This window comes from Leptosomus discolor, chromosome 1, assembly GCF_034619465.1.
Source record: "Leptosomus discolor isolate bLepDis1 chromosome 1, bLepDis1.hap2, whole genome shotgun sequence".
Classification (NCBI taxonomy): Eukaryota; Metazoa; Chordata; class Aves; order Leptosomiformes; family Leptosomidae; genus Leptosomus; species Leptosomus discolor.
The window spans coordinates 165,174,205-165,310,806 of NC_141391.1; the positions used below are offsets into that span (position 1 = coordinate 165,174,205).

At 47.3% G+C, this 136,602-nt stretch overlaps 26 protein-coding genes across 26 annotated transcripts; 12 read left to right on the forward strand and 14 right to left on the reverse strand.

Moving 5' to 3' along the window:
- Positions 1–17,117: 17,117 nt before the first annotated feature.
- Positions 17,118–25,900, reverse strand: DDX47 (DEAD-box helicase 47). The gene is made up of 12 exons (XM_086469981.1): positions 25,817–25,900; positions 24,994–25,087; positions 23,330–23,518; positions 22,591–22,662; positions 21,919–22,037; positions 21,331–21,402; positions 21,091–21,207; positions 20,769–20,915; positions 20,322–20,459; positions 18,879–18,949; positions 18,213–18,342; positions 17,118–18,119 (listed from the first exon to the last, which is right to left on the reverse strand). The coding sequence occupies exons 1-12, from the start codon at positions 25,898–25,900 to the stop codon at positions 18,000–18,002; spliced, it is 1,353 nt and encodes a 450-aa protein (XP_086326107.1). The 3' UTR covers positions 17,118–17,999.
- Positions 25,901–31,867: 5,967 nt separating this feature from the next.
- Positions 31,868–32,608, reverse strand: APOLD1 (apolipoprotein L domain containing 1). Its single transcript, XM_009956996.2, has one exon. It carries the CDS (start codon positions 32,606–32,608, stop codon positions 31,868–31,870), a length of 741 nt encoding a protein of 246 aa, XP_009955298.2.
- Positions 32,609–53,023: 20,415 nt separating this feature from the next.
- On the forward strand, positions 53,024–53,698 carry LOC147416347 (histone H1.03). Its single transcript, XM_086470001.1, has one exon. The coding sequence runs from the start codon at positions 53,024–53,026 to the stop codon at positions 53,696–53,698; it is 675 nt and encodes a 224-aa protein (XP_086326127.1).
- A 576-nt stretch (positions 53,699–54,274) lies between these two features.
- On the reverse strand, positions 54,275–54,678 carry LOC147416348 (histone H2A-IV). Its single transcript, XM_086470011.1, has one exon. The coding sequence runs from the start codon at positions 54,676–54,678 to the stop codon at positions 54,289–54,291; it is 390 nt and encodes a 129-aa protein (XP_086326137.1). The 3' UTR covers positions 54,275–54,288.
- Positions 54,679–55,007: 329 nt separating this feature from the next.
- On the forward strand, positions 55,008–55,388 carry LOC147416349 (histone H2B 1/2/3/4/6). The gene has a single exon (XM_086470022.1). The coding sequence runs from the start codon at positions 55,008–55,010 to the stop codon at positions 55,386–55,388; it is 381 nt and encodes a 126-aa protein (XP_086326148.1).
- Positions 55,389–56,917: 1,529 nt separating this feature from the next.
- LOC147416350 (histone H3) lies at positions 56,918–57,328 on the forward strand. The gene has a single exon (XM_086470031.1). It carries the CDS (start codon positions 56,918–56,920, stop codon positions 57,326–57,328), a length of 411 nt encoding a protein of 136 aa, XP_086326157.1.
- Positions 57,329–57,872: 544 nt separating this feature from the next.
- LOC147416351 (histone H3) lies at positions 57,873–58,283 on the reverse strand. The gene has a single exon (XM_086470037.1). It carries the CDS (start codon positions 58,281–58,283, stop codon positions 57,873–57,875), a length of 411 nt encoding a protein of 136 aa, XP_086326163.1.
- A 1,443-nt stretch (positions 58,284–59,726) lies between these two features.
- On the reverse strand, positions 59,727–60,225 carry LOC104354353 (histone H2B 5). The gene has a single exon (XM_009961241.2). It carries the CDS (start codon positions 60,190–60,192, stop codon positions 59,812–59,814), a length of 381 nt encoding a protein of 126 aa, XP_009959543.2. The 5' UTR covers positions 60,193–60,225; the 3' UTR covers positions 59,727–59,811.
- Positions 60,226–60,554: 329 nt separating this feature from the next.
- LOC147416352 (histone H2A-IV) lies at positions 60,555–60,958 on the forward strand. The gene has a single exon (XM_086470062.1). The coding sequence runs from the start codon at positions 60,555–60,557 to the stop codon at positions 60,942–60,944; it is 390 nt and encodes a 129-aa protein (XP_086326188.1). The 3' UTR covers positions 60,945–60,958.
- An 816-nt stretch (positions 60,959–61,774) lies between these two features.
- LOC104340124 (histone H1.01) lies at positions 61,775–62,461 on the reverse strand. Its single transcript, XM_009960220.2, has one exon. The coding sequence runs from the start codon at positions 62,459–62,461 to the stop codon at positions 61,775–61,777; it is 687 nt and encodes a 228-aa protein (XP_009958522.2).
- A 14,141-nt stretch (positions 62,462–76,602) lies between these two features.
- LOC104343010 (histone H2B 5-like) lies at positions 76,603–76,983 on the forward strand. The gene has a single exon (XM_086470088.1). The coding sequence runs from the start codon at positions 76,603–76,605 to the stop codon at positions 76,981–76,983; it is 381 nt and encodes a 126-aa protein (XP_086326214.1).
- Positions 76,984–78,012: 1,029 nt separating this feature from the next.
- LOC104343011 (histone H2B 1/2/3/4/6) lies at positions 78,013–78,425 on the reverse strand. The gene has a single exon (XM_009946772.2). It carries the CDS (start codon positions 78,391–78,393, stop codon positions 78,013–78,015), a length of 381 nt encoding a protein of 126 aa, XP_009945074.2. The 5' UTR covers positions 78,394–78,425.
- A 330-nt stretch (positions 78,426–78,755) lies between these two features.
- Positions 78,756–79,406, forward strand: LOC147416353 (histone H2A-IV). The gene has a single exon (XM_086470110.1). It carries the CDS (start codon positions 78,756–78,758, stop codon positions 79,143–79,145), a length of 390 nt encoding a protein of 129 aa, XP_086326236.1. The 3' UTR covers positions 79,146–79,406.
- Positions 79,407–87,689: 8,283 nt separating this feature from the next.
- LOC104353384 (histone H2B 1/2/3/4/6) lies at positions 87,690–88,439 on the reverse strand. The gene has a single exon (XM_009959952.2). The coding sequence runs from the start codon at positions 88,362–88,364 to the stop codon at positions 87,984–87,986; it is 381 nt and encodes a 126-aa protein (XP_009958254.1). The 5' UTR covers positions 88,365–88,439; the 3' UTR covers positions 87,690–87,983.
- Positions 88,440–88,720: 281 nt separating this feature from the next.
- Positions 88,721–89,365, forward strand: LOC104353386 (histone H2A-IV). The gene has a single exon (XM_009959953.2). The coding sequence runs from the start codon at positions 88,721–88,723 to the stop codon at positions 89,108–89,110; it is 390 nt and encodes a 129-aa protein (XP_009958255.2). The 3' UTR covers positions 89,111–89,365.
- A 231-nt stretch (positions 89,366–89,596) lies between these two features.
- Positions 89,597–90,824, reverse strand: LOC147416354 (histone H1.01). Its single transcript, XM_086470151.1, has one exon. The coding sequence runs from the start codon at positions 90,822–90,824 to the stop codon at positions 90,165–90,167; it is 660 nt and encodes a 219-aa protein (XP_086326277.1). The 3' UTR covers positions 89,597–90,164.
- An 8,403-nt stretch (positions 90,825–99,227) lies between these two features.
- On the forward strand, positions 99,228–99,539 carry LOC147416355 (histone H4). The gene has a single exon (XM_086470140.1). The coding sequence runs from the start codon at positions 99,228–99,230 to the stop codon at positions 99,537–99,539; it is 312 nt and encodes a 103-aa protein (XP_086326266.1).
- A 1,160-nt stretch (positions 99,540–100,699) lies between these two features.
- Positions 100,700–101,089, reverse strand: LOC147416356 (histone H2A type 2-C). The gene has a single exon (XM_086470165.1). It carries the CDS (start codon positions 101,087–101,089, stop codon positions 100,700–100,702), a length of 390 nt encoding a protein of 129 aa, XP_086326291.1.
- A 960-nt stretch (positions 101,090–102,049) lies between these two features.
- LOC104342102 (histone H3) lies at positions 102,050–102,460 on the reverse strand. The gene has a single exon (XM_009952976.2). It carries the CDS (start codon positions 102,458–102,460, stop codon positions 102,050–102,052), a length of 411 nt encoding a protein of 136 aa, XP_009951278.2.
- A 1,468-nt stretch (positions 102,461–103,928) lies between these two features.
- LOC147416357 (histone H2A type 2-C) lies at positions 103,929–104,318 on the forward strand. The gene has a single exon (XM_086470182.1). The coding sequence runs from the start codon at positions 103,929–103,931 to the stop codon at positions 104,316–104,318; it is 390 nt and encodes a 129-aa protein (XP_086326308.1).
- Positions 104,319–105,478: 1,160 nt separating this feature from the next.
- Positions 105,479–105,790, reverse strand: LOC147416358 (histone H4). Its single transcript, XM_086470190.1, has one exon. The coding sequence runs from the start codon at positions 105,788–105,790 to the stop codon at positions 105,479–105,481; it is 312 nt and encodes a 103-aa protein (XP_086326316.1).
- Positions 105,791–113,434: 7,644 nt separating this feature from the next.
- On the forward strand, positions 113,435–114,115 carry LOC147416359 (histone H1.01-like). Its single transcript, XM_086470202.1, has one exon. It carries the CDS (start codon positions 113,435–113,437, stop codon positions 114,113–114,115), a length of 681 nt encoding a protein of 226 aa, XP_086326328.1.
- Positions 114,116–124,654: 10,539 nt separating this feature from the next.
- On the forward strand, positions 124,655–125,038 carry LOC104348642 (histone H4). Its single transcript, XM_009953980.2, has one exon. It carries the CDS (start codon positions 124,655–124,657, stop codon positions 124,964–124,966), a length of 312 nt encoding a protein of 103 aa, XP_009952282.1. The 3' UTR covers positions 124,967–125,038.
- Positions 125,039–126,638: 1,600 nt separating this feature from the next.
- On the forward strand, positions 126,639–127,049 carry LOC147416360 (histone H3). The gene has a single exon (XM_086470219.1). The coding sequence runs from the start codon at positions 126,639–126,641 to the stop codon at positions 127,047–127,049; it is 411 nt and encodes a 136-aa protein (XP_086326345.1).
- A 3,963-nt stretch (positions 127,050–131,012) lies between these two features.
- LOC147416361 (histone H3) lies at positions 131,013–131,423 on the reverse strand. The gene has a single exon (XM_086470231.1). The coding sequence runs from the start codon at positions 131,421–131,423 to the stop codon at positions 131,013–131,015; it is 411 nt and encodes a 136-aa protein (XP_086326357.1).
- A 1,581-nt stretch (positions 131,424–133,004) lies between these two features.
- LOC104351121 (histone H4) lies at positions 133,005–133,317 on the reverse strand. Its single transcript, XM_009957142.2, has one exon. It carries the CDS (start codon positions 133,315–133,317, stop codon positions 133,006–133,008), a length of 312 nt encoding a protein of 103 aa, XP_009955444.1. The 3' UTR covers position 133,005.
- Positions 133,318–136,602: the final 3,285 nt, after the last annotated feature.

A 136,602-nucleotide genomic window follows, 5' to 3' on the forward strand; every position in this document is an offset into this window, starting at 1 on the left:
CCTGTACTTTCAAAAGGCTAATAAATGGGGCTACGTTTAAAAAAAAAACATCCCAAGTGACTTAAGAGCCCAAGCGCTGCTGACTTGTGGTAGGCAGCCTGAGAAATAGTGTCCATGGCCCTCATGCTGTGCCAAGGAGGGTGGAGAAGCATCACTGGTCTACATAAGGGAGTACAACCGGCACAAGGATCACACCAGAAAACTGAGCTGTCACCTCGCTTTAGGGATGGAATACAATTTGCAGATAGAGACATCTATGTCTAAATGTCTGATCATTATTACCTGAATGTGAGCTGGGTGTCTCAGCTCCCAAACAGCCAAATGGTCAGAAGGACTGGCCCAGCTGATTGGTACACTGAAATGCTCCCAGGTGTGGTTGGCTGGATTGTCTGGGTCCTCACCTTAGTTGCTTGCACACTGGCATATAGTGTCATTTGGGATGCCATTGGGTGTCCTGCTCAGCTTCCAGGGACCACTCCAGGAGCACATGGATCTTCCATACTGTCCTGGGTTACAGTGTAAAATGTGCCAAAAGGAAAAAAAAATATTCTATTACCATCTTCAGGAGCTGTTGAGACCAGGTGGGGCGGTGCTCCCTGCCTCCCCCCTCTGGACTATCTCCTGTTACTGGGCACAACAATGCCTTATCGCCTGACCCATCGATAACTCGCTCCTGGGCTATCTCCTGTTAATGGCCCATCAAGGAACTGCCTCACGACTCCCCATCCCATTGTGAGATGCTCCGCCCGGGGAGGGGGGGGGGGGGGGGGAAGGAGCCAAGCAGTCCATGCCAAATAAAAAACGGAGATTTTGAACACCCTAGCCGCCTTTCTTCCACTGGATTCCCAGAGGAGCTTTTCCCCCCACTGGAGTTCCAGAGGACAAGAGCTACCTGCCGACCACTGGACCTTCGGAGGAAGACCAGACTCTTTTACCTGATTGCTGCTTCCACAGAACTACACCCATCACTTCAGGAGGACTGCAGCCACCATCTTATCGGACTGCTACTGCCACCCTAACAGGGTGTCAGGTTGTATTCCTGACTCTGTCAGTGTAAACCAGTGGGTTGTTTGTTTTTTTCCTGCCTTGTGTTACATATATATATATATTAGTAAAGAACTGTTATTCCTATTCCCCATATCTTTGCCTGAAGGCCCGTTAATTTCAAAATTATAATAGTTTGGAGGGAAGGGGGTTGCACTCTCCATTTCAAGGGAGGCTCCTGCCTTCCTCCACAGACACCTGTCTTTTCAAACCAAGACACATACCTCTTGTAACAGATCTGGCAGTGCTGTGCAGATGTTTTGGGTACCCTTGGGCATCTCAAATCACCTTTGTAAGAGCAATGGGTTGAGTGCTGAATCTCCACAGGCTATTTCAGAGCTGAGATGCCCAGCTTATATATAGGTACCTAGATATAGATGCCCACCATATGGACTTCATTCTGGTGCATCAGCATAGACATATTTGTCCATTGAAGGTACTGTAGCTCGGTCAGCCATAGTTCGGTCACCTGTAACTCAGTCACCAGCAGAGGGATGGCATATAGAATACAAGAGTTGCAGGAAACTATCCTTCTGGAGTAGCTCACACTGAATAACCCAGGGGTTCTCAAAGGGTCCTAGGCACCAGTGTGTGGGCAATTAAATTGACTCCTAGGTGTCTACAGAACAGACTCCTTCATCGGAGGCAGTCATCCAGATTCCCAGTATAGTTGATGGAAAGAAAGAGGCACTTTCAGAGGACTTCCAGCTGGCCTGCTTCACAACAAAACAAATCACACCTGAGAAATATCTGTTTCTCTCCAACAGAGGTGAAGGCAGACAAAATAACAAATCCAGATACAGATCTTTATACTTGTCAGCTGAATTGCACAGCAAGTCTCCAAAATCATTTCAACACAATACAGTAGCAAAATGGTGGTAATGTTGGAAGTTCCTTTGAGTGGGAGGCTGTTGGTGGCAAACCAGCTTGCTTTGGCCACACCACAGCCATGGACAAGCAAGCTGGTGTCTATGGCTCACAAGGAGAGGCAGGGATGGCAATGGGGACTGACCTCTTCAGGCAGCAGGCACCCACACCTCCCCTTCCAGTTGGAAGAGGAAGGCTGGGCTCTCCCTCTGCATCGACTCCAGTCCTTACCCCTTTTCATTGCTGGCATTGCCTGACCCTGCTCCCTCCCATGGGGTGCCAATGCCCAGTGCTGCCCACTGTGCCCTAGACAAGTCCTGCTCCACTGGCTTCAGTGTCACAGGGCTGAGCTGCCAGCAAAGGACAGAGCTCTGCAGACCCTCTCAGCTCAGCCAGGTCTGGGGGAGAGAGCACGCCTGGGAGGTTAAAGTACTGAGCATCTTCTATTAAGCAAAGTAATAAAGCAAGTAGATGCCTGGGCAGAGACAGTGCTTGGCACTCTGGAATGTGTCTAAATAACATGTTTATTTTTGGTCACTGATACTGGCTGTGTTGTGAATATGCTTATGTCATTCCTTCTGCTTAGCTACCTGTGCAGTATACATTGACAACACAAGAACAGCCTTGCCGCCTGAAAAAATCCCCCCCTGCCAGCACTTATCACAGTCGTACTGAGCTAACATTACAGCAGCCTCCACCCTGTCCTGCCCCCATCCATTTCCTTCACCTTTAAATCAGTTCAGGTATAAACATTATGACACCCTTGGAAACAGCCTGGCATAGAGCTGACTAGTCTTCAGGCCAGGCCACCAGGACAGAGCACCTCTGTCTTAAACAGGAGCGAAGACAAGGGCAGGGAGGATCATTCCTAAAAAAGGGACATACGGGTCCTCTGCATAACAGTGGGCTTTCTCCTGGGGGTCCTGTCCCTGAATCCCTTGTGTTCTGGCTCTGAAAGCATGTATCCAAGGATTAACAAAACCCCTGTCTAAGAGTTGAATACTTTTCCTTTGGAAATGAAAGGTGTCGCACCAAAAAGTAAGTATTATCTAAAAAAAATTGCAAAAGAAAGTCACACTGGTGTCCTTCAGAGCTCTTACTTCTCTCTGTAGCCATCAGCTCTTCCAAACTGCATGCTGTGCTCCCTGCCATTTTTAGTCTCAGGAAAAAAATAAATGTTTCTGGTATGTAACAATGATGTGCTTTGCTTTGCTTTGGGTGTTGATTGCTGCCTCCTCTCAAAGAAGCTCCCTTCTTTAAATGAGTAGGTTTTAGTCAACCTCTTTCTCTTCCTGGCTCCTAAATGCCCAGATTCCTGGTACGGGATATTCATTTACTGGGAGAAGGAGTGATTTGTGCAAGAAAAGAGCAAGGAGACTTGTTAAAATACTGAAATCAGTGCTACTGTGTATGTCCTATGAACAAAAACTTTCAAACCTGTGAATTATCTGTCAGAGCATCCCTAATTGTTGAGAGAACCCTGCTTCTGGAAATATAATGGAAATGGGCTGCCTGGTCCTCCACTGGGAATACGATGTTCCGCTATGCTGCAAACAGGATCACTTCTGCATGCAATCCCAGGTACAGCCAGCCTAGTACCTGGAAACCCAGGGGCAGGGGGTGGCTTCTGGAGCACCCACCGAAACTGTGCTGAGTTCATGCCTTAGACTTGCTCCTATCCTAAAGGGGCAGGTGTCATACTGTCTGTAACACTCCACAAGTGTGGAAGTTGGAGCAAGAACAGGCAGAAATAAGTGGAGAGCAGTTAAAAGCACATGTGGCTGTGATCACTTTGGCTAGGAAGAATCTTTTCATACAACAAAACTGGTGCTCTTGAAAGCTGTGAGCAAGTTAAAAATAATCAGATTTATCATCTCCTTTAGGACTTTCAACAGTATGCTGATAAACATTTCACTCATGACAACTGAGCCATTCCTGTAGATGTGGTTTCCTGGAGATATCCTGTGTCCATCCACTTACCAGAGCAGCTAAGGTGGCTCCAGTCCTCCTTTATGGCATTAAACTCATCTTCTTTTGTTGCTGATGTGTTTCCAAAGCAGCAACTTGCACTGATAAGTGGTATTGAATGTAGACAGACATTTGGGGATAAGTGCATAACTCTCAGGAAACAAGGGGTCTGAAAACATACCAACTGGTGGGGATGTTGCCTGATACCCTCAGAAAGGAAGACATGCCCAGGAAGATCCAGGAGAATCTCAGTTTTCTCTCTCCCAGAAAGGCTGATCCCAAGGCTGGGGAAATGATTTAGGAGAGAGGGGATGTTTGGCTGCATCTTTAGCTGGTGAAGCCTGACAGAGACTCTCAGCAAAGCACTCCAGCAGGAGTCAGCCTTTGCTTTTCTTGTGTGGCAGTCCTCGTTTTGGTACCCTTGCCTGGCCCCTAATTGTGTTCCCTTTGGTATTCCTTGGCCTCTGTGCCTGGAGTAGTTTTCCCTTTTTCCTCCTTTTCCACTCCACACTGCAGTGTTCAGATGTCTGGCTAAGATTCTCACTGAGGGAGGATTAGGCCCTCTCTCGCATGGGTGGCTGTTGGCAATAGGTGTTCTGAGATACCCAACCTGCCCTGGAGTCCGAGGCTGATTTCTCCTGCCAGTAGTGCCTTGGGTAAGAGGCTCTGCAGAGGACTGCTTCTGTGCAAGAAACATTCCTGGGAATCAGGTTGCACACAAAACCTTCCTGCTCAGTGATACAGAAAATTCTGCTTTACTGCTTCTGGATCAAACACTACCGCAATGACACAAAGCAAAGCTGAGATCCAGCGTAAATCACTCCTCCCTTTTAGACTTCATAAGAAAAAAAAAAAGTGTTGATAGATTTTGTTTTATTTTTTATCAACAAGTTTCATGTTGGTACAGATCTGTGTCCCTATACAGCTGGCATAAAAGCTGGTATAAACCCAGTACTGTCTGTCCTGGTTAAATTATCAAAAATACAATTGTATTTACACGTTTAATCTTAATCAGACACATCTATCGAGTGATACGGCTGTGCGCAAATCTGCTACTGACTGCACAACCGTGGCCTGGGATCAGCCAGAAGTTTTGGTTGGTGTGTGTTTTCCAACCAAGGCTAATCATTAATCAATACTATAATTTTTCTTGAAGGAAATGGGCAGTGAGGGAGAAAAATATAAGGAACAATTGTAAGGTAAGGTAAATTAATTGAATTCACAGCCTATTGCTCTTGAATATTTTCTTGCAGTTTAGAGCAGGTCCTCAGGGCAAGCAGTCACCTCTTGGAGCTGGAGAGCTGCTGAGGAGCCACGTAGGTCCCTGGGAATCCCAGCCAGGCTTCAGGGAAATGTAACTGAGGAATGTAACACACAAGGCTTTTGGGCTAGACCTGCTGAAGAATGTCTTACTGCAGCCCTCGGAGAAGGAGCTTCTCTTCTGCAGTTTCATCTTCTGGGGTCAGGTGCTTGGTGGCAAAGCTCAGGCAGATGGAGGTGGGGACTTCTAGCACCACCCTGCTCCACAGACAGTTACTTCCAAGCAGCCATGGGCATTACAGTCTGTGGGTCCCTGTGATTTGAGGGGAGATGGTCTGTGTTCCTTTGGGCTTGAGCTGGAGACTGCTGGAAGTGTCATGCCAATGCCGACCTGGTAGAAATGCCAGTGAGTAATAGTTGACAGATTATACATATAAATGGTTTATAAGGCCAACGCCTCAGTTCCACTTGTTAGTGCACCCTAAGTAAAGTTTGTTGCTTGACCGTGATTACATATGACCATAAAACTCCTCAGACGCCTATTGGGGCAGCTCAAGCAGTCATATGTCAGCAAGTTTGAGGGGAGCCCTAGTTCAGCCCATGCTGCAGTCCTCCTGCAGCTCAGTGTGCATGTGCCAAAAAGGCCAATACAGCCTTGCGAACACTTGGAGAGACAGGATGGGAGAAAACCAGAATGTGTGCTTCATTAGGGTAGGACTATGGCTATGCTTTCAGTGTGCACAAAATGCCTTTTCACTCAAATCCTGAAGACCACCCTCCCTTTGGCAATCCAGGAGCCAGCGGAATTGCTCTGCAGACAGCAGCAGCCTAGAAGCACTTGGTTTCTGGCACAGGTAGATGGTGTGCCCTGAGCACCTGGCGCTCCTCAGTGCAGTGTCTCCTACCATCACAGGATGAGTGCAGTGGTAGCCTCACACTAGGTGGAGGTTATGGAGCTGGCTGGGCAACAGAGCTTGGTATCCTCCATTTGAAAGGCCAGCACACTGCTGGGCATCGTCCTTTCACTTGGCACAAGATAATGCATGCAGGCCTCCTTCCACCGTTTCTTCCATCATGTTGTACATCGAGGTGAGGGGGTTGCTCTTCTGACTTCGAGGACAACACAGGTATGTAAGTATACCCACATAGTGCCTCACTAGAGGCCTAGGACTGCAGTTCAGCTCTTCAATCCTCCCACCAAAATCCCTTCTTGAATGATTCTCCCAGTGCAATATTTGCCAGGAATGATCAGTTGTTTTATCAACATGAAGGTCTTTCGAGTTTCCTCCTGTCCTACCTGCTAATCACAACTGATGCTTTATGAGAGCTCCAGCTTCCTAGTATCACCAGTGACATTAAGCTCCCTAAGGGACATAGCAATTTTCATTTGGTGCATGCCTTACACATCAGGTAGTTAAGCAGCATAAAAAAAAATCTAGGACATAATGATAACATTCAAGTACCTGTACCTAGGGAAAATGAGAGGGAAACACTGCTCTATTCTACCTGCTTAACTAAGGCAGAAATTTAAATGGGTGTGTTTAAGAGGCCTGATAGCATTCCTGCTCCAGCTGCTTGCTTCTGTAAAATGATGTCTCCTTTTGCAGTTTCTACCTAATCTTGGTGGGCACATAACTACACGCAAACATGCATACTTGTGCGCAAGCACGCACACATAGCAGCCTGGCCGCACCCAGCCTCGGACTGCCTGCCACGCTTTTGCCTCTGTTGTTGCAGTATCTTTTAAAACTAGACAAAAATACCGGACTTGCAAAGTGTAAGGGTGCTGTTGGTGGAAGGGGCGGGGAAGTGACAATCACAAGCCAGGAGCACCATTGAAAAAGACTTTCCATAGAAAGTTCATTGCAGGATGTCAGGCACGTGCGGCGCTGTGATAGGGCCCCTCTGCTTGCTTTGTGAAGCCAGATTTGAAAGCTCTGAACTCTTTAAATACTGTCTAGCTCAGTGCAGCCACTGGCTGCACTTCGTAAAGATGGAGCACTTGAGGCCATAGATTTGAATCCTAGCCAGAGAGATTAAGTACTTGAGAACAGAAGCTGAGGCCCTAATGTAATCCATTTCATTATTGTGGTAGAATTAAAGGGAGAATAAAGAGTGGAAATCTCAAAGGGAGAGTTGACTGGAAAATGCATTCTGTGCATAAAACTCCTACTCTTACTGTTTTAAGTCTTCTGATGAATGTAAAGAAAAAATAACTCTTCAAATATGCAGTCTTAAACACGCAGTCACATATATACTGATGAGCACACACACTTTTCCTCACTCCTTTAACCAAAAATCCATCATTCCATCCAAAGTTCAAACAGAAATTTCCACTGATGATTCAGACCAGCTGGCAGGACTCAAAGTGTCTCTTGATCTGCTGCTGGGAAAATTTCTCTGTCTCACCTCACTTAACTCGCCTTCATTTAACTCCTATCCTGGTTTCAAATTAGCCTCTGGGGACATCTGCCATCTCACTTGATGGTCACTAAAGAGATTGTACAAACTTGCCATGTTTGCAGAGACCTAAACGTGCACCAATGCCAGGTTAGAAAAAGCATTACGCTGTTGAATGTGAAGTAGAAACTTCTGTACTCCAGGAACTTCCAGCCTGGATGCTGTGCCAGGGGCTGAGAGGAAGCAAGGTCTGTGCCGATTGCCAAGTCTCTGGCCTTGATTATTTTCCTTCCAATCTTTTTGACAAGGCAAGAGCACCCCTAAGCTAGGGGGAAGAACATTAGTAGTATTACTAGCCAAATGGAGAGAGCTTGGCTGGAAGGAAGGAGGTTTACAAAGTTTCTGGCTTGCAGCATGGAGAGAAAGAGTGTATGTGCTTCAATTTGGACTAGTAACCTCAACTTAAGAAGCCCCTTTCTGGCCCTGCTGTGCTCCTTTCCTCCCGCTTAGCTGGCCCCTGGGTGGAAGGATAGGCAAGCTCTCCTTTGGGAGCCCTTGGGCTCCCTGCTGCTCTCTAGACCCAGCAGCCCTGGCTGTTTTGCTTGGTAAACAAAAGTGACACCCCCAAATTGACAACCATACCCCAGGGAAGGGTTTAGTGAAAGTTTAATTGCCAATTAACCTCTTCAGAAAGGCAAACACAACTTCAGCTAATGGCATGAGCGATCCAGGAAAGCATCAGCAATGAGGGACAGCTCTTTGTGTGCACATGATATGGCAAAGGGAAGCTTCAGCCTCCCCAAAGCAGGTTCTTCTCCTCTTCCAGGGTTGCTGAATTTGCCTGATAATCTCTTCCTTATTTGTTATTACAAACTGCCATAACAGACTTTTGTTTGCAGTAACAAATACAAACTGGCACACAAGCAGTTCTCCTGAAAAGGTTGTAGAGTGCTTTTTTCCAGGAATCCCTGGCTGTAGACAGGACCACAGCACAGGGTAAAATCTAGCAGTTGCTGGGCACCAGACAGTGCTGCTACATTTCAGCAAGTACGTAATACTCCATCTCCAGGACCTGCAGGGAAGTTCATTTAATCACACAGAGAATTCACTGCCTTTGTGCTTATATTTTAAAATGCAAAAGGAATCACTATAAATTTTGGCTCTGACTTTCTGCTTAGCACACAACACACCCTCATCATGTGTGGGATAAGCTAAGGTACAACATTCTTAAAAAAAAAAAAAGCCTATGCTCTATGTGAAGGAAAGGAATCCCACAGATGCTATGGATTTGAGCAATATTATTGCTGACTCCAAGGGCTTTATCAAGTTACATAGCCATGATGTACATCGGGGTGAAGTTACCATGAGATCTTACATTACACAGGGTTAGCTTTTCCTCAGCCAGAACTAAACTCCCACAGTAGATCTGAAGCTGTGCTGAACCGGAACTAAACAAAACCAACCTCAGTTCTTATCTGACAACCCAAATAAGCACTAAATCCAACCTATAAAGATTCACCTGTCTGATCAGCAGTGTGGTTTTCCTAGAGGTAAAGGCAAAGGACAGCGGCAATCCACATGCATGATTCTATCAAACAAAACACACATTCTGGTTATATTACACGACAGTCTGGTTTCTTTAGCAAACACAGCATCTGTTGCAGTTCTGTTCTAATTAAAAAAGTCAGCTGTTACATAACAGTTGATAATCCCCAATCTCCGGAGTGGTTAATCTTGATGTACACATGTTAAAACCTCCACTGGCCAATTGAAATCTGACTTTCCTAACTACTCATTTATAATCATCAAGCAGAGAAATGACACTGTTGAGTGTGTTCCTGGTTAGGATGTATCCTAACCTTCCAGGACAGCACAAAATTTTGATAGGTTTGCCCTAACTCTAATCATCCTTCTCTTCACTCATCAAAAGGATTTAAGACTAATACAATTAGTGAGCTGAAAGAAGTTGTTGAATATAAATGAACCATCTCTTCCTAACAAGCAGTCCCACATTATTAAGCAACAAGACTCGCCCAGAGCGCCCAGCAGGATCTCCATTGCTTTCTATCATTTACCTCATTGCTTCGTACCTTCTACGGCATCTGTGAACACAGATCCCAGTCAGTCCCAGAATGGCTGAGATGGGATATGCCTCCAGGTGTGCAATGGAGTGACCTCCACCTGCACAGGGGCAGTAGTAGCTTCCTCCAGTAAGAAGCTTCAAAGCATAGAGATATCTCCTAAAACACCATCAAGATGGGGGGAGCCATGCAGGAACTGCTGAGGCAGCTCACATCTCCCCTGCACCCTGGAAAACACAAGGAAGGCAAAGCTGGAAGCAAATGGCTTGGGCATATACCTGTCCAACGGCCAGGAGAAAAGCCTGCAAAACCATACTGCAGTGTAGCATGAACAGCAAAGCAAAGAACCAGCCCTGGGGCAGTTTAGTGACCTGGTTGCAGGCTGCTTGGTGGGGCAAGGCTGAGAAGTGAGCAGAGAAGTGTGCAGAAGGTACTTAGAAAGGGGGATGCATGCATGAGACCTTCTTGGTGAAGGGAGGGAGTCAGACATGTAGGAATGGCTAAAGGTGTGGGGAGAAGATAGGAGGTCCCCAAAAAGCACCAAATAATGGAAGCTTGATAATGTAAACACATTCTGGGGCATGCCGAGTATGGGGAAATCTTGCTCAGGGAGGATCTCAGCAGAACTTGGCAGGCCTGTCCCAGCTGCAGGAGCGAAGCATGGAGTTATCAGTTAATTATGTGAAGGGAGACCTTGGCTGATGCTTCCAAAGGAATAAGTCAGTCCATGCAGAGAGGCCTGAAGGCAGGAAGGAAGGCTGTACCGAGGCACTCATGGGCAGAGGGGCACCCCTATCCCAGGCCATGCAGGGAGACTCCCTCTCCCTCAGCCATAGAAGAGGTGGCTCCCCAGCTGCGCACCCCTGCGGGAACCACTGCCACAAGATCTCCGTGTAGTCCCTTGGTCAGCTTTATCTGATCAAATGATGGGAGTGTACTGGGTAATGATGCAATCCTGCAGACAATGCAGGAGAGCAGCAAGATACAAACTCTGCAGCGAGCTTTTGCTGACATGCTGAGTAAGCAGGCTAACCTACTCTGGTGTACCAGTGCAGTCTTGTATGTCAGGCAGTCCTGGCTTCTGCCACGCCCATAGCCCACTTCAGACACCCAGAAAAGCCTTCCAGCTGGAGCAGGACTTGGAGCAGTGCACAAGCTCACAAACCATTTCCTTCTAGCCAGGATTCATCTTAAGTCTCAGCACGGCTTCTGGTGCAGAGTTACCTTACTTTAGCAAAGCAGGCAGAAGTTTACATATTTATCCTACCACTGCAAAGGCCAAGGAGATGAACGTCCAGTTCATAGAAGTCACTTCAAGGCAAAGTCACCCAGCCATGGTTGACTTCTGATCTCTATTTGTCAAAGGTCTCTCTCCACCAAGAGATAACTGCTCCATGCAACTCATCATCCAGCTATAAAGGCGGACTTTCCCCCCATCAGTCCTCCTCTTTATCCCTGTATCTTCACACATCAATAACTACTGCACAGTCCTTTCCACAGACTTCAGCATATTTTTGGATGTTAATCCACAAGCTCTTTGAGGCAGAAAACCATTTCACCCAGTGCATTTTCTGTGCTACCCATGTAAATTGGCAATACACAGTCCTGTAGATTTCAGGGGATCAGAGAAGCAAAGGGCTGACATGGCTAACAAAGCTGAATGCTTCCACCAGGAGGCTGCCCTGGCCCAAGTAGGAGAGGCTAAAGAACACGGCAAAAGAGAAGACCACTTTCAAAGCTTTTCTCTGTGTGTCCTGCTTGGCACAGGACAAGCACACACTCCTGGTTCAGGGGCTCTGCCTTCCTCTGCAAGAAAGAACAGAGCAATTAACTTTTCAAAGGGCTTGTTGTGGTTTGGAAAAAAAAAAAAAAAGAAAAAGAAAGCCTTATTTGCTGTGTGTGTAAGATACAGAGATAAAGACACTCACTAAAGATTTCACTGATGCTATGCCCTCCAGCAAGCTGCCTTCCTATTGCACAACAGGTTTACCAGCTACAGAGGGCTAACAGGGCCCTGTGCTAGCCATGTCTTCATCTGCTGATTCTACTGAATTCAAGAGAGCCACAACTGTCTGCTGGAAGATTTTCAAAGGAACACGGCAGTCACATACTCAACAACAGTCCATGCAAACACAAGACCAAGAAGACCAGTGACAGCAATTCCAGCAAATCCCCTTCCATCAGCTTAATACAACCCGGATGGAGAAGTAGATTCTTCACTAGTCACAAAGAGCTGCTTGTCAGCCAGACCAGGCCGAAGCATCTGACCTGTGGAAGTAGCCTGGCATTCAGAGGATGGATCTTCAAAAAGTTATCCTCTGAACTAGACAGAGGCTTCTTTACTCTAGTTGGAGTAAAGAAGTCATAACTGACTTGGAGCCTTGAAAGAACCAAAGGGTCCCAAAACACTAGCATGCTTCACAAGGAAGAGCTCTTTAACAAACTCAGTTGAGATGAGCAAGCCTGGCTGCAGCCAGCCAGCTGAGCACAGGCAGAAGTGAGGCTATCTCTACACTTGATCTTAGAGAGAACGGACTAGCAAATCTGACATTTCTTGCATAGATCTTTTATAACCATTCCTCACTATGTTATGTATTTTGGAGAGCATAGGCAATACTTTGTTTGCATTTTTAGAAGTTCATGTTTTTATCTAAACTTTTCTTGAAAATTGAAGAGGTGATTCCAAGAATCATAGTTAATACTACAGCAATTCTCACCAATGGATGGAGAGAGCCTAAATTAAGATAGACATACATGACCTGAGTGTATCTAATGGAAAATAGTCCATAGCTCTGCAGAATCTCTAAGAGGCATCTCGAGACCTGCAACTGGAGGAATAGAAAGCTGATTCTGCCTAGGCTCTATCAAAAGGAGTCTGTTAGGCTGTCTGCTTCATACTGTTGCGTTTGGAGAAGACCAGTTATTAACAGACAGAGAAAGCCTCTGGCACACACCAAGATAAAGGTTTAACACACCTGTAAGTATACACACGAACAGCAGTAACAGGAAATCACTCACTAGTGGCAAACTTCTCATTCTGAATACATATTGAGGGAGAAGTAGTACTGCTTCCCTGCTGATGATACATCAAAGCACAGAAGCTGGCAAGGACAGATCAAGCTGGGTATCTCCTGTTATAAATTCCCTTCAAGTGGCCTACAATAAAAGCAGTAGAAGACCAAGTATATCCAATTACATGCTTGACTGAGGTACCTTAATTTCTGTTGCTTTAAAGAAAATTGAACGAGCCCCCACATATCCTCTTCCCAGGCTTGCTCCATGGATCCTGTGCCCCTTTACATTGCTACTGCAGGAAAGAAGGTACTTTTGTGACTCTGCTTCTCATTGTGGAAAAGACTTTCCTACATCAAAGCCAAGAAAGTTCATATTTTAGCCCTGTTCATGAGATGGAGAAGTAATACAACAAAAACCATACAAAGGAACCCTTTTTTTTTTCTGGAAAGGCAGCATAACTAAAGCAATTCAAGCTTATCATGAAACCCTCCCTCTACCTCACAAAGATGACTTGCAGAGCAAGTTTTGCTATTTGCCTTTCTTAACAAAGAGACATGTTTGTGGATGAAAATCTTGAAGAGGATTAAAGGGCACTTAAATCAGTTAAAATGGGAAACATGGCAAAAAACCTGCCTTCCATGACAATATCAAATGAGGAGGAGGAAGTGATGGACAGAAGGAATAGTTTCTGCGAGAGGCCTGTCATCAGGGTTCTTTTTCTGCTTTTACTAGGATTTGAATGGAAGACAAAATATTTCCACCTTTTTGCATAGAAAGCACACATTGCATTTCCCTTTCCTCAGGAACCTTTAGCAAGCACCAAGTCCAAGGGAAGACAGAAACTTTTGCAAGAGTCCTATATTCCTAGACTTTATTTTATGGAGAGACAACAGACCAGTATGTACATCTCTGCAAAAATGAGGATCCTTCAGCAGAGAAGGTGAAGATAAAAATAGTCCTCTTCCCTTTGGATATGCAAAATTACCCTGTGTTAACCTCTAGCAAACACAGCTTCAGGCTTCTAGATGCTTCCCTAAAAAAGTGCTGAACAAGCTCCAAGGGCATCCACCCCTCCCTGAGGACCTACAATGTCAACAGCTGAAGACTGCACAGTGCCACTGTCTACTACTGCACAACCAGGCATGACCTGGGCACAGTCCAACACACATCCTACCATGAAACATGACATATACTTGATTATCATGTTCAGCAAGGCACGTACCTGCATCTCAGGGGTGGGCTTTGGAAGCAGAAAAAGTGCTACTATTGTCATCACAAGTTTTCATATTTGAAGGGTCCTCAGGAAGAAATACAGCACTGGAGGCACGGCTGTATGCATCCCTGGGCCAGAGATCGAGCAACCATTACCACTTCCTACATGCCAGAGGAACAACACATCCTTAGCTCTCCCTTTTAAATACTGTTTTCCAGAAGCAGCTTTCATAGTCTGACCAGGAAAAAAAGCCATCTAATGAATAAGAAAGTGTCTTTAATTTTTTTTTTTTTTTTTTTTAAAAAGTTCAGGAGTTAACCCCAAAGCTTGGGATACTGTCAGAAACTCATTTTCTGATTCTCCATGTTTGCACGGTCATAGCCCTTTTTTCCCTCTAAAAAAAAATAAATATCTACTGGTTAAGTGCATAAGCAAGAACAGTAAGAATTCAGAATGACTACATGGGCTACCTCTGGCACCAAAGCTGGATTTTTAGGGTATTTGCTCTGCAATATTTACAAGAATTAATTGCTCATTTGAATGTTTACAGAAGCTCCTCATATGCCTTTGCAGGCAAACCACAACTTCACATTTATACATCAAAATGCTTGGTACATGTCTGTATCTTTCACAGGTCATGAAATCAATTCCATTCCTTCTTGAGTACTTCCAAGGGCTTTCAAGTAGGTTGGATATTTTCCTTCTTCACTGCTTGGCTAAACTGGGAATGTCTACTAATTTCAGTCCTGCTTTGTAAACTGAGGCTCTCCAGATTCCTAATCACTCTGAGAGTTCCCTCCTACGCTAAGCCTCTTCTCAACACAAGTTAAAGGTGTTAGAAGAAAGTCATCACACTTAGCTCTCCCTCTTGGTCACCTCCACTTTTTTGGGCAGGTGGGGGAAGATGGGCTGCCAGGCCCATGAATGTCTTCCCTCGTAGCCCCAGGGCAGCAGGTGCACGGCACTGGAGAACCAAGACAGCCAAATCCATTTCAGAGAGGTCAGTTCAGCCCGGTTTCTGCTCTGGACCACTGTGTGGCTGCTGGGACTGCTACTTTTTGCAGCTATCCTTACTTATCTTGAAGTCAGTTATCCACGCTGACATCAATGTTTAATTTTACTCCTCCCCTCCAAAAGATTGCCCCACTTCTGTTCTTTTAAATGAAAGACACTATAGCCGCATTCTTTACTGCCCAAGGTGATGACCTATGGAGTATTAAAAACTATAAAACATTATTTAAAATTAGAAATATATAAACAATCACCTTCTCATTATGGACTTGAGAAGTGCAGAATTGTTTCAAGCTGCAAACATCCCCACTGAACATCTTTCAAGAACACAGCTTTTGTTGAAACTTTTGAGTTTCAACCTCAGAAAAGTGACAGGTTGCGGTTAATCCTCCACTTCAGCTCCCTGCTGTGCAAAGAGAGGTGTGCTTCAGAACTGCCCCTCAAGAGTCCTCCTGATTGAACAAACACGCTGGCATCAGTTGTTGTACAAAACTATGCAGCCACACACATACCAGTGCTGGTATTTTCTGAACTGTCTTTTATCCACAGACAGGTCTCACTCCATTCTTCTCCTCTCATGTTTCATTAGACAAACTACATATTTTTTTAGCCTGGCTGCAAATTCTGTTGTGACCAAATACATCTTTAGACACTCCCTATTCCACTTCAGTTATACAAATACCCTCTGACCTAGCCCTTGTGGCGTAGTCACAGTAAGAAACTTATTTCCTGCCGCTCCAATCTGTTGAGATATTTTGAGTTGAAATTGAATGCACATACCTGTGGCAGGTGAGGCGTCAGTAGAATGTGGGTGTGGTGAGACCTTTGTTTTTCTAGTGTCAAGTATTTCTACGATTCGTCACTCCAAATCAAGGGAGGTGGCCAGCTGTCTAGGAGTTGCTCCTCTCAAGGAGGCTCTGCACCCTTTTACAGGGAGCAGCTCTACTTCTCTCCTCTGTTATTCTTGCAACTGCAGAGGAGGGACACAGAATTTTGGATGCCAGCAAGGGGCAAGACAGATCCCCTCTGCTGTTGCAGCCTTCCACACAGGAAAGAACACAGATTGATGCTAGAGACTCCAGCAATCTATTAAAGAAAGCCTCATACCACTTCTGAAAGGGATTACCCTGCTCTACCTCCTTCAGCAGTAAAATTGCCCTTTACATCACTTTACAAGATTGGTTCAGGACTAAGTCTGGATCCCACCCATTACATAGCTGGAAATAACAGTAAGAGTATTTCCAGAGACCCAGGAGCCTCAGAGAGATTTAATCTTCATTTGCTGACAGCGGGACCAATCCTCTTCAGCTTGTGAAGGATAATAAATTTTGTTCAAGCATCCAGCAGGACAGAAGACCAGTTGAGAGAGTTCCCTTGCTCCACAGGGAACAAGCATTTGCATCTCCACTCACATGCTCACTCATTTTATTCCTCCCTCTCTGGTACATTCTAAGGCTGCTTCCTCTTACCTGTGGGGAACCCTACCAAAGGGCACCACAGAATTAACATGTTCTTGTTACTGGGCTTCCACCCCTGCCTCTCCGCAGCAGGACCCATGGAAGATCCACACTCTCTTCCTGCTTTACAAGAATGCTCTTAGCAGTCAACATACCCAAGATCTGTACCCTTACTTACCTGCCACTGATCTTAGACTACTTTAAAGCTATCAAACTTGAAGGCGAGTATTTGGGAGATATTAGTAAATTGCTACCAAAAAAACCCACAAAAAAACAAAGTAAGAACACTGGCACTCTTCTCACACCAGTGTAAGTATGCTCCTCATGAAGACAACAGAGCTGTTTTAAATAAAAAAGAAAAACCACATTCCCCTTAGTTTTAACCATGCCGTTTTTTGTAATTTTGCAAAATACGCTGCACCAAACAAAAGATAAAAGCATTCTGGCTAGCATACATGTCTATATCAGATTTATGTTGACACTATGAAGTAACCATTTTGCTCATCTTGACTACTGCAGTAGTTTCTGCTTTCCATTTAGATCTAGAAAAGAATCTTTTGAACATTGTTTTTCACGTAGCAGAAAGTCCAGTTTATGAGTGGTTCTAACAGACATTAGATTTTCATGTTGAGTGACCATGAAGGAGCTTCTCACCCTTCTCTGCCCACCAGTAGAAGTGTCCACGCTGAAAATTTTTATCGCCAATGGGAACTAGCACTAACTTCCTGGTATTATATGAAGATAAGTACATTTATCTCATTCTTGCAAGAGTCTACTTATACGACACTGAACTCTGCTTAAGACAGTGAAATAAACAGGGAAACACAGAAAGAGCCTCTATACCTGTTTTTCTTCACCACCCAACTCACGAGCTGCTTTCCTATGTAAATACCACCCTCTTGTGTTGGTTTGTAAGTACTACAAGAATCAGCCACAAACAAAAAAACCTCACAAACCCCAAACCCAGACCTCTCCTCAATCTTGCCAATCATTACAGATTTTGGACCGAATTCCAGGCAGTGAACAGCTTAATCCTGCCAAAACAGGTTCTCTCTGTGCTGGGCCACTCTTCAGCTGACACATTTAAGTTACTGACGACACATCTGAATCACCAAGATTGACCTAAGAAAAAAAACCTTCTGGCAGAGCCAATGCTCAAAATGAGCAGAACAGGTCAGTGATAAAACAAGGAAAACCAGGTAGCTTTAAAATTAAGCAAAATATATTTGGAGTTCTCCATGTCACATGTCCCTTCCCTAAGGCAGGGGCATCACAGCTGTGCTGTGGAAACTCAGTTACTTCTTTAACCTTTCCCTCTCTTTCTTCTGACAGACCTATCTGACCTCAGATGCACTCAGTGTGTTTGGGCAGTGAGATGCTGCAGCACTGGGAAGCTGCACCCACACTCTGCACCTCTTTGTGAATAAGCAGGGCCAGATCACAGCTGCTTTCAGGTCCAGGGGTGATGGTCTGGTGTCTCTGAAAGGAAGACTGGTCCCATAACGGGCCAAGCTCTGCCTGTAACTGGTGAAGCAGAAGAGAGGAAGTTCTTTTCCAGGTGGACTGCGCAATTTCATAAGTAGTTCTGAAAAAAAAATTCACTGGAGATGGCTTGGTAAACCGATTTTGCTGAGCTTATGTAGCCATAAAGAGAAAAATAAAAAAGTCTGTCCAAATACTGAACTAGAAGGCTTTCCTTTTCTTCTTTTTTCCTCCTGCCACCTTATTTCTGACACCAATAGCTTCTTCTGTGTCATCATCATCATTTCGAGATCGCTTCTTCTCCCCCTGCTCCCGCAGCTCCTGCAATGCAATCAAGAGATTGACCAAAAGTTCTGCCACCTGAGGGAATTCAGACTACAACAGTGAGTAGAGGGACAAAAAGCCAGCACCCACCATTCGAGCAAATCTCTGGGCCTCAGCCACACGCTCTGTCAGCATCATAACTTCTTCCTCTTGCATGGGGAATGCTGGCAGCTTCTTGCCAATTAGGTGTTCAATGCGCTGGAACAGCTCTACATCGTACCTCAGAAAAGACAAGACACCATCTTGAATCAGCCCTCCTGAGAGTGCTTCAGCTGTCGCCACCCACAGACATCACCCCCTATCTCCAGCCCACAGATACTGTTAGCTTGGGCTCATGGTCTCACAAGCAACTCTTTAATTGCATCCAAATGATGCCATTGTTTGGAATGGCTTCACTGATTTATTCAGCTCATCTCTGATCAGAAGTATCTGGCAAAGACTTTTTCTAGACAAATACTTCAGTATTTATCAGAAACTCACACTCACTTAACCTGCATTATATATTATAAAAGCGTACGTATATGACACAATCAAGTTATAAACAATTCTGCTTATTACATGCCTGCTTCTAGAATTTATCCTAGACCTTTCTCCTTCCCCACCCCAGGCTTTGAATTCTCTCCCCTTTAACTAAATAAATTCAACTGGCAGCTCAAAATGAAAAGCAGTATTTTCTTCTCACCCAGGATGAGGTCAGATGTTTTCTGCTCTGAAACACAGCTGGGAAAAATAAGTCTGCCACATTTTAACACTTACTGTGTGACAAAGGTGATAGATTTGCCAGATCTCCCAGCTCGAGCTGTTCTCCCAACACGATGAATGTAATCCTGAAAACAATTTTCTTGATAAGCGATATGTGTGCCAAACACAGACAGAAGTTATGGAAAATCAGCTCATACGATTTTTCTTTAGGAAAGAACAAGATAATGGGGAGAATTTACAGACAGGATTAAATACTCGGGACCATATACAGCATGAGGATTTGTGAAGATGCTGGCTTGCAGAGGCGTATTTTTGGTTTTAGCATTTGAATTCTTATCCTTCTAAATAAGACCATCTCCAATTATTCAAGACTGCAGGACAGAAGTTGTGATACATTACTTCACTAATGTACATATTAGCTTTCCAAGAAAGTGATAGTTAAGTGAGCCCACACCTGCATTTTCAGTCTGGGGATCTAGTGTGCTACATAGAGAGTTTATGTGGAAGACAGACTATCAAGTTGATTTAAATTTGGCAAGCACAGTGAAAGGGAGGATGAATGGGAACAATTTGGAAGTGTCTGGTCTATTGAGTGTCTTCTGTTTATACGGTTCTAGGCTGTTTTCCAGGTTTTATACCGCATTATGGAAATCAAAATGCTCCCTTTTCCATGCAGGATCTGTGGAGAAAGGAAGCATCACGAGAAAGGATGTGTTCTGTGACATAGTTAGACAAGGGGCACAAAAACTGTAACGAGGCATTCAAGCTGCTGACCCCACCGTTATTTTTTTTTTTAAAAAGCTTTTGTCCTTTTACAATGTCAAAAGCAGCGTCTTCAAAAGAACCACCAACTTTCTTCTGTTTGCAACATGTAGAATCTTTGATCACTACAAGGAACAACAGCAATTCCTGAAATGCACGTTAATTGTACACTTTCTGAAACTAGGCTGGGAAACAAGACCGCATCCCTCAGATAATACCATACTTTCAGTAAGGTTGAGTTAGTAACTTGCTGCTTTTCATTTTGCTGTACTTTTGTAATATGAAGATGAAACATACTAAAAGACATCTTTCTTGATCAAATCCTCATTGAACATAACGGGAGAATATTTACTTTTTTTTTTTTTTGGCACTGTTTAAAACATGAAGGCAGACCTGGATCACAGGAACAGAGATGACTACCTGAAACTAGTAGTATTTTCAAAGTCTAGAAGCCATTTAACATAGTACAGCAGGACACATACTCTGAGCAGAGATACAAAGACACAGAGCGTCCCTCAGTCCTCTTCACTTATGGGATCACTTCTACAATCCACTCAACCACACTGAGATACCAACTCAACTGCAGAGGCTGAACTACATCTTTTAATCTACAGAAATGGGAACTAGATTTCCAGCCAGCAGAAGAGAAAAAAAAAAGTGTCTCTGTTACTTTATCTAGCTTCACTATGCCTCCTGGTGACCAGAAGCTCTCAGCTGACACACACACTAGCTTACCTTAGAGTGTGTAGGAATATCAAAGTTTATCACCACATCTACATGTGGAATGTCCAGCCCTCTGCTTGCAACATCAGTAGCCAGCAGAATAGAACGTGTCTTTGCCTTGAACTTGTTTAGGGAGCCCAAGCGTTTATTCTGGAAGAGACAAGGACAAAACGGGAATGAGAGAGTAATGCTCATTCTGGTTCATATGCTCTTGTTGAAATACTGGTACAGAAGAACTGGGGGAGAAATTACTAAAAAAAAAATAATAAAAAATCTCACTTCACTAATTTCTTTTTGAACTATTACAGAAGCAGTGCCAGCATTCACATTAGTTAAATTTCTAGGGATCAGTCCAGTCCACTAGCTGTGAAATATTCCCCCTGCAAGCTAGCTGTGACTCAGCGTGGCGCAGTCTGCTTCCCAAGCAACAGTTCTCCATTCTGTGGGGTATGCCCATACCTGACTCATTTGCCCATGGAGAGGAATGGCAGTGAACCCCAGGTTGCGGAGCATTAGAGCAGTCCTCTGAGTATTGTTACACGTACTACAGAATATCATGAAAGAGTTTCCAGCTAGTTCATGCAAAATATAAACCAGGTAGCTGTCCTGTAAAGAAACAGACAGAGGAGAAAAAAGGAAAAAGAAAAAAAAAAAAAAGATAATCACATATGTCACATTAAAAAGTTAAGTATAAGCCAGAGAAAATGACAAGATATTGGGCAGATGGGGGAACAGCAAGACAAGACACTATCAGAAGACGGAAGAAACAAAGTGGCATTACCTTGAATTTGCAGGGGATGAATATATAGTACTGCTGTAGTTTTTCAACTGTCTGATATTTGGAAGAAACAGCACATTTAACAGGATTCTTCAGAGCAGCACGCTGGAGTTTTTGAACCTGGGAAGATCGATGTAAGTTAGTACTAGATGGACAGAGATCCTGTCAGAAACCTTATCATACAGTCTAATCAACAGTATAGCCTGATGGAAGGAGAACTGAAGCAGAGTACTCTGCTCTCACCTTCTTGGTCATGGTAGCAGAAAACAGGAATGTCTTCCTGTCTCGAGGAATCACTTTTAGTATCTTATCCACCTGTAAAAATAGAAAGGAAATGGAAATGCTGAATACAAGAGCAATCCAGACATAAGCCTCCTCGAAATACAAGGATCATCCAAATGAAGAGTAATCCAAGTGTGCAATTTAGACTCACAGCAGGAACAAATTTCCCCTCTTCTAAAAAGAAGGTGTAGGCTGATACCTTGTTGACAGTTAGACAGTGTGAACTCCAGAAGTCCAATAGCAGTGCAAATATCATGCAAAATTCCTGCAGGAACGTGTGTGCGATCGTGTTCTACAGTAACTGAGTCAATGTCAGGTGCTCCAGAGAAACCAGATTTCATATACAAAAAGCCTCCTACTGTCTTGCTAGTGCTCTGCAGAACCCTGCTAGGTTCTACTCCCATGTAATAATTTGTGCAATATTAGAGCTTAATTACAATTTTCTATTAATTTCTACAGAAACAGCTCAGTGTTTACTATGTGACTGTAGGAAGCAATTTTAAAGGAACTTATCTAGTGTTCCAAACTTTTCTTTTAGCAGATTCCTACCTCTGTCTCAAAATCCATGTTAAGGATCCGGTCAGCCTCATCCATCACTAGGAACTTCAGAGCTCGTAAATTGAAGCCCTTCGTATTCTCCAGATGATCAACTAGACGGCCAGGGGTTGCTACCAACAAGATCATGAGAGCAAATTCAGAATGAAAGCAAAGGAAAACATCTGAAGAGGCAAGAGAATCATCCATTACAGAAATGGGATTCTGCCCAAGAGAAGTAAAGGCAGATTGCTTCGGGGGAAGGACTCTCATAACATGTCTTCAGAGTGTTTTGAAATAAGCCTAATGGAGTTATTCTCTGAAGAACACCCTCCTTCCCCCTCTCCCCTTAAAAAATAATAAAAAAACCCCAACAACAAAAACCAAAACAGACTGTAGACAGGCTGTATCGAGAAGGATGAGACCAGCGTTTTGAATACTGAGGAGAATGAAAAAACAAACCAAAGGCAGTCTAGTAGGAATGCTTTGGCACAAGCTTGTAGCAGTAAGGCTACTGGTGTATACCTTAGAAACATTAACAAGCCAGTACTCAGATCTCAGGGCAAAAACAAATGAAGGATGTACCCGCACTTCTCCTTTACATGCACAAAACCTCTTTCCACTCTTTCTTTGGACAACTGCAGTTTGATAATATTCATAACCCATACCTCCAGCACATTAACTTACCAATTATAACATGTGGTTTCTTGGCTAAGGCCAGAGATTGAGACATCGTGTCAATTCCACCCACAATAACCGCTGCAGGACAAATAGAATATAGTGAATCTTTCATTATAGCACTAGCCAGCCCCTGGCACCATAGTTTCCTCCTACTCCCAGCCACCCACAACAATTCTGTACAAATGAAGAACTACTTATCTTTATGAGAATTCACTTTATTTTAGCACACCTGACTTTCCCAGGCCTCTTAAGCCATACAGTTAAGTCCTTACTGGTCCCAGGTATTTTATTTTTACAGTTGAAGAGCTACAGGCAGAATCTATTCCTTGTAGCTTAACTCAGCTGTAAAAATCTAGGAATTCTAAAAGTACCCACAAAGCTTTTACCTTTGTAGAGTATAGAACCAATACAGACAGTCTGAAGGAAAGATTAAACATCACACTATAGAGTGGAGCTCTATGCAATTTCACTGGACACAAACTTACTATTGAGAAGGTTCTCTTGTACTTCCATCTTTAACTGTTCAGACATAAAACGCAGAAGCGCTGCAGACTACTCCATGAGGAAAGACCACACAGCCTTCCTTTCCCACACCTGATACCAGATCTCTGCCTTCCAGCATCACAAGCTTTTCTCACCTTTTGTTCAACTCTCAATACAAACACTCCATACTTTTCCTCTGCATTCTAGAGCTGAAAAACTTTAGTCTTTAGCAAAACTGCTCCAATATCACAGAGCTACTTACTACTATGGACACCGATGGAGGATCCAAGTGCTTCAAACTGCTCTGAGATCTGGAAGGCCAGCTCCCTTGTTGGTGTGAGGACAAGAGCAAATAGTCGCTGAGGTGTTTCCAGCAGTGCTTGAAGAATTGGCAAAGCAAAGGCTCCTGTTTTTCCAGAGCCAGTTTCTGCCAGTCCAATGATATCTCTGCCTGTAAGAAGCAGCAAGGAGGGCAAAAACTATTACAAATCAAGACCAGAGAAAGAAGCCTTTAAAACACCCTGCAATAAAGCACAGGAATTCCCTAAGGACAGGGAAAAAAAAAAAAAAAAAGAACAAAAAAAAAAGAAAAAAAGGGACACAAAGGGAAAGAAGAACAAAGGGCGAAATCAATGACATTTCAGAACATCCCTGCAGCATTTTTAGAGTGTGACTTCATCTGTACTGTAATTACAGTCTTGATCCTTTCCATTCCCTAGTTAAACTTCTGCCAATCCAACAGGATTTCATACAAACTTCATGTTCAAAAAAAAAGCTTTACTATTTCCCAAATCTGTCAATTTACAGCCTACTGCTTCTATCTGAGTAAGTATTCTAGACCAACTGTTGTCTGTTTACTGGCTTACAAGGAAATACTCAGGTTTACGACTCAGGTCATACCAACTACCATACAACAGCACTACCATACTCACACGTCACAAGCCACAATCAATTTTGTGCCATTGGTTACGATAACAATCTAAACCTGTTTGCAGCAAGAAGGATTAGGACAGCAAGTTCTTTGTCCAAAACCAGTCCAGGCAACAGGGTAGAATTCATCAGTAGAATCCATTCTGATCTCCTAAACTCCTACAGCTGAGAACATGCTGCCAACAGGCCTTAAACTGGAGACAACTCCTCAGTTATACAATATTACTTTTGCTTTTTTCAAAAGACTATTATGTGTGGAGTAAGAGAGTCTGACAATAGTTAAGTTCTAGGACAGAGCAGACACTGAAAGCTTATTCCCATTCTGTCACTACATTGTTCTTTTCCTGCTTCACAGTGTTTTGGTTTTTAAAAAAACCCAACAAAATACCAACCACATATTCTAGAGGCAGAAGTGTTGCCTGAACTCAGCAATTTATTTTCCTGTAATTCCAGGTTGTTTACAGAAAGTCACTGGTTTGGTTATTCCTCACTCCAGAAATCTAATTTCAAAGAACTGCCTGCTGACAGCCAAGCAGATTATACAAGCTATGGAATCAACCAAGGCATCTCCAATTTCAGACACACAGAAAGAGTGTCTGTGTGCCTCTATCAGAAGAGGCACAGAGCTAAATCTATCAGAAGTTTCCTGTGTATCTTTGAGTACTTCAGAAAGGAAATGGTCAATGAGGACTAGCAGCTCAAATGACAACAGTAATTCAATTTAACATGGAGTGTCAGAACTATGCAACAGTAGTGACTACTCAAGAATCCATGTTTGTACCCATTTGAAAGTCTGCAGTTGCAGCAGGAATTAGTATTCCAAGCTCCGCCCAAGAAGGACACGGGAATGAACACAGATACTACATCTAGAGAGAGATCTTCAGTGATGAAGTGAGAAAACTCATCCCTGTCACTTACTTCTCACTCAGCAAAATTCATTCATATAGAGCTCCTGGGGCATCCCCAGATTTGGGATCAGACACACACACTGCTCACCTTGGAGAGCCACTGGAATAGCCTCCACTTGGATCTTTGTTGGCACCTTCCATCCTAACTGGTCACAAGCTTCACACAGGACATCTGTCACTCCCTGAACATCAGTGAAAAAAGAAAAGGGAAACAGACATCACCAAGGAGACCTAAATTAAACCACAGTGTTAAGATAAATACATGCTGCAACAGTCAAGCTTGTCTCCAGCAGCGACAAACCCCATCATGCCATAAATGCAACTACATAAAAGGACAGGCTGCTCGCAGTGATCCCCATCTCCATCAGTAAGTTCATAGATTTGTTAAAAACTGTTAGAAGTGACTGCCATCAGTAAGAAACTAGTCATTTTTTCCTCTAGCTTACATAAGGATCCTTCCATACACACCCAGCTGCCCTTCTTCCCCTCTGGGGGTATCCGGAGCATGGAAAAAGGAAAACGCCTGGGTAAGCAAACACAACTGAAAACAGGCAGCTGCCCGAGGAGCACAGACCGAGGCATCCACGCCAACCTCACCAGAGCGAAGGCCTAAATTCCCCAGATCTCCTGCGCGGGCACAACACCACGCCCGCGGCCCGAAGCAGCGACGGCGGCACACGTGTCTACCCGGGGGGTGCTCCACCGGGCCTGGGGCCAGCTGCAATCCGCGGAGCGCCGCGGCCCGGGGCCGTGCCTCGGCGGGACGGCGTGGGGCGCGGCCTGGCGCACGGGGCTGTGCGGGGAGCTCACCGCCTCCCCCCTGGCCTAATACATGGGGCTGGGGCAGGAGGGTGCTCCTCAGGGCAGGGGAGGAAGAAGCGGGGACAGAAGCGGCTCCAGCCCGGCCTCACCAAGTCCTTGAAGCTCCGCGGCTCTTCCGCCGCCGCCGCCACCTCCGGCTCCGCCGCCTGCCCTTCCTCGCCTTCTGCCGCCATTTCTGACCGTCCCCTTCTGGTGCAGCGCAAAGCACTCTGGGAGTTGTAGTCCTGCCCTTGGGTGTGTTGTGGGATTTGTAGTTCCGAGGAAAGAGCCAATCGGAGCGGGCGGGGCGGGGCTCGAGGGGCCCTTACCCGTCGGGGCGGTCGGTTTCGCCGCTGCTGTCGGTGGCCGGAGCCGGGCCGGTGCCCGGTGCCCGGGGGGCGGTGATGCCGCCGCCGTCAGGTACGGGCGGCCTCGTTTGCCTGAGGTCAGCGGGTGTCTCCTGCACCCGGAGCTGTTCAGAGGGCGGCCCCCCGGGGCAGCGGGAGTAGCGCTCGGGGCGCCGAGTGCTGCCGCTTTGCCCTCTCCCGAGGTAACGGAGCCGGCGTCGGCCGAGTTGCCGTGTCTATGGAAACACCCTGGCTCCGCACAAGGTTATGGAGAGGCGCGCTGGAGGAGGCCTTTCCTCTCAATGTGCTCAAGGCTTGTTTTCTCTGAACTTAGTTGGCTTGTGCTTCTGCAAGGGGCGTGTGTGTGCGCGTGTGATTTATGTGACAAGTGCTACGCTTTGCTAAATGGGAAACGGAGTGGATTTTCACTGAACTCCAGTGAGATCTCCAGGGAAGGGGGAGTTACAGACCTGTAGCTACCTGTATTGGGGTAAGAGCACACTGAAGTGGCTGTGTGAAAACCTGCCTGCTTGGCGTTAACTGCAAATGGCTGTGCCTCTGGCCTGCAGCTCAGCATTTGTGCTGCTTAGGCAGTGTGTATGATGGTGTTCTGTATTCATGAATTCTACAATTCTGAAGGAACAAGACAAAATGAGCTAGATAGGCACAAAAATACAATAATATACATAAACTTACATGTATAATACATACAAAGAGCAAATTAACTTCTTCAGAAGTGCTGGCATGGACCATTTTGAAGTATTAGTAAAGCGAAAAAAAATAAAAGAACTGTCATTGTTCCACCTTGTTTTCCTGTTTATGGTAAATGCCAGTGCACAACTTTGAAGTGCCAGAAATACATAACATGTATGGCAACTTGCAACATAAAATAAAAGAATAGGGGATGGGAATAGACGCAAACGCTCCCCCAGCTCTCGATTCCTGCTGTTGTGACTCAGGCAGGGATAAAGCAAGCACACAGCGAGAGCTGAAAATGGTGATGGGTTTAGTACCCTTCGAAGAAGAGCAACATCAAAATACCATGTCATGATGGTAGTTCCTGAGCTCATTGGTTTCCATCTGATCTGGGTGTGGCCTCTTTGATCTGTAGCCCCAGTGCTGACTGCAGCAGGGCAGCTTTGCAGCTACGTGAACCTCTGTTGTTTTAAGGAAAAGGATGCTAACATACCCAAGCGTTAGGGCTTCGAAAGGACAGCAGAGCTGACTGCAAGATAGAACTCGTGACTGCATTTCTGAGCAGACCTCTCTCTCTTGCTGGTTGGGAAGCCTGGCTGGATGTGCTTGCAGTGGAAAAGCTGACGTACCTGAGCATCTGTCACTGGATTCCAAGCGTGCCATTTCCTCTGCTCCCAGAACAATGAGGAAAGTGAGAGGAAATCCGAACAAACTCTCTGCGTGACAGGGAAAGGAGAGGAAACCTGGAACAATTCACTGGGCAGCAGTGGAAATGAAACTGCTGTATCCCACTGTGCTCAGGAGCAATGATTTTAAAACAATAAATTAAAAACAAACAAACAAACAAAAACCCCAAGAAACGCCCAGTGTAGATGCTCCTTATGACCATGTTTCAACAATTACAGCAGTCTGAGCCGTGAGCTTGCTGTGTATCATTTAGTGCTAAAAGTTAAGCCTGGATAACACTTAGACATGGACCTTTGTAAGGGTCACTGGGATGCCTCAGGAAATGGAGTCAGGGATGTGACAGGAAGTCACTGCTTGTGATTCTTTGTTGAACTCATTGCCCATATAATATGGTAGGTGATGCTTTGGTGGGGAGCAGAGTAGAGCAATTCTATTCTGATGAAATTCTAGTCTGAGTAATTCCCTTTTGTAGATGTATGTGTTCCCTCCTGTCCTGAATTGCTGTTGGGAGCACTCGTGTGTGATAAAATAAGTAGCACTTCTAAATGGCGATTCTCTTTTTGTACTTTTCAGCACAGGACACTGCAGATTTTACTGGATTTGGAAATTTTCACTCTAGGGCTTTTAGATATGGCTTTTGAACAAATATGTTCTAAGCCCTACTGCATGTTATAAGCTCAGTCTTCCTTAGGGGGGGCAGATGAATTTTTGTGCAGATATAATGCCAACTGTTTCATAAGGGGTGCATAATAAGACAAGATGGACAGTGTGTATAGAAGGTCACAGTTAATGGTAAATGATCCTCTCTACCCTCTGGGATGCCTAGAGAGAGGCTATTGGGATATCCTGACTCCATGACTGTACTCAAGCTCCTTTGTTATAGACACCATTTTTCACTTTCAAAACATGCTACGGGACTTTGTGTTGAAATGATGTTTCCATTCCTGCTTCACCATTGAATCATTCCTCCCCACAGCAGTTTCAATAAAAGGGGAGTAAAAATGGCATCAGGAGGCCAGACTTCGTAACTGCCAGCCCAGGTTAAACATCAAATCACACATGTACCATTCTCTCCCTGTTGTCCAGCTACCAAAGGAAGGTTCCACCAGCACATCTACTACTTTGAAGGCTAAATAACACAACTACTAGCAAAAAAACTGCTTATCAAAGGTACTTCCCCCAAATGTTGCTTGTGACTCTAAGGGAGTCACAACGTTGGAACTAAGCCAATACTAATACTCGAGTAGGCGCATCTCTATCCCTGCCCAGGTCGCTTGCTTCTGGTACTTTCTTGGTACCGGCTCTGGTGCTCACCTGACCCAGCAGTGAGCTGCTTCAGGGTGCAAAAGGAGAAGGAAATTAGTCTTACCCCCAAATATTGGCTCCACAAAAGCTGGCTCCACAGGGTGTCACTTGAGATCCAGTGCTGACCGCATGTGAGGAGACAGGACAGCATGCCGGGAGCTGAGTGAGGAAGTTCTGACCACCTCCTGCCCTAGCTGTTATATCAAGTGTGGCTGAGATGTGAGGGCGCAGACTTAGGTTCACAAGACCACTTGGCTTAGAAGGTGTCCAAGAGCACTGGATGGGTTTTGGAGTCTAAGTCGCACAGTTCTTCTGTCTTGTGTAGGATTACAGACCTTCCAGCCTGCTGGCCCCACTCTCTGCCTGAACCTCCCTTTGCATTCCTAGCAAAAAAACACAGAGAGGGGAGCGACTTAGACCTGGCCAGTAGAGCGTGGAACCTTGAGCTCAATTGCACTTACACAGTAGCACTGTGCAACAACCCAAATCCTGACTTTAAGAAGGGTTAGCCTAGGGAAAAACAGAACAGAAGCAGGATCCTTTTTTTTGCCTTTGTGACTGAGACTGGAATCAAAGTATCTGATTTGTCCCCAGCTGCTGAAACAGTGGCTATGATTGCGGTGCAGGACTGTGCTAAGCAGAGGAAACCAGCTCTTGTGAAGCTCTAAGCTATCAAATTAGATCCTTCTGCCAGTCAGATTAGTCCATTCAGAGCTGTTATTGTTCCTGTGTTGCTCCCTGTGTGCGGTTGTGTGGAAAAAGCCGCATTGCCAGAAAAAGCCGCATTGCCAGAAAACTGGGGATGAGGTAGGAGAAGTATATGTCACATAATTTTCTCTGTGATAATAAAACCGGCCATCTCAGAAGCATCGTAAAGTCGTCACTGATCTGATGGGGTTAGCTGGTGATAGGCTGGAGCACTAGGAAAAATTTCACATCATGCCTGCCTTTGCATAGTCTGCAGTTCACACTCCAAAAACATGCTTAGGTGCTCACACATGCACCTCAGTGTTTGCATATCAGAGACCGACATCCACACTGCACACAGGCTAATGTGCACACCAGGATATGCACTCACAGAGACATAAATGCATACACACATGCACAAATGCCAGCCATGTGGCACGGGGCTGATGACCTCACTTTTCATTTCTGCCTTCTGAACATGTCCAGCAGCTCATATCAATTCCCTGGCTCCAGTGCCTGGAGCATGAAATCAAGCAGGGTGAACCAGGGGGCAGGAATGTGATCATATGCAGATGTGCAGAGAGACACTGACACAAAAGTGCTTCATATTCATTTAATCGAACCAGCAGTGTACTTGTTCATTTCTGGTAAACAGGCATGGGCATTACAAGCATCTGAGTCACACTCTGAGGGATCAAAGCTTTTGTTCTTACGTGTAAAAACAAATGCTGATGTCATGAGAGGAAGAGACAAAAATGACAAGAATTCAAGCTTTGTGAGATGGAGTGTGGCCCTTCCTAAGAGCTCACTCAGTGTTACAGAATTACAAAGCGGGGTTTTCTGATCATTTTGATTCATGCATCTGCAGGGAAGTTTCCCCTTATCCACTGGGGAATACTTTTGGAGGTGGAATCATCCCTGCATTAACTCCTCTAGTTGTCTCAAGCTAGTTTCTGGGGTCTCTTCCTTGTGCGTCTTCCAGGTACTGACATGATCCTCATCATCACAGTACTTGAGCACTTTTCAATATTTGTCCCAGAAACATCCTTGTGAGGTAGGGAAGTGCTACTATCCCCATTTTTAGGCAGAGAACTGAGGCACTGAGGGGTCAAAAATCACAAAGAACATATCTATCAGAACAGTCACTTGAAACAGGGTCCCACTCCTTCGTCCTGCTTCCTAAGGGCTCTGCCACTGAATCATCCTACTCCTCTGCACCCCTCCTGAGTATTAGTACCAGTATATATTTTGCTAACATGAAGCCTTCCCTGGGAAGCATTACTAGGACTATGTGTAGCTCTCCATGAGTGCTGCCTCCTCCCTCACAGACAAACCACTGTGGGTCTCACAGGCTGCTCAACTGCATGGAGAGTGGCACCTCCACCTCTCAGATATGGTCCCATCACAGCTGGGCTCCAGCTCAGACCAGTAACACCAACCTACTCTTCCCTCCCTGCTGCAAGAGATATATTTGCTTTCTTCCACCAGTACCCTGAGGCAGGCTCTGCTCCCAGGGTCACTGAACTGTTCTTCTCCCTGTTTTGGTTCCTGTAACTGGTTGACCATCTTTCACCTATTTTATAACTACCAGCATTAAGGTCATGCTTTCCTTTTCCTACAGACACTTGTCCTCCTTCACAGCCAAAGAACAGGTTACTTGCTCTCACATGCCACAGACTTGCTTCACCTCTAAGAACAGCTGCTTCCCTTTGGAGCAGAGGCCTCCTTTTTAAAAGAAAAAAAAATACACATCTTTAAATACAATATAAAAACCTTAAAATAATCCTATGTAAATAAATAGAACACATACATCACAGTTCTCAGCCTGGAGAGGTTTCTTCAAAAGGGATAAGAATTTCTGGCCCTGCTATTTCACCCTGGGGTGATGAGCCATCCAAACAGTCTGTCATATCTGGAGCTGCTTCCTTCAACAGCCTTTCCAGATGTACCTTGCTAACAGGTCTGTACTTTACTGGAAATTGGCAGCTGCTGGATTTTTGAGGGTACCACAGCCCTTTTAGCACTCATAGATTCCTAAGTTATTTACAAACCAGGTTCAGTCAGCACCAGGACTGCAGGGTTTTCATCAGCCTCCTGACCCTCTTCTTTTCACTGCCTTGGGGAAGCAGAGCCAGGGAGATGGCTGGGGAAACATGGGTCTGAGGAACAGCCACCTACCCCTGCCTTTAGGCTCTGGGATCTGCTACTGTGTACATGATAGTCCATGTGTCTGTCATAACCTCCAACCTGAATCAGGTGGCTACTGTCCATTGGCAGTGTGTGTGTGTAAGCTTTAGCTTCCTATTGGGAAGGGGTTCGTGTTCAGATATAAAGATTAGCACCACCAATATTATGAAAAAAACAGGTAGCAGTGCTAACGGTGACAATTCATAATGTAACGTCTCCAAGCCTGGTTTTAATTATAGGGCAAACACAGTTTTAGCTGGATGATTTTGGGATCTCAGCAGTTGTTTTAGCACCCAAGTTGAGCCTCCTCGTGTGTGGAGAAAGCTCTGTCCTGGACTCAAGAAGTTCACAGACTTCATCCATCGCCCTGATGCAGGTCTCGAGGTTGGCAGCCAGCTTCTGGATTTTGGCCTTCAGCACGGCCTGGCTCACTTTTGTGACCTCCTTTGTGTATTCTGGCACAAGGAAGCTGTGGGAGCCACAGAAGACCATGAAGCAGACAGAGTTGTACAGTGAGATAGAGGCCCTCTTCTCCGACTGGCGCAGTGTGGGGTCCCCCGGGCCCTGGCCCCGGCGGAGGAACTCCAGGCAGCCGAGGATTTCCCTCATCTGTTTCCGACAAGTCATTGCGATTTCCTGCACCTTCCTCACCTCCCGGGAATTGCAGAGCACTAAGGAGAGATCGGAGGTGATGCTGATGGCCCCCCCGGCAGTGGCCAGGCCCAGACCCACAGCCGATGCCAGGAGAGAGGCTCCCAGCGTTGCTGGGCTCAGGGACAGTCCCACGATGGCTGTGACTGCTCCTGCGGCCGTCAGGGTGCTCCCGCTGACGTTGGCAATCAGGGACCTTTTGCGGAGCTTGTTGAGTTTATGAGCTGCCTTGTGAAGGTGGGCGATTTGGCCACGCAGCCTCTGTCTCTGATCCAGCAGCGCTATGTGGAAGTGGTGTGTGGGATCTGGTGTTCGGGGAAAGGCAGCACCGTTTCTCTCCATGGCTTCTGTCCAGAAGCAGAAAAGGATGGGTTGGGATTTATGTTAAAAAGACCCGTGAGACATACTCAGCCTGGACCACCATTTCAGGGATGGCATCCAGCCAATTTTTTTTTGTTTCACCGAGCTACATGAAAGGTTTGCTGTCTGCACACACGTACACACTCACGTACACACACACATGTGCACGTACACACATGTACATTTAATTACCATATTCCACAGTAACTTTCAGGCAGAGGAACTTATAAATGTATTTCTTTTTCCCTGAGAAGACTAAAATATCTTAGAGGCTGGGGTCAGAGGTGCTGTTATTACCTCTGTGAAGACACAAAACATCTCTTCCCACCCTGGGGGCAGAAATTCCCTTAAGATTAAGTGACTCCTTGCCCAGAGTAATAATGCTGCCAGAACTAATGTGTTGTCCCTATGATGGGACTCAAAGGATCTGCAATATTGAAGAGCATCTTTCACAACGCCAGGCTCTGAGGAGGTGAAAGCCACCCATCCCAGGTTGCTATTTAGGGGTCATTTCCTATTTAAGGAGAACAGAGGGAAACTGCTGAGGGGAATCAAGGTCTGGCTTTTCCATCCAGGAGGTGAGAAGCTCACTAATGCTTCAGACTGGTATTGTGAACATTCTTTCTTTCTTTAAGCCTAAGCAACTCAAGGTCCTGGAACATTCTTTTCTTATTATAGCTTGGCGTCATGGTCTGGACTAAGATGGAAACCATTGTTCTGTGGTGCATAGTCCAACCTGTGGTGGTGGATCCCCAGTGACAATGGCAGGGAGGTCCATGAACCTTGTTTAAAAGGTTCACAAAGAGCACATCAGAAAAGTGAGTCCACTTTCAGTGCTCACTCCCTTGGGGACAGGGGAACAGGGGAAATACAGGGACCTGTGAATAGAAAAGGCTTGAAAACTGCTGGCTATCGCAACTTCCCCCAGAGAGATAGCAGGAGAGTGTCTTCCCTTCTAGAGGGTGAATCTTCAGGATTTTTCTGCTAGGTGATCTCTGTTTGCTCTCTCTGTTCTTTATCACAAGTGTAGAAAGGAATGTTCCAATAAGCATTTGCCAGTTTCTCTAGGGCTGCAAAAGTGCTTTACAAAGGAAGGCAGCATCCTTAACCCTGCTTGCATACAGGGCAACGGAGATAATGGAGGCAACAGGAGTGATGTAGCATAGCCAGTTTTCTGGTGGGAGTGGAGCTTTTGTGCTCCACAACATGTGCTGTGCACAAGGCTGTGCTGCTTCAGCACCTAGCAAGGCCTAGCCATAGAGCTAAGAAGCTGTTTGAAGTCTATAATGCCCTCATAGCCGAAAGAAGTCTCTGTAGCAGAAAGACACTGTCTCAGAGCCAACTGAGCAAAGCTATTCATTGCTTCAGTCATGAATTTTCACTTCTAAGTCTTTGTACTGTGTGAACTGGAGGTGCTTGGTCCTTCACACAGGCGCACTATATAGTTGGGATCCTTGGGGCTTTCATTCTGCAGAATCCCTGTGTTTCAGAACAAGGAAACTTCCTACCATAAAAATCTTTCCATCCTGAAGTGTGTAAGTAAATAGTTCTCGCTGCAATTTTTTTTCCCCTTCTACTTGTCCTAATTCATCTCACATAGAATCCTTCAGGATCTCCCCCTATGCCCTTCAGAACAACCACCCCAGTCTCTCTTGGTATTATTGGGCCATTTGAGCTGCTTAGTACATTGTGCTTTTCTTAGCTGGAGGCAATGTCCTCTTATTTTTTACACTATAGTCAGAGACAAAGCTGAAAGCACAAGGATTAACACTCAGCTAAATGGATACCGGCATTGAAATGAACAATGAGCATATCATCAATAACTTAACAACAGATCAATGCAACGATCATTAAATATATTGGTTCCTGCAGTCTCTTAAAAATTTGTTCTGCAGATTTTCTTGTTGAGAACAGTCTCAGATAATAACAGCAGCCATCTCACTGCAGTTAGTAGAACAGTAATTCAATATATAAGCATAAGCCGTACAGTGATGCATGTCTTTTGAATACACTGATTTATGCCAGCATAAAGGAAAACAAAACCAACTCCTGCTCTTAGAGAAAAATCTGCCCAACAATAAAGGTATACATTAGTTCAAAACCTGCAAATGCTTTCCTAATACAGTACTCAGAGAGACTTCAAAAAATATTGGTTCAAACTTACCTTTAGTTTCCAGCCGACCTCCCAAAGACAAATTTTGATCCGTTTCTGGAGGAGACCAATTTATAGCTGCTGTGGACCAATTGCTGTGATGGGAATGCTTTGCCTCATACTGGGAGTTTGCCATTTCCTGCTCTCCCTTGTGCAGAAGGATGTGACACACTGGAAAGTGACCTGCGGGACAGCGAGCACACATCATGTTCAGGAAACGATCCCTGCGAATGAACATTGTGTGTTCGCTTTTCCTGAAGTGTAGGGGGAAAAAAATTTCAAAAAAATCTCAGCCTATTCCTGGCGCTGAGCTAGTGCAGTCACTCCCCCCAGGGAACAGTTGCCTTTCCTTTCACTGAAATAGCAACTGACTTTACTCTGTGCTGGAGCCGCCAGTTGCTTGATGACTGAAGTTTCCCCCCACCACACGTCTACGACCAGTGGAGCATCAGCCAGCCAGCTACTTCATTCAAGCCCAGTGTACTTTTAAAATCCCAGCTCTTTAGGACAATCGTGTGTGTGACTGGCTGGAGCACAGCAGTGCTGTGTGAGAGGTGGAGTGGTGTACCACTCCATAAAAGGGAAGCAGCTCCACAGCAAGATGATTGTTCAGAATTCCCATCCCTTCTCCTTCTGAGCACATAAACCCATGCAGCATCCTGCAAAAGGAGTGATCTCCGTGTGTTTTTGCTCTGTTTCTTAACCATGGCACCATGTTGTTTCCCTAAGGTGCCTGCCCAGCAATCAGTGATGATTCTTTGGGTGGGCTCAGGAAAAAAGGATTTTTTGGTGGCGTTAAGTGGTGGAGCCCACCTTAGACCAAAGCGGCATGTATCCTTATTGACACAGGGCCTGTGGTGCCAGGGACATCTGTTTTGAGCAGTTGTGCTTGAAGATGGGGCATCTACTTTCTTGCTTGGTGGATTCTTACTCTTCAGGGCTGTTTGTTGACGGGGAACCTCTGATTGTGCCCTAGTGTCCCTCTGGCCTGGCTAATCTGAAAGCTACCTAGCTGTCACTAAGTGGCGAGTCTTTACTGTTGAGTCTGAGATGCATAGCCATGTAATTGCTGTAGCTGAACTTAAGAAGGGATGAGGACTGAAACGCAGCAGGCAGGGAGAGAAGAAGGCTGAGATTATTCATTTCAATGGCAGCAGCTTGGCTTTAGATCATCTTAAACTGAATGTGAAGCAGTATGTCAGGGGTGGGCCTGCATGAGATGAGACGAGAACGAATAAATAAATAGCACTGAAGAGCTACTTCAACCTGTCACAGACCTGAAAAGAGAAAACATTGTTTTGAAGGTGCTTAAATAAGCAATCTTGGTCTGTTACACTTTGTACATATTGCACGTTAACAGGAAGGTGAGTTTTGACACTGAAGGAAACTGTGCTTTAGCCCTTCCCTTTGTTTTAGCAAACATGTGCTTGAATTGGAGCCCATCTGCCTTGGCGAAGGTTTGCAGTTGATAGACACAAGAGTTCTTTCTCACATTCCCAAACAGAATAGGCTTTTTTATGTAACTGCATCAGCATTAGGACTTGTGCCAGCAGAGGTGTCCTTGTTAGGACAGTGAGTTTTGGTAAAAATGAAGTGATGAAGAAAAGAAAAGAAAAAAGGTCTAGAATGAGCCTGAGAAGATGACACTGTTTTGGTTGCTCTTCTTCCTTTGCCAGTGCTCTTCTTTCAATATATTCAGCTGCAAAATGTTGTCAGAAGCCCCTGCGATGCTCAGTGCATGGGTGAGGACATGATTAGAGTGCAGAAGAAACAATTCACTTTTTTTTTTATATTCATTCACAGTTTCCTGCACACTGAAAGACCTGCACTTCACACAAGATAAGATGTTTGTCTCAGCCTAGGATGGTTTCTCACCAGGATCATCCCTGAGCTCCTTCACCATATAAAGACAATGTTGCCCCATGGTGCATACCATGAGGTGCATACCCAGAAAGTAAGGACTTCCCATGAGGAGCTACAGATGTCAACGTAGTTTTTAAAAAGAAATGTATATTAGAATAAGAAACATTATTTCCTAGGGAGTTGCCCTACAGCAGTATGCTGTGATCTGGGTTTGTCCCTGCTGACACTCTCACAAGCATGCCTTTGGTGAGAGTGCTGGTCTTCTCTCCCACAGGTAATTACAGAGACCCCCTCCAGCAATCGTGAGCAGGTGGGAATGGGAGCAGGATGGGAGAGGAGAATATTCTCTGAGCGCCTCCCAGGGACTGAAAGGCTTTCAGTGCCATTAGTGCACCTGTCCAGATGTGAGCGCATCTGCCAAGTCACTGAGTAGGTCCCAGGGGCCTGCTTGGACTGATTCTTAGCTACCAGGGATCTCAAGACTTGTGGGGTAGATCTGACATTCACTGTGCAGTCCTACAAGCTAGCAGAGGCCTCACCACCCCACCTGTGGCACGTTTTCACCCATCCCTCTGCTGCTGCAGTCTCTTCATTCTTGGCCTGTGAAGTGGTTGGGCTTGAGGGTGAAAGGGGCACAGCTGGTGTTTCACAACTACTCTGGCCAAAAATGGTCCCTTTGCTCCACCCTTTCCCATCTAGCCACATCCTCTTGAAATAGGCAGAAGCCAGACCCATACAAAATCTGCCCTGAAGGCATTTTGTGGGAGCAGATGACCAGCAAGGGGAAGGAAGGATGTTTTATTGCCTCAGCTCTCTTCCTTCCAGTGGATTTTGGCAGAAAGGACTGGTCTTTCTGCTCTTGTTCTCTCCAGCAAAAGGGATATATAGCCTAAGTGTTTATTCTGAAGCTGTTTGGCACTGTAAGGTAACATTTGAATACAAATGTGTAACATGAAACTGGAGTTTCAAAGATAAACTTCCTTTATTAACATTGTTTTGATCAAATAATTGAGTAAATTTGAGTAAATTTACATTCAAATTTATCACCTTTTTACCAGGGGATTTCTGTCAGGCTTGGTACTTTCAACGTTAACTGCTGGATCCTGGGGCTAAAAGTTGTCTTTTGTTTTTTCTTTTCTTTTTCCTGGTGTCCATTGAATTGATGACAAATTTTAACTCTTCACAACAAAACATTCGTTCAGATTCAGTATGAACTTGAATAGGCCAAAACTAAAACAAATAAAGCAAATTAGATCAAAAAGGGCTGCGTTGGCTTTTAGTAACCTTACCAGTAGATCCAAATTAAATTTTTGAAGGCATTCCAGAATACAACAGGCTGCTCTGGGCGCTGGAAACGAGTGTGTGCGTGGGACTTCAGCTGGATTTGCAGAAAGATGCAAAGAGCAGGGCAGGGTCGGGGGAACAGGACAGCCTGTGGGATGAAAACATTTCTTGTTAGTTCCAGTTAAATAGGACGTTAGCCAAGTGCATTGACTGTGCCTGTTCCTCCTTTGTGAGCAAACATTCGTGTTATAAAAATACCATCCTAAATTGTCTTGTCAAAACACTGCCAGCAGTGTCTACAGAGATCAAGTATTTATTTGGACCTGGAGAGTGAATGTCAGCAATGGACTTAAACAGACCAGCTTATACTGCCATTTGCCACCTTTAATTATATGTTTCAGTGCAGGCTATATGGTGTAAGACTTACTGTCTGATACACAAAAAAAGCAGCTCCGCACTTAGCCCATATGGCTCCAGCCTTGCCTGTGGCACAGCTGACACGACTGAGTGCGGCTGTATGCAGGTTCTCCTGAGATCAGTGCTGCTGGAGGACTTTTCTCTGTTCAGGGTCTCATCAGCAGTGCCACAATGAGCAAGTCAGGATACCTGTACCCTCAAGCACTGCAGAAAATAGAGAATTGTTACCATATTTCCAGAATTGCAAAGAAACCTAATAGCTTGGTGAAAAGTAGAAATTAGGTAGCCTGGTTCCCTGTGGCTCTTTTCCTGTGGATTTCTTGATGGCTCGGCTCATGTTGCAACATTTATCTCAAAGGAAATGAGAGTCTGGATTCTTCTCACCTACAGAACTACTTATTTTCATGAAACTTGCAAGAAGTCAGTGTCTTTGAAACCTTGACTGCTCTGTCAAATTCTGGCTGAGATTGCTCAGGAAGATCAAAAGCCACTGGTTGACTAAAGTGCCAACAGCCCTGCTCTGTAAAGCTCATTTCTGTAGGGAGTAAGGCTAGAAAAAGTCACTGTATCCTGCAACAGAAACACAAGGTACAGATGTCCATGCTTTCATATTCCCCTTTGCCAGTGTGAATCTTGCAGTATTTAGCCAATCTTTGGTTTCATGTGCTGCTCTGTGGTCTTCCCCCTGCCAGGTTGTTGTCCGTGTCCTCCAGTGCAGGAGGAGGACCTGGTAGCGCGGGAGCCTTTGGTAGCGTTTCTGTATCACATGCTGGCAGGTCTGGGCAGTGCCCCTGGGACTGCAGTTTGAATGGGAAGGAAAAGCATGTTGGGAAGCGTGGCGCCAACAAGAAAACTAATAGGCCGGAAAGAGTCAGATGTACATCCACCAAACTGGTCTTGAGAGCCTTGAAATAACAGATTACTGGGTAGATGCAGCATTTATTAGCAGGGAAATTAGAGTGTCTGTGTTTCCATCAGGCAGCACAGGACAGAGCTTTTACTTGGCTTCCGTATTTGCCCGCTGCCAGCAGCAGATTGCTGTCTGGGTTAATGATCTCTAACAGAGACACTATTGCTACCTCTTGCTCCTCAATTCTTGCTCTCAATTGCTCTGATATATTTGTTGGTGAGGGAACAAGTCTCACCTTTGGTGGTACCTAGAAAAACTGTAAAGTCACAGGCTTGAGAGCACCAAACAACAATTCACTAATCAGTCATGGTGGAGGGAAGGGCTAGGAAAACATACCTTTGTCAGGAAAATTGTATTTGCTACCATCCTGTATTTGTACAATGAAAAGTTCCTGATCCTACCTCTGTACTTGTCACTGGCCAAAGCCAGAAAGCTGCAGTGACTGGGTTCACCCCATATTCCTGTGGGCTTCCCTACCAGCTGCCTGGGCAGTGGCTAGGCAATGCGACTTCAAATGTGCTAAAAGAGCATCTGCTCTGATATTGAACCCTGAATATAAAAATTAAAAACAAAAAAACTGTGAGATGATATGGGGTTTCAGTGCATTGACATTGTCTGACTTAAATTTTGTAAAGAAAATGTGACTTTTTAACTATTTTTACGAACTCTAGGATTTCTTTTTAAGTATATAAAAGAAAAAGTTTTTTAAGAATTTGTTTTTAGAATTTTTAAAAACTTTAGAAATGTTTTTAGAATTTATGCTTTTATTTAATCTTAATTCTTCTCTTGCTTCTTCAAATTAACCAACTATTCTATTGTGCATCACTTGCAGCTAGTCAAGAGAGCTACTTAATATTCATAACAATATGTGGGCATTTCATTGAAAAGTGACTTAGATAAAATAACTTTTAATCAAATTTAGGTATTGGAGATGGAGTGATTTGGATAGACTGAAGCTGCATTGCAGGACTTCATGTTAATTCCATACCAGTTTTACCAGTGATGCTGACTTTGTGTTGGGAATATTCAGCTTGAAAACCTCAAATTTCATAAAGGGGAATTTGACTTGTCCTGGAATTGTCACAGTGGTGTGTTACTGTTGCATTCCTTCATCATCAAGAGAGTTCATCCACTTCTAGAAACTGGCGCTACATTTGAAGAAGACGAACCAAAAGTTGGGAGGTTTGGACTGTGGTGGAAGACCAAATACTGGACTCCTCTAAATTTCTCAGGTTTTCACTCAGTTTTTTAAAGCACTTGCAAGACCTGTTCTTTGGGGGTTTGGTTTTGGTTTGGTTTGGTTTTAAATTATCATTCATTTCATATTGTTAAGCTTTTACTAACAGATAACATTCAGCAGGAATATAAATCCATATAAAAACCGCACTGTGATGAAAACAAAATAATGAAATTCATTACTTTGAATAACTCTCCCATCTGGCACTGTAAAAACATGACAGACACACAAGGGCCTGAAGAAGTCCAGAAGAAGCTGGAAACTGTTACCTTAATTTGCAGACAGGGATGCGTCTCCCCTAATTTCAGCCCTCTTCAGTTTATTTGCTTTCCAAAGCTCCCTCTAGAGCCAGGAGAAGAAACAGCCAACCCCAAAGGCTGGTCCGGTCCACCTATTTCAGGCACCTGCTCTATAATACGTGACTTATTATAGACAGCAATTCTTTATCCTTATCCCGCCCTGTTCAGTGTTCCCCGAGTCTGTTAGGTTTATGCTCCAATTTCAAATGTCCTGTCCCACAGAGACTGCTCTGAGCCAGAGTTGGTCCCTGTAACCCAGCACTTGGTGTCCTGCAGTGCTAGTAGGAGATGCTATTATGGAAGAATGCAGGTGGTAGTGGTACCTCCCTGCCTGTTCCCTTCAATAATAGGCCCTTCTTGCCCATGGATTTATCAGGTACCTTTTTACCCTGCTGCCTCCAGCTGCCTCCACTGCCTCCTGGCACAGTCCAGAAGTTCCCAGTTACTCATGGTATAAAGAAGTATTTTCTGTTGCCTGTTTTCAGTTAATCTACTCCTTTCATAGAGTGACCCTTATGCTAGCTGTGTGGGATCAGGGAAAGAAAAGTCCATGGGTTTGGTGATCCCACACTTTGTGGTGCGTGGCACGTGGTCCCCCTCATGCTCGTCAGTGACCAGTTGTCAATCAAGTTCTCAGGATTAGCAGAGGACTTGTACAAGCCAGACATGTACAGAAGAACACAGGGCTTTGAAGAATCATAGAATCATAGAATGGTTTGGGTTGGAAGGCACCACCCTGCCATGGGCAGGGACACCTCCCACCAGACCAGGTTGCTCAAAGCCCCATCCAACTTGGCCTTGGACACTGCCAGGGAGGCGGCAGCCACAGCTTCTCTGGGCAGCCTGTGCCAGTGCCTCACTACCCTCACAGTGAAGAACTTCTTCCTTACATCTAATCTAAATCTACTCTCTTTCAGCTTAAAGCCATTACCCAGACTAATGGCAAGTGCAGAGCAGCACTTGGGAATGCAAAGAACGCATGCGATGGATAAAATAACTGCGTCACAGTCCTAATGGTTTCTTCTACGTCCACAGAGACTAAGATTTATTTTTAAATGGCTGAATCTGAACTGAAAAAAACCCAGCCCAAACAATTCAAATCATTACTATTTTTATCAAGCCAGGACTTTATTTTCAGGTCAGGTCTTCCATTCTGAAAATATGATAGCTGCAAGGTGATTCCTCTTGGTAACCCACTAGGGCTATGAAAAACAATTAGAAACATTTTGTCCTATTGCCAGTGTGCTTAGAGGGAGGAAGAAAGGGAAATGCTTCTCATTAAAAGCCAGATAGATCTTTTTGTACCTTTGTTAGCACTAACATTAGGGCATAACCTGTTGCAAAATTACTTATTACACATTCTCCAGACCTGATCAGAAAGAATAGCTGTCAGCAATATAAACCTCTTTGAAGGGAAGTTTATCAAAAGAGTGTGGTAGTCTCATGAAGGAGCTGAGGGCATCTTTGAAGCACAGTACCAAATCTATTAATTGGAGATCTGGCAAGAGCAAGTCACCACTCCCGTGAGGCCTGGGAGCCCGCCCTTCCAGAAGAGGGGAATCTGGCCAGCTGCAGAGCCAGGACATGATGGGGATGGGAATTGGCATTTCTCCCAGGCTTCTAGTCCAGGTGTCTGCTGTGCCTGAGTGCTCTGCTGCCCGCTGTCCCTGAAGCAATTTCATGAGACTACAGGGGTAGTCAGCAGATGCTCTTGGCCCCGGGTGGATTCAGCCCGCTTCCTGCACCCTCCTGAACAAATGATCAGGCCATGGGAGAGAGGAAAGGAAACCTGGGAGAGAATGCGCCTCCCTGCATCTGCAGATACGCCCTGCATGATTAGCAGAAGCCATGAGGGCAGGGCATGGCTAAGTGACCCCATGATTTGCAAACACATGCAGTTTTAAAAAATATTTTCTAAAAATGGCACCATTCTGGGAGGTACAAAGGCTTGGAGGGCTAGTAAACCCCTCTGATAGTGTCTGATCAAATGCAGCCCTTGAAAAGATCAGGTAGTGCCTCTTTTTCACTAGTCCAGTAATAAAAAAACCCAGCCCACCTCCAAAACCAAACTAAGTAAGCAAACAAACAAAAGTGAAAAAAAAAAAGGATACTTCATTAGCTATTCTTTGATTTTTATTAACCCACCCCAGACACAAACAGTAAAGAGGGACCTGGCTTTTGTGTCTAGGTGAGCTGGGCCTAAGACAAGACTCATAGAGAACAGTAAAGCTGTTTGTATCTCCCCAGGCTGGATGGAGCCAAGATAAACCTTGTTACTGAGGACAAACCAGAACAGGTTCTACCTTACACTCTGCCAGCTGGAAATTGCTGAGGTGACATGAGGAGAGTCTCCTCTGAAATACCCAAAAAAGTATTTTCAAGGAAGATTCTGTAAAAAAAACATCTTAACAACAGCATTTCCTTTGAGCTTCATTACATTTGGAGCTCTGGGGAAAAGGAAAACCTAAGCTGCACCAGGGAAGAATTAGATTAACAAGGACCACTATTCTGACTCATGCTTACATCAGAAACATGGTCCATACAAGTACTATGCAGAAGAGACGCTTGCGTGGAAGGCAATCCCCTCTTTATTTCCTCACAGACTACATGTGGCTACATGTTTAATTTAGTTGTTAAAATAGCTTTTCCCTGTTTATTTTGTAGTCTGTCTCCTCACCATGTGAGCTCTCCCATTCACTCTCCCTATCCCATTCCTGAGCAGAGGACACATCCACATGACTTGGGAGGACTGCTCCAGAGGACAACCCTGGAGTAAGCTGCCAGACTGAAGTACACCATTCCTATGTGCATACAGGGTCTTGTGGCTTATGCTTGCTGCACACCATATATACAGATATACCATACTCCATACCATATATACCTCTTCTACAACACATGTTCATTGTAGTATCCTTAACTGGGCCCTTTTAGCACTCATACTGATCCCCCTTTGTGCACATATCCTGGATCCATCATCCAGCTTTCCAGCCCAGCTCCCTGCTTTGAGACACAGGTGGGGAAGAACTGGGGCTGGAGGGCCAGAGGAGTTTCCCACTACTCTGGGGAAGGACATGAAGATGACAAACTTCACAGGATACATGAGTGGCTCCTAGGATAAGCCAGAGGGATGCATTGTCATGGTCTGCTTCAGTACGCATGTCATAGTGAAAGGAAGGAGAAAAGCTCTGGATGCAATATGTAAGTTCCTGGGGAAGAAGATGAAAACCAGAATGTCTATGCTCACCTGCTGCTGAAAAGCTGAAATGCTGCTTGAGACCAGGGAGGGACATGGATGGCGGTTTGACAACCTGGATGAAAGTTTCGGCAGGAGCTGGGAAAACTTCTGTACTACAGAGCATTTGCACAGGAGGGATGGACCTCTTCTGGATCAAAGAAGAAATGGGCTTCTGGCTATGAGCATGTAGGAGGTTGTTAGTGTGCTCTTTAACTGAGGAGTGGGGGAAAGCCAGCCAGTGGTGACATTTTTCAGGACAGTGATCCCAAGGATAAGACATAGCAAATTCTGTAGCCTTTAGGGAAGGATACATCAGGGAATAGCATAAAACTAGAAGGTTAGCATTCAAAGAGAAGGCCAGGGTACTGAATCAGTGCTGTCTCAACATCAGGGCTTGAAGCCTGGGAAAAAAGACAGGAGCATCAGCACATTTTGCTGATATGGTAGGCATTTTGGAAATCTTGAGCTTGTTATAAAGAAACTCAAAGGAACATCTGGGAAGATTAAATCCTTACAGGTGGGTGGAGATGGCTGAAGTGACCATGCTGGGGGCACAGTGGTAGGGCTACCATTCACTCAAAAAGGCCTGAAAAAGGGAAAGGTACTGGCAGTGGTAACAGCAGGGACGGTTGAGAGTATGAAAGCATCATTCAAAAAGCTGCAGGTGTGTCTGAGTAAACACAGAAAAGAACAGAAACTCTAGCAGATTAAGCATAAAAATATAAGTGAGCTGTCCAAAAAGGGATTAGAAGATCAGCTAGTTAAAAAATCAAAACTAGTATTAAATCCTCCCATCTGTCATAGCAGCAGCAAAAATCCATCCTGACACCCTGTCAGACCATAGGACTCCTGGTCTATAAGCCTGTTGGCTGTGCCAGACACACTGGTGGAGGTATAACAAAGGTCAGAACAACCTCCTGGATAAACACAGCCTTTTCAATGATGTCATCATAGTTTCAGCATGTAAAGGGAGGTCCTGCCTTACAAACACCTTGGAGCTCTTTTTGACCAGGTCAACTAGTGTGTGGGGAAGGGTGATCTGGTTGATGTGATCTGCCTGGGTTTCCAAAGGCTTTTGACAAAGCCTCTCTGAAAAGGCCTTAAAGAAAAGTCAACGGAAGTGGGATAAAAGGGAAAATCTAGCAGAGATAATTATTTGATAGAAGGTTGAAAAAAGCATAGGACTAAATAGAGGAAGGTCACCAAGGAGTTCTGCAGGGGTCTGCAGTAGGATCTGTGCTCTTTAACAAGTTCCTAAATGATGTGGAAAAAGAGGTGAACAGTGAGATGATGGGGTTTGGTGACAGGTGACAATAGTTTGTCTGTTTAGAGAAGCTTTTGTTTCAGTGAATATCAACACAAATGCAATGTGAGGTTGATGTCCACTAAGTATCTTAATCCATGTTTCCTCTTACAGCTCAGGCAGGGGGGCTCATTTAGAACCTTGACTCATAAATCACATAACTCAAACCGGAGCCTTTTAATTGTTATTAGTGGTCCTAGGCCTCATTCAAGCTGAGAAGCTTTGCAATTTGTTGACACATGAGGCAGCAGAGCTGCAGTGTGGAAGGCACTCACTGGTCTGCCATTTGCTGTTGCTGCTGCTGAGAGGAAGGACACTTTTGCCTGGAGCATCCCCACCTCCAGACACCCCAGACTTCCCTGGATTGGTGCTGTGTGCTGTAGTGGTGCCACCAGATGGCCATGATCTTAGGGAAAGTTTCCTTCTGTACCTCCCAAACATTGCTCATACATGTACGACTGCTCACATCCGTACTGAACTCAGTATTTGGCACAGGGTATTTGGCTGTTGGGACAATCTTTATGTCTATCTTGAATCAAGACTCTGAATTTGACAGACCTACTTTGGAGACTGGTTGTGGACTCTTCCTTTAAGGATAAATTGCATTCTTGATACTTAGATCAAATTTTAATCCAAATCCACGAGACTAACATCTCTCAGAGTATCCTAGGGCTCCCCTCTAAGCTGGGTATTATTTTATATTTGCAGCACATCAGAGACTGAGTGACTGTACAGAACAGGTGACAACATTTTGTACTGAACTGGTATAGGTCTAGAAAAATGTTTTTGCACTTGAAGCAGCTCTGCAGGCTTGGGTAACTGGAACTGGGCAGAGAGGGTGGATATGGCCTCTTATTGTCAGCCCTTGATTGAACACAGTGCAGTCAGGGAGCTGGATCAGGTCTCAGAAAGCAAATATGGTGCTCTATTTTGTGCCTCTTTAGAGAGGTGTCTGAAGACGAGCATCCTTCTTCCTTCAGCTTTAGTACAAACCAAGCTTTGCACCTGAAACGCTGCTTCTTCTTTAGCCATTCAATAGGCAGGTCTTCCTACGGTGGGTGGTCATAAAGGAGACTAGCGAAAAGCAGTCTCTTTCCTTAAAATCTCTTCCTCAGTAGGAGTCTTTTCCTCCTTAGCACGGTAAACTGTAAGTAATTGAGCCTCCTACTTCTCACCACCTTTTATATTTCAGGAAGCATAAGGTCACTGACGCATTTCCTGATGTATGCTCAAAAATCACACCAGTTTGGATCCAGGACTTCTGATTACCAACATGAAGCTACAGACAGCTCACACTTTCTTGCTTTTCTGCAGCAATCTCAACAAACTTGGGAGATGCCTGTTATCACCTGATGTGCAGGGAAACAGAGGTAGGGAGGAAGCTGGTGGTTTGCTCATTGCCTCGTGGAGAGAACCAAATGGTGAATGTAGGTGGCCTCAGTTTCAGGTAAGTGTTTGCTCCCTGAGGCTACCCTGTGACCTAGCACAGCTTTTGTAATACCAATCAAGTGATGATTTTAAATTCCTTTGTTCTAGGCCTCTTCAAGACCAGAGGGTGAGACTTTCCCATTTTTAAGTGTGCATCATGCTTCTGATTCTAGACAGCTTGATGTGAGGAATACTAATTCAGCCTTCAAGGCCACAGCATTCTTTTCTTTATATTTCTTGGAAAAGAAATCAGTAGGCCAATAGGAATCTTTCCCTTGTAAGGCCCCTGGGACAAAGTTTCTTTTTTTTTTCTGAATATGGAAGTGATGGGACAGCCATCACAAGGGTTCTTATTTGAATACATGCCAGCAACAATGAAAGAATATTGTTTTACACAATTTTTAAAAACCTCTTAAAAGCTGTTCATCAGTTCAAAACTACCAGACAAGTCTAGTGGGAAAGGAACAAGAAACAGGGATGTATTCAGAGTCCCAAAACTAAGCACTTTACATAACACACCCTACACACCATGAAAAAGAAGGTGGCAAAACAATCCACCAGAAGTATCCCTCCTCCTCCAGCAATTCTCTGAAGACATCTGCTTGCCCAGCTCCACTCAGCTCTCCTGTTTTCACAGGCACAGTGATGCCAGCAGCTATTTTTGCACTTTAGCTCAGGGCAGGCTTCAGCTGCTGGACATCTGTGCCAAACTGCTCCTTTCCTTTGCAGACTCTGCATCCCAGCGTCCTCTAGGAAAAGTGCAGGGAACGTCATCTTCAATCCCTGCCCTCCAGCAACACAGGGAGAGGGGCCAATCTCTTCTCCCTCAAGGACATTCGACCACCTGTGCTGAGCTGCTGTGAGGTTGTTTTTGCGAGGTGGCAGCTCATCTCCCTGGCTTCTCTGCAGAAAGTCGAGGGGTTGCAGGCTGTATTTAGGCACTGTGGGTCACTGATGGTGGAAGAAGGGAAGTGAGAAAAGTCAAAGCTATTGGTTAGTAAAGGAAGAACAAAGCTAGTAATGCAGGATCTTTCCATGGAGGTGCAGAGGTGCCTAAATGCAGTGAGTGCTCTTCTACAAGCAGGTCTTTTCCTAAACTGTGGGTCACAGCACTCAAGAGGCGAAACAGGTCCAAAAGGCAGCTCTTAAGTGTCTAGATTAATCAGAGAACAGCTAATATGCTTAGCTGCTGATAGTAAGTAAAGGCAGTTATCCTGTCCTTGACCAGGGTGGTCACCAATGGGAAGCAGTGCACACACTAGGTTTAAGACCAGCTGCCTTAGTGGAAACAAAACTGTCTGAGGCATTCCTGTGACATGAATGTTATGATTTGGAGTGCGATGGGAAAGGATGGGAGTTCCCACCGGCAGTTAGTAGGGAGACTTGTACATTGTCATCCAGACCAAAACTGTGGGTCAGCATTTTCTCCAGACAGCATATAAAAGGTAGAACAAATGGCTCTTTTAACTGGCCCCTTTTGGGTTTTGTAACTGTGCTGGAGGGGAGGGAAATGCTGCTGTCTAGAAGGACAGTTTGGCACCCGAAGCTGGCTGCTGCTAGTCCAAAACCTCTTGAGATGTTTTCCTGTAAAGGTCAATTAAATGAGGGTGGAAGGGTGGTTCAGATTCAACTAACCACTGTGGGCCCTATACATGTCAGACAAGCCATTCCCACATTTTGATGTGTTTGATGACAAAAGAGTGGGGAGTCACTAAAATGAAGTGCAGGAAATGTTGTTCTCAGCCATCTTGAACCTAAAGCTGGCAACTACATCCAGTGTCAATGGTAACTGCAAGTCGCAGTAGAGTTTTGTTACAGCTGAAACCTACTTCTTTGTTTACTAGGACTGTAACCAAACATATGCATGCAGCTTGGCCAAAACTGCTCTTTATTGTCTGGATCTAGAGCGATGCTGAAGCGGTAGTTTTGAGAGCCTTTCATAGTCCCTGCTACACCAAGGAGCAGTCCTGTCAGGGCACTACCAGCCCTGCCTGTCCCTGGGGCTCCCCCAACCCTGCTCATGGCCCAGGACTCAATTTCAGCCCCCTGGGGCCATCAGCCCCTGCCCCAGCAACATCAGAACAGGACCAGTCTCCATCTCCCCACAGCTCTGCCTAGCCATGGCCCCACTGCACCTGGGAGGTGCCCAATAGCCGGGGCTGGGGCTGTGTCTGACCTGAGAGTGCCTCCCTGAGCCTGATCCTGACCCCACCTGCAGACTGATGGCCTGGTCTGTGTGTGTATAGGAGGGGGCTGAGGTTTGTGACAAATTAAAAGCTAAAATGAGCAGATAAAACTCATTGCATTTTGAACAGGTTTTGTTTTTTCCCCTGTGAAATCAGATGAATAATCTCTGAACTGTTTTTCTGCTGACAGGAAACGGTGAAAGTTAACACGTACAGCTGGGCTTCAGCAGAAGGGAGGTGGAAAACCTGAACCAGACAAAAACTGGAGGATAAAAGTAACTGTGTTTTTAAGAAACATGGATGAGTGACTCTCTGTTCTCCTCTCTCCAAAAGGAGGATGAGCTTTACATGTTTGGGAAAGGCATGGCAATACGAAATGAGTAAATGCAGCGCAGTGGAAAAATCATAAGAAAGGGGAGGAAAAGGAGCAAACAGTTCAGGAAGAATTATCCTCAGTATATATACAAATAGCTGAACACTGAACCTCTGTAAGGTGCTCTTCCTAGGACTTACATTGTCATCTACGGTAGTCACTATGCTTTGTCATTTAGCGCCAGGTTAAGTATCACAAAAGGGACATGCAATAAATGGAAAATTACCCTAATCTTGTAAAAATTGCTTATTGTCTCGCAGGCATTAATTTTGGCTTGGATTACTATGTATTTTTTCAAGTTAGTAGGCGTCTATTACTGGTTATAATAACATATACTTTTCATGCTGGCTGGGAAGTGCTCTAAAGAGGCTTTCAGATCTAGCCCTGCAGTATGAGCTGGCTCACATTAGTAGCACAGGCAAAAAACATGCTGTAGGATTTGCTGGCAGATCTTTGATACTTTACCAGATATCTCTATGCTTACTGACAGTGCATGTAGGGACCGACAGTATGGAATACCATCGAGGTCCTGTTGTGCTTCATGGTCACCTCTTCCAAGATGAGGCAGCGAAGCTTGCTGTAATTGGGATGGCAAAGGCATAACAGGGAGGGACAGTCTCTCCCAGCAAGCATCCTCCCTATCTGCTCCTTTTTTGTGTCTGCATTGCAGAGAAATGTGTACTACTTCCATGTATCCTAATTAAACTTGATCATGACTACAGTAATGACCTCTGGTGCATAACTTCAGGCTTTTCGTGATGCTAATCACACAAGGAATAGCAGTATTTGGGGGAGGAGGGCGAACCACTGTCCTTGTGTATTCACTACTGAATGAGGTGACACTGTATTCAGCTCCCCTTGTATGACTTGATTTTTCTCTGGTACTTCTGCATCCTCCCCTTAATACACATGGCTTGACTGATTGTGAGATGGTCATGAGAATATACTGTCTTCTTAACAAGAAGGGAAAGGAATAATGGAGTAAACACATAAGTGGAAAATCAAATAAGTAGAAGCACTTAAAATAATTACAAAAAAATGTTTTAAGTTGCAAAATGGCCATTTAACATTTGATGCAGATCAATAGCTTCAAAAGTGGAATAAGACAATCACAGAATCACAGAATATCAGGGGTTGGAAGGGACCTCAAAAGATCATCTAGTCCAACCTCCTTGCCAGAGCAGGACCACCTGGAGTAGATCACCCAGGAACGCGTCCAGGCGGGTTTTGAATGTCTCCAGAGAAGGAGACTCCACAACCTCTCTGGGCAGCCTGTTCCAGTGCTCTGTCACCCTCACAGTGAAAAAGTTTTTCCTTATGTTAATGTGGAAACTCCTGTGCTCCAGCTTGCACCCGTTGCCCCTTGTCCTGTCATTGGCCATCACCAAGAAGAGCCCAGCTCCATCCTCCTGACGTTCACCCTTTACGTATTCACAAACATTAATGAGGTCACCCCTCAGTCTCCTCCAAGCTAAAGAGACCCAGCTCCCTCAGCCTTTCATCAGAAGGAAGATGTTCCACCCCCTTAATGAAGGATAAGGACTACAACAACGCACTACAGTGTTGCTCAGGCACATACTCAGAGGTTTTTCCTTTGGAGATGATTGGTGTTGTAGTTATCACTCCTATACAGGATTTAGACATACAGCTGTATTCCATCTGACTGTGTGTGTGCAAGGAAAACAGTCTTCAGAATATAAAATTACAGATAGAGGAAAATGCGCTATTGTGCTGCGTTATTACTCTTGCAAAATAAGAGCTGCAGAAAATGAGGGAAATTGATTTATCATGGGGTAGAAAAGCTTCTGTCCCAACCCCAGTATCAGCCTTGGTAATGTGAAAAGAGTTGTGATTCATCTTACAGATGCTGTAATGAGTTTAGGTTTTAAAGGACGTCAAGGCTTTTACCAGATGTAGATGGGACGGAGCAGACATACAGTCATTTACGTTATTTCAGGAAACATTAATAGTTTCACTAGTTTCACTATTCAATTCTTTATGCCTCCTATTACTACATGATGTAAAAATGTTACAGTCAAGTTTTCTTGCCTTTGTAAAATTCCCAGTGAAAATTGCTGTATAAGCCATCCTGCTTCCAACATGGCTTATAAAGCCTAGATCCAGATTTGATGAATTTGCCATCTTATTCCCCCTCCGTGTCTCAGGGATATCTCCTCAGCTAGGAGACCTCAGTGATGAGGATGAGTTAGAAACAAAACATAAATGGGAAAGAAAAATATATTTATTTTCCTAAAGTCCTTTTTACCATAAATATATAAGAAAAGGTCAAACTGCCTATACAGAGTTTTAAAGAATGGCACTTTGTGAATTCACTGAAGATGAAAGGTCACCCAAAATCTTCAAGAAGTTCATTTCCCTTCCCTGCAGTGGAATGAGAGAAAGGAGTGAGGTGATGTTTTTCCACTCACAGATCTTGGATTTCATTGAAATAGCAAAGTTGATCATCTGGTCAGCATCATTGGTAAACTCTGCAAGTGCAGTTTGCATACCACAGGTACAAATGCAGCAACATGATGGTGCTAAACTGGCTGATGGCCATTAAACTTCAAGGTAAATGAATTAGGAACTCCTGCCAGAGATGCAAAAATATATACAAAGTTTTAGCTGATAGGGAGGTGCACGTGCTAACAGAGTAGCCACCATGTTGTGGATAAACAGCTTTGCATCACTTTGTGCTGCAGCCAAAGGTTTTATGTACAGAAGCTGCTGTGACTTGATTTATAACCTGGTAAAAGAGCAGTGAGCAAAAATTGTGATTTGGCATCAAAATATGAATAAAATGGTGCTTTCACATCTTTTGCAGACTTGGTATCTGCCAATATTTTTCCATGTTATTGAATCACATCAACAGATTTTACAGAAATAGCACTGTGTGCTTTATTTAGAGTGTGGTCTGTTTCTGTATTCCAGAGACTTACATAAAGCTCAGTGATTCAACACAAACCTTTTCATCTTTGGTCTTTGTGCCCCAATACATTATATTATTAGAGAACCTTTTGCTATGTTAACAGCAAACAGTCGTAGAAAAAGTAGCCCATTCTGAGGTAAATAAAGTATAGGCTGTCTCTTATTTCAGGCGTAGCCTCTGGAAACTTTAGCTTTGGAAGTACGGGGGAAAAAAAAAAATCCGTAATTGAGTGTTTCGCAGTAGCCAGAGGTATAAACCTCGGCAAGAGAAGCGGCGGCACGGCTTGTGGGAGTTTGTGCTACCTCACTGTCTTTGAAACCATTTTATTTTAAAGAATGAGATTCTAGCTGTTCGCTTTCTTCTCTGATGTGAAAAAGACCCTCTGAAGATTAACACTGAGTTTCCTGTCCCCTCGTAACTTTAAAAGAGAATTTCTAATTTACAAAGAAAAACAAAACTTTCGCTCTCTCAAGGTCCGTTCGGTTCCAGGACGTGCGATTTATTGTCCCTCCTCTATCCAAACACCACTCTTTTCGCGACAAGGCACAGACAGGCGAAAATAGGCACAGCCACGGCCTTCCAGGTGTAGAAAAGGGTCAATTTCGTTATCGATAAAGTAGAAAAAAAACATTTTATTACCCGCGAAGAAACACAAGCCGGAGCGCGCAGCGCCGAGCAGCGGCGGGGCGGGGCGGGCGGGCGGCACCAATCAGCGTGCGCCGCGCTGCTATAAATAGCGGCGCCGCGACCGCCACCGCCCAGTGCTCCCCGAGCCGCCGTCATGTCAGAGACCGCTCCTGCTGCTGCACCCGCCGCCGCCGCACCGGCCCCGGCCGCCAAGGCTGCTGCCAAGAAGCCGAAGAAGGCGGCGGGCGGCTCCAAAGCCCGCAAGCCCGCGGGCCCCAGCGTCACCGAGCTGATCACCAAGGCTGTGTCCGCCTCCAAGGAGCGCAAGGGGCTCTCCCTCGCCGCGCTCAAGAAGGCGCTGGCCGCCGGCGGCTACGATGTAGAGAAGAACAACAGCCGCATCAAGCTGGGGCTCAAGAGCCTTGTCAGCAAGGGCACCCTGGTGCAGACCAAGGGCATTGGAGCATCCGGCTCTTTCCGCCTCAGCAAGAAGCCCGGAGAAGTGAAGGAGAAAGCCCCTAAGAAGCGGGCAGCCGCAGCGAAGCCCAAGAAGCCGGCGGCCAAGAAGCCCGCCAGCGCCGCCAAGAAGCCCAAGAAGGCGGTGACAGCGAAGAAGAGCCCCAAGAAAGCCAAAAAACCGGCGGCTGCTGCGACGAAGAAGGCGGCCAAGAGCCCCAAGAAGGTAACCAAGGCTGCGAAACCGAAGAAGGCTGCGGCAGCAGCGAAGAGCCCGGCCAAAGCGAAGGCGGTGAAGCCCAAAGCAGCCAAGCCCAAGGCGGCCAAGCCCAAAGCGGCCAAGGCGAAGAAGGCGGCGCCCAAAAAGAAGTAAGCCCCTGTGGAAGGAAATTCCTGCTCCGCACTTAAACCCAACGGCTCTTTTAAGAGCCACCCACGTTTTTTTAAAAAGGGCTGGAACGCTGTGGTTACCCTCCCTCTCGGGGGAAGGAGACAAAGGGCAGGTTTTCAGGGGAACGGCAGCGTGGGGGCTGAAGTGCTTTGTCTCGCTTCGGGGAGAGGCAGAAGGAGCAGCGTTCAGGGCTGCCTTAAAGCGCTTCTCTGCGTAGCCCGGGAGAGCGAAGCCGCGCGCTGGTGGCTTTGGAAAGCCCGCACGGCGCCGGGATTGGCTGCGGCTTCGGAAGGGCCGTGCTGCTTCCGGGAGCACGTCAGCAACGCCCCGGCCCCGCCCCCTGGCACGGGTAGTGAAGGAACGCGGGATCAGGGAGTGAGCACGGGGCTGAGTCTCCGCAGCGAGTGCGGGCGTTTTGCTGCCGCTCTCGGACGACCGTTTCAATAGGCGGGTGGCTCTTTTGCTAATATTATTTAATGAAACTCAAGCTCTTTTTCTGAATTTGATGGTGGCTCTGAAAAGAGCCTTTGGGTTTCTGTGGGGAGAACTCCCCGGGTGTTGTTCTTGAGCGTTCACTTGGCTTTAGCCTTGTGGCTGTCGGTCTTCTTGGGCAGCAGCACGGCCTGGATGTTGGGCAGCACTCCGCCCTGCGCGATCGTCACCTTGCCCAGCAGCTTGTTGAGCTCCTCGTCGTTGCGGATGGCCAGCTGCAGGTGGCGCGGGATGATGCGCGTCTTCTTGTTGTCGCGGGCCGCGTTGCCCGCCAGCTCCAGGATCTCGGCCGTCAGGTACTCCAGCACGGCCGCCAGGTACACCGGGGCGCCGGCGCCCACCCGCTCCGCGTAGTTGCCCTTGCGCAGCAGCCGGTGCACGCGGCCCACGGGGAACTGCAGCCCGGCCCGCGACGAGCGCGACTTGGCCTTGGCCCGCGCTTTCCCGCCCTGCTTCCCGCGGCCGGACATGGCAACAACTCAGTGCTCTAAAGCAAGAAAAAATACGAGCCGCTCCGCAGCTCGTCCTTATATCCCTTCTCAACGAAAAGAGCGAATTTCGATAGGCTGATAAGGTGGACAATGAGAAACCAGCCAATAGGAACGTGGATTGAATACTAACCAATGACGATGAACTATTGAGAGCTGTGACTGTAAACCCCTCACTCAGCCAATAAAAACTAACGCTAGAGGAGACCGAAATTTGCATACCGTCGCTACAAAAAGGAGGTCGCTCACGCTTGTTTTACGCTGACGAACGCGGTTGTTCTTAGCAGGAGTGTAGCGAAAGCTTGATTATAATGCCCGAGCCAGCCAAGTCAGCCCCTGCGCCCAAGAAGGGCTCCAAGAAAGCTGTCACTAAGACGCAGAAGAAGGGCGACAAGAAGCGCAAGAAGAGCCGCAAGGAGAGCTACTCGATCTACGTGTACAAGGTGCTGAAGCAGGTGCACCCCGACACGGGCATCTCGTCCAAGGCCATGGGCATCATGAACTCCTTTGTCAACGACATCTTCGAGCGCATCGCCGGCGAGGCCTCGCGCCTGGCGCACTACAACAAGCGCTCCACCATCACCTCGCGGGAGATCCAGACGGCCGTGCGGCTCCTGCTGCCCGGCGAGCTGGCCAAGCACGCCGTCTCCGAGGGCACCAAGGCCGTCACCAAGTACACCAGCTCCAAGTAAGCTGCCTCTGTGCCCTGTGCCGCACCTGCTCGACCCAAAGGCTCTTTTAAGAGCCACCCACCTTTTCAGTAAATGAGCTGTGATGCCGTGGTGACTTGTTCTTGACTGTCCTAGCTTCTTCCCGGGAAAAGAGCAGCAACAGCAGAAAAACGCTGTTAGTTGTATGGAACGCGGGAGGTACCCGTTTGCAGTAAACAGTGTATCCTAGTGGAGCAGAGAACGCTCACGATTCGCTAAAAGTACCTGGGAGCCCGCTCTGCTTTGGTGTCCGGTTTGAGGGTGGGGGATTGAACAGACAGACAGTATAAGCGTTCCCTTGAAACAGGCGTGTTCCGGAGAAGCGGTCTTTGCTCTGTTTCCCCGTGAGGCGCTCTAACGGAATGGGGATACATGGAAAGCACAGGCGGTTCGCGATGACCGCGTGCTTTCGCTTTTCAGCAAAAAAGCTCCAGGCTGCACAGACCCCCTCTCCATTAGCGTCCTCGCGGGCGACGGGAGGGGAAGCGATGCGGGGCGCCCCATGGCGTTCTCAGCCCCGCTGCCGTCCCGAGCATAGTCTCCCCCCCTCCCCAGCGCTCTTCCCGGGGTCTCGCCCGCTCACCTTCCACGACTCTATTCCCCCGCGCCCCGTAAATCCCGTAGCCGAGCAGCCCACGGGAGCGGGGCGCGGGCGGGTAGACTGAGAGCACTGAGAGCCGCGCAGCCGCCGGGCTCGGTCCGACCTGAGTGAGGACTGCGCGGCGCTCGCTCCCCGGAGGGCGGGCCGGGCCCGGCGCAGCTCCCGGGACGGCGGCGATTGGTCGCGGTGGCGCTCGCGGCTCGGAGCCCGTCCTCGCTTCACCAGGGCGCGCTCCTCTGGAAACAGCCGGGCGAGCAGCCGGGAAACGCTCGCCTTACGTGAAAGGCCGCCTGCCGCCCGCGCCTACAGCGTTCCTGCCGCCGCCTGGAGCTGAACGCTGTTACTCAGCGGGAGGAAAGAGCGAGCGGGCGAGCACTCGGGGGACACGGAGGCTGCCGAAGGTGAAGGAGCTCTAGCCGGCAGTCCGGGTGCCGGGGGAGGTGGGCCGTGAGGGGGAGCGGGTTTAGAAGAGGCCGAGCCGTGGGCGGCGGGACTCTGCTACACCGGTCACCTATGGTGGTTTCTGCCGCCTTCCCGCCGCCCAAACCGCCGTTCGTGGGGACGGCCCGCGCGCTTCTCCTTAGACAGCCAGGGAGCCGGCGCTAAAGCGCCTGGAGGTCCGCGAAAGAGCGAGCGGCCGGGCCGGGCAGGCCGTGGCGGGAGGGGGAAGGGCGGGCCGGTTCGCCGGCGCCGGAGGGGGCGGGGCGGGGGAAGGGCGGGGCGGGGGAAGGGCGGGTTTCCCCACCAGCGAGGCGCGGGCTTTTCGAATGCTCGCCGTCGTCCAATGGCAGCCGGTCTCTCGCGGACGGCCAATCGGCGGGGCCCTTCGGCTATAAATACCGCCGCGGCGGAGCCGCTGCTACGGCTCGGTGTGCGCAGAGGTTGAGAGCGTTGGTGTGAGTGCGGAGCGATGGCGCGCACGAAGCAGACGGCGCGTAAGTCGACGGGCGGGAAGGCGCCCCGCAAGCAGCTGGCCACCAAGGCGGCCCGCAAGAGCGCGCCGGCCACGGGCGGCGTGAAGAAGCCGCACCGGTACCGGCCCGGCACGGTGGCGCTGCGCGAGATCCGGCGCTACCAGAAGTCGACGGAGCTGCTGATCCGCAAGCTGCCCTTCCAGCGCCTGGTGCGCGAGATCGCGCAGGACTTCAAGACCGACCTGCGCTTCCAGAGCTCGGCCGTGATGGCGCTGCAGGAGGCGAGCGAGGCCTACCTGGTGGGGCTCTTCGAGGACACCAACCTCTGCGCCATCCACGCCAAGCGTGTCACCATCATGCCCAAGGACATCCAGCTGGCCCGCCGCATCCGCGGCGAGCGCGCTTAAGCCTGAGCCTCCTGTTGCAACCGTTTCCCGGTTCTGGCAGTCACCGAGGCAGCCCACACAGACCCAAAGGCTCTTTTAAGAGCCACTCCATGCACAATGAAAGGAGCTGTAATACTTTGCAACCTGTTAAAAAAAAAAAAAAAAAAAAGCTTTGTGACATTAACACTTACTTCCATAAGAGATTTCCTTGATATCCCATTCATTCTTGATTTGGTGATAACCCAAAACCCCAGTCACTCAGCATTTCTCAGTCCGGAAAGTAAATAGCGGCTTTATTCTCAAAGTATCTGAAAATTCAGTCTTTTATACGGCGTGAAGTAGAATAGGTGTTTAAGGTGGCTAAAGTTCCAAGACATACTGAAAAAAAACCCCACACTAATGCCTTAGATATTAAGTACTGTTCATTATGAGTATTGTCTGAATTCTTAAGTATTACAGCTCCTTTCATTGTGCATGGAGTGGCTCTTAAAAGAGCCTTTGGGTCTGTGTGGGCTGCCTCGGTGACTGCCAGAACCGGGAAACGGTTGCAACAGGAGGCTCAGGCTTAAGCGCGCTCGCCGCGGATGCGGCGGGCCAGCTGGATGTCCTTGGGCATGATGGTGACACGCTTGGCGTGGATGGCGCAGAGGTTGGTGTCCTCGAAGAGCCCCACCAGGTAGGCCTCGCTCGCCTCCTGCAGCGCCATCACGGCCGAGCTCTGGAAGCGCAGGTCGGTCTTGAAGTCCTGCGCGATCTCGCGCACCAGGCGCTGGAAGGGCAGCTTGCGGATCAGCAGCTCCGTCGACTTCTGGTAGCGCCGGATCTCGCGCAGCGCCACCGTGCCGGGCCGGTACCGGTGCGGCTTCTTCACGCCGCCCGTGGCCGGCGCGCTCTTGCGGGCCGCCTTGGTGGCCAGCTGCTTGCGGGGCGCCTTCCCGCCCGTCGACTTACGCGCCGTCTGCTTCGTGCGCGCCATCGCTCCGCACTCACACCAACGCTCTCAACCTCTGCGCACACCGAGCCGTAGCAGCGGCTCCGCCGCGGCGGTATTTATAGCCGAAGGGCCCCGCCGATTGGCCGTCCGCGAGAGACCGGCTGCCATTGGACGACGGCGAGCATTCGAAAAGCCCGCGCCTCGCTGGTGGGGAAACCCGCCCTTCCCCCGCCCCGCCCTTCCCCCGCCCCGCCCCCTCCGGCGCCGGCGAACCGGCCCGCCCTTCCCCCTCCCGCCACGGCCTGCCCGGCCCGGCCGCTCGCTCTTTCGCGGACCTCCAGGCGCTTTAGCGCCGGCTCCCTGGCTGTCTAAGGAGAAGCGCGCGGGCCGTCCCCACGAACGGCGGTTTGGGCGGCGGGAAGGCGGCAGAAACCACCATAGGTGACCGGTGTAGCAGAGTCCCGCCGCCCACGGCTCGGCCTCTTCTAAACCCGCTCCCCCTCACGGCCCACCTCCCCCGGCACCCGGACTGCCGGCTAGAGCTCCTTCACCTTCGGCAGCCTCCGTGTCCCCCGAGTGCTCGCCCGCTCGCTCTTTCCTCCCGCTGAGTAACAGCGTTCAGCTCCAGGCGGCGGCAGGAACGCTGTAGGCGCGGGCGGCAGGCGGCCTTTCACGTAAGGCGAGCGTTTCCCGGCTGCTCGCCCGGCTGTTTCCAGAGGAGCGCGCCCTGGTGAAGCGAGGACGGGCTCCGAGCCGCGAGCGCCACCGCGACCAATCGCCGCCGTCCCGGGAGCTGCGCCGGGCCCGGCCCGCCCTCCGGGGAGCGAGCGCCGCGCAGTCCTCACTCAGGTCGGACCGAGCCCGGCGGCTGCGCGGCTCTCAGTGCTCTCAGTCTACCCGCCCGCGCCCCGCTCCCGTGGGCTGCTCGGCTACGGGATTTACGGGGCGCGGGGGAATAGAGTCGTGGAAGGTGAGCGGGCGAGACCCCGGGAAGAGCGCTGGGGAGGGGGGGAGACTATGCTCGGGACGGCAGCGGGGCTGAGAACGCCATGGGGCGCCCCGCATCGCTTCCCCTCCCGTCGCCCGCGAGGACGCTAATGGAGAGGGGGTCTGTGCAGCCTGGAGCTTTTTTGCTGAAAAGCGAAAGCACGCGGTCATCGCGAACCGCCTGTGCTTTCCATGTATCCCCATTCCGTTAGAGCGCCTCACGGGGAAACAGAGCAAAGACCGCTTCTCCGGAACACGCCTGTTTCAAGGGAACGCTTATACTGTCTGTCTGTTCAATCCCCCACCCTCAAACCGGACACCAAAGCAGAGCGGGCTCCCAGGTACTTTTAGCGAATCGTGAGCGTTCTCTGCTCCACTAGGATACACTGTTTACCGCAAACGGGTACCTCCCGCGTTCCATACAACTAACAGCGTTTTTCTGCTGTTGCTGCTCTTTTCCCGGGAAGAAGCTAGGACAGTCAAGAACAAGTCACCACGGCATCACAGCTCATTTACTGAAAAGGTGGGTGGCTCTTAAAAGAGCCTTTGGGTCGAGCAGGTGCGGCACGGGCACAGAGGCAGCTTACTTGGAGCTGGTGTACTTGGTGACGGCCTTGGTGCCCTCGGAGACGGCGTGCTTGGCCAGCTCGCCGGGCAGCAGGAGCCGCACGGCCGTCTGGATCTCCCGCGAGGTGATGGTGGAGCGCTTGTTGTAGTGCGCCAGGCGCGAGGCCTCGCCGGCGATGCGCTCGAAGATGTCGTTGACAAAGGAGTTCATGATGCCCATGGCCTTGGACGAGATGCCCGTGTCGGGGTGCACCTGCTTCAGCACCTTGTACACGTAGATCGAGTAGCTCTCCTTGCGGCTCTTGCGCCGCTTCTTGTCGCCCTTCTTCTGCGTCTTAGTGACAGCTTTCTTGGAGCCCTTCTTGGGCGCAGGGGCTGACTTGGCCGGCTCAGGCATCGCAGCCAACGCGCGTCTCTCACAGACACCAACAATCGCAGTGCTTGCAAAGCACTGGGTAGCTCTGCCGCCCGCGGGAGCCGCTTTTATAGCGGCGCTATGCAAAGCAGGGGCTCGACAGCGTCACGTTGCCATTGGTTGGAAGCTTTACTTCAGATCGTCACGCCCCACTAAGCTTCGCCATTGGACGCCTCTCGATTCGCGTTCCCATTGGCTGCCGGAACAGCACCTCCTGCGCAGCCTATCAGCGAAAGCGCCGCCACTCCGCCGGAGCCGTATATGAGCGGGCGGGCGGGCGCGGCTAGGTGTAAGTCTGCGTTTCGGCGGATCTGTGCTTGGTGTTGGTTGTCGGAGGCTCTGCGATGTCTGGCCGCGGAAAGCAGGGTGGGAAGGCGCGGGCCAAGGCCAAGTCGCGCTCGTCGCGGGCCGGGCTGCAGTTCCCCGTGGGCCGCGTGCACCGGCTGCTGCGCAAAGGCAACTACGCGGAGCGAGTAGGCGCCGGCGCCCCGGTGTACCTGGCGGCCGTGCTGGAGTACCTGACGGCCGAGATCCTGGAGCTGGCGGGCAACGCGGCCCGCGACAACAAGAAGACGCGCATCATCCCGCGCCACCTGCAGCTGGCCATCCGCAACGACGAGGAGCTCAACAAGCTGCTGGGCAAGGTGACGATCGCGCAGGGCGGAGTGCTGCCCAACATCCAGGCCGTGCTGCTGCCCAAGAAGACCGACAGCCACAAGGCTAAAGCCAAGTGAACGCTCAAGAACAACACCCGGGAAGTTTTCCCCACAGAAACCCAAAGGCTCTTTTCAGAGCCACCCACTAGATCACTAAAGAGCTAAATTGCTTTAAGCCTGCTTGGAGCACTTAGTGAACACTTAATAGATTTATTTGTTTTACTGGATTATATTTGTCTTACTGAAAAAAATAAAGTCTCGCATTAGTTAATTCTGTTTTTCAAATGCTGTGCTGTAGATTTTTAAAACTCTTGCTGTGTACAGGCGAGATCAATTTTTTGATCCTCTGTGGTCTCATGACCAGTGCTTAGTGATGCCGATCTTTCAGTTCGACTTTCAAAATGAACTTTTCCCCGTCCCGATCCATCTTAACCCTGGGGTGAACAAGCTGGTTGCAGGGAAAAACTCTCCCCGTCCCTCCCCTCCGCTTCCTCTCTCACATAGTCGCATAATACGGATGCAGAAAGAAAAGCGTTAAGTACTGGCAATGGAACCGTGTTTAAAAACAAAGGACTAAATCTCAGGTGTCTTAAGTACTTAAGCCGCTTTGAAGCAATGTCTATCTTCAAAGGAGTCTCTCTCCCCAGTATTACAGCAAGACCAGGGTTAGAGCAGCACCAAGGGCTGCTCACAGAGCCGTTAAGTTCCCCCGTTTCGGCACACACTTTATGATCTTCTGTAAGGGACAGACTCGAAAGCTGAAAAGCCGCTTTCACTATTTCCTTACATTAAAATAAGGCGTGTGGGAGGGAAAAACCCTTATTTCAGCCCTTTTTGAGAAAATTTGGGTGGCTCTTAAAAGAGCCGTTGGGTTTAAGTGCGGAGCAGGAATTTCCTTCGACAGGCGCTTACTTCTTTTTGGGCGCTGCCTTCTTCGCCTTGGCCGCTTTGGGCTTGGCCGCCTTCGGCTTGGCCGCCTTGGGCTTCACCGCCTTCGCCTTGGCCGGGCTCTTCGCTGCTGCCGCAGCCTTCTTCGACTTGGCAGCCTTGGTTACCTTCTTGGGGCTCTTGGCCGCCTTCTTCGTCGCAGCAGCCGCCGGTTTCTTGGCTTTCTTGGGGCTCTTCTTCGCTGTCACCGCTTTCTTGGGCTTCTTGGCGGCGCTGGCGGGCTTCTTGGCCGCCGGCTTCTTGGGCTTCGCTGCAGCTACCCGCTTCTTAGGAGCTTTCTCTTTCACTTCTCCGGGCTTCTTACTGAGGCGAAAAGAGCCGGAAGCGCCGGTGCCCTTGGTCTGCACCAGAGTGCCTTTGCTGACGAGACTCTTAAGCCCCAGCTTGATACGGCTGTTGTTCTTCTCCACATCGTAGCCGCCGGCGGCCAACGCCTTCTTGAGCGCGGCGAGGGAGAGCCCCTTGCGCTCCTTGGAGGCAGACACAGCCTTGGTGATCAGCTCGGTGACGCTGGGGCCCGCGGGCTTGCGGGCTTTGGAGGTGCCCGCCGCCTTCTTCGGCTTCTTGGCGGCGGCCTTGGCGGCGGGGGCTGGTGCAGCGGCAGCAGGCGCTGCCTCAGCAGCCGGGGCGGGAGCGGTCTCGGACATGACGCCGGTCGGACGGTAGCACGGCGGCTGTAGCGACTGCGGCGGCGCCCCCATTTATAGCAGCGCTGCGGGCGCTGATTGGTGCGTTGCCGAGCCCGCCCCGCCCCGCCGCTCCGCGCTCTGCCGCTCGGCTTGTGTTTCTTCCTTCTCAAAAAAGTGTGTTTTTCATAAAAAAACCGGGACCGTGGCACCCCATTTCTTAGCATTCTTGCTGGGGACAGAATACATTTTTGTCTTTCGGCGTTTCTTTTATCTGAGACTTAAAATAAATTTCAGGCAAGGCAATAATCTCTGAGTTTGGGGATTGTGTGATGAGCCGGACAGTGAGATTTTTATTTTTCCTTTTGAATTAAAACTTTGCTTCTGACAGCACTGTCACAGTGGCCGCAGATTCATGTTCCTGAGACGGTTTTTCATCAAGGTAGTGCAAAATGGAGCTATTCTCGAGACATTTTCTTAGGGTAAATTAGCTTTGAAAGGAAGCAAGTAACACAAGGTAGCCGGTCAGCTCTGAATCTGGGTTATGAGTTGTTTCCCGTAATACGGCTTAATCTCTTAAAAATAATGAAACCTTTGGACGTAGTGCCCTATTTAGCTCTACTCGGAGCTAATAAAAAGTAAAAGAAAGATGGTTTTCACCAGAAACATTAATGTGAACAAACAGCTCTCTTAAATCAGCCAGTACCTTCGACATCTCATAAGAACATACAGAAGCTCTTTCACTGTTTCCCCTCAGTTTTCTGCATCCTTGTATTAATCTTTTGAAGAAATATATTCCCATTTTTTTCTTCAAAATACTTATTTTGATTAAGCACAATAGGTAAACACTTCCATTTGTATGTTCTTATTTTAAGACAGGGTATTTTTGTTCTTACTTTTTACACTATACTTCAGGCATTTTGTCAGCCAGAATCAGCAGTTGTGCAAAAAAAAATTATCAAAATATGGCGTGCATGTTTTCTTTATGAAAAGCAGCAGTAAGGCTGCAGGCATTTCTTTAATAAAATAGAATCAAGTGGCTTAATCAAACAATTATGTCTGCAGAACTGCCAAGATGAACTAGGGCACGGCTTTTTCCAGCCCATGGAGTTTTGTGATGTGGGACAAACTGAATACAAATAAAATATTTTTTTCCTGTGATGAGTTGAATAGAGGAGTGCCATGTTCAAAAGCATGTAGTACAATATGGGAAAGCAGATCCTGGTGATTATTTCATATTATTGACAATGAAGTAATTGGTTTTATTTCACTTTTTATTTTGATAATGTAATATCACACACTGTCTCGTGGAGTTTTGATGATGGTGGGGTCAGTTTTAAGAGCTTGTCAGTGCTGCTGGTTTACCATGGCTAGGGTGCACCTTAGGTGTGAACAACTGCCAAAACATGTGGTAGCATTTCAGAAGGGCTTTTGTCTAGAGAAGGCAAACAGCAGAAGAACATCATATGTGAGAGTATAAAAACAGAAGGCCATGCGAATTTGGAGCCAACGTCTGTACTGATGCTATATTTCATAGTGGTTTCACCCGCTGACTACACTGTAGACTGTGGGTTGTGAACTATATTGTCACAGAAGTGAATCTGTCAGGAAGGACACACGACATCAAGGAGAAATTTCTGTGTGTTAGTTGTGTAGCATATATATTTCCTTCAAATTCTGTATCTTGCTCCATTCTGTTCACTCACACCAGAGTCAGTCCACTAGTACCTTTACCTCTAAATTATTTTGATCCTTTGCAAATGCATTTTTCTGGGTTTAGGCTAGGCTTCTATCCTTCTTCCAAAAACCTGATGTAGCAGCGCAGTCCTGGAACAGTCTATACGCTTTCCTAAAAGCTCATTTTTCTGGTCCTCCAAGTTTTGACCACACATCTGGACTTTTTAATATTTTTTTTTTTAATTTAGTTTTAAGCTCAGCAAAGGAGGAAATACAAAGAGATCTTGCAAATATTATTGGGTTGAAGAGACAAAGGAGGAAATAATTCTGTAAGTGCCCTTTAATTCCTTCAGTTTAATGGTCAACCTTATTAAAAAAAGTTCATTACTTATTTCAAATATTATCTTCAATAAAAAAAGATCTTAACATTTTTTTTTTCTGATATGAAGCTTTATACAATTATGTACTCGGTAAAAGTCAGAATGACTTCTACCTCCTGTTTTTTCCCTGAAAAAAAATAGTCAGGCAAACAGAACATTTATTGAGATACGAAGGGTAGAAGGTACTGCTCACAGTGGACCGGGATATTTGGATGTTGTCCTAGGTTACAGTGTAAAATGTGCCAAAAGGAAAAAAAAAAGTATTCTATTACCATCTTCAGGAGCTGTTGAGACCAGGTGGGGCGGTGCTCCCTGCCTCCCCCCTCTGGACTATCTCCTGTTAATGGGCACAACAATACCTTATCGCCTGACCCATCGATAACTCGCTCCTGGACTATCCCCTGTTAATGGCCCATCAAGGAATGCCATCCCATTGTGAGACGCTCCGCCCGGGGGGAAGGAGCCAAGCAGTCCATGCCAAATAAAAACTGAGATCTCCAACACCCTAGCAGCCTTCTTCCACTGGATTTCCAGAGGAGTTTTTCCCCCACTGGAGTTCCAGAGGACAAGAGCTACCTACCTACCACTGGACCTTCGGAGGAAGACCAGACTCTTTTACCTGATTGCTGCTTCCACAGCACTACATCCATCGCTTCAGGAGGACTGCAGCCAGCATCTTATCAGACTGCTACTGCCACCCTAACAGGGTGTCAGGTTATATTTCTGACTCTGTCAGTGTAAACCAGTGGGTTGTTTGTTTTTTCCCTGCCTTGTGTTATATATATATATATATATATATATATTAGTAAAGAACTGTTATTCCTATTCCCCATATCTTTGCCTGAAGGCCCGTTAATTTCAAAATTATAATAATTTGGAGGGAAGGGGGTTGCACTTTCCATTTCAAGGGAGGCTCCTGCCTTCCTCCGCAGACACCTGTCTTTCAAACCAAGACAGATGTGACAGAAATTTTTCAGAACTTTGGTCAGAAATGCAAGGACTCATTTTTCTCCTATTCTGGTATTGGATAAATGCTTTCATGAATGTCTATCTTTTGAGCCCGTGCAACTTGGTGTCCTATAGTATCCTAGAATGGTTTGGGTTGGAAGGGACCTTCAGAGATTATCTAGACCAACCGCTCGTCATGGGCACAGACATCTTTCACTGGACCAGGTTGCTCAAAGCAGCATCCAACCTGACTTCGAAAACTTCCACTTACGAGGCATCAACAAGTTCTCCAGGCAACCTGTTCCAGTGTGTCCCACCACCTTCACCATGAAGAATTTCTTCCTTAAAATCAATCTAATCTACCCTCTTTCAGTTTAAAACTATTGCCCCTTGCCCTGTCACTACAGGCTGTGGTGAAAGGCCTTGTGTCTCTTTTGAGTGCCCTTCATGTATTGAAATGCTGCAGTAAAATCTCCCCAGAGCCTTCTCTTCTGCAGGCTGAACAACCCGAACTCTCTCAGCTTTTCTTCATGGGAGAGGTGCTCCAGCCCTCCAATCATTTTCGCAGTCCTCCTCTGGACCTGCTCCAACAGGTCCATGCCTTTCTTGTACTGAGGAGCCCAGAGCTGGATGCAGTACTCCAGGTACAGTCTCATGAGAGCAGAGCAAAGGAAGAGAATCACCTCCACTGACCTGCTGGCCATGCTTCTTTTTATGTGGCCCAGGATAGGATTTGCTTTCTGGGTGTCAAGCACACAGTGCCGGCACATAAACAATTTTTCATCCAGCAGCATTTTCAAGTCCTTCTCTGCAGGGCTGCTCTCAATCTGTTCATCCCCAAGTCTGTACTGATGTTGGGGATGGCCCCAACCCAGGTACAAGACCTTGCACTCGGCCTTGTTGAACTTCATGAGGTTCACATGGGCCCACTCCTCAAGCCTGTCAAGGTCTTTCTGGATGGCATCTCTTCCCCCTAGTGAATTAACTGCATCACTCATCTCGGTGTCACCCACAGGCTTGCTAAGGGTGCACTCAATCCAACTACCTATGTCATTGATGAAGATATTAAATAATATTGGTCCCGTCACAGACCCTTGAGGGACAGTACTTGTTACTGGTTTCCATTGGACATTGAGCCATTGACTATAACTCTTTGGATGTGACCATCCAGCCAGTTCTTTATCTGACAGTCCATCCTCTCATCTATCACCTCCCTGTCTTCCATATGCTTCAGAAGAGTTTCTAGGAGGATCTGCTCCACGATCTTCCCAGGCATCGAGGTGAGGCTGACTGGTCAGTAGTTCACAGTGTCCTCCTTTTAACCTATTCCCTATCATAAAGGAATATCGCACTCGTTTTTAAAATGAGTGTGATATTCTCTTTTCTCCAGTCACTGGGGATTTCACCTGACTGCTGTGACTTTTCAAATATTATGGAGAGTCACTTGGTAACTACATCTACCAATTCCCTCAGGACCCTGGGGTGAATCATATCAGGTGCTATGGACTTGTGTATGTTCAGGTTCCTTAGATGGTCTCAAATTTGATCTTTTCCAGTTCCCCCATTCCCTGTCTTGAGGTTCAGGGATTTGAGATGTGTGGGAAGAGAGATTGCCAGTGAATACTAAGGCAAAAGAAATGTTGAGTACCTCAGCGTTCTCCATGTCAGTTGTTACTAGACCTTCTGTCTTATTTATTGGAAGGTACATTTTCTTTAGTCTTCCTTTTCTGATGAATGTACCTGCAGAAGCTCTTCTCATTGTTCTTCACACTCCTGGCCAAATTCAGCACCAGATGTGCCTTAGCTTTCCTGATCCCATCCCTGCACACCTGGACAGCATCCCTATATTCCTCCCAGGACCCATGTCCCTGCTTCCACTGCCTGTGCATTTCTTTCTTACACTTCAGTTTGACCAGAAGGTCCTTACTCAGCTGTATCAGTCTCCTTCCTTCCTAGCCCTCTTTCTTACACATAGGAATCAAGAGCACTTTTTCTCTCAGAAAAATGTCCTTAAACAGCTGCCAGCTCTGTTCTGCTCCTTTATCCTTGAGGGCAGTTTCCCAGGGGGTCACATCCATTAGTTCCTTAAACAACTGAAAGTTTGCTCTACTGAAATTCAGGGTCCTGACTTTATGTTTTACCTAGCTCATATCCCTCAAGCTGGTGATGGGCCTAAGCCCAGGCTGCAGCCCAGGCTGTCGCCAATCTTGACCTCTCAAATTAGTTCATTTATGTTGGTAAGCATCACATAGTGCTTCTCCTCTGGTTGGCCTGTCTTTCACCCGGATTAAAAAAATTATCCTCAACATGTTCCAGGAGTCTCCTGAATGGCTTACAGCTTGCTGTGCTGCTTTTACAGCAGATGTTAGGTTGATTGAAGTCCCCAGCAGGATCAGAGCCTGTGAACATGATGCTTCCTGTAGTTGAAGTAAGAAACCTTTGTCAACATCCTCCCCTTGATCAGGCAGCCTGTAGTAAATACTAACCATGAGGATTCCTTTGTTGACTTGGATTCTAATTTTTACCCATAAGATCTCAACTGTTCATCACTGTTTTTTCAAAGACACCTTTTTGCAATCAATCAATTCTTTTACACAGAGGACAACACACACCCCACACATCACCTCTTTCCTTGTCTGTCCCTTCTGAACAGTTTATAGCCATCAATTGCAGCACTCCAGTCTTGTGATTCATCCCTCCAAGTGAACTGTAACTGTGCTGGACTTTTAATGTTTGCTCAGGAGGAATCCATCTCACTGATGCAGCTGAGGAGGCAGGACTGCAGCATATGTATGTGTACTTCAAACAGGGTGATCAAGGTCATGCATTAAGCCTAGAGCTGCAAATCCCCATTAACATGTTTTTCACTTTGGGCTGCCTAAGGTTGCACAGCATCTTCAATATTTTCTCAAGTAGCCCTTCCTGATGCCTGTGCTGCTGAGCATTCGTACTTTATATATGAGATCCAGTTAAATTCATTCCGACTTAGGGGTGCTTCAGGTACATGAGAAACATAATTGAAGTCACAGAGTCACTCAAGACAATTCAAATCTGCCCTTGATGTAATTGCAGACTTTGGATGATTTGGGAGGTGTCTTTTGTCAGTGGATGATGAATTTTATTTTTAAATTTATTTATCTTGACATTCTAAATCATAACACATCGTTACATGACTAAGAAAACTTCATGTCTCAATAGGGAATGGGTAACGACTGCATACTGTTCAGTCTGCAGCAAAGGACTCTTCCCCATGATAAAAGGTTTTTGTATTCATATAGATTTAAAATTTCCAGATAGATCAGTAATCTCCTAAAATAAGAAATCCATGACCAGAGGTATGGTAGGCATTAGGCAGAAAATTTAGCTATTACAAGGGGATCCATAGACATCACTTTCTTGATTTTTCTTAAAATCATCTCCTTGCAAAAATATTCAGATTTTTTAAAAGTTTTATTTTTGTTCAAAGCGAGAGAGAAATAGCTCCTTGATCAGATTAAAGCATGTGGAGGAAAAGAAGGTTATCAGGAGCAGTCAACATGGATTCACCAAGGGGAAATCATGTTTGACCAATCTGATAGCCTATAATGGCATGACTAGCTGGGTAGATGAGGGGAGAGCAGTGGATGTTGTCTACCTGGACTTCAGCAGGGCTTTTGACACTGTCTCCCACCATATCCTCATAGGTAAGCTTAGGAAGATGAGTGGACAGTGAGGTGGATTGAGAACTGGCTGAAGGACAGAGCTCAGAGAGTTGTGATCGGTGGTGCTGAGTCTACAGCTGGAGGCCTGTAACTAGTGGTGTTCCCCAGGGGTCAGTCCAGTCTTACTCAATGTATTCATCAATGACCTGGATGAAGGGACAGGGTGCACCCTCAGCAAGTTTGCTGCCAATACAAAACTAGGAGGAGCGGCTGACACACCAGAAGGCTGTGCTGCCATTCAGCGAGACCTGGACAGGCTGGAGAGCTGGGCAGAGAGGAACCTGATGAGGTTCAGTAAGGGCAAGTGTAGGGTCCTGCACCTGGGGAGGAATAACATCAATGCTTATAAGTATCTAAAGGGTGAGTGCCAAGAGGATGGGGCCGGGCTCTTTTCAGTGGTGTCCAGTGACAGGACAAGGGGCAATGGGCACAAACTGGAGCGCAGGAAGTTGCCCCTGAACACGAGGAAAAACTTCTTCACTCTGAGAGTGACAGAGCACTGGAACAGGCTGCCCAGGGAGGCCGTGAAGTCTCCTCCTCTGAAGATATTCAAAACACGCCTGGACGTGCTGTGCAACCTGCTGTAGGTGAACCTGCTTTAGCAGGGGAGTGGGACTAGATGGTCTACAGAGGTCCAACTCCTTCCGATCTGTGAATCTGTGATTCTGTGATCATTCCAGACTGCGTAGTTTTATATAACTTCCAAGTTAAGGGATAATTCCAAGAATCAGTTCAGATGAAACAATCAAGCAATCAATCAGTCAAATTATAAAGTTTCTTGTTTAGTATTTAGTGTTTCAGGGTGATATAATATGTATGAAAATGTTACTGTACGGGATGAATTTATATGTGTATATTAATGGTTTAATAAAAAGCCTAATTTTGCCAGTAGGGAATGTGAATTCAGGTAGAGAGAAAGTAGCCAGTCAGCACTCTTCCTTTCTGCTTAACCTATTCCTTTAATAAGCTGAGAGGGTCACAGGGTACACAAAATATGATCTGGCTGGAAAGCGCATGCACAAGCTGGAGACCAGAAGGATGTGTAGAATGGAAACTCTGGGTATCACTAATTCGAATATTTGTAATTGTTCAGGTAAAGGTTTGAGATCTTTTTTTGGGGAACATGAACACGTGAGATACTGCATTTCAGTGCCACATGAATGTAACATTTCCCTTGCTTCTGCAGAGTTTGTGCGTGTCATCTGGAATCTCCAAATGCAGCATGTCTGGACTGCTGTTGCCTGCCCTGTGCATTGGGGAATAGCAGCTCCTTCCCGCTGCAGGTTACCCTGGGGAGGGAGGCAGCACTCTTCTCTTCTAGGCTGCCCACTCCACAAACAGCCTCAGCCAAGGTGCTACACTGCATGCCCAAGTTTTCCTTTGCATTTTGAGATGATGAGAACAAAATTTTAGTTTTGACTTCTGCGTGGTGTAGCAAAATTTTACAGAGTAAAATGTTCCCCTGAAGCCGTGTGGGTCTGGTTTTTGTAGAGGTGAAATAAGAAGTGTCAAACATGTGAGGGAACACCTTGTTGCAGAACCAAACTGTCCTGTACAGTGAGCCACTTTGGGTTTTTGCTACAGTCCCTAACTGCTGTTTCCTCCTTCTCCCTCCTCAAAAAAAAGTTATAGGCCTTGCAGATTATTTTGGAAGCTTCCCTGACAAGGTTGCTCTGCATGCAGCCCAGTATTCACAGGATACTCACAGAACGAGATCAGCAAAATCAGTGGGATGTACCTATGTCGCCCCTAATTTTTGATAATTCCTTCTCTTAACCTGGCTGTTAAAAAAGTGTAGTCTGAACCCTAGGTTTCCTGAAGAAGAGTCTCAGCATCGAGTCTTGTAAAAATAAATAATTTAGTAGAATGGTACAGCAGCAGGGTCAGCTTGAGCTGAGTGCCTCCGGAGAGGGGCCCAACCAAAGAAATCCCTGGGCATTTATACGCTTACAAACAATGCATCCGCCCTTCATGTGATCTTCATGTGCCTTCACACCCCCTTTGGTTCAATGGCGATTCTGGCCTCAGATCTTCTGACACTTCCCAACTCATTATTTGATTCCTTCACCATCTCCAGGTAGGCCATTATCTTGACTAGTTGCAGCTGCTGTTGACGCGTGTACCCTCCTTATCTTCCAGTTCGTGCTGGTTCTGGAGGCCTTGTCTTGCATGAAGAGATACAAGTTCTGTACACGTCCAGTAAATCCAGGTGAAAGTTTGCAGCTTGAGCCTAAGGCTTCAGGAAATCTAGCTACTCATGCTGAGTCAGTAAAGCAAACAGCATACTAAGTCATGTTAACAATATTATAACTCTAAGTGATTAATTCTATTTAAAAATTACTTTTTTAATCTAAAGAACTAAAATCTCTTAACACTGGCTTATGAGTGCCCTGGCTGCCCCACTTCTCAGTAGGACCACTGCAGAGGAAAGTGTGGGGCCACCACCAGCATCCACTTCCCTACAAGATGCTGTCAATTATCACTTGGGTGTGCGCACACTTGAAGCAGGTGGTCAATGAGGCTTAGCTTTGATTCACAGGTGCCCTGGGATGTCTTTCTCTCCTCAGGATATCATGTATTTGCATCACTATGTCACTTCTGCCACTAGCTGTCTCCTTTGTCCGTTTATTGCCTGACTGCACACAGACAACTGAAGCAAGGTAGTGAGGGTGGTAACTATTCTCTGTTCAGTTGGACAAAGAAATTGCCTTCTCTTGTGCTTAAGAATACCCACCACAAGCTTCTCCTCTCTGTCTAGGACTACAGTGATATTCAGCACATTCCTTGGCTGAGTTGCTACAACTCAAAACCACAATTCAACACCACAAATCAGGGATTAGGGCATTTGATGAGGCAGAAGAGGTGGATGCTACATGTTCAGTAATGACAGGCATTGCTTGCATGCTCTAAGGAAGAAATGGTCCTTCCTGAGGAGGAGTGGGGACAGGAGAGTGCTGATATGTAGCAAGTTCCAGGAACAAGGAGAATAATGAACAGAAGGCACCTTCAGTTGGGTGAGGTGGATAGGAAGAAGAGTAGGAGAAGGAAAGAGGAAGGAAAGTCAGAACAGGCCGATGGACACAATTATTGACACCTATGATACTTTGCAGCCAATATTCGTACAAGCAGATACAATATTGAATTGTGTCGCTCCGAGTCAGCAATAAGTCACCTTCATGCAAATCAAGGAGAACCTTCCCTAATATTATTCCAGCATCAGGTATTGGAGAAGGTAATGGAATATCAAGCTAGAAAAAAAATGATCCATGCAGGATCAACAGTGAAGACTGATGTCTCAGAAACAGCTCGGGAGTGGCTGAATTTTTACTCCAATCCTCACATCTGTGCTACCATCACTAACACACTAGATGGGCGCAGATGTATAAATGACAGCTGTTTGAAAGGGGAGGAGATTCTATATTAAGTCTAATTTAACTTCAGCAAATACATTCCTAGGTGGACAAACAAGTTCAGCAAAGTTTGTGGGGGAGCATCAGGAGGGGGCTGCCCCGCAAGGGCGGGTGAGCTGGGAGATGAGGGGACAGCAGGGCAGGCAGGGCCATGCTGCCAACAACGAGGACACAGCCCCACAACACCCACACATGACGAGTAGGACAGGGATGGAGGCAGCGATCAGGGACAGCCACAGCCCTGGATTACTGAGCGAATCTGCAGGGATGAGGCTGGGGCGAGGTCAAGGCAGGAAAGTGGAGCCAGTAGAGTCAGAGATGCACAGGCACGGTGTGCCAAGTAAAGCCTAAATGCACCCCAAAGCCAAGAGGTTAAAACCAACGGGTGGAGGGCAAGACTGTGAAATCTTCAAACAAATCACCTTCAAGTCTGGCAAAGGGCAAGAGAAAGAAAGTCCTAGCAACAAGAAGCATGTTTTCTTTCTGGAAACAGAGTCTGATTGGATGCAGAAGTACAAGCAGAACTGTAATGAAATCTGCCTGTATGCAGTTAGTGTGACGAATAAAGCATTTTTGCTCTGCATTGCTGGCCCAGGGTCGGATTTTCCACCGCGTGGAACCGGTGCCGAGAATTCCCCTTCCAAATGTCAATCTGTATTCAGGGAATCAGTTCTTCTGTAAGATCTGAAAGCACAACAAAAAGTTAGGACAGGCTGGCCGAATACCTCTGTGGGCTGTTCCTGCAGAAAGAGTGATTTGCAACAACAACAGGGTGCTAAAACCCCTGTCTTCAGATGTGCAAATTTTTTTCTTTGTCTTAGATCCGTTCCCATTTCCTTTGACATCGGATCGGTAGATCCACCCTGAACAATGAGTTCAGCTTACTCGTTTTCAGCTCAACATATCCTTTAGTTCTTGTCTAGAAAGATATCAAACTAACCTTAGTGGTTCGTATGTTTTTGTTTCCTTACGCTTGTGGCTGCCTGATAAGCAGTCTGATAAGCAACTCCTGAAGGAAAACTGGTTTATACTGCCTGGAATTCTTTTTTTAATTATTATTATTATTTAATTTATTTTTTACCACGCCTTCTGATGCTGATTCCAGCTGTTTCTTACCATCTCTTTCCATGACACTTAGCTTTCCTTACCGGACAATATGCAATACACACCAGTGTCTATTAGGGAGAAGACTTTGGCAGGCGCTAAATGGCAGAGAGGTGGCACATGTCTGCAAAAATCCAACGAGATAAGAGTTTTAATAGTTTTCTTTCATCTTGAGAAAAAAAAAAAAAAAAAAAAAAAAAAAAAAAAAAAAAAAAAGAGCCATAAGAATTTCTGAGGGCACAGATCGTATGCAAGCGAAAATGTTGTTTGGTATTTTTTTTTATAAACATTTGTTCATATCGGTGATGCTTGCCATTATTTTGAGGGGAGAAGGCACTTCATGCCGCAGCTGAGAAGAGGAACTTTATCCCCACCTCATGCAAAGATATTCCCACCATTGTTGTTAACTGTTCTTCTCTGAAGGGACCTTATGAAGCCGTTCTTGAACAGCTAAGGACAACACAGAAAATCAGTTAGTGATAACTAACATGTAGTTCTTAATTAGGTGAAGGGTGGCTCCCCAGCCAAATCTATGCACATGAGTAAGTATGTGATACTGATGGCGGGGGTGTGGAGGGATGCTCCTCCCGGGTAATCTGCCCCTTGTGTAGGCTTGGAGTTTGGACTGCTGATGGGCACAGCGCCGGCCTGCCCCGAGCGCTGCCTGTGCAGACTCCCCCGTGCCACAGGGAGCGAAGGGACGCTGAGGACTCCGCGCCGCCCCTTCGCTGCGGGCTCTGCCGGAGCCTCCCTCCCGCCCCGGCCGGAGCTCCCCCCACGGCCTTGTGGGTGTCCGGGGCTCGGAGCCGCCGTTGCAGCCGCTGTGTAGACGCGATGGAGTGTGCCAGCCTAAAGCCCGAGGAAATCGTGAAGGAACCAGCGTGGGGAAATGGAGAAGAGAGGGACGGGGGGACCCGGTGCTGTGTAAGTAGGCTGCCAGTCAGTGCCCTGCTGTGACTCAGCCCTGAGCCCGACCGCCTCAGGCTCTCCTCTCCGATTCCTCCATCCGTGACTATTTCCCGTATGAGTGAGCTCTGCCACAGGTTTGGGCATCAGCATATGGAGGGACGGGGTTTCTGGGGAGGAGACCCATACTTCCATACGGGATAAAACTCGGATCTTACTTCAGCAGTTCCCACACTTCCGCGTACAATCACTTTTACCTCAACACCCATCCGAGAGAGAGCCTCAGTACCGAGAGGGGAAGCAGGGCAGGATTGCTGCCGGCCCCACGCCGGGCCCTCCGGGGCAGGGTGGGCGAGGTGGTGCGCTGCGGCTAGGGAGAGGATCTGCTCCGGGACACGGATGAGGGTGTGCACATCCCCTCTGTTTCCGCGCTTACCACTGAAGCCAGAAAAGGGTTAATTTGGGGCCCACGAGTATGATAGCTCCATTCAAGGACTTCCGGCATCGGTGCAAGAAACCGAAGGTAATTGAACCCCTAACACGAATGTTTCCAAAAAGAAATAGACAGATGAGACAAATACAAAGTGATTACGGGAATGTGTGTGCAATTAACACCTCGGGTATAAGGCTGGGCCGGGACAGCAGCTGGGAGCAGGGTGGGACAAAGCTCCCAGGACAGAGAGGAAGGAGCCACGGCTCTGCCTTGAGAACAGCCGCCGAGCTCCTGATCGCAATGGGCACCTTCGCGACCATCTCGTCTGACCTAGGCTGAGTGAGGGTGGGTCCCACCACCGAGTGAGCCTCGGGCAGGGCGGACCCTAGGCATGCTCTGTGAACGGGAACATGGAAATCCACGAGTGGATAGGTAGTCCCAGAGCTGTGCTGTTGTGCCTTGTGGAAGCTTGACCAAAGACACCTGAAGTGAAACTGGTAAAAGATGATCTATCATCAGAAGTGCGTAACACACTCATTCCCGCGTCGTCAGGCATCAGGAGAAGGAAGACCTGATGCCCCTTTCCAAGCGCTTGGGGCTCCCAACACAGAGAGCTTGTCACAGTTAACTTAGGGACAGCTTCTCTCGACAGCCCAGTGCTGTGTTCCAGTACACTGCTTTCTTCAGTGTACACATCATTCACTTCCTTAACATTCCATAATGTTTACCATAAAACGGTATGCAAACACACACATACACAGTGTGTCACCAAAATACACACCACACTATGCTCCTGAAAAAGACAGTGCACCTCAAAACACACCTTAGATTTTCACTCCCTGACGCAAACATCACCATGCACTGTCCGACACACATCACACGGCACCAACAATGCACACATCGCCCTGCATACGGCACTGCCATCGCTCCACACCTCCCAAAACACATCACACCGTGCCTTCAGAAACACAGGTCGCTTTTTCCACTCCAAAACACATAGCTCTGGGCCCCCCAATGCTCACTACCCTTATACCACGACACAAACATTGATCCATGGCTCCCCAAAACATATTGCCCTGAGCCAAACAACATACACATCACCTTGCGTGATGATGGACACCCACATCACTCTGCCTCAGCTGCGAAACATCGGCCCGCTCCTCCCCTACACTCGCATCACTCTGCACCGACAAACTACACATCACTCCACACCCACAATATTGCAACCTTTCTGCACCACAAAAACTCACATCCATTTGCTCCCCAGGACACACAGAGGACGACGCATATGGCTCTGCTGCGATGCCGAACACATCACTCTTCTCCCCACAGCAACACCTGTCATTCCGCATCTCCATGACAACACATGTCACTCCGCATCCCCACAACACACATTGTCCAGGACCTCACCGAGCAGCCCAGGGTGAAAACTCCCCTCGCTCCTGTCAGATGGGCCTTAATGAGTCACCAGCCATCAGGGATGGGGCCTTGTCATTTGTAGTTTCCCAGAGCTGCTATAAAAGGGCTCCCGCGGGCAATGGCAATAGCCAGTGCTTTATCAGCGGTGGTTGTTAGTGTCTGTGAGAAATACGCGTTGGCTGCGATGCCCAAGCTGGCCAAGTCCGCCCCTGCACCCAAGAAGGGCTCCAAGAAAGCCGTCACTAAGACGCAGAAGAAGGGTGACAAGAAGCGGCGCAAGAGCCGCAAGGAGAGCTACTCGATCTACGTGTACAAGGTGCTGAAGCAGGTGCGCCCCGACACAGGCATCTCGTTCAAGGCCATGGGCATCATAAACTCCTTTGTCAACGACATCTTCGAGCGCATCGCGGGCGAGGCCTCGCGCCTGGCGCACTACAACAAGTGCTCCACCATCACCTCGCGGGAGATCCAGACGGCCGTGCAGCTCCTGCTGCCCGGCGAGCTGGCCAAGCACGCCGTCTCTGAGGGCACCAAGGCCGTCACCATGTACACCAGCTCCAAGTAAGCTGCCTCTGTGCCCTGTACCACACCTGCTCAGCCCAAAGGCTCTGTTAAGAGCCACCGATTCTTTTATGTGAAAATCTTTGTCACTGATGTTTTCTGACAGTTACGTAACTTCTCAGTCTTCTAAGCCTCACTTGCATAGTGTCCTTTGGGACAAGTTTTTCAGAGGTTGTTGCAGTTTTTCTTATGTCTCTCGAGTCCGAGGTCTCAACCTGATGCTGTAAAACACAAAATGACAGAAACTTCGGAAACGCCCATCAGGGGGCAGCAGGGGCTAAGAAATAGCAGTCGTTGACGCGCGATTAGACCTCTGAACGTTAGTCTGTTCTGAAAACATTAACAATCTTGTATTAGGAACCTTAGAATAAAAAAAAAAAAAAACCACACCCACAAAATCAAAACAAAATAAAAAACAGGGAATAGCTTAATTAATCCTCTAAGGCATACATTTCAAACGGATTTTTTCCAGACAGGGAAGACCAATGAAAAAGCAATAAAAAAAAAAAAAGTGTTTCCTTATGAATTACTTAAATCCTCAGACAATTTTAAACTACATTGGCATATTTCTGATAACATAGAACTTTATAGTGTGAAAACGGGACAGGAGTGAAACCGGCCTGAGTGAGGGAGAGCAAGCACCATAAGCACTTTCCCTCTCTCATTTCAGATGCTGAGCAATGGCACTCAGGAAGCAGATGGCACAGGGAAGGTGCCCTACAAACAGCTGCAATCAAAGCAGCCCACAGAGCACACACACAACGGGCACTGTGGAAGACACACTGGTAATGGCTGGGTTCAGCAGGGCACAGAAAGCCATGGATGCAAGTGTACAGATCACAAGTAGGGACAAGACACAGGTTGTATTCTTAAGTCATGCTAGAGCTGTAGAGCTGAACATTTGTCCTTAAGACAATGAGAGAATAATCCATGGGTAAGAGAGAAGTAAAATATAGAAATTAAAGCCCTTTTACTGAAGAGGTGGGTGGCTCTTAAAAGAGCCTTTGGGTTACAATAGACAATCCGAGACGCTCTACTTGGAGCTAGTGTACTTGGTGACAGCCTTGGTGCCCTCGGAGACGGCGTGCTTGGCCAGCTCGCCAGGCAGCAGGAGCCGCACGGCCGTCTGGATCTCCCGCGAGGTGATGGTGGAGCGCTTGTTGTAGTGCGCCAGGCGCGAGGCTTCGCCGGCGATGCGCTCGAAGATGTCGTTGACAAAGGAGTTCATGATGCCCATGGCCTTGGACGAGATGCCCGTGTCGGGGTGCACCTGCTTCAGCACCTTGTACACGTAGATCGAATAGCTCTCCTTGCGGCTCTTCTTGCGCTTCTTGTCGCCTTTCTTCTGCGTCTTAGTGACAGCTTTCTTGGAGCCCTTCTTGGGCGCAGGGGCGGACTTGGCCGGCTCAGGCATCGCAGCCAACGCGCGTCTCTCACAGACACCAACAATCGCAGTACTCGCAAAGCACCGGGTAACGCTGCCGCCCGCGGGAGCCGCTTTTATAGCGGCGCTATGCAAAGCAGGGGCTCGACAGCGTCACGTTGCCATTGGTTGGAAGCTTTACTTCAGACCGTCACGCCCCACTAAGCTTCGCCATTGGACGCCTCTCGATTCGCGTTCCCATTGGCTGCCGGAACAGCGCCTCCTGCGCAGCCTATCAGCGAAAGCGCCGCCACTCCGCCGGAGCCGTATATGAGCGGGCGGGCGGGCGCGGCTAGGTGTAGGTCTGCGTTTCGGCGGATCTGTGCTTGGTGTTGGTTGTCGGAGGCTCTGCGATGTCTGGCCGCGGAAAGCAGGGTGGGAAGGCGCGGGCCAAGGCCAAGTCGCGCTCGTCGCGGGCCGGGCTGCAGTTCCCTGTGGGCCGCGTGCACCGGCTGCTGCGCAAAGGCAACTACGCGGAGCGAGTAGGCGCCGGCGCCCCGGTGTACCTGGCGGCCGTGCTGGAGTACCTGACGGCCGAGATCCTGGAGCTGGCGGGCAACGCGGCCCGCGACAACAAGAAGACGCGCATCATCCCGCGCCACCTGCAGCTGGCCATCCGCAACGACGAGGAGCTCAACAAGCTGCTGGGCAAGGTGACGATCGCGCAGGGCGGGGTGCTGCCCAACATCCAGGCCGTGCTGCTGCCCAAGAAGACCGACAGCCACAAGGCTAAAGCCAAGTGAACGCATCTAAAACTAATCAGGAAAACAAGGCTCTTTTCAGAGCCGCCCACAAAATCACAAAAGGTTGAATTACTCTGCTGTTTCAATTCTAGTGAACGCAGGCGGAAACATGTAAAACATTTTTTCTTAAAAGTCATTGTCTTAAGTATGCTGATCTCCATTCTTGCCTGTTTAACATTTTTTACGGAGATTGTTTTACTGATAATTATGTGTTAGGTTTTTTATAAAATTTGGCTTATTCTTCGAGGGATTTAATTTAGTTGCTTGTTGATTTTTTTTTTTAGATTTAGTTCTTATTTGTAATAAAATATTTTTATGCCTTGAGTCAGGACTTTTTAACGTGGTAGTAGCTGCGAACCACATTTTTGTATTATATTGGTGTAAGCGTTGTGCCTTCTAGCAAGCGAACTCCGACTGCTGTAATTGCTCTGTGCGGTGCTCATTAGAGGGCGGTAGACATCGAAGTCTTTTCTACGTTATTTCTATTCTGTTGGAGAGTATCAAAGAGCAGCCGGTCGCCGTTGCAACTCCGCGCAACATGGAGTTTTTTCAAACGCGGGGAGAAGGGCGGCGGCAGGGGCTGGGAGGTGTAAAGCGCGCACACACGAAACACTAAAATCCTGCAGAAGTCACTCTGTCTTGGCAGAGACCCTGACGCAATTCTTTCGCAACAGGAGGGACTTTCCCTGCCTGGGGGAGGCCCTTGACATTTTCGTTTTTCACTGCGTTTAGACGCTTTCATGTTAAGAGAGCCCCCCTGGCTTTCCTTGGTGGATTTAACTGCAGATCACAAGGGAAGGATTTGGGGCCGGGCAGGGTTACCAGCATTCTCAGTGAGCTGCCTGATGTGATGTGCCACTACGATGATGGCCGCTGCGTTACACGGGGAAGAGCGCTATCACTTTTCATTTTGTTTTTCTGGTGCTGCTGACTGGATCCCCGCCCCTTCTCCATGAGGTACAGGGAGTTTCGACCTCCCACCTCGCTTTGAGAGAAGGCAAGCGGCTGTTAGAAGAGCTGCTGCTGTTCTAGCAGGGCACAGTGTTGCCTTAAAGTCGTTTCTCTGTTTCGGTGCTGCCCTGCTCGCTTCCGATTTCCTTCCGGCTTTAGTGGGGTCCTCGCTACGTTTTTAGTCATCTAGCTGAAGGCCACCAGCTTCTAGACTTTCCTGGGGCTCTTTTTTACACCCCATGGAGATAGCTGTGGCCTTGGTGACCAGCCTGGTGGCACCAGAGCAACAGGAATGGTTTTCAACATAACTACAGTTTTCCCTGTGTCTGTTCTCCAGCATCGGAAGAGAAAGATGCAGGCTAAGATACCCGTGGAGCTGGAGTTCGTCGAGTTTAACTTTCCCAAAATTGAGTCGGTAATACGTTCATGCATTTACTACTCCCCCTTGTGTCTGTGATTCTTCCACATAATGAAATTGTCATCTGCATATTGGAACCACTGAGGATTGTAGCAAAAATTGGGGAAGGGTCTATTGAACCCCCATAGGTACATGTATATCATCTCGATGTTGTGTGAGGATTTAAATTCTAGTTTTTAGACTGTAGAAACTTTCAAGAGGACAGTCTTTTGGATTTCTTTCCCTTCTAAATGAATGCTCTGGTACCAACAGTATAAGTACACTAATACAGAAGATACAGTATTAATTATTATTCTTGTAGTTATTCCTCTCATTTCCCTGCTGCAGAACGCGTTTAGGCAGTAAGTAGCTCTAGTTTCAAGTCATATATATGGGAAACAAAGCTTTAAAAACCCCTGTAGGGCTACGTGAGGTCTAGACTGTGAAGGGCCACAAGGCCTCAAATGTACAGTGTACAGCCAGGCACTTTCGTGAAGATGCTTCATAGATCTGGTTTACCAAAACCGGGGGTAAGTGGGCAGATCGGTTTTGAAAATGCGTGTGTTTCTTAACAAGACGAGTGTGGACATCAGCAATCTCCTATAAGCGGCATAGATGGATTCCCACTTTAACGTTAACATTTAACATACATCCTTTAACATTAACTCGGTTTTGCAGCAGCCGAATGGGCGAGGAAGATGCAAACGCCTGTGATCAAGAGACAAAGAACGATCCGCTTCCCGGAGCCCGTGTGAATGGGACCCTTGGCACCTCCGGCGAGCCGGCGCTCCGGGCGGTCCGACAAAAGGCAGCGCATCTGGCACCCCCCCGCCGCACCCCGAGCCTCTCCCGGCGGGTCCCGCTCCCGGCGCCCTCCCGCCCAGGCCGGCCGCTGATGGAGCAGCCCCCGCTGCACGTCCTGCTTCGTCCGTCTTCACCCTGAGGCCGGGGGATAGGCGCTGTTTCAGACGGCGGCCCGCACAGTGGCACCCGGGTTGCAGAGCTGACTGTACGGTGAAACGAATTAAGACGTGGGAACTAATTTTTCTTCGTTTTGCGTTGAATGCCTTGAGCAGAAAAAGGACTTTAAAAGGGGCTTTTAATATCTACTCAGCGGTACTTGCTTTACTGTGCGATATAACCCCATGGATTTAATTTGGGTACGTTACCGTGGAGAGCTCAGGCTGAAGTCGAGTTTTCTTGTGTTGGACAACAGGGTGGACAGTCCCCACCAGGATCCTTCATTTCTCCAGCGACGACGAAACCCTCCGGGTTTGTCGGACGGGCCGTGCCAAGCGGAGATTTTCCTGCTCCCCGAGCCGGTGCCAGAGACGGGGATTTAAGGACTGACATGCTTCTAGGGGAGGAGGGAGCCGGGGTCCATTGCGGACGAGTCGAAGGAGGGAGTGCGAGTAACATGGGCTGATTCGAGAGGAGAAGCAGGGAGCGGGGGATGGGGGCGGGGGGAGGCCGGGCTGGGCGGAGAAGGACGGCGCAGAGGGGATTGGGGCGTTGCGGGGGTTGGAGGCCGAGTGGGCTGTGCTGCTCTGCGGCGTCCTCCAAACCCCCTGCGCTACAAGAGGGGAGCAGGCAAAGAAAATGGTCGGATATCTCCGGGAAGGGCAGAGCAGGGCCCCGGATTTTTAAATTCAGAAAGCAGCTCTTTGCCTTTCACTTCTTCGCCAATTAAAGTATATTTAAGTCTTTGTCTTTCATTGTCAAGAAATAAACCTGTAGGGCAAGCGGAAGAGTCCACATTATTCGGTTCAGACGAATGCTGTGAATAAGCTCCGTTCTTCTGAAGCTTCCTGATGTCCCCTGTTGTTTACGCCCTCTGCCATTTCCTGATAAGAAATACGGTCTGTCATGCAAATGACTTCAGGTGGAAAACACTGCGAAAATGGAAAAAAGATAATAAACTATTTATCTGCCTTCAGGGTGTTACAAAAAGCGTTAATCCTCTGATTGTCTTCATCTACGTTTTCGAAATGCTCATTGTTTTATTTTTGTCCCCTCCATAAACACACAATTAGAAGCTGCTATTATAAGTCTGAAGTACCACACGTACACACCCCATGAGGTTTTGGGTGACCTTTAAGTATCGGTTAAGGCTAGAACTCCAGGAGCTAAATAGGCCTTACACCCATGTGACCATTTCACTTCTTCCATCGGGTGTGTAGCAGCGATTTGAGAAGGCAGAGTTTAAAAGTCCTTGCATGTAGGGAGTGGAATCGATTCAGATAAATTGTCGGGGCATCCCGAGCCAGCTCAGCTGAGCCCAGGCACCCGGGCTTGCCTGTGATGCGGTCAGTCTGGTTTGCTGGTGCTTGGAGCACAGTAGGAGGCACCCCTATTCAAAGACGTATTTCGATTAGAAAGATTGGGGCTATGTCATTCCTTTGTTAGTTCTTGTCCTCTTTCCTAGGCGGGATGATTAAAGCTGCTAACTTTGCTGGGTCCCAAGCACACAAGGTAAAAACACTTTATCGTGTGGAGTGTTCAGACTGGTTTGTGTTGTGGTGGCTGCTACAAAAGGAAGAGGTGCATGCAAGGGGTGTGTACATTTCTTCATAGCTCTGGTGCTGCACAAAGGTAGTGCAAGATTCTTTACTCTGTCTGAAGTCCAAATTTCAGCTGTGACTTTCCATGTGTGCCCTCTTCTTATTTTGAGAATTATTTCTTCCCATTTCCTATGACGCTTTCAAGTACAAAGTCTACATGCAGTGCAAATAGGAGTACAAGTAAAAAAAGGTTGTGGAGTTTACTGGTGATGAAAATTCCAAGTTGTCCTGATACTTCTTTCAGACACAAACTACTTATTTTCTAGTTTTAACATGCAAATATGTCCAGAATTTCTTCCTGAGCTTTCCTGTGTTTAAAAAAAAATAAAAAAAATAAAAAAAATCGAAGTACCTTTGTGATTAATACTTAGTATTGGTTTTGACAAGGAATGCTTTTGGAACAACCTCTCAGGAGAGGCCATCAAATAATTTAGCTCTTTGTAGCCACCCAAGAAACCCAAACCAAAACCTAAAAACCTCTTTCCACCAGGCCTCTGGTTCTGTGATCCCAGTCACCGAGGAAGGACCTGCCCCTGTTAATTGTAATGCTGCTTCTTTCCCTGCAGGTATGTGAGCTGGGAAGGCAGAAGGGGCGTTCCCAGCTGCATTCCCCTCAATTCCAGCCCTGTTCTCCAGTATTTGTCATGTCCTGAGCTGCACTGTGCTCTAACACAGCACAACTCTGAGACTGGGTTTTTGAAGCCCGAGGAATATTTTTTTTTCGTTTACAAGCTGAACAAGGCACATTTTCATTACAGATCAAAAGCAGTACATCAAGGTGTGGATAAGACCAAATCTTTTTCCCTAGCTGCAGTTAACACTTTCTCCTTCAATGCTAATTACTTTGGAATATATCATTTTCTATTAAAACTGGAAGAGAAAGTCTCTGGGAAGCTAGCATAGCAATAATTTGCCCTTTGTGTTGAGTAATTATAATCTCTGGCCTTTAGGAAAAACAATTTGATCTTGTAAGTGCATGAGCAGATACTGATTTACTCCATTTAAATAAAAAAAAAAAAAAAAAAAAAAAAAAAAAAAGCAGGAAGTAGCATAAAATTGCTATAGCCAGTGTGTAATTTGTTCAGGTTTTGGATAAGGTATATGGCATTTACTTCTTGTTTCTGATATGCTATCCCGTCAGTTAACTACAGAATACAGTTATTTACTCACCCAGCTGGTGTATTTCACTTTTGCAGAAATAAAAGTACATTTTTTTTTTAAACATGATGATTAATAAATATAAATTTTTCTGTTGGTATGCTGATCTAGAAAAGATATAGGTCTTTTCAAGAATGTTACTAACTTTATTATTTTAGTAAAAGTAAGATAGCGGAATTTTTTGTAACTGGTTTGTTCTTTGGTATTTTTTATGGCTGGTTATTCACTATAGGACTAAACTGCAATGTAATTCTGATAATTTGACAAACAAAGGTTACTGATATATAAAAGTACTTGGACAAAAATGTTTGTATAACCAAAAATAAACATAGCCTACACTTCAGTTGCTGTGAATGAAGATGTACTTTGAAAATAGACATGGAGGGTAGGTAAAAATACAGCACAAGGGGCCTGTTTAAAACTTATGTGTTCTAGCACTCCCCAGTGTGGAGAATTGTTAGGATTAACGGCCTTGCTTAGCACTAGAAGCTAAAGCAGTTGAAGCCTTAGACCCCAAGAGCTGACCAAAAGTAAACTTTTTGACATAACTACTGCTGCTAACACAGAACTAGCTGAAAGCAGCAGCTGAAAGCAGAATGAAGAAGGTAAGAACCAAGGAAAGAATTCTAAGAGAATAAGGTAACTAGAAGGCAGCCAGCCTAGCAACAATGAAAACCAAGAGACTGGATCAGAATTGGTTGGACTTGGGGGACCAGGTGATGGGTGGTATGGGTGTAATTAGGGGTTGAGAGCTGTGGTAAGGACCCCTCTTTGGAGGCACCCAGCTCGAGCTGCTCTACCTGTCAGATAAATAATCACTAATTTACTCAGCAGATTGGAGGCTCGTCTTCTTTCAGCAAGAATCTAGGGCCAAGGTAGCATCTGCATATTTCCTACCGTGGTCTAGGTGGCAGTGGCATAATTCCTGCTACACCAGCATGATGTATTTGAACGCTGTGCCATCTTACTGTTGCTGGGTGGTGTCATCTGGGTAGAGTGGATTTAAGAATCGAAAGAACACTATTTTGAACTGAACAGGAAAGAAGATTAAAGAACATGACTGATGGAAGAATATGCTGTCATATGGGTTTATATTCACACTATTTGCTTTATTGATTCATCCTCCTATGGGAAGAAGTATTTATGTTTGCTATTCTTGCTGAGCCTAAATCCTACTATTTTTACCTCTGGTGAAAACAAAAAGTACACAAAATTTTCCACAGCCGTGGTTTTTTGTCTTTTCAGCGACTTTGCTCTCAGCACTGATAGAAAAGTAATGGATGTGTTAGCACCAGATCTGATGTGTGTGTGTGTGCAGGTAGAACTTCTATGTTCACATTGTAGTCCCCTAATATTGCTTTATCATTCTTACTGAGACTGGAAGAAGCAATTATAAGCAACATTTTCTTTTCTGTTGAGCAAAGAGTTTCATGAGCCTAGAAACAATTTCAGATATTGAAACTGCTTTTTTTTTAAAAAAAAAAATCCCCTGGAATTTCTGTGCAAGCTGTGTTAATGAAGTGTGTGGCACAGAGCATACAAAGACAGGAAAGGCAAAAAGAATGCTGTATTGGGTCTATCTGAGATGGAGTTAATTTCCCCATACCAGCCCTCACCGTGCTGTGCTTTGTAGTGGTAACTAGAAAGGTGTTGGTAACACACCAGCATTTTGTCTACTGCTGAACAGGGCTTGCACAGCAGCCGGGCTGTTTCTCCAACACCCCCAGCCCCCCAAACCACCCCAGTAGGCTGGGGGTGGGCAAGGTCTTAGGAGGGGACAGAGCCAGGACAGCTGGCCCAGACTGACCCGAGGGATATTCCAGCCCACAGAACGTCTGCTCAGCAATATAAGCTAGGGGAAAAGAGGAGAAAGGGGTGGCATTCCTTTTTTATGTTTGTTGTCTGGAGTAACCTCTACACATACCGAAGCCCTGCCTCTAGAGAAGTGTCAGGACATCACCTACTGGCGAGAAGTAGAGAATAAATCTTTTGTTTTCCTTTGCTTCTGTGCACAGCCTTTGCTTTTGCTTTATTAAACTGTCTTTATCTTGACCCACGTGCCTGTGGTTATATTTTCTCTCCCCTGTCCAGCTGAGGAGGGGAGTGATAGAGCAGCTTCGGTCCAGCCAGGGTCAGCCCACAGCAAATGCATGTGGATTCCTGAGTTGGGAGGCCACAAGGCATCATGGAGCTCCCACTTTAACGCAGGCAAGAGGGCTGCTCTGTGATAGCCATAGCTTGAACCAGGGTCTTTTTTTTTTTTTTTTTTTTTTTTTTTAAGACAACCTATTTTACACAATTGATTAGAGAGAATAATAGCCACCGACAAATTCTTCTGATCATCATCATCACTGTCAAAATATCAGCACTTTTAGTGTGTGGTATTTTCTAGAGTCCATTTCTAGTGACCCACACATCCTATTATAGAAAAACCTAGAGACCAGAATAGACAGTTGTTCATTCATTTTTTTTTTTTAAAGGTGTTGGACATAAACAGAGGTCCAGAATAAGCAGACTATGTTTCAGAGTTTACACTAAGGCAGTCCGAGAGCAGATTGCTAAACTCATTTGAAGCTGCTGAAGAACAGAGCATGGAGTGTGCCTTTTCCCACTGTATATCTTAAATCCAGCCTGAAAGGTCCCCATCAGCCTTCAGGCTAAAATTAACTTTGATAAGTTGATAGCAGTTTTAAGAAAACTGGTGCTTGTCGCTGTACCTCTATTACCAAATAAGATGCAGGCAGTACTAGAAAGGCTGACTTTTTGATTCTATGGTCCCTGTATTAACTGTGTTCAGAAATCCACAGAATACACTCGAATTCAGGATTATTCCCATTCAGTTTGAAAGTAGGTGATAACAGCTTTGATCTGCATTTACAGCAGCATTGTGATGGAGTGATTCAGAAAGCCTGCAGTTTGAGGCTGAAAGACTTTAGGGCTGTTAGTAGCTGTATGATAAACTCTGATACCTTATGAAGTCAGCCCACAGTGTCTAGGTTCTTAGTTTTTCATAGTTTTAATAAAATTAATTACATAAATACAGAAAAGGTCAGAAGTATGAAATAATATTCATCTTTGCTTTGTGTTTTTAGTTACAAAGGGAATATTCTCTACCTAAAGCAGTCATAGTGAGAAGCTATGCAAGTTACTGTAAAAACCACATGCTCAATAGAATTGAGAAAAGTGCTCAAGATAAATAACTTTCAGAACGGACTTCTCTGTTGCACTAATCACTGGGCTATTGGTAACAGCTTTTTAAGATAAATGTCACTTGTTAATACATAAATTCTTTTACAGTACAGTGCACTGTAGACCTCCCATTACTGCTACAAAAGAAAACACTGAGCACCATCAAGCGGCAGATATTGTTATAACCGTTACAACGATGTACGTGGAAGTTTACATTAGCAACAATTTTGATTTTTCCCTCCTCTAGAAAACTAAAGCCCTTTTTTTTCTTCAATTTACAACGCATATAACACGAGCATACCTAGAATTAATAGTGATGTATTGCCCGAAAAACGTACATACCTTAAAAACTGCAATAGTACTACAAATCAAGGAAACAGTAAATAGGAGAACAATGACTTTAGGGAAATTAATTTTCAGTGTGATACAAAATAAAACTGTAAATTAAAAATTTTCACGAAGGACTTGATTTTTTTTTCTCTTCCCCCCGGAAATGACTGCACAGCTCTTTTACTGAAAAGGTGGGTGGCTCTTAAAAGAGCCTTTGGGTCGAGCAGGTGCGGCACAGGGCACAGAGGCAGCTTACTTGGAGCTGGTGTACTTGGTGACAGCCTTGGTGCCCTCGGAGACGGCGTGCTTGGCCAGCTCGCCGGGCAGCAGGAGCCGCACGGCCGTCTGGATCTCCCGCGAGGTGATGGTGGAGCGCTTGTTGTAGTGCGCCAGGCGCGAGGCCTCGCCGGCGATGCGCTCGAAGATGTCGTTGACGAAGGAGTTCATGATGCCCATGGCCTTGGACGAGATGCCCGTGTCGGGATGCACCTGCTTCAGCACCTTGTACACGTAGATCGAGTAGCTCTCCTTGCGGCTCTTCTTGCGCTTCTTGTCGCCCTTCTTCTGCGTCTTAGTGACGGCTTTCTTGGAGCCCTTCTTGGGCGCAGGGGCGGACTTGGCCGGCTCGGGCATCGCAGCCAACGCGCGTCTCACACAGACACCAACAACCCCAGCAACAGCAGCAATGCACAACGGAACTGATGTAAAACCGTCGCGCACCACCTATTTATAGCTCTCTTATGCAAATTAGCAGCATTCCCTCTGCCTGCTTCCATTGGTCAAAATGCAATAACGCGTCATAACTCCCCTATAGCCGCCTCTTATTGGTCAGAATTTGATTCACCTCCTCATTGGCTGCCCAGAGAAGACCTACTTCTCAGCCTATCAGTGAAGGGGCGAGGTGGGAAAGCGAGGGTATAGCTGAGGCGCGCCGGCGGGTTGCTTCGTTCCGCTGCTGCTTGCTTTTAGAAGCCACCGACCGAGCGAGGATGTCCGGCCGCGGGAAGCAGGGCGGGAAGGCGCGAGCCAAGGCCAAGTCGCGCTCGTCGCGGGCCGGGCTGCAGTTCCCCGTGGGCCGCGTGCACCGGCTGCTGCGCAAGGGCAACTACGCGGAGCGAGTAGGCGCCGGCGCCCCGGTGTACCTGGCGGCCGTGCTGGAATACCTGACGGCCGAGATCCTGGAGCTGGCGGGCAACGCGGCCCGCGACAACAAGAAGACGCGCATCATCCCGCGCCACCTGCAGCTGGCCATCCGCAACGACGAGGAGCTCAACAAGCTGCTGGGCAAGGTGACGATCGCGCAGGGCGGGGTGCTGCCCAACATCCAGGCCGTGCTGCTGCCCAAGAAGACCGACAGCCACAAGGCTAAAGCCAAGTGAACGCCCAAGGGAAAGGCCGCACGTTGTCTCTTCCGGAGAAAATAATCCAAAGGCTCTTTTCAGAGCCACCCACAAAATCTTAAGAGAGCTCAGTTATCCGTACTATAGTTAAGTCGGTTTATATGAATTACTCGACCCGTGTTTTTGTCTTATTTTCTCTATGTTTATTGACAGTATTTTTGGCTTGGTAATAGTAGCAACGCTTTCCATGTTTTTGTTAACGCAAAGTCCTGCCTAAACATCGTCCCAAAGCAAGTCCTTCCTGGTTATATGGGTCATTTTCCGTTTCGGTCTTATGCCAGAGAACATGAGAACACCGTTTCGGTGAGCGCTCCCGTCCCTCCCCCCTCTTCCGCGTTTTTGTTTTTTTTTTTTTTTTTTTTTTTTTTTTTCTCCGCGAGTGGCTGAAACAGCACCAGAGATCGGAGGCGTAATCGTCCGCGGGGAAGGGGGGCGGGGGGGGGGGGGGGGGGAAGGGGCAGCGGGCCGGGCTCGCCGCTGGCCAATCCTGGAGCAGGGCGGGCTTTTTCAATACTTTTTCTTTCTTATCGGGAACAAAAGGAATGGGAGAGCCCAGGGCTATTTTCGGGTCAGTAAGGAAACCGTCCCCTCCTCCCCCAAACACACAAACCCATTAAAGGAGACACCTTAAGAGAAATAATACAATAGATTAAACATGGCTCAGTAGTAGCGTGCCTGGCAAATGCATTACTTTTGTTACAAAATATATCCTTAAAAAAACATACATCCGATTTTTATCAAATCATTATAAAACATTGCTTCCGGGTAGTCAAACCAATTACTCGGCAAAAAAAGATGTAAAAGTCTACACTTCCCTAAAGCCGCCGCGTTATACCGTGCTCGTTAGCGTTTCTCTCAGTAATCGTAGGAGGAAAAAGGACACAATTGACCTCTGAAGACTTACGAATTACTGGATCCTTGCTGCAAGTTACTGACGACCTCGGCGCCTCAGCTCCTTTAGGGAAAGTGTGGGTGGCTCTTAAAAGAGCCGTTGGATAACAAAATATGTAGAGTAGGACTCTTCTGGTATAATTTACTTCTTCTTGGGCGCCGCCTTCTTCGCCTTGGCCGCTTTGGGCTTGGCCGCCTTGGGCTTGGCTGCTTTGGGCTTCACCGCCTTCGCCTTGGCCGGGCTCTTCGCTGCCTTTTTGGGGCGGCCTGCCTTGGCCGCTTTCTTGGGGCTCTTGGCCGCTTTCTTGGCCGCGGGTGCCGCCGGCTTCTTGGCTTTCTTGGGGCTCTTCTTCACCGCCGCCGCCTTCTTGGGCTTCTTGGCGGCGCTGGCGGGCTTCTTGGCCGCCGGCTTCTTGGGCTTCGCTGCGGCTGCCCGCTTCTTGGGGGCTTTCTCCTTCACTTCTCCAGGTTTCTTGTTGAGGCGGAAGGAGCCGGAGGCGCCGGTGCCCTTGGTCTGCACCAGGGTGCCCTTGCTGACGAGGCTTTTGAGCCCCAGCTTGATGCGGCTGTTGTTCTTCTCCACGTCGTAGCCGCCGGCGGCCAGCGCCTTCTTGAGCGCGGCGAGAGAGAGCCCCTTGCGCTCCTTGGAGGCGGACACGGCCTTGGTGATCAGCTCGGTGACGCTGGGGCCCGCGGGCTTGCGGGCTTTAGAGCCGCCCGCCGCCTTCTTCGGCTTCTTGGCGGCGGCCTTGGCGCCAGGCGCGGGCGCATCGGGGGCGGCGGCGGGAGCGGTCTCGGACATCGCGGCGGCGTCCTCTGCGGAGCAGGCGAACACAATTGGGTTGGCGCGGGTCAGATGCTCGTATTTTTAGAGAGGAGCCGCGCGGTGATTGGTGCGTTGCAGAGCCCGCCCCGCTGCACGGCCGGGGAGCCCTTCGGTGTGCTCGATTTGTGTTTCTTTGGACTAACAAAAGTGTATTTTCCTCGGAATTTCTGCCACCAAATCGCCCCATTTCCCAGGTGAGGGAGGAGAAGAGCAGGTACTTGCGTTCGGGAGAGTTTCCAGCCGCAAACACGCGGGCTGAGTTAAAGGAGAAGCGATAAATCCCGTGTGCTGCTGCTGGAGAGACCTCTGAAGAGAGAAACTTTTGTTTTTCCTTGCAAATTAAAAATTTCCTTTTGACGTAAATGTTACAGCAACGACTCAGTCTGATTCTTTAGAGGGTTTTCTTGGGGTCAAAGTTGAAATCTGCCGATTTAAAGCTATTTTGACAGTTTAAATTGATTTTGAAGAGGAGGAAGTAACACAAACTCCTCTTTCAGCTCTGAATATGGATTAAGAACCGGTTCCTTTGACCATGTGTTTTACCTCCTAAAACGCTAAAGTCTAGTGAAATAGTGTTTCTTACAACCTCCTATTGCACTCTTTATAGAGCCATAAGCAATTTGTTAATATCTGGAGATTTAGGAACACACAGCTGTTTTATTTTGCCTTCCTGGAATTTCAGTAGAAGGGAGGCAAACTTACCCTGCTGCCTTGTGTTGGCTGTTTTCTTTCTTTTGTTTGTTGTCCATATGAATTTTTCTACCAATTATTGAGTAAATCAAGGTATTTGCTTTCCATGTTGCATGTCACTTTCAGGGAACCAGTCATTTGATATCTGATGTTATAAAACTGCAGCTTTGTAAAAGAAAGCAAGCTCTGAAACTTGTGGTGATATTTACTGAATTTACCTTTGTCTCTCCAGTAATTTAAGATGTGTAAGGACTAGCATAGCAGTTTAGTAGTTATGTTCTTCCTGGCCAGAGAGTATTATCTTGTTATGTATTTTCTCTAATAGTAGTAGAATTTAAAACCGTATTACTGTGGGTTTTTTTTTTTTACACATCTCGCACAATAAGTCTACACAAAGGTTTATCTAAAGCTAATTCTGAATTCTCTTCCCACTCTGAATAAAACCCACCTATTTCTTTCTTATTCATTTTACAGCCATCACTGAAATAAGGAAATGTTTTTCAGGACAAAAAGTAGACATTTTGTGATAACCTGAGTTTCAATAAAGGGAGAGGTAGGCCATAGGTCGTTCCTGAAGAACCAGGAAGAATTCAATCAATAGTGTTATCTGGTGGAATATGATGTAATCTGATGGAATATGCTGAACAGAAGAGAGCTCTGGAATAATATTTCATTAATCTGTACCTGATTAGAAATGAGTATATTATCCATTGCCTTTTGTAGTTATTTAAGTATCACAAAGACTACACTACAGCCTTGCCCTCTGATTTCCTTTGATATTACCAAATATATAATATATACAGAATTATAGATACACTAAGTACAGAAGACAGTATTTAAGTACATATTAGTAACCAAAATTTCAGATTGTATGAATAGGTAGTTTTGAAGGTTATCCTATTTCTACCTCATTGCTTCATTTTCGGTGGCTGTTTTGTAAATACTAAATGTGTGTATAACATGAAAACATCTTAGTTTGCTGTAAAATTTGGTTTCAGTGAATATGAAACTGTGAATAAACGTAATGAAGGGGAAAATTGCAACCTGCATTCTAGGAGGAAAAAATAGCAGAATAAAAGGTTGCAGGAAAAGTGTACCTGAGCTCTGTAATGCTTCAATAGGAAGACAACTGAAAGAAGGGCTAATCGAATTGAGGCTTTCAAGGTCTTGTTTTTAAAAGTTATGTAACATAAAATAAGGATACAGGAATAAAATTAATTAGAGTGGGTGTGGGTATTAAAATATATATCTTCACAAATTACCAAAACTGAAGTAAAATAAATATATGTTTTTAAGCCTATATCCTATATGTGTTTGTAAATCAGAGAACAAGACTTTCCACTGATTTGACTACATACTGAAATAAAGTAGCAATACTGGGAGGGGATGACATGTAGCAGCTACCAAGATACTTCATAGCACATGGACAGAGGAAAGCATAGGCCATGAGCCACAGGTCGCCAAAATGAAAATTCGTTTTGCTTGCTCTTGTTATTTTGAACCCACACACATTTACTTCAGTAATCCTTGCTGGAGGAGATTTAAATACTCCAGCTTTCAGTTGTGGTTTCACAGAGTGTCATTTCACATTTATTGGTGGCTGAAATTGAGGTGACTAAAATGGTCACCATCCCAGTTGTCTGCCTGGCTTTTCTCCCAGCAGTTGCCACCCTCTCTCTGTTCCTGACAGGGTAGCTAATAATATGCGTAGCAGCTTCTGAACTCCAACATTTACAGACTACTATCTTAAAATAAACCGAAGTCACTTCAGAAACTTCATGACACGGAGAGAAGCTCTGATCTTTCTTTTTTAATGGCTTTGCAGTAAAGATATAAAATAACTTTAGTGATGTAGAACATGCTTGGAACATGTGTTCTTTTCTATGTGAAAGAAATATTTGCAGGAACAAAAATTTTGGAAGTTAAGGTGCGTTTGGTAACTGTAAAAAGAGTTTGCTCTGCAGTCAGAGCAGATAATTTAGCAGAAATAGATAGATGTATTCAGGCAAAGAAAAAATATGGCAAAGGACTGCACAAAAGGCGGGAATGGCAGTTTTACCTCCAGCTGAGCAAACGGGAAAAGGAATAATCCTGTTAGGCTATTGTAGAAGGAATTCATGAAGAAGGTGCCACATAGACTTTGACACGCCCTTTGGCTTTCCCAATGAGACTGGAGGGAGGTAGACTTCATTATTCATTAAAAGAGGAGAGTGATATCAGAATCACCAGAGATACTTTTGGGGAGAGCGTCACTGTAATGTCTACTACACCTGAATTACTTCAATCCTTCTTACCTCATGGGCACCCCAGCAAGCCACACTACATCACAAACCTGCACAAGACTGCAGTCTGAACCCTACAAGTTACTTCCCTTCAGATAGACAGATCTGTCCGACTTCTGCAGTCATCTGTTAAGGTCTCTTGGCATTAGCAGGGAGACACATGAACCACAGTCAAGGGCTGGCACTGCACCTGAGAGCTATCAAACATTCCCATCTCCAGTTTAGGACCTGCCAGTACTTGTTCTTAAGAAAATGAGCTCTGGGTTATATTTAGATATGTCTGCAATAACGAGAGGCAGTATGGTAGTTGTTCTTCTCAAGTAATTTTGTTAGGAGGTATTAGCATGACAGTAAGCCACACAAATACTAATGGGATGCTCCACCTGCTGTAGTAAGTCTCATGGTCAGTGATTCTTAGACAGCTGGAGGAAGTACAGCTGACATACCTGTGCACAACAGCCCTTCTCCTTCCAAGTGACAATTTCCAAAGAGATTTAGGTGAGGGCCTTTACATTATGTACTGCGCTCCTGCATACATGTTCCACAGGAAAGAGGTGTAAATAGTCCTTGCAACCATGATTACACTCCTATTACAGTGTTACACCCATGCCTTACTTGTCCTCAGTGACTTCATCCTTCATCTGAGTTACAAATGTAATAACACATGTGATCAAACCAGCCAGCACAGTTTAACAGCTTTTAACCCTTAGCTAAGCAATTTTAAAGTGGTACCTACCAAACTACAAACTTGTTGCAGCCCACCAAAAAATTCCCTGCCTATCTAATACTAATGTTGCTGCTGCTGCTGTTGTTAAGACTCCTAAATGTACTGAGGCTGCACAAGGCCTTTTAAATCCAGTATATGGCTGAGCATCTATAGTGGGCAGGAAAAATAGGGTAGGGCAATGGATGACTGTCCCCATAGATTCAGCTTCCTGGAATGTTGCACACTCCTCCCTGTACTCTTGGTTAAGTGTTGGGGCGCCTATTGTGGTCTCCCTTCATCATTGCCATGGCATGTCATATGGCAACTGAAAACCTATAGTCCAAATCCTGGATATGCCTGTAGTTAGGAGGCACTGGGAAGGATGTACTTCCTGGGAAAGAGAAAAAAAAAAGCAACAAACCAGCAAAAGCATGGGGGGGGCAAAATGCTACCCAGAACAGATAATGAGGAAAGAAGATGCACTTTATTCTCTACTGTATGGGAGTCTACCAGGTTAGCACATTCTTACATTTCTCACACAGGCAAAGAAAAGGTCCTCATGGCCAGTCAGATATCAAAGAACAGAATTATTTATGTTCTTAAACTAGCCTAAGGCACTTGACAAACTGCCTTCTGGACCTGGCATGTTTTGAATGTAGTCATCAACCAGCAATTGAGGACCTCAGGCCTGAGGCAAACTGTACATGAAAGATAAGCAGCATTAACAGATAAGCTCCATCAGCCATGGCTTCCCAAAGAAATAGTCTCCTCCTACATTGACAGTGCTTCTCTTGCACCTGCATTTAGTACTGAATTCCACCAAGGGTGCCACCACACTGACCTTTCAGAGCAGCCTTTCCATTAGCACTGAAGCCTAGCTGCTCAGAAAAGTGAGCAGCCCACACAGGGCAATGCTTCTTCCCCACAACATCTATGTTCTTCTGTGTGCTTTCTGCCCTCCACTCCTTCCTATTTGTGTGACAGTGCTCCCTGTCAATACTGGTAAGAGGGAGGGAGCAATGTGACCAATCTAAATATCCCCTCCAGCCAGAGTCATGTTTGGTACCTATGGAGGTACAAAGTGTTCTTGGGCATGTACTGCATGCACAGCTGGTCTGCAGTCTGGCATCTCACTGGTTGGTGACACTCCAGGCACTGATATGACAGGATTCCAGGTACATTTGGGTTAGCAGACAACACGTTGGTTTTTTTTTTTTTTCCACACAGCCAGTCATGGTGGCACCTAGACACTGTGTAGGCTGGATTTCTGCTATCGCTGAGAGACAAAGCGCTGTGACACAGACCATGTGAAGTTGCTCTCATTAAGTGATACTGCCTTGCCAGTTTTCCCCAGAAGTGTGGGGGTGAAGCAGGTACTGGCTCCAGATACAGCTGTTTGTGCCATCAGGAGAACCGCAAGGTAGCACTTGGATGCCAGAAATATAGGCTGACTGTCTTCTCATAGAGGTGAGCAAAAAGATTTTGAAGAGTTGTTAAGTGTGGGATGATGCTGTGATGTAGCTTAGATTTTTTTACAGCACATGCTTTGCAGCTGGGCACTCCATGGGCTGGTGGCAGAGTGGCACTGTCCCTGGTTAGGATGTCATCCAGCCTGCCAGGGTACTGGAAGGGCCAGCGGGTGCCCGGATTTCCCCACACTATGCAAACGAGGCCAGCCACTCAGCACTCCTACTGTCTGACAGTTAGGAAGTCAGGAATCTGCCTGCACAGGCTCATGAGGGCATGTATATACAGTGTGGGCACTTTCAAGAAGAATAGATTTCACCTATTTTGCCTGCAACCTGCCTTGTGTGATCTGGTCCCAGAAAGCAGGACTGGCTTCCATAATAAAGGAACGAAGTCTAAATCTTGGTCTTCCTGACACAGGTTTTTTTGTTGTTGTTTTTTTTTTTTTTTTTTTTTTTCCTGTTTTGGACACGGTAAATGCAATCAGGTTTTGGCGGTTTCTTGTCTGAAACAAGGAGTAGAATAGCAAGTTTAACTTCTGTGTGCTGTTTGAGGTTAGTTGTTTGTACCATCTTACATTTAATCGTGTGGTTAACAAGGTTAGCACACAAGGCCAGCAGCGAGCAGCTAGGAGAAGGGATCAGCCTGTGTCTGGCTAAACAGAGGTGGTAAGCAGAGAGAAACCGGGTGGGGTTTTGGGTTTAGCCAAGCCACAATAGGAGACACCTACAAGAAAGGAAACTTCATAACCTGAATGACCCAAAGCACTTGAGAAAAGGGCCCGCTGATCAAGAAGGTAAACATTTGAGTAATTCTGATATTAACTGTCCAGACCCAACGCACGGTCATTCGTATAAACATCTTCTAGGCGGGAAGGGGGAGGAAAAAACTAAGAAAAAAAAGGACCAAACCCTGAGTGGAGTCAAGGGTGCAATCTGTGCTCCTTTTATTAATTCTTTAGAAGAAAACAGGCCTTGACGTGCCTGAGTACATGGAAAGGCTTTCAAGGGTTATTGCTGTCAGTTACATCACCAGATGAGGACGGGAATGTTTCTTTGCATTTGACACTAATGAGAAGAAAAGGTTCTCACACTTGAAAACTGTTTGAGTTTAGGTTTGGTTTTGTTTATTTTTTTTTCATCTTACAATGTGTGCTTATTCTCCTAACGTGGCAAACAGTCTCAGCTCTGGTTTTTTTTTTTTGATCACCACCTTCTCCCTAGGGTAGCTGGGTCACCTGGTTACAGTCTCTGTAGTGTTGAAGAGACACTAGCTCTATTGGGCTGGTGCTGGGGACACACAAGCCGTAAGTCTGAGAGAGGACAGAAGGAGGATACAGATTGTCGTAGCAGAACTCATTTCTGCAGTTAGGAATATCAGCGTGGATCCAGAGCGGGGAGAAACGGATGGGCAATACGAGCAGGACAGCCTTGGGATTGTGCTGCTCTTTGAATCGCCTTTTGAGCAGAGACTTACAGTGACAACACTGGAAGAACTGAGTAATCCACAGGAACTTTGCATCTGGGCCAATATCCCACCTGTGACAGAAGCCAGTAAAGCAAGAGTGTAAGAGCAATAGCTGCTATCTCATCAAAATGGTGCCTTGTAGGCCAGGGGCTCACAGAGTCAGGGGCAATGTCTTTGAATTGAAGCGCTTTGAAAGGATTTTTCTCCTGCATGTTTATTGATCACTTTCTCTGGGCATATCATGTCTCCTTTTTCATGCTTTAGGATGTGGTTTTAGCTTGAACAAGTTATAAGAGGTTGGGGAATAGGTACAGTGGGTATGGTAGAGGGACAAACGGGTGATGGACACATATACCACACGGAAGCTACTCCTTTCCTAGAGGAGAATCTCATTTATATACAGTTCAGCATTCCCAGCGTGCATCGGAGAGTTACAAAACGGTGCGGGAAAACTCACATTCTGTGGCACAGGTGAAGTGCGAGAAAGCGGCAACCGGCATAGAGAGCGGATGGAACTCCTTTTCCTATAGCTGAAGAGAGGTGATGAGAGTATACTTGAAGCAGAGGGAATGCCAAGTCATTTGAAAGAACAGAGAAAAAGATATCGTGAGTCTTTGGGGCCAGGCAGAGACATTCCTATATATAAAAAATAGCAGAGCTGAAAGAAGTTGGGAAAGAATTACCTCACCATTATGGTTTTAGATCCCACCACGACCCAGACCCTCTCTCCTGCAGTCACCAGGACTGAGGCAGAAGCAAATGCCAATGTCAGCGAGACAAAGGCTGGCGAGAGCTCAGAAAGATCTCCTCGAGCCCTTTGTCTCGAAAGGATCTCCTCTGTCTCTGCGCGGATAATGCTGTGTGTATTTGGCCACGCCGAGCACAGGCGAACTCTCTGTGTTGGAAACATGCTAATCTCATAGCCCCAGTGGGCCCGGAGCTACAGAAAGGAGGACTGCAAGGACAGCCAGCAAAAAATGAGGTACGGATCTAACAGTCACAGCGACCGCTTTTCAGAGTCATGAAGTCGCACCAAAATAACAAAGAGAAATATTGTCGCTGGCAACGTGCCCTGGCGAAGGGAAAGCGTATTAGATGAGAGAAAGAGTACCTGTCCACTCAGAATAAGGTCAGGCATTTGAAAACATGGAGGTACACACTGACAGAGCTGCCGTAGCCATTTTTGTTGTGCATTTGACACGCAGGTCTGATTTTTCAGGCAGTTACTAGCCGTGATCTAAGCGGAAATACAGAGCCTTTCGGACGTGCCCAGGGTGTCTGGGACTGAATATAAAGCAACATTGCAGACACAGGGCAGCAAATAAAGGGCCACGGAGTGAGTCCTGCGATGCTGACCTCCCGCGGGTTGAGACGTGGTCAGCATGACCTGCACAACGGTCCGCGGGAGGCCGCGAGGCCGCCGGCTCCGTGCGCATGGGCGCGCTCGACCCACAGAGGAGGAGAGGAAGATGCCGGGAAGCGGCGCTTCAGGGGCCCGGGGCTGGGGGACAGCGAGCGGGGCAGAGGCGGAGGCAGAGGCGGAGGCGGGGACTGTCGCGGCGAAGCCGGCCGGGGCCCCGGGGCGGTGCCCGAGAGCCGCGCAGGGCGAAGGCCCCGGCGCGCCGCGGCGGCGGAGGGGGCGGGGGAGCGGGCCCCGCCCCCGCCAGCCGTGCCCGCCCCTGGTCCCAATCAGGTCGGACCCGTCGCCATAAACGCGGCGGCGCCGGCAGCTGCAGCTCACAGTTCGGAGCAGGCAGAGGCGGCAGCATGTCTGGCAGAGGCAAGGGCGGGAAGGGGCTCGGAAAGGGCGGCGCTAAGCGGCACCGCAAGGTGCTGCGCGACAACATCCAGGGCATCACCAAGCCGGCCATCCGGCGCCTGGCTCGGCGCGGCGGCGTGAAGCGCATCTCGGGGTTGATCTACGAGGAGACGCGCGGCGTGCTGAAGGTGTTCCTGGAGAACGTGATCCGCGACGCCGTCACCTACACGGAGCACGCCAAGAGGAAGACGGTTACGGCCATGGACGTGGTGTACGCGCTCAAGCGCCAGGGACGCACCCTCTACGGCTTCGGCGGCTAAAGCAAAACGTTTCTTTCCCGGACCACCTCGACAACCCAAAGGCTCTTTTAAGAGCCACCCACTTTGTCTTTGGAAAGAGCTGCGTCGCGTTCTTCATAATATCTTTGGGGTTTGCTGTATTCCTGCGCTTTTCGGGTTTCCCCCATCCCCGTTTCCCGTCCGTCCGTCCCCGTCCCCCGCCCCGTTTTTGTTAGCGAGCTGCAGCTGGACGGGCCAGCCTTGCAGTTCGGCTCTGGCTTCCTCCCTAGCGCCCTGTGCCTGCATCGCTCCCCTTCCCCAGCTCCTCGGCCGCCTCCTTCCTTCCTGGCAGCCGCTTTCGGAAGAGCTTGCTGGGGCGCTGCGCCCTGGGAAGCGAGCAGTGTGCCGGTTGTGACTCGTCCCGAGGCATCATCGGCCGATGCCACCAAGTCCTGGAAACTGCCGGGGCCCGAGGAGCGATCCTAGCGCCCCTCCCTGAGTGGCTCTGCTTGGACAAAACACGGCGCAAGGGAACGGTCCCCGCGTCCCGACAAAACGAAAGGGAAAAAGGCAAACTCCAGCTTTGTCTCGCCAAGGTCTCCACAGAAGGGCGGCGGGTGTTTCACTTTCCTCCTGCCCGCTCATGCCCCGAGAGGGGGGAACCGCAGTGACCGCACCGGCTTCGGTTTATCCGGCGGGGTGTGGAAGGGGCCCGCTCGCTCTCGCGGGGACGGGCGGCCGCGGTAGCCGAGCCCCGTCTCCGGCGGCGACCGGGTGAAGCGCCCCCGCGCTTTCGAAAAGCCCGCGCGGGCGGAGATGGGCTCCGCGCGATTCCGCGCTCGGCAGAGCCCGCGCTCCGCTCGCCCCAGCACAGGCCCCGCCCCGCCCACTGTCCGCCCGGGAGAGCGGCACAAAGCACAGTTCCGCACTGGCCGAAGGTGCGGGCCCACGAGGGAAAAAACGCAGCTTCCCGGCCGCGCCTGAGCTCTTCGGCATGAGCTGCGCCGGGGCAGCTACCGAGAGGAGCGGCCCTCCCCCCGCTCCCCCCCAACGAGCCAACCCCTCCCGTGGGAGGCGCGCGCACACCCCTTCCCCTGCCGCCCGCTCAGCAGCGCCTCAAGCTCTTTCTCGACACTGTGGGTGGCTCTGAAAAGAGCCTTTGGGTTTCGCTTCTGTGCTCGGGACGCTTCTCCGGGCCCGGTTTACTTGCTCTTGGCTTTGTGGCTCTCGGTCTTCTTGGGCAGCAGCACGGCCTGGATGTTGGGCAGCACCCCGCCCTGCGCGATCGTCACCTTGCCCAGCAGCTTGTTGAGCTCCTCGTCGTTGCGGATGGCCAGCTGCAGGTGGCGCGGGATGATGCGCGTCTTCTTGTTGTCGCGGGCCGCGTTGCCCGCCAGCTCCAGGATCTCGGCCGTCAGGTACTCCAGCACGGCCGCCAGGTACACCGGGGCGCCGGCGCCTACTCGCTCCGCGTAGTTGCCCTTGCGCAGCAGCCGGTGCACGCGGCCCACGGGGAACTGCAGCCCGGCCCGCGACGAGCGCGACTTGGCCTTGGCTCGCGCCTTCCCGCCCTGCTTCCCGCGGCCGGACATCCTCGATCGCTCACTCGGTAAAAAGCTGCCGCTGCTACAGGAAGAAAGCAGGTGCGTTACCCGCGCCCTGAGGACCGCCCTTATATCCCTTCCCTTTGCGCCGCCGGCGGCTCCTGATAGGCCCAGGCGCCTACTCGGGAACGCGCACCCAATGGCGGAGAGAATCTCGCCCTGACCAATAGCGAGGGGCGCAGCTCGGAAAGGCCCCCGCCCGCGCCCTCGAGACGGCCAGTCACGAGGCGGGAGGGGCGGGCTTCAGCAGCCGGCTCCGCCCGGGCGGAACGGTCGCTCCCGCCGCCGCAGCCGCCGGGCCCGCGGGGGCCGCCCCGCCCCGCGTTTGCTTCTATTTTCCCTTCTAGTAAATGCTTTTAGAGCAGCCGGGTCGGCAAGGTGCGGGCTGGGGCGACGGAGTTGAGGAGGCAGAGAGACGGTGTGTGCCTGTGGCAGCGAGCGGGAGTAAGGGAGGGGTGGCGTTACCCGGAGCGGGGAGAGGCGGTGCACCTCCCCGCGTTGTTTCACGCTGGGCTTTTTCCCCGCGGGAAGATTTCGCCCCTTTCCAACACCGGCTCACACTGAAGTTTTCCGACATTCCAGAAGTCGGCACGCGTTCTTGCCTCGGAAAACCACCACAGCTCGCTCGCTCCCTTCAGTCCGCCGCCGACCCCCCTCCCCTCCCCTCCCCCCCCCCCCCCCCCCCCCCGCAACGCACACAGGGACAATGCAGTCAAACATGGCCTCTGCCCTCCCTCCCGGGTGAGATCTACTGCTTCACTTACACATTTTGGCTGCTGTACTCATTCTGAATGTTTCAATACGGAGTTTCGGGAGAACATCATCACATACAATTAAAAATATTTTTACAGCAATGTCACAGCTCTTTTTATTGTGTATGGAGTGGCTCTTAAAAGAGCCTTTGTTTTGGTTAAATACTTTCTGAAAGCCACGCTGTCTTAAGGCGATTTATGCGCGCTCACCGCGGATGCGGCGGGCCAGCTGGATGTCCTTGGGCATGATGGTGACGCGCTTGGCGTGGATGGCGCAGAGGTTGGTGTCCTCGAAGAGCCCCACCAGGTAGGCCTCGCTCGCCTCCTGCAGCGCCATCACGGCCGAGCTCTGGAAGCGCAGGTCGGTCTTGAAGTCCTGCGCGATCTCGCGCACCAGGCGCTGGAAGGGCAGCTTGCGGATCAGCAGCTCCGTCGACTTCTGGTAGCGCCGGATCTCGCGCAGCGCCACCGTGCCGGGCCGGTACCGGTGCGGCTTCTTCACGCCGCCCGTGGCCGGCGCGCTCTTGCGGGCCGCCTTGGTGGCCAGCTGCTTGCGGGGCGCCTTCCCGCCCGTCGACTTACGCGCCGTCTGCTTCGTGCGCGCCATCGCTCAAAGGCAACAAACAATGTTAGAGCTAAGCAGAAGCACTGATGTTGTGGCTGCAGTCGAGGAGTATATATAGCACTAGTGCCCTCTCTGATAGGCGGATGGGTACATGCTGACTCTCATTGGTGGATTCAAAATTTGAAAATACCGCCACTGGTGGGTACCGCCTATCCTTTTGCGTCTTTGTTCTGTCTGTAGAATGTGTGCCGCCTGAAAAAGCCATTCTTTGTAATTTTATATTTTTTTAATTTCCGGAAACCATTATTATTAATTAGTAATAGTAGTATATAACATTACATTATTTAATAAATTATTAATATTTAAACATTTTATTGTGTCAGTTAATAATTACTACATTTTTAAAATGTTTCCTTTCACTGTGGAGTTTTGTTTGTGTAGATATTTCTGTACATTTAAGAAAGATTAAATTTCTGTGGAAGATTTAGGAAGTTTTATTTACGTCGAAATATTATAGAAACCTACAGAATATAAAAAGAGAGCCAAGGGAAAACCAGACACCAGATGAAAAATAAATACATAGGACAGAGTAATGAAAACCAGGATAGTAGGAAACACGAGTTAAATCAAAGTATGGAAAAGATCCACCTCTTTCCGTGCCCCTTAATACTACATGACCACATCAATTGTAATAATGAAATGGGGACGATACAATGAGTACAGCAGCCAAAATGTGTAAGTGAAGCAGTAGATCTCACCCGGGAGGGAGGGCAGAGGCCATGTTTGACTGCATTGTCCCTGTGTGCGTTGCGGGGGGGGGGGGGGGGGGGGAGGGGAGGGGAGGGGGGGTCGGCGGCGGACTGAAGGGAGCGAGCGAGCTGTGGTGGTTTTCCGAGGCAAGAACGCGTGCCGACTTCTGGAATGTCGGAAAACTTCAGTGTGAGCCGGTGTTGGAAAGGGGCGAAATCTTCCCGCGGGGAAAAAGCCCAGCGTGAAACAACGCGGGGAGGTGCACCGCCTCTCCCCGCTCCGGGTAACGCCACCCCTCCCTTACTCCCGCTCGCTGCCACAGGCACACACCGTCTCTCTGCCTCCTCAACTCCGTCGCCCCAGCCCGCACCTTGCCGACCCGGCTGCTCTAAAAGCATTTACTAGAAGGGAAAATAGAAGCAAACGCGGGGCGGGGCGGCCCCCGCGGGCCCGGCGGCTGCGGCGGCGGGAGCGACCGTTCCGCCCGGGCGGAGCCGGCTGCTGAAGCCCGCCCCTCCCGCCTCGTGACTGGCCGTCTCGAGGGCGCGGGCGGGGGCCTTTCCGAGCTGCGCCCCTCGCTATTGGTCAGGGCGAGATTCTCTCCGCCATTGGGTGCGCGTTCCCGAGTAGGCGCCTGGGCCTATCAGGAGCCGCCGGCGGCGCAAAGGGAAGGGATATAAGGGCGGTCCTCAGGGCGCGGGTAACGCACCTGCTTTCTTCCTGTAGCAGCGGCAGCTTTTTACCGAGTGAGCGATCGAGGATGTCCGGCCGCGGGAAGCAGGGCGGGAAGGCGCGAGCCAAGGCCAAGTCGCGCTCGTCGCGGGCCGGGCTGCAGTTCCCCGTGGGCCGCGTGCACCGGCTGCTGCGCAAGGGCAACTACGCGGAGCGAGTAGGCGCCGGCGCCCCGGTGTACCTGGCGGCCGTGCTGGAGTACCTGACGGCCGAGATCCTGGAGCTGGCGGGCAACGCGGCCCGCGACAACAAGAAGACGCGCATCATCCCGCGCCACCTGCAGCTGGCCATCCGCAACGACGAGGAGCTCAACAAGCTGCTGGGCAAGGTGACGATCGCGCAGGGCGGGGTGCTGCCCAACATCCAGGCCGTGCTGCTGCCCAAGAAGACCGAGAGCCACAAAGCCAAGAGCAAGTAAACCGGGCCCGGAGAAGCGTCCCGAGCACAGAAGCGAAACCCAAAGGCTCTTTTCAGAGCCACCCACAGTGTCGAGAAAGAGCTTGAGGCGCTGCTGAGCGGGCGGCAGGGGAAGGGGTGTGCGCGCGCCTCCCACGGGAGGGGTTGGCTCGTTGGGGGGGAGCGGGGGGAGGGCCGCTCCTCTCGGTAGCTGCCCCGGCGCAGCTCATGCCGAAGAGCTCAGGCGCGGCCGGGAAGCTGCGTTTTTTCCCTCGTGGGCCCGCACCTTCGGCCAGTGCGGAACTGTGCTTTGTGCCGCTCTCCCGGGCGGACAGTGGGCGGGGCGGGGCCTGTGCTGGGGCGAGCGGAGCGCGGGCTCTGCCGAGCGCGGAATCGCGCGGAGCCCATCTCCGCCCGCGCGGGCTTTTCGAAAGCGCGGGGGCGCTTCACCCGGTCGCCGCCGGAGACGGGGCTCGGCTACCGCGGCCGCCCGTCCCCGCGAGAGCGAGCGGGCCCCTTCCACACCCCGCCGGATAAACCGAAGCCGGTGCGGTCACTGCGGTTCCCCCCTCTCGGGGCATGAGCGGGCAGGAGGAAAGTGAAACACCCGCCGCCCTTCTGTGGAGACCTTGGCGAGACAAAGCTGGAGTTTGCCTTTTTCCCTTTCGTTTTGTCGGGACGCGGGGACCGTTCCCTTGCGCCGTGTTTTGTCCAAGCAGAGCCACTCAGGGAGGGGCGCTAGGATCGCTCCTCGGGCCCCGGCAGTTTCCAGGACTTGGTGGCATCGGCCGATGATGCCTCGGGACGAGTCACAACCGGCACACTGCTCGCTTCCCAGGGCGCAGCGCCCCAGCAAGCTCTTCCGAAAGCGGCTGCCAGGAAGGAAGGAGGCGGCCGAGGAGCTGGGGAAGGGGAGCGATGCAGGCACAGGGCGCTAGGGAGGAAGCCAGAGCCGAACTGCAAGGCTGGCCCGTCCAGCTGCAGCTCGCTAACAAAAACGGGGCGGGGGACGGGGACGGACGGACGGGAAACGGGGATGGGGGAAACCCGAAAAGCGCAGGAATACAGCAAACCCCAAAGATATTATGAAGAACGCGACGCAGCTCTTTCCAAAGACAAAGTGGGTGGCTCTTAAAAGAGCCTTTGGGTTGTCGAGGTGGTCCGGGAAAGAAACGTTTTGCTTTAGCCGCCGAAGCCGTAGAGGGTGCGTCCCTGGCGCTTGAGCGCGTACACCACGTCCATGGCCGTAACCGTCTTCCTCTTGGCGTGCTCCGTGTAGGTGACGGCGTCGCGGATCACGTTCTCCAGGAACACCTTCAGCACGCCGCGCGTCTCCTCGTAGATCAACCCCGAGATGCGCTTCACGCCGCCGCGCCGAGCCAGGCGCCGGATGGCCGGCTTGGTGATGCCCTGGATGTTGTCGCGCAGCACCTTGCGGTGCCGCTTAGCGCCGCCCTTTCCGAGCCCCTTCCCGCCCTTGCCTCTGCCAGACATGCTGCCGCCTCTGCCTGCTCCGAACTGTGAGCTGCAGCTGCCGGCGCCGCCGCGTTTATGGCGACGGGTCCGACCTGATTGGGACCAGGGGCGGGCACGGCTGGCGGGGGCGGGGCCCGCTCCCCCGCCCCCTCCGCCGCCGCGGCGCGCCGGGGCCTTCGCCCTGCGCGGCTCTCGGGCACCGCCCCGGGGCCCCGGCCGGCTTCGCCGCGACAGTCCCCGCCTCCGCCTCTGCCTCCGCCTCTGCCCCGCTCGCTGTCCCCCAGCCCCGGGCCCCTGAAGCGCCGCTTCCCGGCATCTTCCTCTCCTCCTCTGTGGGTCGAGCGCGCCCATGCGCACGGAGCCGGCGGCCTCGCGGCCTCCCGCGGACCGTTGTGCAGGTCATGCTGACCACGTCTCAACCCGCGGGAGGTCAGCATCGCAGGACTCACTCCGTGGCCCTTTATTTGCTGCCCTGTGTCTGCAATGTTGCTTTATATTCAGTCCCAGACACCCTGGGCACGTCCGAAAGGCTCTGTATTTCCGCTTAGATCACGGCTAGTAACTGCCTGAAAAATCAGACCTGCGTGTCAAATGCACAACAAAAATGGCTACGGCAGCTCTGTCAGTGTGTACCTCCATGTTTTCAAATGCCTGACCTTATTCTGAGTGGACAGGTACTCTTTCTCTCATCTAATACGCTTTCCCTTCGCCAGGGCACGTTGCCAGCGACAATATTTCTCTTTGTTATTTTGGTGCGACTTCATGACTCTGAAAAGCGGTCGCTGTGACTGTTAGATCCGTACCTCATTTTTTGCTGGCTGTCCTTGCAGTCCTCCTTTCTGTAGCTCCGGGCCCACTGGGGCTATGAGATTAGCATGTTTCCAACACAGAGAGTTCGCCTGTGCTCGGCGTGGCCAAATACACACAGCATTATCCGCGCAGAGACAGAGGAGATCCTTTCGAGACAAAGGGCTCGAGGAGATCTTTCTGAGCTCTCGCCAGCCTTTGTCTCGCTGACATTGGCATTTGCTTCTGCCTCAGTCCTGGTGACTGCAGGAGAGAGGGTCTGGGTCGTGGTGGGATCTAAAACCATAATGGTGAGGTAATTCTTTCCCAACTTCTTTCAGCTCTGCTATTTTTTATATATAGGAATGTCTCTGCCTGGCCCCAAAGACTCACGATATCTTTTTCTCTGTTCTTTCAAATGACTTGGCATTCCCTCTGCTTCAAGTATACTCTCATCACCTCTCTTCAGCTATAGGAAAAGGAGTTCCATCCGCTCTCTATGCCGGTTGCCGCTTTCTCGCACTTCACCTGTGCCACAGAATGTGAGTTTTCCCGCACCGTTTTGTAACTCTCCGATGCACGCTGGGAATGCTGAACTGTATATAAATGAGATTCTCCTCTAGGAAAGGAGTAGCTTCCGTGTGGTATATGTGTCCATCACCCGTTTGTCCCTCTACCATACCCACTGTACCTATTCCCCAACCTCTTATAACTTGTTCAAGCTAAAACCACATCCTAAAGCATGAAAAAGGAGACATGATATGCCCAGAGAAAGTGATCAATAAACATGCAGGAGAAAAATCCTTTCAAAGCGCTTCAATTCAAAGACATTGCCCCTGACTCTGTGAGCCCCTGGCCTACAAGGCACCATTTTGATGAGATAGCAGCTATTGCTCTTACACTCTTGCTTTACTGGCTTCTGTCACAGGTGGGATATTGGCCCAGATGCAAAGTTCCTGTGGATTACTCAGTTCTTCCAGTGTTGTCACTGTAAGTCTCTGCTCAAAAGGCGATTCAAAGAGCAGCACAATCCCAAGGCTGTCCTGCTCGTATTGCCCATCCGTTTCTCCCCGCTCTGGATCCACGCTGATATTCCTAACTGCAGAAATGAGTTCTGCTACGACAATCTGTATCCTCCTTCTGTCCTCTCTCAGACTTACGGCTTGTGTGTCCCCAGCACCAGCCCAATAGAGCTAGTGTCTCTTCAACACTACAGAGACTGTAACCAGGTGACCCAGCTACCCTAGGGAGAAGGTGGTGATCAAAAAAAAAAAACCAGAGCTGAGACTGTTTGCCACGTTAGGAGAATAAGCACACATTGTAAGATGAAAAAAAAATAAACAAAACCAAACCTAAACTCAAACAGTTTTCAAGTGTGAGAACCTTTTCTTCTCATTAGTGTCAAATGCAAAGAAACATTCCCGTCCTCATCTGGTGATGTAACTGACAGCAATAACCCTTGAAAGCCTTTCCATGTACTCAGGCACGTCAAGGCCTGTTTTCTTCTAAAGAATTAATAAAAGGAGCACAGATTGCACCCTTGACTCCACTCAGGGTTTGGTCCTTTTTTTTCTTAGTTTTTTCCTCCCCCTTCCCGCCTAGAAGATGTTTATACGAATGACCGTGCGTTGGGTCTGGACAGTTAATATCAGAATTACTCAAATGTTTACCTTCTTGATCAGCGGGCCCTTTTCTCAAGTGCTTTGGGTCATTCAGGTTATGAAGTTTCCTTTCTTGTAGGTGTCTCCTATTGTGGCTTGGCTAAACCCAAAACCCCACCCGGTTTCTCTCTGCTTACCACCTCTGTTTAGCCAGACACAGGCTGATCCCTTCTCCTAGCTGCTCGCTGCTGGCCTTGTGTGCTAACCTTGTTAACCACACGATTAAATGTAAGATGGTACAAACAACTAACCTCAAACAGCACACAGAAGTTAAACTTGCTATTCTACTCCTTATTTCAGACAAGAAACCGCCAAAACCTGATTGCATTTACCGTGTCCAAAACAGGAAAAAAAAAACAAACAAACAACCAAACAAAAAAAAATAAAAAACCTGTGTCAGGAAGACCAAGATTTAGACTTCGTTCCTTTATTATGGAAGCCAGTCCTGCTTTCTGGGACCAGATCACACAAGGCAGGTTGCAGGCAAAATAGGTGAAATCTATTCTTCTTGAAAGTGCCCACACTGTATACACATGCTCTCATGAGCCTGTGCAGGCAGATTCCTGACTTCTTAACTGTCAGACAGTAGGAGTGCTGAGTGGCTGGCCTCGTTTGCATAGTGTGGGGAAATCCGGGCACCCGCTGGCCCTTCCAGTACCCTGGCAGGCTGGATGACATCCTAACCAGGGACAGTGCCACTCTGCCACCAGCCCATGGACTGCACAGCTGCAAAGCATGTGCTGTAAAAAATCCTATTAGAGTTTCAATTGTTGTTGCTGTCTTTCACAGTGTTATCATGAATATTTTGACTATTACTGTATTGCTATACTTGCAGTACAACATATTTATCTTTTGCATATCAACATTTCTTCATAAATTACTGTATCGCTTACGAGTACAAATTATTTCGAAGAGTGAGTACAGATCTTGTTGATTGTTTTTATTTTGTTTTCCTTTGTGCATGGCACTAGTTGAATCTTAATCTCTATTTTTTTTGATGCTAGGTACTATATACAGAGTATGAACATGATACTATGTTATAAAATACCTGAAAGAGGTAGAGTTTACTTTAAACATGAATGTCAGAAACAACATGTCAGTTTATTTTCCTTTTTCCTTTTTCCCTTTTTTAGATATGGGTTTGCAGACTACATATGCCCTGGAGCTCTTTTAAATAACATTCTACATGAAAAGAAATATATATTGCCTGGAAGATAATGAACAATTGTTAACAGTTTATAAAGGAAAAGGCCAACTATAGCAAAATAGCTATTAAGTATCTGCGAAGTTCTGAAAGCACTTCTTACAGTTTTTCTCCATTCTGTTGCTTGTTCTTTTAGGTTATCTCCATTTAAATCGTTCTTACCATTTTTTTCCTAGATTCTTAGCTTTGTAAATCCTTAGCCTAGAGACAACAGTTTGTGGACTTGGGTTTCGGTCCTGGTTTTGTTTTTCAGAAAATCAGCAAAAATATTTTTTTTATATGCAGATTAAATTCTGATTTATATGCTACAAACACAAAGTTGATCCCTTTTGATAGAAAGTAAAAGAAAATAGGTCCTGTTACGTTCATATGTTACAAATTTTTCTTTCTTTCTTTTATTCTTTCTTTTTTATTATTAAAACTACAGCATTGATTTAATAGGCTTTGAAGCAGGCAGAGACATTCTTTTCAGTGTAGAATACCTAGAGATTGGTCTAAAGTAGCACTCAGTGCTTGGGTTGTTACACGGTAATAGGAATTAAGCTAAGGCTAATTGGTATCAGTGAAGCTGGGTATCAATGGTATCATTGTACTGCTGGTATCAATGTACTGATTTTGCCACGTGGAGAAAAAGAAAAAAAAAATCAAAGTGCATTAGATTTTTCACAAACATCCTTGACTTCCCTCACTACTATACAAAACTTTAACTGCTTCTGCCGTATCTGGAGTATCCAAAGGACAATAACAGCCCGTTACTTGTGGGCAAGAAGGCCCCATTCACATCTTAAACTTGGAATTCCGGAAGGAGCTTTAATATGATTTTTGGAAAAACTCTATAGGTCACCTCATTCTTCAGTCAGCTTTGGGAATCTGCAACCTGGACAATTTTTCTTTCTAGGCCATATTTATTATTAGATCTATACTGCTGGCTAACTGAAATTTTTCCTTCTTATCATTCTTATCCTTGTGCCACTGAACCAGCTCCAGTAACAACTGTTAGGTCTAATGCTGTATCAGAAACTGCTCTTACTCCACATGAGAGAAAAAGAAAAACTAAAAGCTCCAGTCCATTGAAGCTTCTGCATTCTGAGCAGCAGGGTTTCCATCCTTTCCAGACTGCTAGAGGACAGCAGGAAGACACAGATGTAGTTTTCATCCATATTTAAAGGGTGTTTCTGTAATTTAAAAAATGTTTCCATTTCCTGACAATGAGGCATTTTCTGTTGTACAAAAAAAAAATATGTTGAGATGTCTTTCAAAGCTGGAATACAGACTCTTCTGAACATTTTGTAGTGTTTATCTCACCTTGAGCTATGGCTATATCCAGAAATTTGTCAGAAGACTAAAATAAGATTACCCTCCAACCAAGCCAAGAGCTTGACCATTGTGGAAGCCATAATTCAGAGTGAAGAAATTTACTGCTGTTCATTTTTGCATGGTGGTAACGAAAATACTGCATCAACATTTATTATAGAACATTTTTCATTTTCTAGTAATTCAGGAAAATAGGTGTCAGAAGGTGTACAGGAAAAAAATGGGAGCCTCTGACTTAAGCAGAAGGAAACAGGGAATCACAATTTACTGAACATTAGGAAACCTTTGTTTGATGTCAACTTTGAAAGAGGGCATCAAAACACAAGGCAATAATCATTCGATACTATCAACCCTGTTCTTCCTTGGAATAGGAGCAAGGGTAGATGTCCAGTTTCAGTAAGCAGTCTGCACAATATTGAATTGAGCCGAAGCACATGAGGGATTTTGATGCAGAACCTGAACCCATCACATTCTTCTGTCAATGGTTCATCTTTTTTTCCTACTAACCTCTTAAAGAAATTCTGGGCAGAATCTCTCCATAGGCCTGTGCTAATTCAGAAAAGTGTTATTTCAGTATATTTCAGTATTTTTATTGATACTTGCTGATTCCAAAAATGAAGGAAAGGTGGATGGAATGGCAATACCCAAATACAGCTTCTGCCTGGAGAAGTAATGGAATGTCAAAGCCTAGGGAAGCCTTCCTGCTGTGCCTACGTAACTGTACCAGGTTCATGTGTTGGGCACATGCTCTCTGTTTTGGGTTATATTCTACACTGGCTGAAAAACTAGATTTTACTCTACAGTGTCTGAGAAACTAAAATCCACTTACTGGATTAGAATCCAGAAGGAAGCAAATGATCTCCAAGTTACATCAACAGTCAGATCTGCCCTTCCTGCAGTCATATCACTGAGACATTAATCCTCCCCCATTATAGGAAATAACGTCAGATATAATGGACATTAAAATTAGTTTCCAATACCTGTGTTTAATCAACACACAATGCCCAGTTCTGCAGCCTCACACGTTGCAGTTCCGTCATGCTCGTTATTACACCAGATTGCCCAGAACCCGTATTTACCTTCATTTTACAGACTGAAATGCATTCTCTGGGAGACGTCACAAATTTGTATTTCTTTCCACATTGCACTTCCAAGTAGAGAAAAAAAATCAGGTATGTTAAATTACTACAATAACTGCTGTCCTTGCTTTGATTGTAGCTCTTTAGCATTTTCAGTTAAACAGGAATAATTGCAACAGAATATGATGTTTCTCGAATGTCACATTGAGGTTCAAGTCAGCTTATTTGTATATTTTCACAGTCCTAGGCAGCGGGAGCTACATTGTCCTGTCATTTCATTGACCCTGTTACACTTTCTTTTAGCCCTGAATAGGTCTGCTCACCCATTTTTAGGAGCTGATGACAGCCTGGTATCTACTGTATGAAACACAATATTATTTCAGGCAGCCTGTTAACTGTTTCATATCAAAAAGGAAGAAGCATACCATTGAAAACGAAAGAAGGTGGTGATAATTCATCTATTGTTTGGAATATGGAGCTGCCACTGACCCGAGGAAGGAATCCTCCTGAAAAGGTGTAAAATCTTATCTTCTGAAAGGAGCAAAGCAGTGAATCGCCAGATGCTCTTATCAAAGCAAAAAACCTTAGAGCATCAACATTCATTCATTAGAGCTGAGAGATTAGTTTTGCATAATCAAGTGTCCTGATTACCGAACATACCCTCAAAGGACCGAATTTTAAACTCTTACTCACCACCCAGTTCAAATTTGATCACACGCCAGATTCTATTTCCCAATCACTTTTAACAAATCCTGATGCAAAGACAACTACTTTTTACACGTTTTAAGACAAAAAAAAAACCCTCAACGATATACAGCAATTGCAACTACTGTGACTCCTGAATTTAACAAAAGAAAGCGACTTCGTTCAGGTGACATTGAAAGTGCAATGACAGGAACATCAGCCTTCAGATGGGCACGTCGGTGCTTTGTTGCACTGAAATACCTAATCGGACGCAAAGTACCATCGGCTTCCAACCACGCTGCTAAAGCACGAACCTCTCCCCAAAAGGCATTAACTAAGACACCGTGGTCGCTGAAAGGACGCTGAGCAGGACTAAGTGATTTCGGAGGGAAGCGGCTCGGCCGAGGGAGCCAGCTCTGCATCCGCGTCTGGGACCACGGGGCGAAGCTGTGTTACTTCCTCGACTTTAATATCAATTTACCCTGAGACTAACGGTTCAAACCACGTTGTTTTTTACCCTACTCTGGAGAGGACCTTCTAAAGTACAAGATTTCGCTCCGGCTGTGCCCATTTAGCCGGTGGTATAATTTTAATTTAAAATACAAAACCAAAGTTTCTCTCTCCCGAGGTCTCTGCAGCTCCACGCCGCGGAGTTTCTGCGTTCGCTTTTCCCTCATTTCTCCTCCTTCCAACGGGAAACTCCGTTAGCTGGTAGGACAGACGCCCCCCTCCCCGCCCGGGAAGAAACGGGGTGCACCGGCAGTAAATTTCGGGAGGAAAAAGCCCTTTTTGGGCCAGGAAGAAACACAACGGGCGCGGCAGCGGGAGGGGGGGAAGGGGGCGGGCCGCACCAATCAGCGCGCGCGGTGCCGCTATAAAAGGAGGCGGCGGCGGCAGCGCCGCTATTGTTCGCGCAGACCCCGTGGTACGTGCCATGTCCGAGACCGCTCCCGTCGCTGCGCCCGATGTCGCCGCCGCCGCTCCGGCTCCGGCCAAGGCTACGGCCGCCAAGAAGCCGAAGAAGGCGGCGGGCGCCTCCAAAGCCCGCAAGCCCGCGGGCCCCAGCGTCACCGAGCTGATCACCAAGGCCGTGTCCGCCTCCAAGGAGCGCAAGGGGCTCTCTCTCGCCGCGCTCAAGAAGGCGCTGGCCGCCGGCGGCTACGACGTGGAAAAGAGTAATAGCCGCATCAAGCTGGGGCTCAAGAGCCTCGTCAGCAAGGGCACCCTGGTGCAGACCAAGGGCACCGGCGCTTCCGGCTCTTTTCGCCTTAATAAGAAACCCGGAGAAGTGAAGGAGAAAGCCCCTAAGAAGCGGGCAGCCGCAGCAAAGCCCAAGAAGCCGGCGGCCAAGAAGCCCGCCAGCGCCGCCAAGAAGCCCAAGAAGGCGGTGACGGCGAAGAAGAGCCCCAAGAAAGCCAAGAAGCCGGCGGCTGCTGCAACCAAGAAAGCGGCCAAGAGCCCCAAGAAGGCGACCAAGGCTGCCAAGCCCAAGAAGGCTGCGGCAGCAGCGAAGAGCCCAGCCAAGGCGAAGGCGGTGAAGCCCAAAGCAGCCAAGCCCAAGGCGGCCAAGCCCAAAGCGGCCAAGGCGAAGAAGGCGGCGCCCAAGAAGAAATAAATGCTTCTGAAAAAGTCCTGTCTGCTTTGCAGATAAACCCAACGGCTCTTTTAAGAGCCACCCAAAGTTTCCCAAAAAGAGCTGAAGCTTCTTTTGTGCCTGTCTCTAGTGCGTGTGCGCGAGCACACACAGTGTTTTAACTTCCCGTTCTTCGGCGCTGCTCTTAAGGTCCCTCCGGTAAGAGCACAAATTTCCTCCCTCTTGCTTTCCTTGGATGCCGGGCAGCACCGCAACAGTGTTCACCACGGTACAGCTTATTCCACCACATTCCCGCGGGGGTGGGTGCAAATTAGCCTCCCGTTAGCCGCAAGAAATCGGTGCGAGCTCAAAGTCCCCGTGGAAGCTGGGCAGCGCTCACGGCACCCGGGCTCTTGGGGAGGAGGGGAGCTGAGTGTGCTGCATCTCCTCGTAGTTTCTCTCCGATCGGGCGGGAGACGACGAGCTGCGCTCGGAAGGGCTCCTGCCCTCCCCCCGGAGCTCCACCGATTTCGAAAAGCCCGCGCTGCTCAGAGATTGGCCGCGACTCTCGGGCTTTTCTGGTGTACAGCAGTTTTCGGGTTAAACAGAGGCTCCAATCGTCCGCGCTTTTTTTTTTCCTTTGTTTTTTTTTCCCCCCACTTGGCGGAAGAGGCTCAAGAACTTCCTGGGTATGTGCTCGCCTCCTCTCCGGGCTTTTTCACTCCCAGTCGAGTTCTGTCTCCTGCAAACTTGTCCCTTCCCTGGAAATCGTAGGGCGTGCGGCGTACGAGAGGCACGGCTGTTTCGAGCTGCCTTTCGAGCAGTTCTTGGTGCTGCTCGCCGGTCCTCGACTTCGGTGCTGAACCTCTTGCGCCTTGGAGCTGCCGGGCTCGATTCTTAGCCGGGTGACGAGGGCTCATTTTGGCAACTGAGACGCTCGGAGGCAGCGCTGGGCGCGGTAGGAACGCGCCGGAGTAGGAGCCTCCCGGGCATCTCCCCCCCCCCCGCAGCCGCCTGGGAGCCAGCAGGCAGGAGAAGGCGGGGGCCGGGGGGGGGCGGGGAGGTGGCGGGCGCTGTTTCCTCGCTTTAGTCAGCGCTGGTACCGCCGCTTCCCCAGCGGGCAGGGGAGCGGGGAATGTCATGGAGTTACCTGCTCAGCTCTCAACAAAGATGGTTGATCTCAAGTCTGTAGCTGTTAACTTCGAATATCTGAAGGGATTATCCGGAAACGGGGTTTGTGCAATTTGGGGGAGAGATGGTGGGATGGGATTTCGCCGATATTCGTGCTTTCGCACTGTCCAATCTTATATCCTTGTATTAAAAGGGAAAGAAATACAAAACAGAGCCTCTATTTTTAAGTCCTGTTCCTGAAATGCAATTTTACTCTTCCTCTGCATTGCCTCTTAGAGTGCATCCACCTTCTGGTCCTTGCTCGGGTTTGTGACCTCTTCCTCTATATAAGACACAAACTTGCATAAACATTTTCTTCTGAAATAATCAGGCCATATCCCTTCACCTCGACAGCCCGAATTCCTGAGCTCACATGCCTGTGCCCCTGTTTGGGCCAGAGATGTGTCTACCAGACTCTCAGAGTTACCATAAGCAAAAGGTGTTGGGAGTCACACTCACTAATTCTCAAAGGGTTTCACCCAGCTGGGTGCGCTTTCACCCAACTGAGTGTCAACTGTGATTTTTCCAGCCTGCTACAACTAGTCAGAGGGGAGTAGATTTTAACTGTGAACGGTCAAACAGCAGGTATGCTGCTGCAGCAAATGTGATACTGATGCTTAGTTTATTTCTTTACAGCTGAGCCTAAAAACACAAAATCCGGTTACAGTAGCACAGTCAAAACTTTATCACACACATCCCTGCTAATTCAATTGACATTGATGGGACAGCCCTGGAATAAACATTTCGGCCTCTGGAATGAGTCGGGGTAATGACAGCAGTTGGCCTGTTGCAACTTACCCTCACTGCTCACTTGGAGGAGGCATCAGGGTGCTTATTTCCGTTTTCTGAGAGGTAGGAGGGAAGACTCATTATAACTGTTTTTTAAGAAAATTTAGTTGTAGCAGTTACCTCAGATATTGCAGTAATTGAAGCTTAGAAAATTAGTGCATCACCAAACACAAGTGATGGATAGCACTGGCCTATGTACAATAATACCAGTCTAAAATACCTTTACAAGCAAAGGGTATATAGCCGTGGCTTCACCTGAATAGATTTTATAATCCTTAGCTGGAGATAGCTGCCAAATAATGTGAAAGATTGTTCTGCGTTATAGAAAGGAAGTCTATATATATGCATGAACACCAAATGGACTAGCTATATCAGCCCCACTGGATATAGTGTCAAATACAGGGACAAAATTAACATCAAAACAAAAAATCCAGTTTAACTTGTAAAGCTGAGCTGGGCTGCATAGCAGAGAGACCTACCACAGATTTGTTTTCCTATCTGGAAAAGGGGAGTGCAGTGACAAAGAGCAAGAGTGGCCTGAGGAAAGTGAGGGACAAGGGTAATGTTGTTTTAATGCGAATCACACCACTGGCCTATCAGTCAGTAACCCTGATTCATCAATTCTCATCCTTCTTCCCCTCAGCCTGTGCACTGCCGGATTCCCATGCACCTCAGTTAGGAGAGTGGATGTGCACAACTCCAGACCAATTCTCCCTCAGAAGTAGTTTATGTTAAATTACTGAGTCACTGCCACAGTGTTCAATCACCATGTGTCTCTCAGGCCCCCATATCTTCAGCAGGGCACTCTCTGGCTATGTAAGCAGTTTTGTATTCTGGTTAGAAGTTGATATTGTAAGAAAAAAATCAGGAGATACTCTTCTGCTGTCATGGTTCAACTTCGTAATTAACCTGCTGAGCTGAGGTTCAAGTGTGTGGCTCACGATTGCAGTGGAGAGGGAACATGTCTCACTGTCGTATGACTTCCTTTTCAGACATCTGGATATTAATTTTTTATCTCAAAACTGTTATGATGCCTTATGAAAGTGGAAAAACAAGGAAAAGAGATGAACTCTGCTCAATATCTACCAAGATGTGCCATGGGCTAAGATGAAACTTTTCAGGGCAGCTTGAAAAGACTTAGACATATGCTCATAACGAAAAGTCAAACCTCAAAACAACTAAGAAGGCCTAAAATTGTTTTGTTTTGTCTCCTTGGAATGGTGATGATCTGTTCAATTCCTGGGCCTTGGGTACATTTGTGGCAAGAAACATCTTCCTCACCCGTCATGCCCTTATCTCCATCTTTCTCAGCTGGGTATCCTCTTCTAAGAATCAATGAGCAGGAACTTTCCCAGATGGTTCCTTCCACACACAGGGGTTGTATGGATATCCCAAAATAAGATTCCAACAAGAGTTTTGGTATTGTATGACAGGACATCCCACAGCCGTTGAGCATCTATTGGACTTTTCACTATGTCATGTCCCTAGCCTGTTCCATATTTGCAAAGTGCTCAGACTAACGCATATTCTGAGATGAATAGTAGATTTCTTAAATTTCGACAATGCCCTCACTGCATGGACATTTCCCCACACTATGGACTCTAAGGAACATGAATATCACTGCCTGGAACACAAGAAATATTGCAAGAACAGCTTTAGGAACTTAGGCTGCTGGTGGCCAAAGAGGAGGTGGCTTAAAAGGTGGTGGCTTAACAGGAGGCAAAAAAAGGCCAGTGTTTACTGAGTGGCTGTACCAAGATAGAAAACCCCAGGATCCACTTTTTTATTTTAAGGGCTGACTAAGCTGCTCAAAAGTTAGGAGGAAGGTCAAAAAATGGCTTCAGAATTGCAAATTATTACAAGGAAGTGCTGCTTTCATTTGTTTTCTTTTCCATGGGGTCAACCTTTTGTTTCACAGATTTTCTTACTAAATGGTGATGTCAAAAGTCGGTGATGTTCCAGCACTGGAGGTAAAAGAAAATAATGGCAAGAGAATTCATGATTTGGGTAAAGTTCTCCATATAACAGCACAGACTCCCAGCAGCCTGGCAAGAATACTATTGAAGTCAAGTTGCTCCCTCACAGAACAATAAATCACTTTGTACTGATGGACACTTTTGTATTATGGGGTTACAGAATTTTTAGTCGGCATTAGTCACCACAAAGCCAGATTACCACAAAACCTGGTAATTTCTGTACGTGTATTTCTTTACCTCTTTGTTCTCTGTCAGGGGGTTCTGTTACTCCTGCACTTTTTGTGTATCTCTGTCTTTTGCTGTAGTTGTCATGTGAGAGCAAGCATTTATTCTGCACAGCCTCAGTGTGCCTTTGAAAAAAAAATTAAAAGGTCCTTCTTAGAGGCTCACTTTTGAAAAACATCAAAGCTGGGGTTTCATTTCAAGTTAAACTATTCCAATACAAACATAAAAGAGCTTCTGCATTTGTTAGAGAAAATCAGAAGCTAGTCTTGGATAAAAGGCTGAATGATGTTAGTTCAGGCACAAAAATGTTTAAAATGCAGATATATTGTTGTTGCACATCCATGGTGGTAGTGAGCACTCTAAGCTGAATAAAGCAGAGAAATAGCCCTTCATCGTATCCTGGGATGAATAAATGGAGAGATATATACATGTACATCAGAAGACTAGGTTTACAGGTTCCTAAAAAGGAAGGAGCTGAGTGGGGAGAGAGCTATCGTGTATGGACAGGACGGTGGGGACAGCCAGTGTGGAGTCCCCAAAAGTAAGATGGCAATACGAGTATCATTAATACCAGGACTGTTCTCTGCTGCTTGCATGGCAGTACAGATTTGGGCTAGCTTCAGTTCAGGTACAGAATCACTTTTCACCTAGACACCTTTGACTTAGCCGGGTTACAACAGAGTTTTTCTGCCACCAGTTTCTCTTTTACTACTCAGATCACAAGGCACCCAGTCTGGTGCTAGGCACTGGGGGATACCAGCCACATTTCTCTGTGAGGATTTGAGATCCCTCTTATCCAGAACATGTTGTCAAAGCACAACAATCATTATTGTGACTCCTCCTGGGATCCGCATTCACTCTCCACACTCACTTTTAGACAACTCTTTCCAGATTCAGACCTGTGTTTTATTCTGAATTTCTTTTCGCAGATTGTTGATTGTGATCTCTTTGCACTTGCATTCCCATGTGAGTTTTGTTCACCACACCTGCAGGCCTTCTGCTGGGACATAGGTAAAACCCCGGTGCTCAGTTTTCCCAAGGACTGCAGGGTTTGCTTTTCAATGATTTCAGAAGTGGGCTGCCAGGAGCTGTGGAAAAAATGAGATATGGGGAAAAAATAGGATTATTGTTCTCATCAAACACTGAAAACAATAAAAATAAACAAAGCATAGATCAGGGCCTGTGCTAGCCATAAAAAAAGGAGTTCCTGTTGTTCTTTCAGCAACCAGTGTATGCTGACACTAGTTAACTAAGGCCGTATATATTGGGTCTGCATACTGCATATTCATGCTCAGTTGTATGCAACTGCTCCAGTAAAAATGCACATTGACATTGCCACTGCAGTTTTGCCACTTCTTCCCTACTTCTCTGTTTTCACCACCATAGGTTTACTGTCTTTGTAACAGAACTTTGTGCCCATTCCCTGGTCGCCTGCCTTTGGCCACCTCATTCTTAATTCCTTAAATATTTTTATCCTTCTGTCAGAGAGAACACACTACTATCACCAGCATCTCTCTCCTGTCAGGATGAGATCTGGTGAGTTTGTGCACTCCTGAGGCAGGAGACTTCTTTCATTGAAAGTGAGTGTGTTCCAGACATATTTCCTCTTCTCCAGTGTCAAACAAAAGCTAAGTATTCCATGTGACAACTATTCCAAAAATCCTAGTTGCCTAGCCAGAAAAAGCAAGTTACACAAGGGCAGTAAAGAATTTTTTTTTCTCAAAAAAGGAAGATTAAAGAAAATGTAACATGTCCCATCCCATTTCTACACACCCCTACCTGCCCCCCCCCCCCCAATAATTTTGCCAGCAGAACTAGTCACAACTGACATTGACAAGGCTGAGGTACTCAGCATTTTCTTTTGCCTTAGTTTTCACTGGCAGTCACTGTGCCCACATCTTCAAGTCCCTGAACCTCAAGGCAGGGACTGGGGGAATGAAGTCCCTCCCATTGCAGAAAACTAGGTTTGACACCATTTGAAGAATATGAACGAACACAAGCCTAAGGGGCCTGATGAGATGCATCCCAGGGTCCTGAGGGAATTGGCAGATGTAGTTGCTAAGCTACTCTCCATCATACTTAAAAAGTCATCACAGTCAGGTGAAGTTCCCAGAGACTGGAGAAAAGGGAGTATCACAGCCATTTTTAAAAAGGATAATAAAGAGGACCCTGGGACCTACAGACCAGCCAGCCTCACCTCAGTGTGTGGTGAAAACAAATCTTCCTGTAAGCTATGTTGGAACATATGGAAGACAGGGAGATCATTAAAGACAGCAAATGTGGCTTCACCAAGGGGAAATCATGCTTGACTAATCTAGTGGCGTCCTACAATGGAGAGACTGCCCCAGTGGATAAGGTAAGAGCAACTGATGCCATCTACCTGGATTTCTGTAAGGCCTTTGAAATGGTTCCCCGAAATGTTCTTACCTCCAAATTGGAGAAATATGGATTTGATGGATGAATTGTTAAATGGATAAGGAATTTGCTGGATTCAAAGAGTTACAGACAATGGCTCAGTGTCTAAATGGAAACCAGTAACAAGTGGCATCCCTCAGGGGCATATACTGGGACAAATACTGTTTAATATCTTCATCAATGACATAGGTAGTGGGATTGAGTGCGCCCTCAGCAAATTTGTGGATGACACCAGGCAGAGTGGCGCAGCTGATTCGCTAGAGGGAAGGGATGCCATCCGGAGGGACCTTGACAGGCTTGAGGAGTGGGCCCCTGTGAACCTCTTGAAGGGCCAGAAAAACAGAGGGCTAGAACACCTTTCCCATGGACAAAGGCTGAGCGAGTTATGGTTTTTCAGCCTGGGGAAGAGAAGGCTGCAGTGAAACCTTATTGTGGCCTTTCAATATACAAAAGAAGCTTATAAGGCAGACAAAGACTTCCCAGCAGGGCCTGTAGTGACAGAACAAGCGGCAATGGTTTTAAACTGAAAGAGGGTAGATTTATATTGGACACAAGGAAGAAGTTTTTATGATGAAAGTGAACTGAACAAGATTGCCCAGAGAAGTTGTGAATGCCCTATCCTGGAAATGTCCAAAGACACATTGGACAGGGTTTTCACTTGATCTAGTGAAAGGTGTTCCTGCCCACAGCATGAGGGTTACTCTAGAAGATCTGTGAACGTCCCTTCCAATGTAAATGATTCTATGAATCTCAGCAACTCTCCAGAAGGTATAGCATTTCTATCTCAAGTTACAGATACAGTTCAATTTTATCAGACAGATCTAGTAGACCAGATGAAGTTTGGTGTCTAATTTGGAACCATCTAGGAGGGAAGAAAGGGAACTTGGCTCTAACCTTGTTCTGCTTTATCAGATTAATTTCTGTCATGAGTTAAAAAACAGTGCTATGAACAAGTACATATCTACTTATTTAAAAAAAAAAAAATCAATTTCCAAATATGTTCTGACATTTTGTCAAGGAGAGCAAAGAGACAGACAGCAAGAGACAGGGGGAAATATATTTAGTCACAGATTCCTGGGCAGAAGCAGCTCATTATGGAACAGGTTTATAATATGAAGCTCTAACTTAATTTTATCCCATGAAAAAAAAAAGCAGAAACAAAACCTGATTTGGTGAAGCCCGGGATCGTCCAGTAACTTCATGGCTGGGGTCTGTAAATGGTAGTAACTCTCAGAGGAGGCCTGTGATACAGTCAGATTCCCAAGGATTGAGCAGACTGAAGAACTGCATTTTCATGCTAAAGTTCACTCAAGGAGCTCTGTAGCAGGTGGTGCTAAACTACCCCGTTAGTAACATCCTGGGAACCTGTGTGTGAACTCAGAGAATGATAAAGTCTGCAGCAAATGTTACACCAACTGAGGTGAGGCTAACTGGCCTGTAGGTCCCAGGGTCCTGTTTGTTATCCTTTTTAAAACTAGCTGCAATATTCCCCTTTCTCCAGTCTCTGGGAACTTCACCTGACTGGAGTATCTTTTCTTACCAATGTAGGAATGTCTATGTTTAGCTGTACCCAGGACATCACTCAAAAATCCCTCACCAGGTAGAGAGGGGAATCAGTGAAAAAAAAAAAAAAAAGAGAGCAGACCTGTAGGTTGAAGCAAAAGCAGATTTAATGAAAGAACACCAATACCAACAAAGGTATACAAGGTTGTGCTCAGCCAAATGAGTATGCAGCAGTCACAATCAATGGGAGAGCAGTCCTTAGGAGCAGGGAGAAGCCAGAGCAAATCTTTCCCCTTTATAATGACCAGACATCATGGCATGGGCTACACCTGTAGCTAACTCAGGTCAGCTGCCCTGGCTGGCTTGAAACTGCTAACAGCCTGCCCAGCATGGCTGGGCTGTGATTCTACTCTAGCCAAACCAGGACAAGGATATAGCTACCTTACCCTCAAAATCTTATGGAAATGACAGAGGACCTGACTACAGAGTGCCTAGTTTCTCACGGTAGCCTGGTTTCCCACAGCAGTTCAGCCACAGTCTCTGAACTTCCCTCCCTGGAAGGAGCAAAGTGGCCTTGTGAAAGGGAACCACCCAAACATAGCTGTGGCATCCCCACTGTACTCCAGAAGGATCTCCATAGGTCAACTTAGGATACTGTCTAGTTCCTTGTGGAACAGGACATTTGTTATGGGTTTGAGCCTTTAGGATGTCTTCTTGAGAGTTTTGGTGTTTGTCTTGCCCCATTTAGGGGGCCCCAGTTCAAGAGGGACAGGGAGCTACTGGAGAGTCCAGCAGAGGGCTACAAAGGTGACTAGGGGACTGGAGCATCTCTCTTACGAGGAAAGGCTGAGACCTGGGGCTCTATAGCCTAGAGGAGAAGACTGAGAGGGGACCTTATCAATGCTTATAAATATTGAAAGGGTGGGTGGCAAGAGGATGGGGCCAGGCTCTTTTCAGTGGTGCCCAGTGGTAGGACAAGGGGCAACGGGCACAAACTGAGCAGGAAGTTCCACCTGAACAGGAGGAAAAACTTCTTTACTCTGAGGGTGGCAGAGCACTGGAACAGGCTACCGAGGGAGGCTGTGGAGTCTCCTGCTCTGGAGATATTCAAAACCTGCCCGGATGTGATCTGGTGCGACCTGCTCTGGGTGGTCCTGCTTTAGTAGGGGGGGTGGACTAGGTGACTCCAGAAGTCCCTTCCAACCCCTAACATTATATGATTCTCTGATTCAGGTTTCCTTTGGGCCTATGCTGAAAAGATTGTGCATGAACAACATGGCAGACTACACTATTTTCATCTGCCAGTGACGGGCCACTGGAATAGTAATTCCTCTGCCAGGAGATAAAACACCTGTACGTGTGGCCTATGCGAAGAGACATTATTAATTAATCTTATGTTTTATCTTTATGAAAGATTACATTATGTGAAGCTACTCAGCTTGTAAGGGAAATAAAAAAAACAAACAACGTCCATGAGAGGGCAGCAAACGCTTAATATCGGAAATTTTTTTCACTTCCTGATCGTTTTCAGGTCGAAAGCCAGCTACCGAATTATTTCAGTTAAATACTGTTTCTTGTTTTCAACAATAAAACCTCAGAAGATTTTCCTCCCCAAAAGAAAGCAAAACTAGAGTTGAATACCTTCCCCTGAAGCACAAAAAAAACCCTTTTTTACCTATTTAAATTTTCAATCTCTCTAAGAAATAGCCACATTATTGTCCATGTCACCACAAGAATGGAAAGAACTGTAAAAATATTCCTCTAAAAGAATCGGTTTACCTTAAAAAAAAAAATTGAAGTGTAGCACATAAGGGTTAGATTCTCGGTTAGCGTACCTTTATTACTAAACTCTCCCTGAGAAAACATTCAGAAAGGGAGGGAAATGGAGATGAGAAAGAAGTTCAAGGAGGGGTAGAATTTCTCAGAAATACGATTGGACAGATTTTGCTGCAAGATGCTCCATTAAAACAAACAAACAAAACCAAAACCAAACCATAAGAAACAGCTGTTTAAAATACTGAAGTCACGCTTGAGATCAATGCAACCAGGTGAAATTGCAACACATAACACATACTCATATTTTAAAATAACAATTATAGTTAAAAATCAAAGTATAATTTCAGTGATTCAGTAGCTGGGATATGTTTCTATGACCGAGATTTTGCTTCCAAATGATAGGACGCATCAAAGCTTTAAAAGCGTGTATAAACTATTACATACACAGACCCAATGCCTTTGCTACCTGAAAAAAAAAAAAAAAAAAAAAAAAAAAAACCGAATATACCAAAAAAAGTGCAGCAACACCGAGCCGCTTGTGCCACGGGAAGGGAAACTCGCACGAAACCCCATTTTTGTGATACCGGAAAGCCGGAGCATCGGCGGGAGGGAGCCCGAAGCCCCGCCCCTCCTCCCTGCAGTCCCCAACCAGGTCGGCTCCCACCGCATAAAGGCAGCCGCGCGGGCCCGTTCTCCCTGCAGTCTTAGTCGGGGTTTCAGCGGCAGCATGTCCGGCAGAGGCAAGGGCGGGAAGGGGCTCGGCAAGGGCGGTGCCAAGCGGCACCGCAAGGTGCTGCGCGACAACATCCAGGGCATCACCAAGCCGGCCATCCGGCGCCTGGCTCGGCGCGGCGGCGTGAAGCGCATCTCGGGGCTGATCTACGAGGAGACGCGCGGCGTGCTGAAGGTGTTCCTGGAGAACGTGATCCGCGACGCCGTCACCTACACGGAGCACGCCAAGAGGAAGACGGTCACGGCCATGGACGTGGTGTACGCGCTCAAGCGCCAGGGACGCACCCTCTACGGCTTTGGCGGCTAAAGCAAAACATTTCTTTCCCGGACCACCTCGACAACCCAAAGGCTCTTTTAAGAGCCACCGACTTTGTCTTTCGAAAGAGCTGTGACGCTGGGTTTTTTTTTCTGAATTTTCAGCATCTGTTGTCCAGTTTACAAATTTTATTAAACCTAGCAGTTGTGATGTACTGTTAAAACGCTTTATCATTAAACAAGCACGATCTAATGCTTTAATTTTGCTGTTACTGGCAAAGTTGTTTTTGCTGTGCAAGATAGTGTTTGCTCCTTAAATTCTCATGCAAATGTACTGTACTAAAAATCGTTTCTAGCTCTCTTTGTAGTCAAAACGCAGTGTTTACTTTTTTTATTCTTTCCCTTTTTTAAGCGTTATTACCTGGAATATCATTTAATGTCTGGTACAGTAAAATTTTCATTTAACAGAGTGGATGAACCACTGCAAGTTAAGAAAGGGAAACCAACTTGTCACCTAGGGGAAAAATAGGAAGTTGCTCTGATAGGTCTCAATAAACCTTTTTGTTTTCCTACAACCTGTCTTCAGTTCATTGTCATTTATTTTCTTTTTAAAGCTATTTCATTAATAAATGAATATAGACTCCCACAACACATTGCGCGGGTGGGCGGGGCGGGAGCAGAGGACGGATCATGAACAAACATTTTGACCCTGGTAACAAACTTCAAGGAAATGCATTAAAAGGAGCCTTGTGCGAGTGCTTTTCTCATTTTTGCATACAGAGAATGCTCGCGTTCGAGGCGCGTGCCTAAAGTATGGGTGTTCTATTTCTTTCATCATTGGAGGAAAAGAAACGCAGAACAGTTTTCAGGTTTATATAAAACTATCGGTAGTCATTGACCGCTCACAAACAACGGTGATCAATAAACTTTCGCGGTCACTTCTGGGTTTCCCACAGCCTTAACCAGCAGGGGCAAATTAAAAACCGGAGTAATTCTGTATTCCCTTTTCAGCGCTTAATTTCACGCATAAATTCGTTGTCTAAGTAGTCTCAAAGTCACGATTTTACTTAAGATCTCATGCCGAATTTCCTAAAGAAAACAAGTTAGAAAAAAAAAGCTGAAAAGATGCATCTCGACAGTTACAGCTTGTTATGTGCATGTTACAGCTAAAAACTCGCACTATAGGATTTCTTCAGCGCCTGTCTTCAGGTACCAGGTGATTTTACAATTGCGGTTTCGGGGATAATGTGTCTGTTAATGTAAGAGCGAGATCTGTGCGGCGTTGAGGGAACATCTTTTCTTCCTTTCCAATCAGCCCACCAAAAAAAAAAAAAAAAAAAAAAAAAAAAAAAATTCTTTTAAGAATAACTCACGAATTTGAGCCTCCACACGGATTTTGATCTGTCAGGAGCCTGGCGGGGAGTGAAAGCCGGAGAAGCGGAAGGGATGCGAGCGCCGTCTCTGAAATACACCCCCTCCTCCCGCCCCAGCCTTGGACTCGCACCGAGGGAGCCGTGACTCGCAGTGGGGGTGGGGGAGAGTGGCGGGGCAGGCAGCTGCAAATGCAGCTTCCTTGGGCCCAGGCTGGGATTTCCACGGTAGCCAATGAAGTCGAGCTTTCAGGTGTCCAATCAGAGACGAGGCAGCTCTATAAATACCGCCGCTCCGCAGCCTATTTCAGTCCGGTTTCGTTTTTTGAGAAAGAGGGCTTGAAGGGGCGGGCGATGGCGCGCACGAAGCAGACGGCGCGTAAGTCGACGGGCGGGAAGGCGCCCCGCAAGCAGCTGGCCACCAAGGCGGCCCGCAAGAGCGCGCCGGCCACGGGCGGCGTGAAGAAGCCGCACCGGTACCGGCCCGGCACGGTGGCGCTGCGCGAGATCCGGCGCTACCAGAAGTCGACGGAGCTGCTGATCCGCAAGCTGCCCTTCCAGCGCCTGGTGCGCGAGATCGCGCAGGACTTCAAGACCGACCTGCGCTTCCAGAGCTCGGCCGTGATGGCGCTGCAGGAGGCGAGCGAGGCCTACCTGGTGGGGCTCTTCGAGGACACCAACCTCTGCGCCATCCACGCCAAGCGCGTCACCATCATGCCCAAGGACATCCAGCTGGCCCGCCGCATCCGTGGTGAGCGCGCTTAAGACTGAGCCTCCTGCCACAGCCCTTTCCCGGTTCTGGCAGACACTGAGGCAGCCCACACAGACCCAAAGGCTCTTTTAAGAGCCACTCCATGCACAATAAAAGGAGCTGTGATGCTGTTCTTTTAGTAACTTATTAATAACAATGCTTTGCTATTTTCTTTCTGGAGTGTAGCATTTGATTTTTATGGTCTCATCTCTTGGGATTTTGGGGGGTTTGTTTATTTATTTATTTTAGTGCATTGCCTCTGCACAAGCATTGTCTTTTATAAGCTGCATAAGGCTCTTAAATTTCCTGCTCAGCAACTCATGGGGGTGTTTTACAAATGCTGAAAGGGAGTAACAGATACTGAGTGGAGAAGGAAAGACAAAATTGGGGGGGTGGGGGTGAGGTCAATATATTACTTTAAGGGCAGTGTGCAGAGAACGTCTGGCAGAAAGAGAGATTTTTATGCTGGTGTGATTATGCTGGACTTGAAACAGCTTTGAGGGAGAAGGAGGGTGTACACTGCTCTGTCCCGGATGGGCCTGGGCTCAGGAACTATGTTCCCAAAACTCACGGCTGGCTGGGTCTATGCAAGAGCAGAAACTTCCTGCAGCTCATTGGAATTGTGTTACTGTTGAAAATGGCAAAAGCAGACTGTTTTAGAGGGGGCTGCTGCCTTGCTCCAACAATTGGTTATGCTGGGAGCAAGAGTGTCTCAAAAGATCGGGTTTGGGTCTGATCTCAAAATGATGGGAGGAGGATGCTGAAGAGACAGAGCATGGTCCTCCATTTTGAGATGGAATGAGTGTGTGAGAAGCACATTAGATGTACTTCTCACAGCACAGAAGCACATGTAAAAAGGCCAAGAAACTATGATTAAAAAGTACTGTACACAGGAATAACTATCAAGTTTGTCCAGATTTGCTACCATTGATAGTACAAAGCTGTGGAAAAAATGTTATGTATTTCCTGAGTATTTTGGGGGGGAGTGGAGTGTGTTTTTAATAAGAGCTTTATAAAAATCTTGTAGTGGAAATTTGTGTATTGTTACAAAAATCAGTGTACTTGTATTTGTCTTTGAACCTGAATTTTCCCAAGTAATGATCTCAAGATTTTATGCAGTCAGAAAATACGTTGGGTTGTCAGATTTCTAGGATTATTCATAAGATACTGGCAGGATGTATGTGTACATATGTAGCTTTCAAACTTCTTTATAAGGACCAACCTTTGCTTAAATTGTTACTATGGGACACACACACATAGAAATGACCAGTTTAACAAGAGCCTGAGCATTGAAAGAGGAAGATAAAAATTAGGCTTAATATTCATAACAGTAGTTATTATTTCTCCCATTATTTTAGGAAATCTCTTCCTGTCTTCTCCCCATCTGCAAAAGCTCACACTTGGTACCTGGGCTGTAACAGTCCTGGGTGCTGGGTAGCACTGAGGAGTGCTGTTAGAAGTCAGAGCAGTCACCTGTTGTCATCAGAGGCTTCTGAGCACCACTCGTGTGCTTTCTCTCGGAGATGCTGGCTGCGCTACAGGCACCATCTGCCAGAGGCAGCACTCAGAGGGATGAGCAAAGAGGTCTGGGAACAGAGACAACATATTAACTACTTATCACTCACAGTGAGTAATTTCCTCATTCACTCTTCAGAGCAGATTTCAGAGTCTGGTGTCAGTGAGAGCTCCTTACAGAGCCCAGGTGTGCACTATAAGCAGGTGCCATTGTGTGTTTCAGTGAGGTTAGTTTTGTTCACCCCATGATCTCTATTTATTTACAATTGTAACAAGTTTGAGGTTTTAGCTAACCTCAAAGTGGTGCTTAGCTACAAACTTAAGTAATTTCAGTTAATAATACCCTGCCAATGTAAAATAACAATTAGAATCAGGATGGAGTTAATTTTAAAATTATAATCCTATTTCTTTCAAATTACACTTACAGGCACAGTCTCTGTGCTGTTCCAGCAGGAGCATTTCCACTTCAACTTTATAAAATTGTCACCCCTTACTCTGCAAGAGGTGATGTACAAAGAGATTAATAAACCAGAATATTTCAGTTGGAAGGGCCCTACAACTATCACCTAGTCCAACTGTGAAGTATCTTCTTTCATTTGATCTACCATATTTTATTTTCAGAACTGCAAAAACTAAAGCCAGATGGATAAAGCTAGGTGGTGCTGGGGTAAAAGGGGACCGGGAAACACAAAGGTGGATGGATAATGAGAAGAATTAAAATTTGTGAGCAAAGGAAAAGCATGTATATGTGTGTGTATAGATACATACAGGATATATACATATATGTATGTGTATACATTCATACCTACATCATTTTGCTATGAATATTCACTGTATCTACCGTATCTATTTTACCTCCTGTGTAGCATTTCATAAACACACCCTACAAAACTTCTTGCAGGGTTTCCCAGCTGCCATGCTCAAACACCTGCATTCTCATTTCAGACCGATATGGCTGGTAACATTTACAGAAGCATATTAGACAGGCCAGGCTCCATTATCAAGGGCAGAGGAAAAGACATTGCAACAACAGACACAAAAAATGTAGGAATCTGAATTGTTTATTTGTGAATGAATAGAAAAGGTGGCTTCTCTGAAATACTAAAGCAGCTAGCATCTGCGTGACTTCTGCAATTAACCAAGAAATTTAAGTGAACTAAAGGCCAGCTGTCATTTCCTGACTACAAAACTTTATTGAACCAACTAAATTCTAGTAAATATTTACCTTCCAATCCCTCCATCTGTATTCCTTTACTGACTGCACCTTCTTTTTACCATCAAACACAAAAGGCTTGTCCTCACTTCCCAAAACCATCTAAGTGTATTTCCTACAGGCCCCTCAGCAGTTATAAAGCTGCCAAGGTGTGAGAGCTGCTTCCTTTCCCCGAGCTGTTTTGGTCCCAATCAAAAGCCACAGAAGTTTCCCCCTGGGCAGGTGGTGCTCTCTATGCGTTTGGAAAATGGGAGGGGGGACTTCCTAGGAACACCCACCAGATTCTCTTTGCTTCTTCCAAACTCTCCTTCATCTTCTACTGCAGCCTTTCCTCAAAGTCATATAGCAAAGAAAATGGAGAATAAATATGACAATTAGACTGATTTATTGTATTTCCTGGTTTTACTCCTTGCACCAGGTTCATCGGTATGTGTTATTCATCATTTTGTGTTACTCATCTCACACGTAAAGCAGGGCTCTCAGACACCTAATACAGTGTTAGGCTTTTTAGAGTATATCCTAAGTAGGAGCAATGAAGGAGTACACTTTCATCAATTTAGCTTTATAATAAAAAGCAGTTTGAAGTGTATCTCCCAATACTAACTCAGGTTATAGCTTCCAAATCACTTAAAACCAAAACCCTGCACTGCTCCATAAAAGCATTGCAAAATAAAGTATTTTACAGGAAGCATCAAGTCTGGGGAGGGCACAGGGGAAGAATTATCACAGGCTTTCTGTCCTACTGTACTTTCGAGGAAAAAAAAAAAATTATAGCTCTTGCCATGATTAAACAAAAAATATTTTTCATTTACCTTTTCTGAGCACTCAGTTTTCTGATTTGTATATTTTTTGCCTGGTCGATCAGGCGTTTCCAGGCCCTCCACTATTAACAGCATCTCACAGTCTGCTCAAAAAAAAATCGAGACATTTGCTACTGATTAGTAGGGCTTATAAGTGTGCCTTTACTGGAATTGCAGTATCTGATTGCAAAGACCTCTTGACAAGGGTCCAGAGACACGAGTTAAGCACACATCCGGGGAGGGGAAAAAAATACATGCCAAAAATATTAGTGCTTATAAAAGTGTCAAAAATTTAAACTACCTTAAAAGAACTTCAGTATTTAGTCTTGTATGCAAGCATCAAAGACGGTGGCACAGCTCTCTTGTGCAACGTGGTGGCTCTTAAAAGAGCCTTTAGGATGTAGGGATGCAAGATCACGAACAGGGGGCCCGCGGCAGGAAGCTCAGGCTTAAGCACGCTCACCGCGGATGCGGCGGGCCAGCTGGATGTCCTTGGGCATGATGGTGACGCGCTTGGCGTGGATGGCGCAGAGGTTGGTGTCCTCGAAGAGCCCCACCAGGTAGGCCTCGCTCGCCTCCTGCAGCGCCATCACGGCCGAGCTCTGGAAGCGCAGGTCGGTCTTGAAGTCCTGCGCGATCTCGCGCACCAGGCGCTGGAAGGGCAGCTTGCGGATCAGCAGCTCCGTCGACTTCTGGTAGCGCCGGATCTCGCGCAGCGCCACCGTGCCGGGCCGGTACCGGTGCGGCTTCTTCACGCCGCCCGTGGCCGGCGCGCTCTTGCGGGCCGCCTTGGTGGCCAGCTGCTTGCGGGGCGCCTTCCCGCCCGTCGACTTACGCGCCGTCTGCTTCGTGCGCGCCATCGCTCCGAGGGAAGGGAAGTGTCTCACTGACCGGGTGCTGCGGTGTAGCACCGCTCCGTTGCTGTGGCGGCCTTTATAGCATGTTCTCCTCTCTGATTGGCTAGCAGCAATGCTCTGTTGTTATTGGATGCTTTCAAATTCGAAAAGCCCGCCTCGAAAGCGCGCCTTCTGACCAACCGCCCTTCTCCCCCCCCCCCCCTTTTTTCCTTCAGTTTTGACTATTTCTTACAGCAATTTTTGTAGTCTATCTCAAAATTTAAAATCTTCAGCGAAAATTGTTCAAAAGGAAAGGCGCAGCTGCAAATCTTGCTTACTGTCCCGAACACGTGGAATATTTGTGTGTATTTTATTGGAATTCATTGAAAGCTGAGCTTTGAAAAATAGCTGTTGTAGAGTTTTTCCATAATAGGAATTCTTTCGGCGGTATCTGGAGGCTTTTTTTTTTTTTGGGGGGGGGGGGGCGCGAGCGTAGTTTTGTGCTTTGGGTTTTCTTTGGGAGTGGAGTGGTGGTCATTTTGGGGTCCTTTTGCGGGGGGGGGGGGGTGGGGGGGTGGGAGTGGTGAGTACTGTGTTTATTTTGGTTTTCGTCCAGTAACTTTAACGTGGAAATAGTAGAAAGTAATACTAGCAGCTGGTATGGAAAATGCTTTTGGATTAAAATGAATTGCACTCGATAATGCTCCAGTTCAAGGGATGGTGTTTTCATCTACTTTGAATTTCTTTCAGCATTATGGAGTGTTCCTGCACTGTTGCTTGCCAAAATACAATCTTTGTAGTCTGTGGGCTTCCCATTTTTCCCACAGCGTATTTCTGCTCTTCTCCTACCCAGGAGAGTTGTCCTTCGAGCCCAGTAGAGAAGGGCTTTCGGGCAATGGAAGACTCGTTCTGACCCTGGGTTCAGAGAATGGCTCCGGCTTCAGCAGCCCTAGGCTGAAAGCAGCTTCCTAAGGTGTAACACACCGGACGCACAAGGAATAACGGACAACTCCCTAAAAACCACTTTCAGAGAACAGACGCGGGACCACTATGGTATTTGTAAACTTTTATGAAAAGGGGCTCGGGGGGCGTCCAGCTGTGACACTTCCCACCTACTGTTATAGGTATTAACATAAATTAAACGCCTCTGCTACCGTCTACTAAATTACTGAAAAAGCACAGACCACAACGAGGCTCGCTGGGTGATGGGTATCTGTCTCTGAGCCGGGCAAGCTCACCACCTCCAAACAAGAGCATAATTTTAGGGTATTATTAATATTCGATATTCAACTCGATTTGCCAAAGACCCTTCATTCATTAGATCCCAATTACGCTGCTGCTATGGAAGTCAATAGTTTTGTACATTACTAATGTGTTTAAATAGGGGGGGTCACTAATGTGCAAGACACGTTAACTATGTTACTTAATCTTTTACAAACTAACTGTGCAGTTTACTACTAAACAGACTCGAATAACGGAAATAAAAAGTTTTAAAGACATTCCTTTTACCAGCTCTGAAGCAACACAGCCCTCTTTCAGTTTAAGTGGGCGGCTCTTAGAAGAGCCTTTGGGTTGTCGAGGTGGTCCGGGAAAGAAATGTTTTGCTTTAGCCGCCGAAGCCGTAGAGGGTGCGTCCCTGGCGCTTGAGCGCGTACACCACGTCCATGGCCGTGACCGTCTTCCTCTTGGCGTGCTCCGTGTAGGTGACGGCGTCGCGGATCACGTTCTCCAGGAACACCTTCAGCACGCCGCGCGTCTCCTCGTAGATCAGCCCCGAGATGCGCTTCACGCCGCCGCGCCGAGCCAGGCGCCGGATGGCCGGCTTGGTGATGCCCTGGATGTTGTCGCGCAGCACCTTGCGGTGCCGCTTGGCACCGCCCTTGCCGAGCCCCTTCCCGCCTTTGCCTCTGCCGGACATGCTGCCGCTGAAACCCCGACCAAGACTGCAGAGAGAACGGGCCCGCGCGGCTGCCTTTATGCGGTGGGAGCCGACCTGGTTGGGGACTGCAGCGAGGAGAGGCGGGGTTCCCGCCAGTTTTTTCTGCCTCCGTCATAGATCATCATGGAAGAGCGCTCGCTGTTACCTGTTAAACGGTATTGTGAAGTCTGCAAAGTAATCAAAAAATAACACCCTGAAAAAAAGAAACCAAACAAATAAATCCCGACGACCTACATGTTCGTTACAACTGGAAAGCTTTTTTCTCCTTCCTTAGATGTGTGTAACCCCATTTGCTATGCGTGTGTGCCTGTATTTGTTTTCTTGCAATGGCTGCAGTTTGTTTGAATTATATTAAATTCTCACTATTTTTGCACTGTTGTTCATTAACCGTTTTGTTTTATTTGTATTTGAAGTTCCATGAACTTTTCTTCAGAAGTTTTAATGTTTTGAAATCTCTTGCTGGCTTTAGGGAATTTCCTACAATATCTGTGCTGTCAGGTTTTCTGATATATTGGGTTTATACTCTGCTTTCGACCTCCCATTTCTTAAATGGGAAGTTAGATATTGTCTTCCGATTTTTACATAAGTCATTTCGAGGCTGTAAGCACTTATTAACCTGAAGGCGGAATAGAATCTTTTTTATATTATTACCTTTATATTAGATTGTGACTTTTACTAATTTTGCCTATTTGGAGTTACTACTGTGATGACTTTTTCCTCAACTTTTACAAAATATCCTTTAGTATAACCATAGATTTAAATTTCTGCTACCTTAATTAGTACTGTAGAGCAAGCTTTTCAGTGTTTAGCTGTCGTTTTTATGGGTCTAAATCTATACTGGAAACAGATGAGATTCTGAATTAGTATATATAAAAGCAGCAATCCTTGTCTAAGGATTTTACAAATGTCACAGTATAAGAATATCCCAAGCTGGAATAACAACTAGGCTAACACATAAGGAATGGTTTCATTTTTTTCTGGGAAAAAGAAAAGAAAAAAGTTATAATTTGATTTTCTTCTGACCATTTATGTAGGGAATGCAAGCATAATTTCTACATACTTTTTTAAACTGGGCCGTGTTAGAACATAAGTAGTTTATCTCTATTGTGCTACTAAACTGGGAAGAAGTATCTTCCCTCAGCCTGTTTAATAATGATGGAATTACAGTCCATGATAAAATCAAAGGAGTGGTTTGCTCTCTATGGCCATATTAAAAGCTTATAAGAGGAGTTCATTATCCTGACATCTTAAATACTGTTTCTAGTACTGTCCCTAGAGAGTTTCATGGTCAGTATCAAATGTATGTCTTTTTGGATGTCAGGGGGGTGGGTGGGGTGTGTTTTGAGGTGGGGAGGTTTTTTTCACCTTTGAGAAGAACATAACAAATGTGATTTACAGGAAAAGTTTCTTCTCCCTAGATAATCTGCATCACTTCAGAAAAGAAGGATATTAAGAAACATGGGAATGATCTCTGGGGTCATGGGAATGATCTCCCATCTTCTAACATGAAGCAGCCCTCACCGAACACTTCTAATCAGTTACTATCATTCACCCAGCAGAGGCATTCACAGCTTTTACCCAGGCTGTAGCAACTTTGCTTCCTGGTGCAGAGGAATGCATAGGTACAATGGAGAGTCTCAGATTGATGTAGTCCTAAGCATATCTCCTTTCTCCTTCTGGGAAGAGTGAACAGGTGAGCTGAGTATGATACTGGGGCTTAAAAATATATTATGCTTGCTATTAAGAGATTTTAGTTATTTAGCCTAAATAAGTAGGTTAAATAGAACAAATCACTTAGAGTTACAATGTTGTGTGGTTTAGTACGCTGTTTGCTTAATTGTACTGACTTAGCATGAGTAGCTAGATTTGCTGAAGCCTTATGCTGCAAGCTGGAAACTTTTTGCCTGGATTTACCAGGTGTGTACAGGACTTTTATCCATTCAAGCGAGACAAACTCTCCAGAGCCAGCACAAACCTGAAGATAAGGAGGCTTCGAGACTACAACCATCAACAGCAGCTGCAACTAGTCAAGATAACGGCCTGCCTGGAGACAGTGGAACAGGAATCCAGTAATGAGTCGGAAGGTGTCAGAGGATTTGAGGCCAGAATCACCATCGGACCAAAGGGTGCGTGAACAGCACGTGAAGACTTCATGAAGGGTTGTTGCACAGTCTGTAAGGGTATAAAGGCCCAGGGATTTCTTTGTTCAGGGTCCCTCTCCAGAGACACCCAGCTCAAGCTGACCCTGCTGCTGTACCATTTTATTAAATTATTTGGTTTTGTAAGATTCGGTGCCTGAATCTCTGCTTTGGGAAACCTAGAGTTTGGACTGCGCTTCTTTAACATGTGCTACAGTTCTTGTTTATACAGAACTGACAGGTCACAAAACAGTAAACAAATTCAAGGCTTTTCTCCTGTAACTACCCTAAAGAAAAAATTCCAGAATAGTTGTGGTGGTTTTTTAATTATGATTTTTTTTTCTTCACTTGCTAGTGCCTCGCTAGTGGCAGAACACCAAATTTCAAGACTACTCCCTTTCTGGTCCCCAACCCCTACCCATAGTTACTAGTGACAGTGTTCAAGCAAGAGCACTTACAATTTTGTTCATTTAGCCCATATGTAGGCTAAGGACAGATTCACAACAAGATGGAACAAAGACATTTAATTCTGTGAGACAGAGGCAAATGACTAAGCTTCTGGTGCACTGAGAACATTTTCTGTCTATTCTCATGATTTTCACACTCAGCTTTTGGTTTTGAATTGTAAGTTTTCAGCTGCTTTGCTTATATTCTGGTTTTGTATCCTCTAGGTAATTAATGTGATGTTTTTTCATATGTGTTTAAAGTCTAGCACAATAACATAGGGCTCCTGTAGGGTATTGTGTCTGTATTGATAACCTCAGCATGAGTAATTAGAATACACAGTTATTAATTCAATCCTGACCCAAAAATCATAATTCATGAAATGCTAGAAGTAGTTCAGGCTTCAAATTTTAGATTGGTATTAGGCAAAAAATTTGCTGTCAGACATTAGATTGTAAGAATATATATGAATGAACTTCTGAAAACATATTCACATTTTTCAAACTAGTCAGTTTGAATTTTGTATGAGTATTCAGCAGGTTTTCATATTCCTTGTGATTTCTACTCACTGGCAGCTGGTGCTTCATTCCCTATCCAAAATATTCTTTGTCACTTTCAAAGGAAAAATGGAATTGCAGTCTGTCCTTTGTGAATGAGACAGGTTGTATGGACCTCTGCTTTG

Excerpts from the sequence above, each read along its gene's own strand:
- DDX47 (XM_086469981.1), bottom strand. The coding sequence starts at position 25,900 with ATGGCGGCAGAAGGCGAGGAAGGGCAGGCGGCGGAGCCGGAGGTGGCG. Across the intron at positions 25,088-25,816 it reads CGCGGAGCTTCAAGGACTTG|GGAGTGACAGATGTCCTGTG; the intron begins GTGAGGCCGGGC and ends ACTGATGTTCAG. Across the intron at positions 22,663-23,329 it reads CTCCATCGGTGTCCATAGTA|CGGTTATTGTGGGTGGAATT; the intron begins GTAAGTAGCTCT and ends TTTGTCCTGCAG.
- APOLD1 (XM_009956996.2), bottom strand. The coding sequence starts at position 32,608 with ATGGAGAGAAACGGTGCTGCCTTTCCCCGAACACCAGATCCCACACAC.
- LOC147416347 (XM_086470001.1), top strand. The coding sequence starts at position 53,024 with ATGTCAGAGACCGCTCCTGCTGCTGCACCCGCCGCCGCCGCACCGGCC.
- LOC147416348 (XM_086470011.1), bottom strand. The coding sequence starts at position 54,678 with ATGTCCGGCCGCGGGAAGCAGGGCGGGAAAGCGCGGGCCAAGGCCAAG.
- LOC147416349 (XM_086470022.1), top strand. The coding sequence starts at position 55,008 with ATGCCCGAGCCAGCCAAGTCAGCCCCTGCGCCCAAGAAGGGCTCCAAG.
- LOC147416350 (XM_086470031.1), top strand. The coding sequence starts at position 56,918 with ATGGCGCGCACGAAGCAGACGGCGCGTAAGTCGACGGGCGGGAAGGCG.
- LOC147416351 (XM_086470037.1), bottom strand. The coding sequence starts at position 58,283 with ATGGCGCGCACGAAGCAGACGGCGCGTAAGTCGACGGGCGGGAAGGCG.
- LOC104354353 (XM_009961241.2), bottom strand. The coding sequence starts at position 60,192 with ATGCCTGAGCCGGCCAAGTCAGCCCCTGCGCCCAAGAAGGGCTCCAAG.
- LOC147416352 (XM_086470062.1), top strand. The coding sequence starts at position 60,555 with ATGTCTGGCCGCGGAAAGCAGGGTGGGAAGGCGCGGGCCAAGGCCAAG.
- LOC104340124 (XM_009960220.2), bottom strand. The coding sequence starts at position 62,461 with ATGTCCGAGACCGCTCCCGCCCCGGCTGCTGAGGCAGCGCCTGCTGCC.
- LOC104343010 (XM_086470088.1), top strand. The coding sequence starts at position 76,603 with ATGCCCAAGCTGGCCAAGTCCGCCCCTGCACCCAAGAAGGGCTCCAAG.
- LOC104343011 (XM_009946772.2), bottom strand. The coding sequence starts at position 78,393 with ATGCCTGAGCCGGCCAAGTCCGCCCCTGCGCCCAAGAAGGGCTCCAAG.
- LOC147416353 (XM_086470110.1), top strand. The coding sequence starts at position 78,756 with ATGTCTGGCCGCGGAAAGCAGGGTGGGAAGGCGCGGGCCAAGGCCAAG.
- LOC104353384 (XM_009959952.2), bottom strand. The coding sequence starts at position 88,364 with ATGCCCGAGCCGGCCAAGTCCGCCCCTGCGCCCAAGAAGGGCTCCAAG.
- LOC104353386 (XM_009959953.2), top strand. The coding sequence starts at position 88,721 with ATGTCCGGCCGCGGGAAGCAGGGCGGGAAGGCGCGAGCCAAGGCCAAG.
- LOC147416354 (XM_086470151.1), bottom strand. The coding sequence starts at position 90,824 with ATGTCCGAGACCGCTCCCGCCGCCGCCCCCGATGCGCCCGCGCCTGGC.
- LOC147416355 (XM_086470140.1), top strand. The coding sequence starts at position 99,228 with ATGTCTGGCAGAGGCAAGGGCGGGAAGGGGCTCGGAAAGGGCGGCGCT.
- LOC147416356 (XM_086470165.1), bottom strand. The coding sequence starts at position 101,089 with ATGTCCGGCCGCGGGAAGCAGGGCGGGAAGGCGCGAGCCAAGGCCAAG.
- LOC104342102 (XM_009952976.2), bottom strand. The coding sequence starts at position 102,460 with ATGGCGCGCACGAAGCAGACGGCGCGTAAGTCGACGGGCGGGAAGGCG.
- LOC147416357 (XM_086470182.1), top strand. The coding sequence starts at position 103,929 with ATGTCCGGCCGCGGGAAGCAGGGCGGGAAGGCGCGAGCCAAGGCCAAG.
- LOC147416358 (XM_086470190.1), bottom strand. The coding sequence starts at position 105,790 with ATGTCTGGCAGAGGCAAGGGCGGGAAGGGGCTCGGAAAGGGCGGCGCT.
- LOC147416359 (XM_086470202.1), top strand. The coding sequence starts at position 113,435 with ATGTCCGAGACCGCTCCCGTCGCTGCGCCCGATGTCGCCGCCGCCGCT.
- LOC104348642 (XM_009953980.2), top strand. The coding sequence starts at position 124,655 with ATGTCCGGCAGAGGCAAGGGCGGGAAGGGGCTCGGCAAGGGCGGTGCC.
- LOC147416360 (XM_086470219.1), top strand. The coding sequence starts at position 126,639 with ATGGCGCGCACGAAGCAGACGGCGCGTAAGTCGACGGGCGGGAAGGCG.
- LOC147416361 (XM_086470231.1), bottom strand. The coding sequence starts at position 131,423 with ATGGCGCGCACGAAGCAGACGGCGCGTAAGTCGACGGGCGGGAAGGCG.
- LOC104351121 (XM_009957142.2), bottom strand. The coding sequence starts at position 133,317 with ATGTCCGGCAGAGGCAAAGGCGGGAAGGGGCTCGGCAAGGGCGGTGCC.